Here is a 109,960-nt window from a genome sequence, read left to right on the forward strand (position 1 = left end):
TATACAATGAAAATTTCTTAGCTGCGAAAAGAAACAAACTCAAAAGAAAGTCACACAGATGATTGGTTAGCAAGCAATAACAGACCACAGCTGCAAATAAGGATTCTGCGAGCAAATTCAATTAAAAAAAATAATTTATTTTAGTTAACACTGAAACGTTAGCATAAATCTGCCAGCCAGTTTACAGTATGATGCATAGAGGAGGATAGAAAAAGGTTCCTGCACTCATTATTCTCATCAGACTACACTGATCAGGTGTGTTGGGATCACTATGGTCAAAGCAGTGAGAGGAGCAGCCTGAGGGAGGAAGAGCAGGCTGAAATGTGACCGCTGTCCGTGGTGCTGAAAGCCTCAAGCTTGAAGCAGAGCTCAATTTTCCACCAGTTGCTCCATAAGGTGGACGGAAATGACGGAAATGACGGAAATGGCCAACGTCTTTATGAGCACGACAGCGTCAGGGTTTGTTTTCTGGATAAACAGACGTCAGGTTTGATGTAACGAGGAAAATCTGAAGCGTTTCAGAAGCGCATCCTCGCTCAGGCGTGTCCTCGGAAACACTCTCCACCAAAATAAACAGCTTAATGTTATTATGGCTGTTTTGGAGGATTGTACATATAACGTACATGCACTACCCGACAAGAAATTTCAGAAATATAACTACAGTCACAAGTCTCTTCAGCTCTGCTCATCTTTGCAATCATAATCGCGTTTAAACATAAATCAGCTCACGTTGCATCCCCCTCCCCACCACCACCACCACCACAGCCCACTCCCCTTCTTCTCTTGCATGTAGATATCTACTCACCGTATTTGCCTGCTGTGACAAGTTGGTAGAGCACGGTCATTCCCAACAGGGCTCTCCATAACCGTGGACGCATCGTCGCAAAACGATCCACCAGAGCGCAATTTGGAGACCGCCGGTTTAATTCCGCATTTTGATCAGGGTGTCGCTGGAGCGGTTAGCACGACTCAAGAGCCAGTCAGGTTAATGCCAAACCGAACGTGATTTGGTTAGGCAGTAAAACACACTCTGACACACATACACGCACGGAGATGTTAGAGAAAGCTTGGAATGTGCGGCGCGGATCGGGATCAGGATCGGGAGTCGTGCGCCAGGCCGATTCCCCCCTCCTACCGCTGTGGCGGGAACCCGCAGTGACGTCATAAACAGACCCGTTGGTGGACAGGGGACGGGCATTAAGGTCTTCCATACAGTCACTGACAGACATTCATATAAGCTTTGGGTTCCTAAGCAGAGACGCCCCAAAGCGCACACACTACAGCACTATTTCTGCATTAGTTGTATGCAGTTTGGGAGGTAGCAGGTTTTTTGTGGCTGCTGTTTAGATTATTGGGGCTGCAGCACAAACAAATACACTCTAAAAAGTGGTTATGGCCTTGAAATATTGATATAATGCCCATTTTATTATATTTAATTAAGTTTGTAAATGTATACAGTGGTGCTTGAAAGTTTGTGAACCCTTTAGAATTTTCTATATTTCTGCAAAAATATGACCTAAAACATCATCAGATTTTCACACAAGTCTAAAAGTAGACAAAGAGAACCAAATTAAATAAATGATACAAAAATATTATGCTTTGTCATTTATTTATTGAGGAAAGTGTATGTGGCAAAAGTATGTGAACCTTTGCTTTCAGTATCTGGTGTGACCCCCTTGTGCAGAAATAACTGTAACTAAACGTTTCCGGTAACTGTTGATCAGTGATGTACATCGGCTTGGAGGAATTTCAGCCCGTTCCTCAGTACAGAACAGCTCTGGGATGTTGGTAGGTTTCCTCACATGAACTGCTTGCTTCAGATCTTTTCATAACATTTCTATTGGATTACGGTCAGGACTTTGTCTTGGCCGTTCCAAAACATTAACTTTATTCTTCTTTAACCATTCTTTAGTAGAACGACTTGTGGCCTTTGGGTTGTTGTCTTACTGCATGACCCACTTTCTCTTGAGATTCAGTTCATGAACAGATGTCCTGATGTTTTCTTTAGAATTCAATGATATAATTCAGAATTCATTGTTCCATCAATAATGGTATATTGTCCTGGCCCAGATGCAGCAAAACAGGCCCAAACCATGATACTACCACCACCATGTTTCACAGATGGCATAAGGTTCTTATGCTGGAGTGCAGTGTTTTCCTTTCTCCAAACATAACACTTCTCATTTAAACCAAAAATTCTATTTTGATCTAATCCATCCACAAAACATTTTCCAATAGCCTTCTGGCTTGTTCACGTGATTTTTAGCAAACTGCAGAAGGGCAGCAATGTTCTTTTTGTAGAGCAGTGACTTTCTCCTTTCAACCCTGCCATGCACACCAGTGTTGTTCAATGTTCTCCTGATGGTGGACTCATGAACATTAACATTAGCCAATGTGAGAGAGGCCTTTAGTTGCTTAGAAGTTACCCTGGGTTCCTTTGTGACATCACAGACTATTACATGTCTTGCTCTTGGAGTGATCTTTGTTGGTCTCCACTCCTGGGGAGGGTAATAATGGTCTTAAATTTCCTCCATTTCTACAAAATCTCTAGTCCAAATTCTTTAGAGATGGTTTTCTAACATTTTCCAGCCTGATGAATATCAACAACTCCTTCGTTCATACACTTCCACAAACATGTGTTGTGAAGATCAGACTTTTGTAGATTCCTGTTCTTTAAATAAAACAGGTTGCTCACTCACACCTGATTGTCATCCCACTTTGATAATGTTTGATCATGATCTCCACCATAGTATAATAATAATAATAATAATAATAATAATAATAATAATAATAATAATAATAATATTGACATTAGAGAAGTTGTGACCTTTTCTTTTTTTAACTTTACCTTTTTTTTGCAACATTTTCTTTATCTTTCCTCATTCACTTCTGATTATTAACGTAACTGTGACCACTTACCATATTGTTTCCCCTTTAAATGTGCTGTACATAAAATCTGACCTACAGCTGTGGCTCAATGTGCAAATTTCCCATTAGAGGGCACACATACACACACACACACACACACACACACACACACAAATTAAGGGTTGGCTCAGCTTTTACCTACCTGGAACCAGTATGTTGAGGCATGAATATATTTATGTTATTCATTGCTTAATGACAATGTACTTATAATATAATTCTTGACTATCCATATTAATTACAAAATTTCTCCATTATCTAACAGGCTGTTCCATAAATAAATAAATAAAACAGCTTTTAAAATAAGTTATATTGTATGTTAGATATGACAGTAATTTCTACAACTTGCCTTGTTTTGAAATTGTATTAGTGTTTGTAAATAAGATGGAAATCCTAAAACAGGGGTGTCTAGAAATGGCTGGTGTGTGTGCAAGTTTTCATTCAAACCAATAGAAGCCACACCTGAGTCTATTAAAAGTCAGGCTCACCTGATTAAACAGGTGGAATCAGATGTGGCTCCTGTTTGATTGGAATGAACACCTGCATCCACACTGGCCCTTTGCGGATAAGATTGGACACCCATGTCCTTAAAGATCCATCTACTAAAAATATACCTCACCAGAAAGCCCGAACTCACAGTGCCACCCACTGTCCACATGTAGTTATTGCCTGATCAGCACATGGTTATTGCTTGTGCCCATGATGAAAAATCACTGGAAAGCACAATACACAAACAACAAAATTTTTAATGCATATTTAAAGAACTTGAAAATCTAAACATTCTGGGGAAAATATTTAATTAATGAACTATATATGATTAGGAAATAATATAATTCTTTAGTTGAGTATTTTTCTCTGTTTAATCCAACCTACTTCACCGTTCAGGCTCGTGACACCTATCTACCCAGAATAATTTATATCAAATCACTGATGAGCACCCATCTCTCTCTCTTTCATGTAACTTCATCTCTTGTTGAAGTCTGTTTGGGGGGTTGCTGGGGCAGCTGCAGATTGTTTTTTTGAAAGCCGACCTGCTGCGGTGCCACCCACGCCTTCCCCTAACCCCCGCCTATATTTGGAGTCACATGTCATGGCATTTAGACCCCAGTGCCTCCCGGGAGCTGCTCTCTCTCACCTCCCCCATACTGGCACATGCTGGCCAGGCCATGCTGCGATGATAGATCCATGCTGCAGGAAAGGATAAGCACGTCATTACGAAAAAATGCAGCTTGTTACATAGAAAACAGAAATCAAGTGCAGTTAAAGTCTCATCAACATATTAAAATAACTTCTATGAATTATTCAATAACTACAGTGAAAGTAGAAAATGGTATGTAGATACAAGAGACAGGAATGTAAGTCTACACTCACCGACGGCTCCTAGGAGTTTAAGGATTAACATGCTCTCAGTGGTTGTTCTTTCAGAAAAGGGAAAGAACAGGATCCATGGCATTCAGCTTGATTATGTGGAAAAAACAGAAGGGTTCATGTAAAATATTAAAATATAAAAACAATGGAATGTAAAGTGCCACTCACTGGGCTATTGTCTTCATTAAAGTCTTGCTTTCTCAATATAATATCTGCTTTTCTGCTCCATCTCTGGTCTGTTACCTACAGGTCCACACAGCCAGTCTGGAGACAAAAATCTAAATTCAAGCCCTTCTTTAATTTATTGTTTAGTCTGTATTTATCAACTGATTCAGCTGATCATATCATTTAAATGTAATAATGATACTCTGCTATTTGTGCATGAAGATCATCAGCCTCACTGCAATTGATTAAGGTGGTTTAATATCATAGACAAACATTCAGAAGACACACGGTCACTCCAGAGCGGCTTTTACATGAGTAGCCCACATGTCAGAGCCTGTATTTGTGGTTACCAGGCAACAGGAGGTCCTTGTGAGATCTGACCTCATGATAAATCATTTCTGTCCTTTCAGTCCATTCACCAGCCGGTGCTTTCCTCTGAAACTTCATTTAAGCCATAACCTGATAATGTGCCAATACCAAATAATAATATAATAATAAATAATATAAAATATATTCATATTCAGGATGTGATAGCTGAATGCTTCAAATGCTCAGGGTGCTACTTGGAGGTTTCTAGTTAACGTAATCATAGATGATGATGAAATCAAACCTCTGAGTTCAAATAACAGTATCACCAAATCTTTTTTTGAAATTTTGCCTCTAAACTGTATGCACACTTAAATCATTAAGAATACTTTTTAAATAACTTAAGAATATTTGAATGAAAAATGAGATCTGCCATTAGATATGCTGAAAAGCATGTCTGTTTCTATGACACAGTTGCTATAAACATGGAGGCACATCAGCCAGTTCATTTACTGCTCTGGCAGAGAGCCCAGGTTTTTCTGTGTCACAAGTGTGCTTGGTTAAATGATCACACTAAGGGGTGACCTGAATGCAGCGCAGCACACCACACAAGCTTTCACACAAGCAACAAGGACTGATCTTATTCAACTATACGTTCTATATTTTCGGCAGGGTTGGGAAACGGACTAAACTCATTTCACTGTGTTACTATTCCCTCCCTCCTTCTGTTTTCTTCTATATGTGTTTCTCTTTTTTCTTGTTAGATGATTGGATGAGGTGGAAGGGTGTATGTGTGGGACGTGCACATGTGGGACAGGCCTACTATTGCCTGTATTTCCTCATTTGTAAGTCGCTTTGGGATAAAAGAATCTGCTGAATGAATAAATGTCAAATGTAAATGTAATTCTATACTTTGGCTACTTTATATACATTTATAATAAAATTACCTAAGTGTGACAACCCCCAATGGAAGCAACAGTCACACATTCACAGATACACACTGTCCCACATTCATATTTATGGAGAAGATGTCTGCTGCAAGAGCTAAAACTTTGGTATGCACTAATAATGCAAAATGATTTAAGGAAAATGGTGATCATCTGTTACATGATTAGATATAATTATAGCAATGATAACTCATTTTTCAGCAACAAGACTTCTGTGAGGATGAAGCTATTTCTACCAGATAACAGATAACAGCATTCATAATGTTGCTTTTTGGACCATTTGGATGATCAGCAAGAACAAGCTCTACTAACAAAGTGAAAAAGATGAAAATGTGACACACTTGAAATAAAATTGAAATGGTCACCATGCTTTAATTTACTGAGTTAGTCTTCCATTATTTATTTGCCTTACATGTATTTTATTCCAGGCACACATGCTAAGTCTCTTAACGTAGATGAAGAGAACGTCTCATGTATTTTTCCCATGCTACTTTCTAAAATTGCTACATCAAGCTATTTCCATTCTGCTGACCCACTTGGGCTGCTAGAATTCTCCAGAATGTTACTACATACTAGAGCAACTGCACATTATTCTAAAGTTTTCGTGTTATTTCAGTAAACCTGGCACCTGGTGTAAATGTCAGAGTTTCACTGAGTTCCCTTGCCCTAAAAAGGCCATGCTGTTCTTGTCATTCTAGCTCTCTAACAGCTCCCCTGATAAAGAGTGAGAACATGAGTAAAAAATTATGGTGCATTAGATGAGGCGTTGTTTGAGTCCCTTTGGACTATTGTGACACCTGAGAAACAAAACAAATACCAAACCTATGCACAGCACTGGGAGACAAAAGCTAAATCTCTCCACTGAAAAAGCCAAGTTGGATTTATTAACATCCAGTCATAATGTCAAGAACATTTGTATATTGAAATGCGACTTAAGATGTTACTTAAGAACTTTCTACAAATTTCTGAAAGAACATGATGTCAGTTTGCTTCACTTTATAAAGTTTTTAAATTGTTGCTCACACAATGCTTTAGGTTGGATAACACATAAAAAGGACATGTTTTTGGAAATGCTTTAACTGGAAAGTTTGTAGCTTGTAGTTTGTAACTTTGTAGAAATGGGGAAAAATGTTCTCAGCCATAAAACAGAATGATCTAAAACCAAATATAATTGTTACATTCAGGAAGTGTTTGGGTAACCTAAAAGTGTTAGCTGGGACAAAATAAAGAATCTTAGAAGGGCGGAAACAGCATCTGTCATCATGGGGTGACATGATGGGGTAACGTCACTTACATAAAAATACAACAACAAAAAAACCCAGAATATCCAAGTAAGAAAAAATACAGCAGGATGTGTAATAGTATGTGAGGTCAAAAAGGAACTCAGGGTAAATTCTTAGGCAGCTAAAGGCCTCTCTCACATTGGATAATGTTAATGTTCATGAGTCCACCATCAGGAGAACACAGAACAACACTGGTGTGCATGGCAGGGTTGCAAGGAGAAAGTCACCGCTCTACTAAAAGAACATTGCTGCCCTTCTTCAGTTTGCTAAAGATGGACAAACCAGAAGACTATTGGAAAAAATATTTTGTGGGTGGATGAGACCAAAACAGAATTTTTTTGGATAAATGAGAAGTGTTATGTTTGGAGAAAAGAAACCACTGCATTCCAGCATAAGAACCTTATCCCAGCTGTGAAACATGGTGGTGGCAGTGTCATGGTTTGGGCCTGTTTTGCTGCATCTGGAATAGAAAGACTTGCCATTATTGATGGAACAATGAATTCTGAATTATATCAGTGAATTTTAAAGGAAAATGTCAGGACATCTGTTCATGAACTGAATCTCAAAAGAAAGTTGGTCATGCAGTAAGACAACGACCCTAAACACACAAGTTGTTCTACTAAAGAATGGTTAAAGAAGAATAAAGTTAATGTTTTGGAACGGCCAAGACAAAGTCCTGACCTTAATCCAAGAGCAATGTAGTGGAAAGACCTGAAGCAAGCAGTTCATGTGAGGAAACCCACCAACATCCCAGAGTTGAAGCTGTTCTGTACTGAGGAATGGACTGAAATTCCTCCAAGCCAATGTGCAGGACTGATCAAAAATTACTGGAAACTTTTAGCTGCAGTTATTGCTGCACAAGGGGGTCACACCAGATACTGAAAGCAAAGGTTCACATACTTTTACCACTCACAGATATGTAATGTTGGATCATTTTCCTCAATAAATAAATGACCAAGTATAATATTTTTGCCTCATTTCTTTAATTGGATTCTCTTTGTCTACTTTCAGAGCTTGAAAAAGTACTTGTGAAACTCTGATGATGTTTTAGGTAATATTTATGCAGAAATATAGAAAATTCTAAAGGGTTCACAAACTTCCAAGTACCACTGTAGTGACAAAGCTGTTGAGAGAATGAACTGGAAACTATGCAGTAAACTGATAGCCTGCAAAAAAAGAGAAACTGTTCTTTAACCTGCTTGGCTATAACTGGATGCTTTGGTGCCATCTGTCAGTCAGAACTGCATGCTGGGTGACTGCAGTCTGTTGTGATTTTGGAAGTCTGGACGTTTCTTGTTGCTTGTGATGAGTTGCATGTATGTAGACTTAAAGTCACAAGATCACAAGTTTAAAATTAACCTGTTTATTGAAGGACTGGTCATCTCAAATGGCGTGCAATTTGACTAATTCAACCTGCATGAAAGCTAGATGTTTGATAGATGATATTTTTCAGTATATTAATAGTAGGTGTGTGAATTCATTGGTTTCCCCTCTACTCTACATCTAAATAATCCAATTTGCAGCTACTCAATAGCTTTGTTTTGTACATCAGTGCTTCCGTGTTTATAAAGATGTTCCAGTTGAAGAGGTTAGTGTTAAAAGTTGTCAAGTCCAGGCTCTCGTGCTCTCTGAAGGGCCCTAAGAAGAACATTCAAGGGACAGTGTTTAGACTAAAAGCCTATTAATAGCATTGACAGCAGCAGCTGTGGACCAACACAGACCATTCAGGCAGGGGAACAGTACTGCAGACAGAGGGGGGGAGGTGGGCATGCCAAAGCTCTTACAGGGTTTCATATTATTCAGAGAATAGTCATCTAAAGTGCTGAATAAGATGAGATATAAGGCACCTAATTAGAACGACAAGAAATGGGAGATGAATTTGGCCAGGTGATATCCTGAGCTCTACTAGCATTAAATGTTTCTTCAGTGTAACATTAACACAACATATTTAGCCAACCTTAAATATTTTTGTGTTATCGCCAGTATAAGACTTCACAAATAGTTTCACTATGATCAGGTCCATCATTCAAAATGATAAAGATCTCCAAAGATCCAATAATAGTAACAGTAACAGTGACAGTAGTTTGTTTCAGGCATGTAGAAATCCAAAGTCATACTCTCTTCTTAATGATTCATGAATCAATTATTACACTATGCACATAAGAAACAACATTTTATCTGTATCAAGAAGGGAAATCTGATTTTCTCTGTAATAAGAGACAAGACCTCACAGCCAAACATGAATGAAGCACTGAATCATGGTTTATGAGCTTCTGTTTTCGTCTTCCCAAAGGCTGTAACATTCCATTCTACCAAACAGCCTCTCGCCCACGGACTTCCCGATTAAGTGTGAATATCAGGCAACCCACCACACATGGAAGGCCTGAGGTGTGTATGAATGTAGCACAAAACAGAACCATGATCTAAAATAACCAACGGCAAAATGGATGATCTTTCACATGGCATATGGACCCTTAGATTTACGTCATGCACTGCTAAAAAGTGTTTTCTAAAAAGCAATTGAGTTATAAGTGTTTGTGTAGAGTTTTCCTGAATCACAGCAGATTATACCCATGTATTCCTGTAAATAAGAATAATTTTTGTCCCAGCTTATATGTGATACAATTCCGGGTTGAACTGGAAAATACATTTTTAAAAGATTGTGACAGTCACTGAACATTGATTTAGCATGGAATATTAGACCTCAACTTACTAGACTTTCAAGTAACTGAGTCTAAGCAACTGTTCATCACCACTAATTCACTCATGCTATCTATCTCACACACTTACTGGCATCTACTCCACTCAACTACTGGAAACTCCATGACAGCTGAGTGAACAGGATGGGCTGAGGAGAGGGGTGATTAATATGAGGGAGGGGGTAAAATGTGACCAAGGCTACATATAGCAGCTTTCCTGACCACTGATCTTCATTCTATCCAAGTCTTTCAACCCAGTTACTTTCTTTCCAGCACACACCCCAACCCATAACTTCACAACCATGAGCAAGAACTACTCCTCATCCGCTGAGACGGCCTCTTCCTACCGTCGAACCTTCGGCTCAGGTCTGGGCTCGACCATGTCCAGCTCCCTGTTTGGCCGTGGCTCTTCCGGCGCTTCCCGTGTTTCTTCCAGAGTCTATGAGGTGACCAAGACCTCCTCTTCCGCCCCCCTTTACTCACGCCACCGCTCTGGAGCATCCTCCTTCGGCTATGGTGGTGGAGCCGTGACACGCTCCTACGCGGGTTTGGGCGAGAAGCTAGACTTCAACCTGGCCGATGCCATGAACCAGGATTTCCTGCATACACGCACCAATGAGAAGGCCGAGCTACAGCACCTGAATGACCGCTTCGCCAGTTACATTGAGAAGGTGCGCTTCCTCGAGCAGCAGAACCAGGCCCTGTCTGTAGAGATTGAGCGCTTGAGGGGCCGCGAGCCCACACGCATTGCTGAGATGTACGAGGAGGAGATGAGGGAGCTGCGCAGGCAGGTGGACGCGGTGACCAATCAGAGAGCTCGCGTAGAGGTGGAACGTGACAACCTGGCTGACGACCTAGAGAAACTCAAGCTCAGGTGAGAGAAATTTCAAAAGATAGTTTGATGAGTTGCAAAACATATACAAAGCTTTCTGTTTTCTATATCTGTGGGGTCAGTGACACAAAGCAGTGATTAAAATGTTTAAATGTCACTTGAATACAATGGGCATAACATTATGCTAGTTGCAATAATATTTTTCTCAACAATAATAAAACTAGAAAAAATACTTTGAAGTATGTTACTTCAGTGTAACAAGGTTAAAAAGTTAAAAAGTTCAGAAATCAAAGTAAATGAATAGTGTTGCATATTTGCTTAATACATATACATATATTCATAAAATAAATCAGTGCTGTGATAATATGAAAATCTGTGAAAATCTTTAAGAAACCCTGCCATGCATCAATTTTCTAGAAAGGAGAATAAACAGATAATAGCCACCTCTGGAATGAGTCTACTGGGAGACAGATTATTTTGACATATGTTGAGATTCCAATGTTACTGTTTCCTTAAAATATGTACATTCAATTAGCATTGAATCATTTAACACAGTGAGTCTTTAGCCTAGTGTTAAAACTTCTATGCGCCCCACTATTCTGACCTTTGTTATACAACAGGCCTGATTTAGACTGGAAAAAAGCAGACTCTCTCCATAACTCATGTATGTGTGTAACTGATGAGACCAGAGAAAAGGGTGATACAAGATGTACAATTTATTGTAGAGTTTATATTATAGTGGGAGTTTATATCTCATGATATTCTTGAGCTTCTTCATAAAGGATATTTACTATGGCAATAACAGTGAATTGCTGTTATTTGAATTTAATGAAAATGTATGGTCTAGGTTACAGTATTTGACAATAACATTGCCCACATATGAGCAAAGACCTTCATGGTCAGGTTCCTGGAATACAGGACAGCGCTGTTTCTATCAGCCATATAATATTTCAAAGAGCGCCTGTGGAAAGTTCAAATGTGTTATTTTTCACCAAATATTGCAGAAAAGCAATTTCATTTTAGCCTGCAGATATTTTTTTTCCAACAGAAGATTCAATTAGCAGCTATAGTGTCGGTGAAGGCTAAAAAGTTGAAAAGGGAATAAGCTCTGGACACAATTCCAGCTGTTAAAATATAAACACTGAGTGCAATCATGAATCACAGAAGGGGAGAGTAGGTAGACATGGAGGGTATTTAAAAGTACAGAGACTGTTCTGGAATTAAGGTGTGTAACAGAGAGTGAGAGAGTGAGAGATAGATAGATAGATAGATAGAGAGAGAGAGAGAGAGAGAGAGAGAGAGAGAGAGAGAGAGACATTCTGTAGCTCATATATGAAGTGTGTATGATACTGGGAGTGTGATTTGACATTGCTCCAGTTGCTTTCGTAGCTTCAAGAGGATCCACTGTAATGTAACATGGCTCCCAGATTAGTAAGCTATTATTATCCTTCTTGATATACCCAACCCCCCCAGCACTGTGGAGAATTCTCATCTCCTAAAATACCCTTATCTCTCAGCCTCCCCCAGTGTGTGTGTGTGTGTGTGTGTGTGTGTGTGCGCTTGTGTGTGCGCTTGTGTGGTGGAGTGAGTGCAAGGCACTCACGGAACTGTAGGCATTAGCTTATAACTACCCTACATTAACAATAATGATTCACAGTAACTGTTTTCAGGCTTGTAAAAGCAGACTCTATTTCTAGCCATTGCTCAAGCAGAGTGGATCTCCACATTAAAAGGACACCCAAAAAGCGTAAGAATGAGGACTAGCTTAAATAAACATATATGCAGGGCTTACAAAGAGCAATGGCACCTGTTATTAAGTGTTAACATGTCACAGTATTGCAGTTCAATCGTATTTCCTGTAACATGCCGTGTAATTGAGTGATCAGCCATGGCATAGTGATAGTCATGGCGTGACTCCCACATCTGTCATTGAAATATTATCAAACATAATCAGCATGCCAACAATGACACGCATGCAACCAGATAGGTGCTACATAGTCTATGTGTAGCCATGTCAAAGGACTCAGGGACATCAATTTTAATGGCCAATGCAATTGTGTGATTCCACATTGGCTAAATGCCATATCCTCATTGACCCCAGAGTCACACCAGAGCATGTCCCTTGCTCTTTTTTTTTTTATTATAACTTTTCCTCTATAAATGGAAAGCAACTGCATTTGGGATGAATGCCTGTTAGGGGAAGGGGTGGGCAATATGGTAAAAATATCTAATCGTGGTCCATCACAAAAATAAACTTGCACCTAAATAGAGTGAATATTAAAATCAGAGTATAAAAATACACTTTTAACCAGATGAAAAGTGTATCACATTTTATATCACAGCACTGTTCAATACTCGATTCTGATTGGTCAGAAGGTGTTTATTAGTTTTGTATAACAGCAGCTCTGGCAATAATGCATGGCAAATCATGAGTTTATGTTAATGTGCTTATTCTAATATGCTATTATTTCTATAGTAACAAATAATTCACTTGTATGGCAGATTTTTCACATAATTTAAGAAATCACAGTGGCATTAGCCAATCGTACTGAAGGCATCTGTGAGTCCATGTATGTGGAAGAGGACATATAGCGCTTTCCTCTATGTATGTTACACTACCCTGTGACACAGCATGAGCAGCAGTCTGAAAAGATGCAATTAGCTGACTTCACATGTCTCAGAGGAAGCATGTGTTAGCCTTTACCCTCCCCAGTTGGTAGCTGTCATGTGAAAGGGCTGATTGAAAGAGAGCTGGTTGGTGGGAGGGAATTGGCAGGTGACCAAATTGGGGAGAAAAGAGGGGGGAGGCTAGAGAGAAAATGACTTTATAACAGTTATAATGTAAGTGAGAACTGGAACTAACTTGGTTTGTGGATGATCCAAACCATAAAAAGGAGAAAAAGCACATCATTCTGTAATATTATATATATATATATATATATATATATATATATATATATATATATATATATATATATATATAAATTATTATTATTATTATTATTTGTAAATGTAATCCTTCACAAATTGTTATTGTATAAGAGTGATGTGTTGTTATTGATTATTAAAATAATCAATTTGGTAAAAACATATCTTGGTTCTATAGCTAAAGATTGCAATATATAAATATATATAATATTTAATAAAATGTTTATGTTACCTCAAAGAAAGGGTTTGTTTGTGGTGTGAAACCTTCTGTTAAACCTCAGAAGTACACATGTTTGAAGGTCACTGACCATTTGTGCTCTTCTGCAGACTTCAAGAAGAGATCCACCAGAAAGAAGAAGCTGAAAATAACCTCTCTGCTTTCAGAGCTGTAAGCCCCCACATCATGTTCTAAAAAAAAAAAAAATCAAATGTTCATCTCTTAAAACCTTCAAATTCATTTTTTTAAAATGACTCATTTTACAGTATTTTTGTTGTAACTACAATGAATCCATATGGCTTTTCTGCAGGATGTTGATGCTGCCACTCTCGCCAGGCTGGACTTGGAGAGACGCATTGAGAGCCTTCATGAGGAGATTGCCTTCCTCAAGAAGATCCATGAGGAGGTGTGTGCGCTTTTCAGACCATTCACTTAGTCACACATTCATTCTCTCTCGGTCAGTCATAAATGTCATGCAGACATTAGCAAGCTATAAATACTCCTGATCTATTCTATTTCTGTCCAAATGTAAATCACTAAGCATATAAAAGGAACGAAGCGTGCACACACGTACACCCACCCACATGAACACACACATGCCAAATCTCCAAAGGTTAAAGTCTTTCATGCTGTCGTCTTTTTTTTTTTTTTTTGTCTGACATTTAAGGGTAAAACCTTAGCCTGGTGTGTGTATTTGTCAGCTGTGCTGTGACAGGGAGGGGGCAGTGTAATGCAATGGAGCACATGTATTTCTATAATTAAAACCTGAGAGAGAGAGAGAGAGAGAGAGAGAGAGAGAGAGAGAGAGAGAGAGATTCACACGCAGCTGTGACACAGAACAGGAAAAAAAAACCCAGTCATGTCCCACGTTGTCTATTTCACCGTGTGGACTAGTTTGCATTAGTCTTTAGTTTTAAAGAGTTGTTATACTTTTGTATTCATAGTGTACTTTTAAAAAAGGTCAAATCTATCAAATCCACTCCTCAATTCTCCTACGACAGAGAATGGTCCCTATCATACAGGGGTTTTAACTAGACCCTATATAGAAAGAATTTACATTGTTTCATTCTAATCCTGAGCATATTAAATGTTAGGAAGGTACACCGTTAACGGTTAAATCTAGAACCTCAGAAGTTCTGCAGCTAGCCCAAGAGATGAGAGTTCTGTGGAGAACCATACAATTCAGTGTTTCCCCATTTAAAAAGGCATCCAAGTAGAACCACTCTATGGATCTAAGAACGCTGAACTCTCAAAAGACCTCTCGAAAAAGCCACAGAGTATACACATATTCAATATTTTGTCTCTATGTCGTCTTTGTATGCACAGGAGATCCGTGAGCTGCAGAGCCAGATGCAGGATACTCAGGTCCAGGTCCAAATGGACATGTCCAAGCCCGACCTGACCGCTGCTCTGAGGGACATTCGCGGCCAGTATGAGGCCATCGCAGCCAAGAACATTTCAGAAGCTGAGGAGTGGTACAAGTCCAAGGTCTGTCATATGAATACAAACACTACACAGTACATATAATTATCACAACACATTAAGGTCCGAGTAAAAAGATGTAAAATTACAATCCACAAAATCAACAGCTTCTTCCATTCAATATCTTACTAAATAAGCACTGACAGTCAGCTGTCCTGCCACTGACAAGTAACCCCCCTGACTGCTGCTTATTTTCTCCCTCCTCCAGGTAACAGATCTGAACCAAGCTGTGAGCAAGAACCACGATGCATTAAGACAGGCCAAGCAGGAAACTATGGAATTCCGCCACCAAATCCAGTCCTACACCTGTGAGATCGATTCCCTCAAGGGCACTGTAAGCCATATTTAATCTCACATTCCTCATAAAGCCTGAAGGAATAATTACCAGCACCCACATCAATGCAAACATGAGCTCAGCCTCAGCACACCTGGGTAGTTATTAGCAGGTCTTTAATATTTTGCTTAGGAGTTTGGTGGCGATTTACACACTGATATAAACTGAGAGGCTCTAAAGGCCAGCATTTTGCATTTTAAGGGATTGTTTTTATCATTCTTTTTAACATTTTACTTTTACTCTATCTATCTAGAATGAGTCTCTGATAAGACAGATGAGAGAGATGGAAGAACGGCTGGCCCAGGAGACTGGTGGTTACCAGGACACCATTACTCGTCTGGAGGCTGAGATTGCCAAAATGAAAGATGATATGGCTCGTCACCTTCGTGAATACCAGGACCTCCTTAATGTCAAGATGGCCCTGGATGTGGAGATTGCCACCTACAGGAAGCTGCTGGAGGGAGAGGAGAGCAGGTGAAGAGGGGTCAGGAATAAACAGAGGAGAAAAGAATTGTTGCATGTTTTTCATTAGAGTAGTATTTTCATTTTGTAAAGACCAATTAGGAAGATGTTTTTATTAGTGCGTTCATGTATATCTTTATATTACATTACTCTTACTTGACATTTCAACTTTTCAGGATCTCTCTGCCTCCGCAGTCATATTCCTCCTTGAACTTCAGAGGTGATGCCAGAGGTGAGCCATTTATATAAAAATAGACTACATCTATTTACCAGCCCAGAGATTAAACAGACACCCAAACTCCTTAAATTCTCCACCAGAGGGAGCCACTACGTCCTAACAATCCTGTATCCATAATGAATTATAAAAGCATTTATAAGGCATCATGTAGCATCCATGACGTCGTATAGGGCCCAAGATAAGCCTGCTTAATTGTTATAAAGCATGAACCTATGAATATAATACACAACTTGCAGTACAGATAACATACAGAACAAGATCTTACGTTACAGTGCATTGTAAATAATGCCCAGAATCTTGTTATTAAGAGATAGCTTTATGTAATACATTATGAATACAGGATTCATAGGAAGTGTAAACCTATTAAAACTGGAAGTGGATAAATGCATTAAAAAGGGAACCTTAACAATTCAGTACAGAAAATAACATGATGTAGTTCAACAATCTAATCTAATGGTGGTTGTGGATGTTACAGAGACCAGCCAGGAGCATATCTCACAGCCACGTTCCTCTGAGATCCACTCCAAGAAAACAGTTCTGATCAAGACCATAGAGACCCGGGACGGAGAGGTGAGACACAAACATACACACACATCTCTTTAAGGTGTTAGTCACCTTTTCATCGCTTTGATGATTTATATAAACACCTCATTGCTGTTCAATTCCTGAAATCTTCAGCTTGCTTATTTTTCATCCACCTCTAGTCTAAGGTGAGGCAATGAGTGCCATGAGGGCTCAGTGTGCAAGTTAAGCAGCAGTTCCATTTTGTCTCCTTTCTCACGCCTCCTTTCGCACCTCCTGATGTTTTCCTTAGAGAATCCAATCCCTTTACTTTAAAAAATGTCACTGGACTCAACATATGGCTCTAAGACACTGTCAGCCTGCAGCATCATTAAAATCCACTCAATACTAATAATGGCTGTTTTTCCTCTAGTGCCAAGGAGCGTTAATACTTAAGAACTCATTTCCCAATACACAATTCATCATTACATTTTAAAGATTTGCACCGACCCAATTATTCTTATCCGACATAAATTTGACACACATTACACTGAATTCATCTTAAACCGCATTGTGTCTCTGTTCCAACACTTTATTTACCTTACACATCTTCCACATATTTTACTGAGAATTTTATGCATCCTCCATTTGACTTGTAACTGATCTCCTCTTCTTGAAGGTTGTCAGTGAATCCACACAACACCAGCAGGACATCGTGTAAAACAGAGAAGAAAGGCAAGAGACAAAGAAAACAGCAGCAGAATTTGATCCAACCAAGACATTTCCAAGCCGCATAGGCCCTCTGTTTTTTTTGTTTGTTTGTTTTTTTTAATATCCTCAGTGATGCTATGACCCATGATTCCAGGCAGCTATGGAGGAATAAAGGAGACAAAGCTGAAAGTGTGCAAAGGCCAAAAGATTATGAATGAAGATGAAACCGTGGTAGTCATTTGTTAAAAAGAAGGTCAATATTCAACTGCTAAATCTCTGAATTTTGTATGCAAGTGTATGTGTGTGCTTGTGAGTAAGTGGGTCACATGTGCATCATGATTTACTGCATACCACCATACGAGGCTTGCTAACTGATTTTGTGGATTCGTTAAAATGAAACTTGAAACATGATCATACTGCATGATATGATCAAATAAATGGCAATTTCTCGGCAACATGAGACAATGTTAATGGTTCACAGATTTGGGAATGGGAACTACAATAAAAACCTGTTATATAATATAAAACATTATTGTTAGAATTGTAAACAAAAAAACAAACAAAAAAACAAAAACGGTTCATTGATGCATATTGGATTTCATAAACTGGCATTTACGATGGTTTAATACACCATAGGTCATCAATCTTACTCACAAAGGCTGCAGGATTTTATACCAGCAAACAGGACTCATGTAACAGATGTTTGAAGGGGAAGATGAATCGAGTGGACTCAGGTGTGTCTCCTGCTTAGATGGAATGAAACCCTGCATACACACCTGTCCTTTGCAGATAAGATTAAAGACCATAACACATACAGACAGGTGACAAATTAAAGGACACACCAGCATAAAGTGCATTAATAAGGTCATGGACCAACACAAGCCACCAGAACAGCTTCGATGTGCCTTAGGATACATTTCACAAGTTGCTGGAATTGTACAGAGGGATGAACATCATTCTTTAAAAGATACTCGATATCACACCGAATTCTCCTATTGATGTTCAATTTGGTTGATATGTGGTGACTGTGGAGGCCATAGCATATGATTTACACCATTTTCATCCTCATCAAACCATTCAGTGAGCCCTTGTACACTGTGGATGGGAGCAGAGTCATCCTGGAAGAGACCACTCCAATCAAGAAATGGTCTCATCATAGGATAAACGTGATCAGTCAGAAGAACTTTGTACATTTGCAGTGACCTTTAACTCTAAGTGGATTCAAACCATACCAGCAACATGCCTCCCCACTCCTTTAAGGAGCTACTCATATATTCAGATTTTTTCCCCTTGGCACTTATCTTTAGCTGGAGCAGATCCGCAAACGCAGTTAGCTGCTGAGCTCCTTTTCAATAACGTTATGCTTCACTTCAGCGACAAATGTCAGCTCAGCCGAAAACAGAAAAAAAGTGGATTTGTGGAATTTCTACCACTGTGACCTTTCCTATTCACTGCTCATAATCAGCACTTCTTATTCCTTATCCACCAAAAAATATGTCTGGCTTCACTGCTCTAATCAAAGCTCAGACTCAGCATCTGATCAGAGCATTAAGAGACACAATGTAGACTAAGAGATAGCAGCAAAAGGGCAAAAAGCTTTGTACCAACACTCTTTAATTGGGAAGATAAACACACTCTCGCTCATTATCAGACTACAAGTCCATATATCCAGCTGCGAGTACTGTTCTAGTAGGAGCAGGTGCTAATGCCCTCTCTCACTTTGAAGGCATGCAGTCTAGACACATCCTCCAGAGAATATGGGCACATTAGCAGCAGGATCCCAAACACTGGGTTGTAACTGAGAGTTCATAATCATGCTAAAACTGGTTAGCTTTTCTCTCATCAGCAGTCTGGACCACCTCAAAGCAGACACATGCACAGCACACACAAATACATGAAAGAGAAGCTTTGAGGAACTCCCTGAGGTGGCTGTGGGATGATGGAAAGTTTTAAGCAAAAATGCCCTTTCGTAGCACAGGAATCAGGAATGGATTTGTGCAGAAACTGGTTATTTTGAAACAGCCAAGCAGAGACAGCTAAATTTAAAAAGCCCTTCAGTGTTCCCCAAAACACAAAGTCTAGGCTGGAGTGCCTAAATTTTATTGCAAAAGGTGGAGCTTTCTCAGCTGACAGACAAAATGATTGAGCGGAGATGTGGGATGGTAGTGGTCCACATTATTAAAGATTTCGTACACATTTACAGAGCTTGGGGTACCACAATACAACACTAAGGCAACTGTTGTCTGCGTAGATGTGAAGAAACAAGTGTGACTGGGAATAATTACACTTTTTTCCAATACTTTCTTTTTTCATGCAGAGCGGAAAATGTAGTTTATCATGTAGAACAGGAATCTGATAACTCAAACAGTCACACAGTATCTCATTACTTTCCTATATTTGCTGCCCTTTAAAGAGAAGCAGCAATACTAAGCTGATCTGATTTTTAATCTTCCTCTGTGTGAATTAATTCTGAGAAATACAATTTTTCACTTTCACAGAGAAATTGATTTGCATCCTAGCTCTACTTGATCATACTATGGCTGATGCATGGGCTGAAGTCATAGTGTATATGTGAGATCTAAATTCAACCTACCTTGGAGCTAGAGCAAAATTAAAAAGAAAAATAATTTTAAAAATAGCACAAACATACAGAATAAAAGTCTTTAGAAGCACTTTATCATAGTCACGTTTGTACAAACACATGCAATAATAATAATAATAATAATAATAATGATAATAATAATAATAAGCAACATGGGCTCATCTTCTCCAGCTGACAACCTTCATCCGACAGTTATTTTTAGACAACAAAAATGTTGAAATATAAATAGACCCAGTAGACCCATGATGACACTGAATCAGCATTCAGATGTAATTAAGTATTAATCAGAGAAAAATACACTAAACATGACACTAGTGGTATAATATGTACAAATATATTCAACATTCAGCTAAATGTACAAAATGTCCAGGAGCAACTGATGCTGCTGTGGTAAACGACTGTAAACAGAGTGAGGCTGAGCATTTCAGGGTTTTTTGTTTGTTTTGTTGTTTTTTTTTTGTTTTTTTTTACAGTTTTGAGATGAGACGAGTCTGAAGATGAATTTACGCATCCACTGGAGGAAGAAGCAGGATGTAAACAAATGTGAAATTCAAATGAGACAAATTACCACGTTGTCCTCCTTTTCCTCATACATACACATGCACACTATTCCTCCCCAAACATACACAAACGGAAACACACACACACACACTCTCTCTCACACACACACACACACACACACACACACACATGCACGCACATATATAATCCCTGTTTAATGTGGCTGGTCCACTATTATAAATCTTGTTCACTCTTGTTCAGTCAATACCTTGGTCTCATTGAAAAACCTTCACAGTAGACAAGGACACTTTAAATCATCTGTACAGAAACTCCTGTAGTGTTCACAGTGTTACCTGCATCATTAGCGTAATCCGGTAATGCTTTATCCCCTGCAGGTCTAATGGGAGTCGCTGCTCAAAGCTTTAACTAAGCCATATGGGACATAATGAGAGCTAAATTCAGTCTTAATTAGACAATGAACAATGGTGCCTCATTCACCAAACCTCCTGACTGAGGTAAACCAACACCAGCTAGTAGACATTCCTGGCAGTATATGTTTCAGTAAGGGCCCTTTAAGAGCCTTTCCTTGTAAGAGTGCACAGAATTGGGCCAATAGTCCTGACAAACGAAGCTCACAGTTTTCCGCTGCCGTAAAAGGTACAGCCTCATTTGTACTGTAAACAACGTTTCGTGAATAGAGTGCATCACCATAACTGGTCATTTTTCTCTCCCGCATGGAAGAGCTATAAAGTCTGCTGCCGTGAAACACGCTGTCTTTACGTAAACACGTATGATTTACGTGGATGGGAAGGCTTCAGAGCCATGCCGCATTTGGTCCAATGCTCAGTCTGCATAATGTCCCCTCTGTAAAAATGGCTGACATAGTAATGAGCCCATTCTGCTTGCCAAGGGACAGCATAGAGTCAAATAATGGCCTGGGGAGCCTTGGAGGGCCAAACACACACCACACACACACAAACACACACGCACTCTCAGCAGCACACAATTTCAATCTAGACAGAGAGAAACTATTTCCAGTCAGAGCCCTGATGAATAAGGCTGTTGGCGAAAAACATTCCTCCCCAGGGCATCACTTATTACACAACAGAGCAGAGCCATGGCATGTGGGTCCCCAATATAAATGATTCTTCTCCTTTCAGACTCTGACCTGAGGACTGCACAGGAGCAGGCCTGGTTGGAACACCGCCACTGAACACAAGGGGGCAGGATCACACTCTCACTGCAGGTCCTGTATGGGCGGTCAGGGGGACCTGAGAGCCGCAGTCATAGTCTATATCCACTGTATGAGAACTGCTAACCAATCTGCCATGAGAGTAGCCTCGTCTGTCCACGTGTCTGTCCCGGAAATGCTGAATATAGCTCTGGATGAGAGGAGACAAGAGAGAAAGGCCATAATTTTAAGGACCACAAGTGGACCTAGGTTTGGAAATATTATATTGCAACTAGAGATACCGATAATCGATTATTCAGAGTGATGTCGGCCAATACCAATAACCGATACCGATAGTTCTGCCTTTTATACCTTCTTTTAAATTAATAATAATTAATTTAAAAGAATTCTGAAAGAAATGCAAATAAAAACTTTATTCTCTCCATTTAAACAAGTTGTTTCACATTAACTGGTCTCATACAGAAAACACATTACTCACATTAACATTAACACATGAACTAAATTCTGAAGATTAAAGTAAGATTTCTTATCTTATTGAATGTTATTAATTCATATTAACATTGACTGAATTCTAAAACACCTCCTGTTAGTCTCACATTCATTCACCACAAACAAAAGCATTTCTACTTCATCACTGAACATCAAACAGGTAACATATAAACTTTTTTTATATATTAACATTAACTGAATATCAAATATACTACTCTACAAATATATTTTTCTGTGCAATATATACATTTTTTTTCAATTCATCTTCAACTTAAATCTTTCAACAGTGTACTGGCGCTTTAATTCAGAGCGAGGGCGAGCGGGCAGCAGGGTGCGGGGATTGATTCGATGCTGAAACTTCTGCGTCGTAAAATTTACTTCCGGTGTAAAATTTTAGCGGTGCCGAGATTACAGACATTACAAACTGCAGTTTTGTCTTCATTCCACACAAGAGACATCTTTACATAGCACGAAATCGATGTGTTTTCCCGAACCTCTTTTGATTGACAGGATATAATCGGCCCTGATCATGTTTTTAAACTATCAGTCGATAGCCGGAAAAATAGTCTTTATTGGTGCATCTCTAACTGCAACACATTAAGACATTTTTATAAAGATATGATAATGTATCGCAATGAGAAAATGAAATTAAATGAGTTAGAAACTACAACGCCAATGATTCTCTGAAAATTAAAATCATGATGTCAATTTATCACAATATCATAATCATATCCTCATATTGCCCAGCCCTAAGTTAAGCAAAGGTGTCTAATTTATGATGAGGGAAGTGACTGAGATAATTATGCAGTGGATGGAAGGACATATGGCTATAAAAGGACAAGGATGAATGGGATAAAAAGGGATAAAACAGAATGAGCATATGAGTGTTTACCGGCGAGAGTACGTCTCCATCATAGCGGCGTGTGGGGTTGGGTTTCCTGCGGTATGTGGGTTCTTGATGCTGGGTTTTTGCAGGGGGGTTCGTGGCGTGATGGTTAGACTGGGGAGGATGGTGGTACTTCTGCTTCTGCTGCTGCTGCTGTTGCCGCTGAGGTTTCTGTTGTTGTTTCTTCTTCTTTTTCCTGCTCTCCCTTCTCTCCTCTTTCTGACGAATCTTCATCAGCTGCAGCCGCCTCTGCTGATGACTGATGAACACTTTATGGATAAGAGGGAGGAAAAAGAGGGAGATAGAGAGAGAGAGAGAAAGTGATAGAGGAAGATTTAAAGCGAGTAAGAGGAAAGTAATTTGTTCTTACAGAAAAAGAGGACTGTTTGGAAATACAGAGTGCTAGCGAGAGTGAAATACAGAGTGGAGAGAAAGAGAGAGAGAGAGAGAGAGAGAGGGAGAGAGAGAGAGAGAGAGAGAAAGAATGGTGACAAAGAACAGGACAGGCAAACTGACAGAGAAACAGCTTGCTCATTTTCCAGACCAGTTCATATCGCCCATCACACATGCACACACACACAAGACGTTTTCTTATTCATTCATTTCAGTTTTGCTGAAGAGCAAAGACACTCAGCTGCAGTACGAGTCGGATATCTCTCCCACTGATCCGCCACCGCAATGCCAAACAAACCACAGAGTGTTTTGACACTTTCTGCCTCTCCACACGCCTAAATCAGTGTTCACATTCTGTTCCTCGTCACTAATAGAGGCGGCGGGATTATTTTTGTCCTTTCACTCACTCTGTTGTGCCTCGACAGATACGGGCCCCATCTGTCAGAGAATTCACATAATGAGCTCCGTCTTTTCAACATGCATGTGCGCACACACACCCACACAGAACCCCTCCTACCCCATGCTCATATTCTCCCCCTTCTTGATCAATGTCCCTCTTTCCTCCCCCTATACGCAGGGGCCCCAGCTTATCACTATGGCAACGTCCCCAGCACCACTGAAGCGTCCTCCCCTAACACACACACACTATAATTCCGACGTTGTGTGTCAGTGCGTTATTTTAACATGCCTGCTTCCTCACAAAGAGGTGCTGCAGACACCATACTTAATACTCGGCATAAGATAGAGACCTATTTTTTTTTATCCCCCACAGCACATTAAGCTCTTGTTGTTCTGCTCATCGTTTGTACTGATCATCCTACAATCCTAGATCACACAATCCTCATACTACACAAAAGCCTCACACTGTACAGCATGCTTCAATCACAATACTCCCACCACTAACACTCTTTGTTGCTGTAGTGATTTTCTTGGGAACCTCTCAGAATCACTGCCAACGCGCATACTGATGGAAAATATATGGGTTTTTATACAGTAGATTTTACAGTACAGGTCAAATAGAAAATAAAATAAAACTGTCAAGTCAACACCTTGGCTGTCAATAATCCTGTGTCTGACAACTGCAATCATGTATTACACAAATCTTTCTCTGCACTATATGCATACGATATTATATTACATATACAATCTCGTTTGTTGTGCGGTTATGTAGTCGTGCATGCGGTGCCTCTGTTTTGTCTTGCATGTTGTGCTGTGGTCCTGAGGGCATACTACAGTGTATACATGCAGCCTATACTAGGGATGTCAGAACAAATTTCAGTGTTCACTTGATTTTAGCTGCCACACCCACCCACCCACATTTTATATATATATATATATATATATATATATATATATATATATATATATATATATATATATATATATATATATATATATATATATATATACACACACACACACACACACACACACACACACACACACACACATACACACACACACCTCTGAAACTTTTTGTCCAAATAATCTTTTACACAAAATTTTTTCTTAAACAACTTTGTAAATAAATGCAAAAAAATTATCATGGTATGTGTCCTACAATGAATACTACCAGCCGGTGCAAAAGAAAAGCATTTGCCCTATCGAGTTCAAATCCCGATGATACCACAGCCATCTGTGGCCAGGAGTCCAAGAGAGCAAAACTGACCATTCTCTCTGGGTGGGACGTGTGGTATTGTCTCTCTTCCCCATCAATCACACTGTCACTAGCCAGTCATAGTTGTCTTTGAGCTCATGCATGCAGAAGGGGGAGGACAGCCCTTTCCTCTGAGTAAATGATACCGCCCTGTAACGCAACATGAGCAGCAGTTCGCTGTGGTTGGCTGGCTTCACGTGTCTTGGAGAAAGCATGTTAGCCTTCACCCTCCCTGGTAGCTGCCACATGATAGGGGAGAGCTGATTGGTGGGTCGGAATTGGTTAAGGCCAAATAAGGGAGAAAACTGGGGAAACTGGAGAAGACATTTTCACAGAGAATGCCAGGTTGAAGATGACAGATTTTTACATAGGGCTGCACAATGAATCGAATATCGATCTCGATTATGATTTTGACTGCCCACGATTACATAAACATGATCGACTGCGATATTGACGTTTAAAGTTCGGAGAAAACTCCGCTGCATATCAAATCAAGCGCTTCCTAAACTTACAGCCAGTCACCATAGAGTGGTGCAGGGATGATGACATTTTGTAATGCCAAAACCCGGAAACGAGTTAGCATTTTAGTGCTCGAGCTGCCAGCTTCGCTTCATGCTCCAGCACTTGCACGAGGGAAATCATGACACTAGATAGTTGCTAAATGGGACTACAGACGTTGTCAGGGACATTAACGTCATCACGCCGAACAGAAAAAAACTTTTCAGATAAACTGGTTCAGGTTTGCTGCGCAGAATTTCCAAAAAAACATGGATGAAGATTCATCCAGAGTAAATCCGTATTATGCAAAATGTTTTAAATCAAATTTGGAAAGTTTGTCGGAAGCTTGGTGATGGTGACGTTGAAGTCGAGTGACCATGGTGTAGTTCCTTTATAGCATACGGTTAGCTTTTTATTTCAGGCGATTGTATTTAGGTTTCAAACTTCATAAAAGTTGTGTTCATTTGTGAAAATGATCTTGATGGATAAAACGTGTTAGTGTTGTAAACTTTTGTTGATCACAGAGCTTATTTTTTGCAATAATCCAAAAGCCTATGGGGAAAATCCTACTGTGTTTTTGTGGAGGGAACCAGTGTGATGCTAACTTGCGGGTTCCAGTACAAAATGACATGCACCACTCTAATGGGTGATTTGGCTGTGTCTCTCCTCCTGGAGACACTGTTATTGTCTTTTCTGCATAGGCCTGAATTGTTTTCATTTGGTTGCATATTGTTATATTTGGTTGCATATTTTCATTTGGTTGATGGTATTTTTATTTTTACTAATCCTATATTTTGGGTACAATTTTATTTATATTTTGCTTCTACGAGACGATGCACTTTAAGGACCAGTCTAATTTGATGCAAAGATTTGATGCAAAGCACAACATAGAGGTGAAAGCAGTGGTCTGTTTATTTAAATGTGAAAGTGCAATAAAAATATGTTGTCCCTAAAATCAATAAATAATCATGATAAACAATCGTGATCTCAATATTGATCAAAATAATCGTGATTATCATTTTGGCCATAATCGTGCAGCCCTATTTTTACATTCACTCTTAGACATGTCCAATCTTGATCAATATTAGCAAATGTGTGCAAATAAGTGATGAATTAGGTCTCCTCCTTCCTTGGTTTGTTCAATATGAAGACATGCTAATGTTTATTATGTCTGCCATGATAAAAACTTAGAAACTCCTGAATATTCAAATATACACAATCCTAAATTAAAGTACATTTATATTTGAATTTCAAGTTTTTCAGAATTCAGCCCTAATGTATATAGATGGTTGAGAGTAAAAGGTGACTTGACAGAACTCCGGCTTAGTTGGAAAAGGACAATGATTTGGCAGTCATGCAAATCCTCAGGCAACACATGCAGCTCAACAGTGGCTCTGGCTAAGCCAGTACACAGGATGCAGCAGAACAAGTTTTCTCTCCACAGGACTAGCATCACAGGGAATAATTAAGTAGGACAGTCAGAAATAGAGCATCATTATAGTCCTCTGCTCTTCATTGAACCACATTGGTCAGTAATGGAATGTAGTGCATATTATGTAACATTTATAAACCCTGAGGAAGCAACATCAATGAAATCGCAATCCTTTATCATTGCTATTACTTCTACATGCAAGAAATGGGTCGCATGATTCCCTGATTGTGGTTTCCCTTGTATCTCTAAAAAAATGTATTTAAGAAAATCAAAACACAAAAAACCCCCCATACATTTAACCATTCAAAAATGCGTTAACCCTCAGGCATCTCAGGTAAAAGGTTTCAGAGTGAGGTGTCTCACTATTTTTAACATAAAAATCAAATACACAAAATGCAGTCCTAGAGTCCATGATAATAGCATCAGGCCATTAAGAACATGCTAACGATTTACTTAAATAAATTCTTGAGCAACAATGTTGAATTTTCAAAATGATCGTGTCCATTAATATCACAATGCCAGTGAAAATAAAGAAATAGGAATAGGATCATTTATTTTTCTTCTTCCCATGATCTTCAGGAAATTCACATGATGCAACTTTCTGTTGTTCTAGTATTCTAGATATTTCAAAGGGGGGGAATGTGTTCAGGTTGTGTGACACGACTAAAACGTACATGACTGAAATGTTTTCATAACCTGTAATGGATGGCTCATGGAAAAGGATGTTTCAGGCATGAGATTTTAAATATTCAAACATTAATGCAAAAATAATATTTGATTTTTGAAGTATTTTCGAAGATTATAAGACTATTTTAAAGTGTAGTTATAGTGGGGTGGGACAGATAAAGTAAAAGTGCTGTAAATAGGTTTAAAGTTATTTATCTGCATCATGCACATAGGATGTGGTGAAGCACACATTACTTGTTTTAGATGTCTTATCTTTATTTACATACACATTCGTAAATATCATCAGTGGGACACAAATGGCACCACAATCATGGAATCAGCCTACATTTCTTCACAACTTTGAGTTCTATTATTGCCAGAGGAAAGAGGCATTTTTTAAAATTTTCCATTCATCCCCTTATTCAGTAACCCTCCTAACAAATGTGAAATTTTGATTTCGGCAATAGATAAGAAACTGAAGCTCCATGAGAGCAGGCCGATAGGTGCTGAACCCTACCTTCGGTGTGCGAATATCCATCTGCAGTCACCTTCCACTGAATGAGGACCCCCAGCAGGGCGAGCACAGGCCACACGCCCATCACCACCCACGTGTACCAGCATACGGGCTGAGCCGGAGCCACCTTCACCCTTTCATAGATGTAACGCGTGAGCGCAAACAGCTCCACGAAATAATCCACAGTGACTGTGACGATGGCTGAACCAAACACAGCCGTGGAGAGGGTGGTGAAGCAGCGCTGCCACTGCAGCGTGAGCACGGCGAATAGCATGCCAGAACCGAGCAGCACACCCAGGGGCAGCCACACCGTGTGCGGGTGGTAGAATTCCTCCAGCACCACCAGGGAGGCCAGAGCCACCAGCAAGCCTAGCAGCAGGCCCACCATGAAGAGCCCCACGCTGCGCACCAGCATGGTGACTAGGCCGCACAGCGTGCCGATTCCCAGCCCGATGCCCACACTGGCCTCCACGCTCAGCTGTGTGTCCATTACTCGTTCCTTGTAGCACAGCATGAAGATGATGATGGAGCCAAACATCAGGCCAGTGAGGAACATTACAGCCTTAAAACAGCGGTAGCCTGAGAGAGGAGAGGAGGATTTCTTTATGAACACATACAAAAGCAAAGATCACACACACACACATACATACAAATGTACATACATACATACATACATACACACACACACACACACACACGCACACACACACACATATATATATACACACACAGTATCTCACAAAAGTGAGTACACCCCTCACATTTTTGTAAATATTTGATTATATCTTTTAATGTGACAACACTGAAGAAATGACACTTTGCTACAATGTAAAGTAGTGAGTGTACAGCTTGTATAACAGTGTAAATTTGCTGTCCACTCAAAATAACTCAACACACAGCCATTAATGTCTAAACCGCTGGCAACAAAAGTGAGTACACTCCTAAGTGAAAATGTCCAAATTGGGCCCAAAGTGTCAATATTTTTCTTGGCCACCATTATTTTCCAGCACTACCTTAACCCTCTTGGGCATGGAGTTCACCAGAGCTTCACAGATTGCCACTGGAGTCCTCTTCCACTCCTCCATGACGACATCACGTAGCTGGTGGATGTTAGAGACCTTGTGCTCTTCCACCGTCAGCACCTTCACTCCTGCAGCCCCAGACCATGACACTCCCACCACCATGCTTGACTGTAGGCAAGACACACTTGTCTTTGTACTCCTCACCTGGTTGCCGCCACACATGCTTGACACCATCTGAACCAAATAAGTTTATCTTGGTCTCATCAGACCACGAGACATGGTTCTGGTAATCCATGTCCTTAGTCTGCTTGTCTTCAGCAAACTTTTTGCGGGCTTTCTTGTGCATCATCTTTAGAAGAGGCTTCCTTCTGGGACGACAGCCATGCAGACCAATTTGATGCAGTGTGTGGCGCATGGTCTGAGCACTGACAGGCTGACCCCCCACTCCTTCAATCTCTGCAGCAATGCTGGAAGCACTCATACGTCCATTTCCCAAACAGAACCTCTGGATATGACGCTGAGCACGTGCACTCAACTTCTTTGGTCGACCATGGCGAGGCCTGTTCTGAGTGGAACCTGTCCTGTTAAACTGCTGTATGGTCTTGGCCACCGTGCTGCAGCTCAGTGTCAGGGTCTTGCAATCTTCTTATAGCCTAGGCCATCTTTATGTAGAGCAACAATTCTTTTTTTCAGATCCTCAGAGAGTTCTTTGCCATGAGGTGCCATGTTGAACTTCCAGTGACCAGTATGAGGGAGTGTGAGAGCGATGACACCAAATTTAACACACCTGCTCCCCATTCACACCTGAGACCTTGTAACACTAATAAGTCACATTACACTAGTGAGGGAAAATGGCTAATTGGGCCCAATTTGGACATTTTCACTTAGGGGTGTACTCTCTTTTGTTGCCAGCGGTTTAGACATTAATGGCTGTGTGTTGAGTTATTTTGAGGTGACAGCAAATTTACACTGTTACAGAAGCTGTACACTCACTACTTTACATTGTAGCAAAGTGTCATTTCTTCAGTGTTGTCACATGAAAAGATATAATCAAATATTTACAAAAATGTGAGGGGTGTACTCACTTTTGTGAGATACTAATATTATATATATATATATATATATATATATATATATATATATATATATATATATATATATATATATATATATATATAAAAAGACACTGATACAATTTCATCCAGTTAAGATTTTCAAATCTTACTTTAAAATGGTATTTGCTGTAAAACTACTGCACAAATAGCACCATGGGCTTGTGGAAAATGCATTTCTGACAGGATCCAGGAAATATGCTGCTTCCACACAACTTCTAATCAACCACATAATAATAAAAACAAGTATGCCTTTACACAAAGCCACAGCTGCTCACCGGCTCAGTGCATGTGAAACAATTTTAATTACCTCAGGTTTAATTACCTATTCTTCTGCACTGCACAATAGCTACAGGTTTATATGCCTCAAGAAAATAAATAAAATTTAAAAAACACCTGCTGAACTGGTAAATTTGTTCTTTGATTTATTTTGCTACAGTTAATTTAAATAAATGAAGCATGTAACATAATTCAAGTTTAAAGAAGAATAATTTATTTGATTTAAATGGATGTGAGGATTGAAATTGCATTGTCATAATAAATATATAGTTATCAAAAAAAAAAACATGTTAATATTTAAACCATCCTACTGTCTTTTTCAAGTCATCCAATGTTAAAAAAAAGAAAGGAAAAAAAAAGAAATAGAAAAAAAATGGGAGAAAGAAAATGATAGAAAATAGTTATGGAGTTTACTAAGGAGGTTAACAGTATCAGTTTATCAATGCTGTTCAAGGAGGTTATCAGCATCAATACAATAAATAGTGCAGGACAGGGGGTTAGGTTGGGAACCTGTGGTTTAGAGAAACACAAAGTGTGTGTGCTCATGAAGAAGCTAAGCGTTTAAGCTGCTATTTGTCACAAAGTCTCCTCTTCTAACCTCTGCTAGTTCTTCACTGACCCTTTCTCAGTGGGAATGAAGGATGATGAAGGCAAATTTCACAGTCCAGTGAAAGTGATAAAGCTTATGTAATGGACAGGAACAATCACTGGGCATCAGCGTTATCAAATTCAGAGGATTATTAAGTGAACTGAGTTTTTGAAGTGAACAGCTTTGTGCAGTGTAGCGAAACATCAACACCCGTTAGGCTCAAACTGCTCAGAGTGACGTGTGTGTGTTTCCTACCACACACACACACACTAAAATCATCTTATCTTTCACAGTCGACTGAAGATAAATGGATTAATACAACTTTGTGGTTTTCAGCATAAGTAAAAGAACACAACCATCTTGTCCACTCAACATGCCAAGCCACATACCAAAGAAGCAATAGATGATGCCGAAGAGGCAGCACATGGAGCAGACAACAGAAGGGACAACTTCATAGCGCCGCTCGATCTCCTCGTCACAACTAAAAAGACTGTCTCTGCTCCCAACCTGAGACAGTGGGGCGAGCTTAGAGGCCAGCAGCTGTGCCATGGAGGTCATGATGATCACGTGGGGGACCTTATGGCAGGCAGAGATGGAGTGGGACGGAACAGTGGGGTCAGGTGGGTCAGAAAAAGTCAAGAGGAATTTCCCATTCAAGGAGATTCACCTGGAAAAAAAAAAGAGAGGGGAGTCATGGTGGTCATATGACAATGCCATTTTAAAAATAACAGCAACACATAGTCCAAGCTTTACTAAATATATGGTCAAACTTGATTAGATAATCTAATGTTTACTTAAAACAAAAAAAAAAGGTTCTCTAAAAAAAAAAGGAAAAAAAAAAGTTGCTCTAAAAGGTTTTAGAGCAACATATGCTTCCATCCAGATTCCCACCCCATCTTTACTTCTGAGAGACTCTGCCTATCTCAGATACTCTTTTTATACCAATCATGTTACTGACCTGTTGCCAATTAACCTAATTAGTTGAAAGATGTTCCCCCAGCTGTTTCTTTTTACTTTTACAGCCTTCTGTTGCCCAGTCCCAACTTTTTTGAGACGTGTTGCAACCATCAAATTCAAAATTACCTTTTTTTTTTTTCTTAAAATGGTACCTTTCCTCTGTTTAAACATTCGATATGTTATATTTTCTATGTTCTATTGTGAATAACATATGGGTTTATGAGATTTGCAAATCATTGCATTCTATTTTTATTTACATTTTACACAGTGTCCCACCGTTTTTTGGAATTGAGGTTGTAAAAATATAGCTTTCTTAGAGGACGAAAGACCTTACATAATGTGATATGAAAGTTATAATCTGTTTCTAGATCTACACCCTTTTCCAGAGATGCCTAATATAAAAGTTTTCCCACCATCTCACAACAAAATATGCTTCCAAATTGACATGGCACATCTCACGCCATTAGATGCACCTTTTCATGATTAAAATCACATTCAAGAGCTGCTGAAACTCCTAGACAAGCCCAAACCACACAGAGTTTATTACCAGCAAACAGTGAGTATGCCTACTGCATTAGATTACTGCTTGTTGTTAATTGCAGAACTCATCCAAAGTGTATTCCTGCCTCATGGCCAGCATTCCTGGGATCCACTGCAGCCCTGCTCAGGATAAAACAGCTACTAAAGATGTTGAATGAATGAATAGGGTGTGTAGAGAATGACCTAGTGGTGATGTGCTGGGTTAGAAAGCTTCTGTTCGACAGCTGTATGTGACTGCTTTTGGATCGGAGCTGTAAGACGTTGACAAAAATAGCATTGCTATTATACAGTACTGCTACACACTGCAACAGCAACACGCCGTGCAAGTTAATAAAGCAAACTGTCCAAGACCTTATGTGTAAGGTTTTAAAAAATTAACCTGCGCTCATTTATTTATTTTTTTTCGATCACATCAAAGAAACCTTATCTGGCAGTTCTCAGAGTTTGGACTGTTCACATCTCACAATAAAAACAAGGCTTGTTAGAGTGCAGTGCACATCTACATACCACAGGATACTGCTACACGAATATAGCGATAACAGAAATAATATATTGTGCAGCCCTGCTTTGCGTTCCTGAAATTTTAGGAAGTACATTTTATCGAAAACTCTTCTAATTAAAGTGATTACTCAACTAGAAAATACTTGATAAATGACTCCTTCCCAAACAGAACTAAGAGCTGAAGAATAAACATTCACAGCCCAGTGTGGCTTTACTGCTTTTTCATAACTACAGGAAGAAAAACACAAGTGAACAATTCTGCATGATGCACTGTGTAAACCGAGAAACAACATTTTGCAGCACTTATTGAAGATGGCCTAAACCGTAGAGCATTCTCTATGCAAGCTTTTTTCTATAAAGATTTAAGATCTAGTCACGTCAACACATGGAATAACATCCTTTCACTGAGACAGTGAGCTCAGACAGCCTTGAGTGTGTTTGTGTTTCAGGGGATGTATTTAGTAGCGGTGTCATATTGATCAATTGTAGCATGCGCATCAGTGTGTAACTCTGCTGCGGAGTGTGTGTGTGTGTGAGCACTAGAGGAGGATAGGGGCTGCACATTCACAACAGGGACACAAACATACACACAAACACATTGTTGTGTGAGAAATATACTACAGCTAAAAGGACAGTTATGTTTAGTCTAATGGATGCTGTTTCTCTTAACTATGAGACAGCACTGTTGCAGTGCAACTTGAAATACCCTGAAAGTGAGAGACACAAGAGGAAATAAAGATGCTAGGATTAGGCTCCTTCAGATATCCTTCTTTGATCCGGATCGGGAAGTGCTTAACAGCATGATTCACGCACAAAAAAACAAAACAAAAACATAAACATCAAACGTCCTGCACATCCAAGAAAATCATACAGGTGATAGAAGTACAAGAAGCACCCTAAGGAACATCGGCCCTTTTAAGAATTCTATCTTTGTGGCTCCATCAGTGAACTGGCTGTGAACTGAAGCTGCTTTAGTCGTGTGTGTTTTTCAAATGAGAAAACTGCCACCTCATTTCCTGTGCGATAAGAAAAGAGAATAAAATAAAAAATTAAAAAAAACTCTGAGCACTAGATTTACCTAGTTTTGTGTCAGGTTAATTTAGAACAATTATACTTATGAGTCACTATCCTGCATCATTTTAGATACTTAAGAGCAAAGCTAAACCGTACAAAGACAGTAGAGGTCACTGGGGTAGCCTGAAAGCATCAAAGAAACCAAAAGTTGCAGCATAACCTTAACAATGTCTCACTTCCTGTCTGTTGTCATAACAACCGCAGCATTATGGGATGCCTTCGGTTCTATTGCACTTAGCAAATGAGAGAAAGGCCCGCCACCATGGCAACAGGTCTAGAACCAATCAGTGCCTTAGCTCACCTTACATTTCTCTTTTCTTTTCTTTTTTGTGATCAATGCTCACCCCTCCCATCCTCTCCAACACATGAGGCATGTGAACAAGGGAGATAATGGTGTAATGTCGTTGCCACGCTGCTTTGAAATATGCTTATAACACGCAAAACAAAAATCCATTTGAACAATGTTAAAATGCAATTAAAAGCTGAAAAGATTTAAAGACAGGATTGTTTCCTATACCAAACTCTCACAGACGTTACTATTGAGAGCTGAAACCAATAAACAAGACCTCCACCGCAATGTAACGATGAAACCTAATCACCTCACTTGGGGTTTTTTTTTTTTTCCAGTGATCCATTCCAGCTCTTTTGCTCCTCAGCAGGCCACAATAGAGAGAAGAACAGTCTCATCTGCAGCATGATTACATGTCAGTCATGATGAAGCACAACACACCCTAGTGAGCATGAAACATCACATACATTTCTTTACACAGGGCACTGAGAAGCACAGAGAGAGGGTTTCAGCAGTCTGTGCATTATATTGAAGGGTATATCCAAAGCCAGATAAATTCAGAGTGAATGAGTCATGTCCATTGTATCACACACTATATAAGGAACACATGACAGTGGGCCAGAGATGATACATTCATATAAAAGTGCAGCTCATGTACAGCAAATCAGTTATATGTACAGTACAACTGACAGAAAAAAAAGTTTAAAACCGCTTGACAACTTATTAGTTATAAATAGGTCTAGACGAAAACTAAGCACCAGGCCTAAAACAAAAGCATAGTATACAGGTTCAGGACAACGCTCACCTGAGCAGAGCAAGAGGAGTTTATTTTACTGTCATGTGTGTGTTGGTCTGCTGTAATGGCAATTATGTTCCACCCTATTGGCCTCCTAATCCCCACAGACATCTACAACAATGTCTAAACATCCCCTTCTTGATGAGGAGAGGGGGGGCAGCACCATTACTGACATTACTGACACACACCCTGGAGGTGTACTCAGAGAGAGTAAGCCTTACTTCCCCAAGTGACATCACCTGGTGCGCAATAACATGGGTAAATTTGAAAGTACTGAAATGTGAAAATGCCAGAACAGCAATATGTGCAATTCACACTGGGTGCCTTTACAGCATTTCTGCCATTTTCTTTTGGTAGTTTAGAGATTTAATTCATTGTGTATAGGATATTCATTAGTTGTTTTAGTTGTGTATATTTATATTTATATATATATATATATATATATATATATATATATATATATATATATATATATATATATATATATATATATATACACATACATATACATACATACATACATACATACACACACACACACACACACACACACTTTCCCTCATACAAGATAATGAATTGTTCATTCGGCTCATTCTTGCATATAAAATGCAATTGGCTTTTGTGTCTGTGTGTGTTATTATTATTATTATTATTTATATAATAATTTGTGAATGATAGAGGTAAATCATCTCAAAACTCTCTGTCCTGTTATTTTCTTGATGGTTTACTGATGAACAAACTGAACTCAGCATTCTATGAGGCCACAAATGTTCTGTTCTGGTTCGAAAATTCTAAAGAATTGTATTTGATTTTAAACACAAACCGAGTTTAGAGTGAGATATCGACGTGTGAGATTGCTCTCCAAGACTATTTGATCATTTCTTCAAAATGACAAATTGTACTGGAAGACTCTGAAATGTCATCTCTAGATCATACCTACTGCAGGAATAAAGAGAGAACATTCCAACCCTCTGCGTCAGGCAAAATGGTAAAAATGGCACACTTATATGGCGCTTTTATCCAAAGCGCTTTACACTGTGTCTCATTCACCCATTCACACACAGACTCACACAGACTCACACACCAATGGTAGCAGAGCTGCCATGCAAGGCGCTAACTTGCCATCAGGAGCAATTTTTGGTTCAGTGTCTTGCCCACAGACACTTCGGTATGTGGAGTCATGTGGGCCGGGAATTGAACCGCCAATCCTATGATTAGTGGACAACCCGCTCTACCACCTGAGCCACAGCCGCCCAGGCCTAAACACTTCTTTACTTTGTGTAGAGTACAGTAAATGAACACTTGGAGAAGCTGATCAGACATGCTTATAAATGAGATTGATTGAAACTTCTCGTCATGTTTCTTGGTTCAGACTGCAAACAGGAGGGAAAGGGAAGCGGTACAAGAGGAAGAGCTGCAGAAACTTCCTGAAATCCATACAAAATCAGCCTCCTCTGCTGCCACTGCCCCAGGGACGAGCTCCATCAGGCTTACAATCCACGGTCTAAGCATACGAAGGAGTCTACCATACAGTGGTGGATCCGATGCTGGCAACATCCACCGGAAAGCCACCGGTACGCCATGGAGCTGAGCCCCAGGATCAAGCAGCGCCTGTGGTAGACTCTCAACTGTCCCTCCTTGATGGAGGAACAGGATAGTGAGCAGATCAATTATATTGAGAAGTTCAGCACACCAACGCTGAAAAGCTTCGCTCCTCACTTTGACGTCAGTCAAGAGCCCAAGCCTGAACAGCCATAGAGGAAGCGGAGAAAGATATAAAAGAAGGCCGAAATGAGTCACGTGACGTGCTCCACAATTTATTTAATTAAACAAATTTAATTAATTGTGTTTTACATTTCTTTTTTTCAGTTGAATTATATTCAAGGAAATCCACTGTTAAAAATACAATAAAAAGTTTTTTTGTTTTTTTTTTAAAAGTCAATAAGTAATCGTGTTTAATAATCGTGATCTCAATATTGACAGGAATAATTGCGATTATGATTTTTGCCATAATCGAGTACTTATGATCCACGGTCTAAGCATTCCAGAGTACCAAAGAGTCTATCACTCAGTGGTGGATCCAACGCTTGCGATGTCCAGAGGAAAGCCATGTCGCTACTCCATGGAGCTGGGCCGCAGGATCAAGCAGCGCCTGTGGGAGACGCTCACCTGTCCCTCCTTGATGGAGGAGGAGCAGTTACAGGATAGTGAGCAGATACATTATACTGAGAAATTCAGCACACCAACGCTGAAAAGCTTCGTTCCTTACTTCAACTTGGACAGCCAGAGAGGACGCGGAGAAATGCATAAATGAAGGCGGAAGACAAAAAATGGCTTTATTCTGGCTCTGGGTCCAGGTTAGTCCAGAGTCAATCCTGGGAATGCTGGGTGCGAGGCAGAGACACATCCTGTGCACATTTTGCATCTTCAAGGTGGTAGGCATCTTGTGTAAATCAAATGACACAAAAATAGGAAAAATGCCAAGGGGGTGAATGCAAGCCATGTCTAATTCACTGCTGTTGAATTCTCAAATCTGATTGGTCAGAAGGTGTTTTCATTTTGATTCGTTTTTAAATCGCTATAATACGTTATCTACAATAACAGCTCATTCACAGGGACTTACAGTATGTGGCCAGTGCCCCACATAATTTAAATTAATTTAACTTTAATTGTGCTGTTATTTAACTAAAAACAAACGTATAATCATTGATGTAGTGAAGATTTGTGTGTGTAGATGTTTATTTAACATTTATGGAAAGAATCTCCGTTGTTAGCACTCAGAAAGCAGGGGCGAGAAAAAGTACTGAGAAATGATACTTAAGTGAAAATATAGATAATGGTGTCAAAATCTTTATGCAGCCAAAAGAACGGGAAGGTTGGTGGGCAATGAATGAATGAATGAAAGAATGAATGAATGAACAAACAAGAAAGTAAAAAAGAAAAGAAAAAGCAAAATGAAGAGATGCAGTGAGTAAAATGGAAAAAAGAAAGGGAAAGAACAGGACCAAAATAGAGAGTAAAAGTAGAGGAAGAGAGGAGCAACATACAGAGCAACAGGCGGAGCAGGAGGCAGAGAGACACAGAAACAGGCAGGGAGACAGGCAGAGACACAGAGACAGGCAGAGAGACACAGACAGGCAGAGAGAGACGTACAGAGACACAGAGACAGGCAGAGAGACAGACAGAGACAGGCAGAGAAAAGAGTGACGAGAGAAAAATAGCGGGTGGACGAGGGGGTTATGTAATGGACAAATTCCTTGACGATGTTTTGTACATTTTCCTCACTTACTCTTCAAGGAGCAAATAAAAACAAAAACGAGCAACAAAGCCTGAAGGGAAAAGATGGTGGATGTCCTCCTATAGTTTTGAACATATAGTGAAGTGGAAGTAGCTAGGGATTTGGCCTAACTTGATGACAGATTTTACATGGAACACAGGCAAAAATAATCATTGAAATGTAAAATCAGGAAAAAATAAACCAAAGAAAGAAGTTAAAAAACACAAATATCCAACTGTTTGATAAAAGTGTGTTCTGCCTCCTAAATCCAAGTACATTTTATAAGAGAGAGAAACCTTTGCAGTACTTTTGGTGTGCTATATCGTCTGATAGAAAAGTGCCTGTCCGAGTTTGGTGACAACTTGTAAACATTCTATGGTGAAAGCATTTGATCGATCAATCATCTACACTACTTCTGATGTATGTCCCGATTCGGTACTCTAGGCACCCTGGCAAGAAGGGTACGCAAATTCATAAAGGCTTCTTAGTTACAATACAGAACACTTAACAAAAAAAAGAAATAGAAGGTCATTTGTGACCAAAAAAAGGCTTAAAGAAAAAATAAATAAAATAAAAACACCAATGCATGCTGGTTCAAGCAAGCACCCATTACGACAAGGTTAACCAACACCTGAAAATATAAACAAGACCTTTAATAACATATTGAACACATTCAATACAAGGAATAAAACGACAGTATGCAGTTACAGGAAAATAACAAACGTTGGGATGGTGTGATGTAGACGAACATGAAGTGCTCAGATTATTTTCCTACATCAGCACAGTGTTTACTTTCTTTTATACCAGTGTGTCATTTTTCTTTCTCTCTTTTGAATTTAATAAAACAAAAACAAACAAAAAAAACACAGCTTGTCATACTTTCCTCCATCATGAACACTCTCCCAGTGTGGAAAATTTCGACACTGAAACTGGAGTCTCCTTCCATAGGTTAAATAAACATCTCACAGAAAACTTACCCATACCAATGATTAATCATTTTCTGTTAAATAACAAAATGGCTTTTAATTCTGTTATTAGTCTTAGATTATATGGAGGGCACAGCGTCCCCATGAATCATCTTTTAATATAGAAACAAGAACATATTTGAACAAGTGCATTAATATAAGCTTGTGTGTACAACACATAAGAAAGCATCTGACATCTTGTTACTCCAGGAAATACATTCTACATTTTACCACTGCAAATTATAAATGCATTCTCTGATTCCTGCTGTTACAACACAAATGAACTCTTAATTATGTGTAAATCTGGCAGCAGGAGAAGCAAGTATTTTGATGTGAAACAAAAATTTTACTTAAAATGGGATTCGATACATTACTAGAGCACTCTACTGCATAAAATACTTGTAAGACTTGATTCACTAGTTTATCAAACTTCCATACATTTCTAAATGAAGGTGGACAAGTTCATTAATGCCTTTTGCTATCAGCATTTTTGTTTCAAGATGAGTGTACACTGTGCTGAAATCTACATTTTAGACTAATGCACTTCACATTAACCACGAGTCATTATCATACTGGTCACAGAGCAGGCATCGAGCATCTGTGACTCTAGACCAAACACAAATTACACTGTTCAAATGCATTCTCTGTTAATTGCTAGTGTGCAACTGAGAAGGAAAAAAAACCAAAACAATCCAAATCCTCACAGAAATGACAATCTAGAAATGTATCCTGTATCAATAAAATCTTGGCATACATGGAAACAGATGAATAAAACACTATTCATTCACATTCATAAACAAGGCACGTAGACACAAAGTAAGGTTTGACACACAAAATGAACTGCAGAACTTGCAGAAAACACTGACTCACTCCAGTTTTTCAGGCAGACACCACAGGCAGCCAGGCGAGTGACAAAGATAAAAGAGTAACTTTATACACCGGAGTCTCCTTATTCTGTAGCAGTCAGCACAGTGCACGTTTCCCTGGCATCAATGGCCCAGAGAGCCGATAAGTGATGGAGGTATCCTGAGGTGAAATCTCAGAGTTGCTGAGAGGAGTCAGTGTGTATGTACAAGAAACAGGAAGGAGTGTGTGTATGATTCTGTGCCAGAGTGTGTGCATGTGTGTGTGTGTTTAGGTTGAGCAACAGGGCCATGGCTCTGTTCAACCTCGTTAATCCTGTTGAGAGCTTCTGCTCCAAAATCCATTAGTACTGGAAGGCTTTCCCCTTCTCCTGACCTGAATGAGATCAGCACTCTAATATGTGTATCTATCTATATCCAAAACTGTGCGTTTCTTTTTGTCTGGTGTTTATTTGTGCATTTATGTTCAGATCTGAATTATGTACAATATGTATAAAATAAACAGAATAATTCAGTTTATTGACTAAAATCTTTGCCTAAAGCTAGAATTATAAAGAAAAAATACTTCCCAAAGAAACAAGCTGGCAGAAAGTTGCAGGAATTTTAACGGCGAAGAAAGTAAGTCAGTCCCACCAGGAGTTCGCGATTTTGCATCGCAGAAATTAACACAAAATCAAGCTTTTTTATAAATTACCGCAGATTTTCTGCCGGTTTGGGCCAAGATGCGTCATGTGACATCATCACAACGCACATTCAGCCTAAGCCCTCTTTGATTTACATGCATCAAGCAGGAGTACAGCTAAAAGGTCTCATTTATCAACAAACATCACTGTGAAAGACAAAAAAACAAAAAACTATTTTGTGCAATTGCAATTTCACCAAGTCAAGTAGTTTTCTACAAAAAAAAAAAAACTCTGCAAATTTTGAAAAAAAGCCACAGCAAAATCAAACATTTTTGGCCGCAACAATCATAAAAACAAAAAATAAATAAACACTCAGCAAAATCCTGTATGGACTGGTAAAGGATATCACTGCCCTATTTGTGCCACCTGCCTGAAATGAGCCGAGCATCCCAAAAGCATTAAAATGTTTAAAATCCCCTTACATTATAGAGAAAAGGTTTAATGCGATGCTTGATCTATTATTTAGCAAATCATACTTCAATTATTATTATTAATGCTTTTGGTAGATTCACAGACTTTCACTCCACTCCAAGGTGTAGAATATTTCATGAAAAATAAATATACCATAGAACATCTGTGTTTTACAGTAGATAAAATAATTAAGTATATCTTACGAAGAGAGACAACAAACAGTGCAGCAGGGTGATAACAGATCTCTGCATGAGCACAGAATGTTTAAGTTCCTTGGTGGTGCAACGGTAAACACATTCAACATTTCATTGCACGTTCAAACCGTAATAATACCACAGACATTCATGGCAGGAGGTTCAAGAGAATCTAAATGGCTCTGCTCTCTGGGGGAAAAACAAGACATCAGAGTGAATCGATTCTGGCCATCTGTGAGCTCATGTATAGGGAAAAGGACATTTAGAGGTCTATTTTAACTATGTTCAGCTACAACATGAAAAAAAAACCATCATCATGGCATGGGAAATGGTACTAAATTCTAAATTGGAATGAATTGGTGAAAATTATGTAAAAATGTATTTAATAACTACATGATTGCTGAGAAGGAATGGTCACTGACTAACTATCAACTGTTTTTTACTCGAAAAAAAGAAATGCAATATATTCACTTTTCGCTATTTTCTATAAAAACTAAAAAAAACTATTAGTACTAAAATGTATTACTACTATTATGTACAGTATATATGACAATAAAAGTCATTAGTGATGGAGAATACGTCTTACTATACAGGTGCATCTCAAAAAATTTGAATATCATGGAAAAGTTAAATTTTTTCTGTAATTTTTTTTCAAAAAGTGGAACTCATATTCTAGATTCATTATATATAAAGTGAAATATTTCAAGTCTTTTTTTGTTTGTTTTAATCTCGATGATTAAAACAAACGGCTAACAGCTCATGGAAATCAAAAATCCAGTATCTTAAAATATTAGAATAAAGTATTTATAATACAGAAATGTCATCCTGAGAAGAGCTCTTATCAGCTAATTAACTCAAAACACCTGCAAAGGTTTCCTGAGCCTTTAATCTCTCAGTCTGGATCAGTACACACAACCACAATCATGGGGAAGATGAAAGTAAATTTTGCATTTCATTTGGAAATAAAGATTCCAGAGTCTGGAGGAAGAGTGGAGAGGCACAGAATCGAAGTTGCTTGAAGTCCAGTGTGAAGCTTCCACAGTCAGTGATGATTTGAGATGCCATGTCATCTGCTGGTGTTGGTCCACTGTGTTTTCTCAAGTCGAGAGTCAATGCAGCGTCTACCGGGAGATTTTAGAGCACTTCATGCTTCCATCTGCTGACAAGCTTTATGGAGATGCTGATTTCCTTTTCCAGCAGGACTTGGCACCTGCCCACAGTGCCAAAACTACTAGTAACTGGTTTGCTGACCATGGTATTACTGTGCTTGATTGGCCAGCCAACACGCCTGACCTGAACCCCATAGAGAATCTATGAGAGACACCAGACTCAACAATACAGACGAGCTGAAGGCTGCTATCAAAGCAACCTGGGCTTCCATAACAAACACCTCAGCAGTGCCACAGGCTGATTTCCTCCATGCCACGGTGCACTGATGCAGTAATTCATCCAAAAGGATTTAAGCACCGACCGAGTACTGAGTGCATAAATTAACATACTTTTCAGAAGGTCGACATTCCTGTATTATAAATTCTTTTTTCTAATATTTTGAGATACTGGATTTTTGATTTCCATGAGCTGTAAGCCATAATCATCAAGATTAAAATAAAAAAAGGCTTGCAATATTTCACTTCATGTGTAAAGAATCTAGAATATATGAAAGTTCCACTTTTTGAATTAAATTACATGAATTAAAAAATGAACTTTTCCACGATATTCTAATTTTTTGAGATACACCTGTATGTAGGTGAGGATCTCTGTACGTCTTCCTGGATCCTTAATGGATTTCTGTGAATGCTGCACCAGATGCTGTATGTGTTTGTGACTCATCAGGCATCTGATGGCTGATAGGAGCAATCACCATTAGCACTCATGATCATGATCAAGCTGGTGAATATTTGTTCACTGCAAATAATCATTCTGTATCCCTGTATTATTTTCAAGCCCAAGCTTTACTACAGAATTCAGAGGCTCACACGGAGTTCTGCAGTGCATCTGGTGGAGAGAAAACAGTGAGCGTTTGATGATGCTCTTGGCATCAATTCAGACTAAGAGGCCTGCGTTTGACCCCCTCACTGAGCTCCCAGCAAAGAGCTGAAGGGGAACTGGGAAAGACCATTAATCTATTTAATCCTAAATCCTTTGTAACAAAACAAAAAAAAAAAGAACAATTATTATCTAACATTATCTAAAGGGACACTAATGAGCAATAATGTATTGTGCTTTTTATCAAATGACTTCATCACTGTTGACACCGCTGATCATTATTATTTCATTGCTTCATTAGGATCGACCAGATCACACATAACTGGATTTGAGATGTGGGCAGATTTGCAAGCAATAAGCCAGGAATCTAATCTTTCTTCTTCATGTAAATTTAAGTAGACAAGGATGGTAAATAATGCAATTGTGGTTGAGTTGTAGGCCTGTGCAACATTTTTCTTAACATGCACACATACACAAAAGACAGAATGACCTCTGACACACACTTTGTGTCCAAATTAAATGGTTTAGTGGTTTCCCCAGGCTTGAGTCTGAGACAGAGTCTCTATTGAGTTATTCTTGGCCTTGGTATATGGAGAGTCTCTTAGATCCACCGGAGAAGAAAGAATTGTGCAAGGAAAGCTGGAAGGAAGAGAGGACATCATGCAACCTGGACCAAGAAGAAAAGAAAGATGGACAGAACAGCAAAAGAGGGTACAGGCAAATAGAAGGGGGGCCCAGCTCAGTACATATGCATATATGGAGATAACGTTAATGTTTGTCTAAGCTTCGTTATTCTCTTAAGCCAGCTCTGCAAATAACTCCTAAATTCCAGTTGCTCAAATAACAGCATCCAGGCAATGCAGCATGGATGACAGAAGAAACACAAACAGAAAAAACGATTAAATGGTCCACTGAAATTTCAAATGGTATGGTGGAGAGGCTGAGAGCTAAAATAAGTTTGGTCTCCTACCACAATGTAATAAATATTTTAGCTTTGACTGATATAACAGCAATCTCCAAAATGCACATTTCAGCATTTTAAAGGGCAAAAAGGAAAAAAATACTGGAGGCCTCCGGGTGCTTTATAATTCAGCATAAAAGCAACCAACAATAAAAACATGGCCATTCAATCAGGGTGACACACTCCACAGTGTAGACTCATAAAAGCACAGGTAAAGGGATGATCGACTGAAGTGTAATAACTCACTCTTAAACCACAATGATGTTGAATTCTTGAATCCGATTAGTCAGAAGGATGATTCATTTAGTACATGCTATCCCAAAAGTCCCCATACGTAGGGGACTATTTACACCAGCACCATGTCAGTGGATGTTCGTGGACGTCCACTTCTTGGTTGGTCCGCAACACTTCCAGTCTTTTTCAATTTGTTTGGCAACAATATCATGTGTGATGTGCTTGCCATGTTTCCTGCTAAAGTCCAACTTTGGGACAGCTTCCTGATACAGCCATGAGAATGATTTAAATACGTTCTTCTTTTGTCAAAGGCATTCTTAAAGACTGGAAAAATAAAATAAAATAAAATAAAATAAAATGAAATAAAATGAAATAAAATAAAATGAAATAAAATAAAATAAAATAAAATAAAATAAAATAAAATAAAATAAAATAAAATAAAATAAAATAAAATAAAATAAAATAAAATAAAATAAAATAAAAAAATAAAATAAAATAAAATAAAATAAAATAAAATAAAATAAAATAAAATAAAATAAAATAAAATATAATATAATATAATATAATATAATACAATACAATACAATACAATATAATATACACACACACATACACACAATATATATAAAAACGCAGAAGGTTTCCATGCCAGAACTCCAAGACGTACACCACTACTGACCCAAAAGCACAAGAAATGTCAGCTCAAAATTATATAAATAAGCCACAAAAGTTTTGCGATTCTGTTCTGTGGCACGATGAAACAAAACTAGAAGTTTTCAGCACGATGGATCAGCAGTATGTCTGAAAGAATATACATATATATTTATTTATTGTAGGATATATATATATCATATATTATATATATTGTATGAGCACCTGATAGCCTCCTGATGACAGAATCAACACCCTCTGATGTTCTGTTTTTCCTTTTTACCCACTTCAAGCTAATTAGCAGTTAGCAAGGAGGTGTGAATTGAAAAATAACCCAGAAAAAGCGTGATTAAAACAGCACTCTGTCCATCACACCTCTGACTCAGTTTTCTGCAGTTTGAGTGAGAATGGGACATGAGCAACATCCTAATGTTAGTTACTGAGACAGAGTTTTTAATTAGGCTAATACTGAGGAGAACCTTTTGGAAAGTTCTACAGTTCAGTGCAAAACAAAACCCCTTCATCAATTTAAAAGTAATTTCACACACAGTTTATCTTAAAAAAAAACAAAAAGAAACTAAATTCCATGTTCATTTAAATCAGTTTGAAAGCCCATTAAAGCAACTGCATTTAATTCAGAAGTTATCATTAGTAGCAAGCTCAAAATTCTAAATAACCATGGTCATGCTGTAGTTGATTTAATTGAAATATGCCTGGTGTCTAATCACTTAAATTCTGCATCAAGTCTTAACACCATAAAGGCATGAAAAGTTCAAGATGGCTCATGCAGTTTGCTATGAGCAGTCAAAAGTGAATAGGATCAGAGAAACAGCTATCACAAGAACTAAAAGTAAAAGTACTGGCCTTTCAGAGAGCTGGATATCTAAAATAAATAAATAAATAAACAAACAAACAGATATCAATGTCTTCACTAACAGATAAAATCCTCCTTCAGAAACATAAGAATCAAACAAAAGACACCACCAAAAGAAATGAAAAAAAATCTAAAAATAAATAATAATAATAATAATAATAATAATAATAATAATAATAATAATAATAAAAATTAAGATCTCTCCGACCTAAAGAAGTCCTTAAATGTTTTCATTGTCCTTTATTTAACCAGGTAAAAACTTTTAGATTAAAAATCTTCTTTCCAGAAGTAGGGATGGGTGCTATGGACTTAAAACTATATCACAATATTTTCTGGTATTTATTGCGATAACGATATCAGTGACGATATAAATATAGTACCATGCACCACTGTTTTTGGCTGCAAGTGATAGCTGTGATCTTGAGAGCCTCAGAAACACAAACATTGATCTAAAAGTAAAACTGATTTTCTGTAATCAGACCAGTTCCAGATTGTGGAGATAGCTCCTCTTTTAGTGATAAACTCCTCCTCAGCTTCACATCCACCTTAATATAATAAAGCAGATATCAAAATTTTTGGAATTTCATTTAAACACAGCGATAGATTAAAAATATATGTGAAAGGAGCGGCGATAAAATCTGCAGCTAATTTTAAAAATAGTGGTTCTAATTGATCAGGAACAGCTGACTTATATTATTATATTTTATATCCAATAATTTAAGAGCTTTTTGAACCTGACAAATAGTATACTATTTAAAACTGAAGTTAACGTCCAATAAGTGTCTTCCTCTATAATCCATATCATTGTTCATTTCTATAGTTTTAGGTGCCTGAAATAGAGATCCAGCAGCAACAAAGTGTTTATTAAAATAATTAAGCATCTCTCCTCTATCCGAGATTTTTATGGAATTATCCATTATGTATAAGCGAAGCTCTGCAGCCTTTATTGCCCCTGAAATGGAGTCAATATATTTCCTACATTTCATGGGCTTGTTTAAGTTACAAGTTGTTTCATTTAAAAAGTAATCAGCTCTCCTAGTCATCACTGTGCATCTATTATATAGTCGACAACAAAGCCAATCGGATTGAATATCAGAGTGCCTCACTCTAGCCCAGGTAACATCATACTCATGAATCAAATTTGATAACGGAGGTGAAAACCAAGGGTTGTCACAACCCTTTACACGGCATTTTTAGAGAGGAGCATGTCTATTTATAATAGTCATGAGCCCTTCATAAAAATACTTGCAGGCACACTCCATATCTGGAATCAACAAAATCTTCTCCCAATCAAACCGAGCAAGGTCATGAACAAAACCTTGTTCACTAAATTGAGACATACTGGTAATAATACAAGGTTTTCTTTTACGTGATTTTGCTTTTCAAACTATTGCAATGGCACAATGATCACCAATATGTGCATAGACAGATGCTGCTGAATATCCATGAGGTACATTTGTAAAAAATAGGATCAAGAAGTGATGATTTATCTGGCATTTTTAGGTTTAATCTAGCTGGTGTATTTACTAGTTGCTGAATATTAAAAGAACTTAACCTCTACAGATAAAGGCTGCAGTCAATTCCAATGAAAATCTCCAATCCCAAAAAAATACTATTACCTTAAAAATTCAACATGGGTAAAAAATATCCATCAAATATGAAACGGATTCTTTTTTTTTTTTTTTTTTTAAATACTTGGTCATTTATTTATTGAGGAAAATGATCCAAATGTTACATATCCGTGAGTGGCAAAAGTATGTGAACCTTTGCTTTCAGTATCTGGTGTGACCCCCTTGTGCAGCAATAACTGCAACTAAACGTTTGCGGTAGCTGTTGATCAGTCCTGCACATCGGCTTGGAGGAATTTTAGCCCGTTGCTCAGTACAGAACAGCTTCAACTCTGGGATGTTGGTGGGTTTCCTCACATGAATTGCTTGCTTCAGGTCCTTCTACAATATTTCTTCCTTTTTTTCAATATTTTTATTGAGAAAGGAAACATACTTCCTGTCACATAGCAACAATACCATTCTCATTTGTTGTTATTGTTACATATACACACATACATACAAAGTGTAGACAAGAAAAAGAAAAAGAAAATCAAAGAGTACAATCAACCAAACCCCCTCCCCACCCCGGCTCATCATGATCATGGCTAACCAATATATTATATATATTATATATATATATATATATATATATATATATATATATATATATATATATATATATATATATATATAAATATATATATATATATATATATATATATATATATATATATATATCTGATTTTGCATTTTATATATATATATATATATATATAAAATGCAAAATCAGATATATATATATATATATATATATTTATATATATATATATATATATATATATCTGATTTTGCATTTTATATATATATATATATATATATATATATATATATATATATATATATATATATATATATATATCTGATTTTGCATTTTATATATATATATATATATATATATACACACACACATACACACATACACACACACAATATATATTATATATAATAAAACCCAACAACAGGCACAACAATTCAAGAGGGCAGTGTCCGTAACTCAATAAAATATGAAATAAAGGGTTGCCATTTATAAAAAAACAAAAAAAACAAAAACAAAACCCTTGTCAGTACAACCCCTCATCGTATACCTTATTTTCTTGAGTTTTAAAAAAAACCACCACGTTCTTTAGCCACTGGGAGATGGATGGATATTTAGCAGACTTCCAATGCAACCGTAGGGAACGTCTTGCTATTTAGGGATGTGAAAGCGATCGTATCTTTTTGTGCAGAGCTTAATGGAACTGAGGCATCAGGAATCCCAAATATAGCAATCAATGGGCAAGGTTTTAAATCTACTCCGAGAATAGTGGACATAATAATAAAGAAACCAGTCCAAAAACCATAGAGACCAGGGCAAAAGAAAAACATATGGCCAAGGTGACAGGGAGAGCCATGGAATTTATCACACTTGTCCTCTACTTCTGGATATATTACAGAAAGTCTCGACTTAGACAAATGGACCCTATGTTAAACTTGACTGACTACCTAACGGCAGAATAAAATCATACATCCTAGAAATCATTCCTCTCTGATGTGGATTGTTTGAAAACATGCTTTCCCAAGCCTGTTCAGGAGGTGCAGAGGGGAAATTATGAAACGGATTCACTTGTTGCTGATGGAGGTCTATAACAGCCTACTACAGTAAAGGCCAGAGTCTTTGAAAAGATTACATCAACTGCCAAGAGTTCAAATTGTTTAGATAATGATTTAGATAGCAACAAAGTTACCTCGTATTTATTTTTTTTTTAATATAAATCGCTAACCAACCTCCTCTTTTTAGTCGATCAGTTCTAAATATACTTTTCTAAATTATACTCTTCAATATTAATAGCATTATCTAAAACTGACTTATTAAGCCAGGTTTCAGAAATTACCAAAACATCAGCATCAGTATTCCTTGCCCATATGAGTAATAGATCACCTATACTGCACATTGAAAAGGACAGGGCATAACAAAAACATTTTCAAAGGATTCGGCAAATCCATATAATTCAACATACACACACACACAATATATATATATATATATATATATATATATATATATATATATATATATATATATATATATACGTACGTACGTACGTACGTACGTATGTATATTCACAGCCGAGAGAACACGAGTATACCTCCCATTATAGGTCGTGTTTGTCTGGTGCACACGTGTACCAAAATCTGAATGTACAAAAAACATAGATGAGTACCCGCTGATAGTTTGTTTGAATGTGATTCAAGGAGGATAAGATGAACATTTTACATTTATATAACATTCAGAAATATAATGTTGACTGTCTCACTGTTGTACTGAAACAGACACTTTGAGTGTCTTTTGACCAACTTAAATCTCTCACGAAATGTTGCATCCATTCATCAAAGCAAGGAGATGAAAGAGGGTGTGCAAGGGGATCTGACATATGAGCAATCAACTTGAATAATTGAATAATTGTATAATCATCAGGCTCGTGTCAAAGCAATGTGTTAAGAGATGAAAGGCCAGCACTAATGTTTTAAAACCTGTAAAAAAAAAAAAATATGATATATTATATTTTGCTAAAAAAGTCTTAATTTCCACTATGTATAGAGACTTTTTGCGACACACTATAAAACAGCATGAATCAGATACTGTAAGAATCTGAAAAAAAAAAAAAAAAAAGAGACAGACTGTTGCTGCTGGAACATAAGAAATAAAAGATGAACTCGTTTCATTAAATGTAACTAGAAATGGATAAAGAGTATGATGTGTCATTCTTTAATAAACCAATTGTTAGTTAGTAGTGTTGGCAAGTTGCTGTCACAACACTTCAGGACATACGGTCATAGGAATATAATAGAAAACATCACACCACCCCATCAGAGATCATACGGTCTATAACAGCACACCCTGTCATGTTTTATTCCTTAATTACACAATTTCTAGCTATAGGTTGGATCAGTGCATCAGTCTGGAGGTATCACCACAGGACACAGAGGCAAGGGAAGACAGATTGAGGCTTTACTCTGTGGTTATGTTCAGCCTGAATAATACAAACTGATATAGTCTCTGAGTGTTGCCTAAATAACTACACCCATAAGATAAATAACATTAGTTGTGAAATACTGCACACTAATATGGAGTAAATGGAGCATTAATGCAGTTAATAATAAGTAAAATAAACATGATGTCTTTAAATCACAGTCACTGCTCCTCCTGTGGCTTCCTAGACGAGTATCCATGCAGACGAACTATAGATGGTGAGAAGGAGTGCACTAAAAGGGATAATGGGATTAACATTGACTTATTCACTCACTTACATCCCCCTCGGATTCATCTTCTTTTCACTCCTTTGCTACTCCTTTGTCTCTTTTAGGTCTTATCTTCTTATATCCATCTTATCTATCTCTCTTTTTCTCCTTTATTTGCACTCTCTCTCTCTCTCTAATGTGAAGTATCCCTCTAAGCACCCCAGATGCTGTCTTCCTCTCCACATATTACATAACTGCTTTCAATAAACCAGACATTGCCTGGATTTCATTCAGTTTATCTCTGTCTCTCTCTCTCGGCGTCCGTCCTCCCCCCGCATTTCCCTCAGTTAACACCTCTCACTGTGCCAGCATGGGTGTCCACACATCTGCATCTCATGATTTCATCAAAGAGTACCTTTTTTATGAGCATGCTGTGGTAATGAAACACTGAATGAATTCTGGTAGAACACCAAACCACTGATCAAAACACATTTCTTTACAGTTACAGCAATGCACGAGTGCTGCGTGTGTATATATTGATTGATGTGGATGAAAGTCAGACACTTTGGCCTCCACAAGCACTAGATCTCAACGCAACTGAGCACTTATGAGAGAATTTGGACCAATCTATTAGACAGCGCTCTCCAGCACCATCATCAAAACACCACTTGAGGGAATATATTCTGGAAAAAACAGCATTCATCCCTCCAGTACAGTTCCAGAGACTTGTAGAATCGATGCCGAAATACACCGGAAAACCCATCAGAAGTATAATGTACATCTGAGCAACTGATTAATAATTTTGAGCACATTTCCCTCCACAGATAATAATGTATCGTCATTATTATTTCCTTCTAAACGTTATTATGCATCTTTTCCAAAATGATATGGAGAAGTGCCCCAGTATTAAATATCAAGACTCAAAGTCCTGAAATTTCCATTTCCAAATTTCCATTCTTTCCATCATTTCCCAAGAAATTATAAATGCAAGTCCAGCAGAAATGAGTCTATAATTTCATCACAGAGATTATGTTGGGGGCACTAGATCATTATCCTGCCCAAGTTCCCTCAGGCCATTTGCTGGTCAATAAATATGCACAGCCCAAATGCTTTTAAATCTGTTAAGCACACTTGTGTCTCTGATGTAATTTAATTTGATGATGTTTTCCCCCTGAAATAACTACAGACAAAGCAGATCCTATTTAATTATTGATGACTCGGTTTCATGCTTCCCAAATATGACACAATTGTGGAAATCAGACAGCACCTCTGAACTTCTTCCCCACAGACTCCATTACAAGCTACTACATTAGATCTAATGCCATGGTAACTGTTGTATTATCTGCTGATAGAAAACAGGGACGAGAGACATATGTGGCATTTACATGGTCTGCACATGACCTATAAATACCTTGCTTATTGTTTGTATGAGCACCTGATAGCCTCCTGATTACAGGACCAACACCCTCTGATGTTTTGTTTTTCCTTTTTACCCACTTCATGCTAATTAGCAGTTAGCAAGGAGGTGTGAATTGAAAAATTACTCAGGAAAAGCGTGATTAAAACAGCACTCCGTCCGTCACACCTCTGACTCAGTTTTCTGCAGTTTGAGTGAGAATGGGACATCAGCAACATCCTAATGTTAATTACTGAAACTGGGTTTTTAATTATTTTCTAAGTACTTTCACTCATAGCTTATCTATAAAACTAAATTCCATGTTCATTTAAATAAGTTTGAAAGCCCATTAAAGCAACTGCATTTAATTCAGCACTTATCATTAGTAGCAAGCTCAAAAGTCTAAATAACCATGGTCATGCTGTAGTTGATTTAATTGAAATATGCCTGGTGTCTAATCACTTAAATTCTGCATCATGTCTTAACACCATAAAGGCATGAAACGTTCAAGATGGCTCATGCAGTTTGCTGTGAGCAGTCAAAAGTGAATAGGATCAGAGAAACAGCTATCACAAGACCTACCTTTCAGAGAGCTGGATATCTTAAAAAATAAATAAATAAATAAAATAAACAGACATGACTGTCTTCACGAACAGATAAAATCATCTTTCAGAAACAGAAGAATCAAACACAAGACACCACCAAAAGAACTGAAGAAAAATATCTGATCTCTCTGACCTAAAGGAGTCCTTAAATGTTTCACATTTATATAACATTCAGAAACATAATGTTGACCGTCTCACTGATGTACTGCAACATACACTTTTTGAGTGTCTTTGTTATGTTTGACCAACCTAAATCTCTCACTAAATGTTGCATCCATTCATCAAAGAAAGGAGATGCAATCCCAATGAAAGAGGGTGTGCAGGGGGTCTGACATATGAGCAATCAGCTTGAATAATTGAATAAATCATCATGTCAAAGCAATGTGTTAAGAGATGAAAGACCATCACTAATGTTTTAAAACCTTTTTACCGAGCTGGTAAAGCCAACTCCTCCTTTGTGGAGGGACCCACTTCTCTACCGCTCAAAGGTCTCACTGCAACACAAGCAATTACAGCTATGCTCAGGGCTCCCAAAGCCATATCAATTAATCCAAGGAGTGGGGAAAAAAGTAATATGACTAAAATCTTCTAATAACCTCAGAAACTCAAGGTACAGCGACATCTCCTTATGCGAGTAAAAGCTGAAGTGTTGGATACCACATGTTTATATGGTGTGGTACCATCAAAAGTATCTTTAACCTGGAAACATGATGTAGTATACCTTTAAAATAATGTAAGGGTCAATTGAACCACTGACTTACCTTTAATTAGCTTTGAGATGAAGTATTAAAAAGGTACACCACATGCATTATCTCAGATACAAGATACATACTACAGATATAGTACAATTGATGGTACCACCTCAGCAATAAGGAAAGACAAAATCTAATATTTTGTAGAAGAATTTATCCTGAGTGATTAGATAGCTCATTATTCTTAAACTGATCAGGAAAAGATAGTCGGTAGAGTCTTCAATATCCAGAATCACATCATATGTGGTGGTATCTCACATCATCATCACAGCCTACTCTTTGAAGTGAATTTGAATAAAACAGTATTAGTGGGGGAGAAGGAAGCAGGGTGACTTAGTGGCTAGCATATCTGCCACACACCTCTGGGGTTAGGGGTTCGAATCCCGCCTCCACTCTAAGTTTGCATGTTCTCCTTGTGCTTCGGGGGTTTCCTCTGGCCACTCGGGTTTCCTCCACCAGTCCACAGATATTGCATTGCAGGCTGAATGGCATTTTCATATTTGTAAATAGTCCGTAGTGTGTGAATGTGTGTGTGACTGTGCTTTGCAATGGGTTGGTACCCCGTCCAGGGTGTCCCCCGCCTTGTGCCCCGAGTTCCTAGGGATAGGCTCCAGGCTTGCTGCAACTGTAGGATAAGCGGTATGGAAAATGAATGAATGGATGGATGGATGGATGGATGGATAGACGGGGGTGAAAAAAAAAACCCTAATGTTATGTCAGTTTTTCCGTCAGCCTGGACACATGACTTCCTCACAGGCTGTTATTCCAACCCAGGTTCAATTCCACTTCAAACAAAGCAGCATTAAAATGACATTACTGGTGCTTATTTACAAGCATGATCAAATAGAATCAATGTAAGAAACAGACAAAGTGATTGTAGTCCTGAGTACCTTACATCAGACCGGATCCTGGCTGCAGACACCAAACACAACAGCTTATGGAGCGATGAAACAAAAGGAGACATATCACTGCTGAGAGAACAATAGTAACAACGCCTTCAGGTGCTCATGGGTCCTTTTTTTTACCAGCTCTAAATGTCAATATAATTCATGTGTAACCCTGCATGTTGGATACATGCACTACAAATCAGTCTGGGCCATAAAGACCCTTGGTTATTGTCTTTTTAAATGCCCAATAATGCCTGATGTTAAACAGATCTCATGTCAGTAACCCATCCCAGCTCAAAACTCACCAGTACCGTTTTTTAAGAAGCACAGTGGAAACCAGTAAAGTCCAACAAAGCTTCTCATTCATCTGTCTTAAACGTTATGATGCTTGGAAACGAGAGGAGAGAAGAAGAAGGGGAAAAAAACAATAACAACTTACCACCTCCTCCTCCACGTCCTCCGTTCATCCAGGAGTTGTAATTTCCTCCTTGGTGCTAAGACGTCTATTCGAGTTTAAACCCTCAGCATCATTTTCAATATCCTGTAAACCCGTCTTTCATTTAACAAACCCGTCTTTCATTTAACAAACCCGTCCGCCGAGTTTAACGGCCATTTCCACTAGAACCATAACAGGTGAATGTCTCCTTTCATCCACACCTTATCTTTCACAACAAAACAGACGCGCTAGCGTTTGTAGAAACGAACCCAAATGTCTTTCCTTTTGCTCTGAATCATGATTCGTTTTAACAGTTTCCCATCAGGGACCGGTACCGAACTGAATCCGCTTCCGTCCAATCCAGCGGTCCGAGTTCAATTCAGTCGCTCACGCGCTCACGGCTTTGTTTGGAGTGTACCATTTGCGAGACAAAAGCAGGGTCGAGCGGCTGGTGATAACTGCTCGTTATGGGTAGATGCTGAGTGTTGTCATTATAGCATTATTATTATTCTGTATATTTTCTATCCTTTTCCTGGTAAACAACCCTGTTTTTAAAATTAGAAACAATTTGGACTCATTTAGATTAGATAGATAGATAGATAGATCGATAGATAGATAGATCTCCTAAATGTTTCACGACGTTATATATTTTTTCATGTTTATCTAATTTAGGACTCGGTCATTTGGGAAGCCTGTAATAGCTACTGATCATTAGTTCATCACAGCACTGGAGTGTATGACTTTCAGCAGAACAAAACATTATATAGACCTAGTAGTGCATTTGGAGTTAAAATATAATTTCACAAATATTTTAATTTTTCTTTTTCTTTTTTTTTTTCATGCAGAGTTTTAGGATTCATGTTCATCAGTAATTTGCTCTATTTAAAAATATATATTTAAATATGTAGAATTTGCTGCAGTGAGGTTTATAGTTCTCGGTTCTAAGAATATACATCTTTATATTTTACTATGTAGTAATGCAGCTTAGAATAAGGTTTAAATAAACAAACAAGATAAAGAAAATATTTCTACGTATTAGGAATTGAGCTGTCTCGTTTATCTTGTAGGAAACAAACCTTTTGATGATCGTTTTGTCGCCATCATGTGGTGGAAATAGATCAGTACCATTTACCTCACAGTGGCTAATGACTGTTCAGTAGAAATAATTGCAGTTCAACTAAACTAATGGTCGTCCTTTGTAATCTCTAACAAATAAGATCCCTAACCAAAACCAACATTCTACACCTCAGGATGCATCATTGTAAAATTGAAGCTTCTAATAAGCAAGACAGATTGAGATTTGTTGTCATACAAGACAATACAAGACAATACGATCTGTACAAATGACTATATCAAGTGCAAAAAGTGCCACAGGTGTTCAAATTACAAACAATAAGCATGGCAATCTATGCTGCACATAACGCAGAGAAATCTCAAAATGTGGATTAGTGCTCTCTTCACAGAGCTGCACATAAATGTTCCAGCATTATTCAGTAGTAGACACTATTTGGGCATTTTGTAGTGTTAGCTTGTCCATGCTTTAGTGGACAATCTTATTTTCTGGATAGTGCACTATATTTCCTATTAGCCAAACTGCACTGCAAATCCAGTATACAAACTATTGAAGTATGCATTTGAAGGACCGCAGTGCATAATAATTTCATTCAGCTTAGAATTTACTTGTCAGGTTGGATACTGGAGCAGCCATTTCATATAATAAATTTAAACTTAAAGACTTAAATAATAATTATTTTTTTTTAAATGCTGATTGGCTGATGGAATCGTCTTCAGAACATGAGCTATGACATAAACAAAATGAGATTATGAAAAGATAAACACTTTTATTGATCGTTTATTTGTAACCCCAAAATGATTGTACCGCTTATCCTACACAGGGTCACGGGGGAGCCTGGAGCCTATCGCAGGGAACTCTTGGCACAAGGCGAGGGACACCCTGGAAAGGGTACCAACCCATCACAGGGCACAATCACACACACACAGTAGAGATAATTTGGAAATGCCAGTCAAACTAATGCATGTTTTTGGACTGGGGGAGGAAACCAGAGTACCTGGAGGAAACCACCAAAGCATGGGGAGAACATGCAAACTCTGAGCACACAGGGGCAGAGACGGGATTCGAACCCCCAATCCTGGAGGTGCGAGGCAAATGTACTAACCACTAATTTTATCTTAAAATAGTCTTGTCCTGATTTTGTATGTACTGTGTGGTTATGTGTAAACGTGCATTTTTTGCGAACTTACTCGGTTTTATAGCATTTTTAAGGCTATGGATATCCGAGGTACATGCGACCAGGCAAACCCCGCCCACAATCTAAAAGAGTCGCTGTGCCTTTAAGACGACGTTTCATCTGCGTGCGCGTGCAGGTTTCCCTATAATAAACGGGTATTATTTTTATTATCGTTAACGGCCCACGAAACGTCAATCGCGTGTATTCTCGTGGACAAGCGTGCGATTTCTCAATGCGTTAGACATTTTAGCTATTCAGACTACCGTTTAAGAGATAGAAAAGAAACAAAATGGCTGAGTTGTCGATGGGCAAAGGGGTTTCCGCAGGAAAAATAGCCAGTAACGTGCAGAAAAAAATAACCAGGGCTCAAGAAAAGGTAAGGAACCCGATTACGTGTTTATCACTAAAATGTCGTTGCAGAAATAATTATTGTCTTTTATTTTAAGGCTGAATAATCGGTTCTCGATATTCGACAACCGTGTCCTAATTATCCTGTGTGGTGACAGAATTGCGTTCACCAATGTCACATTATTTATGCCGGCCCGTTTAAAAGGGTCAGAAAAGGCTATGCTAGTACATTCAGATGACTGAAGGATTAAACGGAGGAAGCTCTGCGTGCCAAGGACGCAGGCCTATAATACAGAACATAAGATCTGAGGTTTCCCCTTTAACTGACACTGCAATGGGATCTGTTTAGTATCCTGCAGGCCAGCTGTCTCTCAGTTTGAGCCCCCCCAACCCCCCCCCAAAAAAAAAACAAACAAAAACAAAACAAAACAAAACAAAACCATTTATATCACTATGACAGAGCATCCCATCAGTCAGATATTAAGGGAGATCTTTGATAATGATAATCTGCTTCCTTTGTGACACTGCAGTGTTTGCATTATTTGCAGGGATACTATAAAGGTGGCATGTGGGGACAATTCCAAGGATCCTGTGTGGACAAGGGGGCCATTGGGACCCTAGGGTTTAAAAATGTTTCATTGATTCAATGCATTTTCCTGTCAAAGGGCCCAAAATTTGTACTGACAGCTCTGGTCATTAATACCGACATAAGTGATGTAAGCAATGCTTATGGACACTTATCCTCATCATCTAAAAAGCAAGCAGTGGCATGGTGGTGCACATGGTAGTGTTATCTCACAGCTCCAGAGAGTGTACATTTACATTTATGGCATTTGGCAGAGCGACTTACTCATTTATACAACTGAACAGTTGAGGGTTAAGGGCCTTGCTCAAGGGCCCAGCAGTGGCAGTTTGGCACGTCTGATCAGCAGTCCAACATCTTAATCACTCCAAGCTGCCACTGTTGGACCCTTGAGCAAGGAAGGCCCTTGCCACTTTGTGTGACTATTGTATGTGTGAGCATGGTTTTTCTGGGATAGGATCCAGGTCCGTTGTGATAAAACAGATAATGAAGATGAATAAATAAACGAATCGAACAAACAAGTCAACAATAAATGTTATTTTAACAGTCTCATGTCAACAATGACGCAAGGACTGATGTTTAGATTTTGTTTCTGTCTTTTAAAGTGATGTAGTCAATTTTATCATTTTAAAAGGAGCATGCTGATATTACATGCAATATCCTTAGCGCAATGATTACAAAGTTAGTTCTGTTTTGTTCTGTCCAAAACTGACCAGGTTTTGTCGTGTAGTTTAAAGTGAATTATTGGCGAACAATTATGGAGTTTCCTTTTGCCCAGGATCAGTGACAGTTACACACATTAACTTAATAAAGAGGTCTGCTTATATAATACACTGAGAATGTTTTTTTTTGTTTGTTTGTTTGTTTGTTTTTTTGCCCCTCTAATATTGTCTATAAGCAATTAAACTCTTATTTTTCAGGTTCTGCAGAAGCTTGGCAAGGCAGATGAGACCAAAGACCTTGCATTTGAAGAAGGCGTGATTAACTTTAACAAACAGCTAGTAAGGACTCACAAATTTCTTTTCTCCTTGTGCTATATATTATTTCAACATTGTGCTTTGTCCTTCTTCTTTGGTCTCTATCTGTATTTCACATTCATGTCTACTTGAATTCCTCTTGTAGGCTGAGGGCACCAAACTGCAGAGAGACCTGCGAGCCTATTTGGCCGCTGTGAAAGGTATTTTTATTACATTCAGCTCTCCTATTTTGTATTGTGGGTTATTATTCATTATGTGTGTCTTTCCTTTGGACTTGCTTTTCTTTTTGTTATTCGACAGCGATGCACGAGTCCTCCAAACGTGTGCAGGAGTGCCTAGCTGATATGTACGAACCGGAGTGGTATGGCAAAGACGAAATGGACTCTGTTATAGAGGTTACTGCTTTATCTACACTGTCATTATCATTGTGGTGGCCACTATATATATATATATATATATATATATATATATATATATATATATATATATATATATATATATTTGTCCCACAGCATTTGTTTGTCTATGAACTTTTATCGCAAACACTACTTGCTGTATTTATGCTTTATGCTTTTGATTTTAGGTTGTAAAATCTAGAATAATTAGATTTTAAAAGTTGTTTCCTGATTCTATACAAAGAGCTTTGAGCTTTGAGTCCGCTTGGGTAAAATCAATAGAAATCCATGCATACAGTCTCTTTGGTGCAGAAACATCATCTCAACAAATAGAATTCACTAGCCATGTTTGTGTGTCACATTTGTCTTTTGAACCTTTTTCTCATTCTTAATTATTTTTGATATACTGTACACTTACTTTAAGTGGGCTTTGTGGTGTTCTGTTACTGAACTTACATTATGTAGACTTAGTTAGTGGTTAGAGTATAAATTGCAGAAATGTAGTTTAAAAAAATATATATTATCTATAGCACATTTTGCACTGCTGTGTGTATTGCAGGATTCAGACCTCCTGTGGACAGATTTTCACCAAAAACTAGTGGATCACGCTTTAATCTCCATGGACACTTATTTGGGCCAATTTCCTGATATTAAGGTAGTGAAACTGATGCTGTAACAGATATCAGACATTCAGACATTTGCTTTAGTCTTCTTGCATAAACACATACCTGAATGAGCTTGTGTACTATAACTCCATTTTTAGGCCAGAATAGCGAAGCGTGACAGAAAGCTGGTGGACTACGACAGCGCCCGCCACACCTATGCTGCGGTAAACAAGGGCAAGAAGAAGGAGGGAGGGATTAAAATTTCCAAGGTAAGTGTGGATCGACAAACTTTTTGACATTCATAAGAACAATAGTTCCGTTGATCATGTCCAAAGGTGTCTTGAACAAATTCACTATGTGAATGTGTTTGTTGCAAGAACCAGTTCTCATTTTTACATTTCTTTTTGTCTTGTTTTAATAAGCCTGCATCTTTGTTGGAGAGGGCCACTCCGGGATGGGCACAAGGAATTCTATCTGCTCATAATGTCGCTCAGTCCAACCTGACCAGGTGTCAGGTAATTACACAGATTAATTACACTTATTAGTTGATCGGTTGCATGGTGCTGTACTTACAAAGACTCTTGCAACTGAATCATAAAATCGATGCTCTATCAAGGCTCCTACACATCCTTGAAAACATGGTAATATCATGGAAAGCCATAGAAAATGGACAATGTCCTGGAAAAAGTGTTATGTTGGACTATTAAGCCATCATACATTTAAAGAAATGATCAATTAGGCAGTGATGACCTATGCCCATTGAGTGTCCATCCATAGATCTGCATGTTGTAGTTTAGAATGCTCAAGCATCACATGTGGAGAGATGAGCATTATAATGAAGCATGCAACAGATCAAGGCTACATGAAAATACATTAACTTCTTTAATGTATTTTTAAAGAAGTCTCCAATTTGCAGCTGGAGATGTAAGTCATAATTTCGAATACAAATATACCGCATGTCATTGAGGAAAAAGATACCATCTAAAAATACTTTGTTTGCGTCACTCATTTTGGCCATCTTTCCTAAACTTGGTACTTTGTTGAGTTGTATAACGTTGCTAGTGATTTTGTTTTCCTGCTAACAGTATTGACCAACTGAACAAAGTAATATACCAAGTAAATTACCAGTGTATATATAATGCATAATTAAATCGTTTAAGCACTGCTTTGATATGATATTATATCCCATTATAAATCATATTGGCGTAACTAAATGTTTGTGAAGTTGGCAGGTGATTAAACACCCTTTGTTTCTTTTAATGATGATCATCTTTGTCCTCATATTGATTTAACTCCTGTATGTGTGGTATAGGCAGAAGAAGAGTTAGAGAGGGCACAGAAGGTATTCGAAGATATCAACATAGATCTTCAGGAGGAACTGCCATCACTTTGGAACAGGTAAGTGCTTAATTAACTGTCTATTACGGTCTACTGTATTTTTGTTTTTATTTTTGTTTACTTCTGTATAATGTTATATGCACCAAGTTAGGGTTACAATACAACTGATGTTTTTGTAGGGAAATAATCAACAATGTGGTGGTGTGAAGTGGAGTTACTGTTACCACCCTAAAGTTATTTTTTTAACAGCATGTTCCAAAATGTTTTATTCCTCTCATTTTGTTTTGTTTATTAAATAATGTCATACTTTTTTTTTTTTTTTTTATATATCCATTTATAATTTACATTTACATTTAAGGTTATTTCTTTTATCACTTGTGTTACAGCAGCTACAGTATAAACGGTCATTCCATCACTGGCCTCTGTTTTTCTCCCTCATGAAATTAATAAGACTAAAACCAAGCATGTTTTAATCTGATCATGTGGCGTATCTGCTGTCCCTGTAAGTTATTAGTATAGAAATGATAATGTATTACAATAAGCACATTAATATAAACCTTACAGGTTAACCTGTTGTCCTAGCTGCTGTTATAGAAAATGAATCAACACCTTCCAACCAATCAGAATTAAGAATTCAACAGCACTGTGATATAAATGATAAATTATTTTATTATGGAAAAAGATCACAAGGGAACAAATCTACTTTTTAAATGTTTACTCATATTTCACTGTAATAAACTTGGTAAGGTCACATTATAGAGAATATTGCATTGTTTATGCATTAAATATATAGAGTACTTGTTCAGATATGTCTCATCCTTATGCAAAGATGTCTCCTCCATGACGGCAGCTTAAAACATTATAATAATAATAATGAAATTTGTTTAGAGTTTGTAGAAAATGTGTAGTCTCCCACAAAAGTTTGTCCTTTTAATATCACAATCCCAACGCTGATAAAATTTGATTTATTTGAAACATGTAAATGAGTTTTAAAGATTTGTCTGCATTGTCCTCAAGGATAAATTGCAACATATGCAAATTGACTCACTGATCCCAAGCTAAATGTCTCTGCTGTGAGACGTTTCATTTGCCAGTGTGAGTGCAAATGTCACACCCATAATGCTGGAATTGCCCTGATATTATTGGGAGAGAATAAAAACTAAATCTCAATGATTATCACTGCCCTATTCAAATGAGCTACTTATTACTACCTGCCATCAGTGATGGCTGTTTGTTTGGCCAGCTGAGCCCATGTTTGTTATTCCAGCCACTGATCACTGAGGAACACTGTATAACAGCTTGGAGCATTAATGTCACCATTGTGCCAACATCCCCTTCACCAGCTGTCATTCCAGCTAGCTGTCACTATGTTTTAGCTGTTTGTTGAGGGGGGTGGCTGCTATCTGTGTTCCTCTAAATAAAACCTTAAGTAAAACCTATCTATCTAATGTGTTTCCATGGGAACTGCAATGTGCATTGTTCCAAAATTTCCTGTTCTGTGATTATTGGGTATGATTTAAGATAAGTCTTTGGCCAAAAGTTATATACACTATTTGGCCTAAGGTTTGTGCAGACCAGGCCATCACACCTATATGTGCTTTTTGAACATCCCATTCTAGCTTAGTTCTCCTTTGCTTTTATAATAACCTCCACTCTTCTGAGAAGGTTTTCCACTAGTTTTTATAGTGTGGCTGTGGGGATTTGTGCTCCTTCAGCCACAAGAGTATTAGTGAGGTCAGGCACTGATGTTATGCAAGAAGACCTGGGGCATTCCAGTTCATCCCAAAGGTGTTCAGTGGGATTGAGGTCAGGGCTCTGTGCAGGCCAATTGAGTTCTTCCACTTCAACTTGGCAAACCATATATTCATGGAGCTCACTTTGTGCATAGGGGCATGCTGGAACAGGTTTGGGAAATTGTAATGCTACAGCATACAAAGACATCTTATACAGTCGTTTGCCTCCAACGTTGTGCAAAGGTTTGGGGAGGAACCACATAGGGGTGTGATGGTCAGGAGACAACAAATTTTGGGGCATATAGTATATGCTGCAAATTTCCAATGCTGTAATATTTTTGGTCTAAGCATATTTTATAATGGCGTTTTACTGCATATTAAATGCTGAATTGTGTCGACTGTTGGACAGATCTGAGGTGGTTTTTTTTCCCTCTCTCCTCCAGTCGTGTTGGTTTCTATGTGAACACCTTCCAGAGCGTGGCTGGTCTGGAGGAGAAGTTTCACAGAGAAATTGGAAAGGTAATGTCTATTGCCAAGCCAAGTCAAAATGCATGTTGTACTATGTAAAAGTAGCTTATTGTTGTTTTGTGTGGACTTACTGTATGCTGACTTTGTTTTTCACAGCTGAGCCAAAATATGAATGATACACTGGTAAAACTGGAGAATGAAGAAATGTCCAGGTCAGTCATATATTTATTGATGGTTTATAAAGGTCAGAATATTGTCCAGATTAACTAGACATATTTACATTCCATTTAGTCTCAGATATAGCAGCTCGATGTCACTATCTGCTTATCATGACTGCTCTATAAAGAAACCAGAGAACTAATAAGTGAACGATCAATGAACGCCACCACCACTCTCACAGAAAAACAGGTAGCCGAGTGGAGAAGACCTCAACAATCCAAAGGAGGTAACAGTGGCAGCCCAGCAGTGTGTGTCTGTGTGTGTTCCAGGATGTGTGATTGTGTGCTATGTATGTACAGTATGTGTGTGTGTTTATTTTGTGTGCTGCTTTTTGCTGACCACTTGTGCGAGATGAGAACTTGTTAGCTTCTATAACCACAGTGTATGGTTTAACAGATGTGTTTTACTCTGTCAGCCCGCTCAGAGCATGTGAGGAATGGTTTTATGAAAGAAGCAAGTGTATATCAGGCTCTTTGCATGGATTATATATATATATATATATATATATAGATTGATATCCAGATTAAACATCTTAACTGCCTACAGAGGATACGGCTTGCAGTGCAGACCAGTGAGGCTTGGACTGGCCTGTAACAAGCATGTGTGTATGAAGTACCACATGGTCAGTGGTGTCACATGGTTAAATTTAAAATATCTGTCCTTCATCTTCCAGTGACGAAAATCAAGATGCCAATCACACTCTGAGTCTAGCAGCACCAGCTATACCTAAATCTCCATCTAAGGTACATGTTATGTTACATTGTTAAAACCCAGACATTCACTAATTATTATTGTTATTTATCATTTTTTCACTTAATAGATTACAGATTTTTTTTTCTTTGCTTTTGTTCAAAAGGACTTAGAAATGAGTGCGAATGTTTGAATACTTTTCGAGAATAATGAACATAACAAGACATTAGCATGATTGGTTTCATAGATTCCTTCGTTATCACAAGTAAAAAAAAAAAAAAAAAGTAAAAACTTGTGAAATTCATAATATCAGTTATAAAAAATTTACAGCTCCCTTTCTAAATATAATCTACTTATTCTTTAATTCCCAATCTTTGTCTCTCGTAACACACACCCTTGCACACTCTTCCTAACGTACGTTATCACTGTTTTAAACTGCCTTTAACAAATCGGGCCTGGAGACTGACAGGGTCATTCTTGTTGCAGGATACGCCACCAGTTTATTTTTGTCAAATAACTGTAAAATGCATAGTACAATTTCCTTATGTCCATTGCTTTGTAAGAGCACAACACAATTTTTCCCATATGCTGCTAAAGTTTGTGTGATTTGTGTGTACCCAGCTGAAACCTGCTGTTCCTCCACCACCTAAAGTCACTCCATCCAAGGATCTGAAGCAGGAGAACATTATTAACCTGTTTGATGAGGCTTCTGCTGTTGGCATTAGTGTTACGTCTCCAACACAAGTCAGTATTATATTTTATAACTATGCTGTTTCCATACATGCTTGTTATATACTTGCCAGAATCTCCTAGAACATTGGAAACCATGAAAAGGTAATGCGATACTTTTGTTTTTCTCCTCTGATAGTTTGATGCTCCAGCTACTAGTAATCTTTTAGACATGGACCTGGATGCACTGCAGGCAGCTACCACACCGGTAGCCGCTGCTTCAGCACCACAGGTCTGTTTCACTATGTGATGCAAAAAAGATTTCGCAATACAAACAATTTTTTTTGTTGACTATTTTGAAAATTTATATTTCTTTAAAACAATTCAGCATAAGTTTTGATTTTCTACTTCTTCTATTTTACCATGATCTACTGAAGAACTGGGATTCATGGGAGGTGAGTGCACCGACTTTCAGTCTTCTTTATCCATATCCGAGGGTTGCCCTTTCCCTTTTTCTTTCAAATAATGTACACTTATTACATTACTACTGTATATATGTGTGTAAATGTCTCTATTGTTCTGTTTGTCTGTCTTCAGTATCTAATCTTCAACTCTCTTCAATATATCTCCACAAAAGAGCACTATACTATCGACCGAGACCAATACTTTGTTTATAAATCTGCAGTTATAGCAATGCTCACCTCTTTCACACTCCTTCTTCACTGCTCCCTGTTAATCATCCCTGGCCATGGTTCCACCTGGCTGCCATATGCCCCCTATCCACTGCCCTCTTCCACCTTCCCCCCCTCGCCCCCTCCCTGCAGTATACTGAAAGCCACACTGAAGCAGCCCAGTCATGGGATGATGATGATGGTAGTCAGCCTGTGCATACTGCCCAGCCTGTATATCCTACCAGGGATGATGATGGCAACCAACCAATACATGCACCAGCTGCAGAGCCCACTTGGGATGATGAAGGGTCCCAGCCGATGAAGGCTGAGGGTTGGCACAGTGATGGGCCTCAGGTATTGTTCTAGATGAGGCTATGCCCATGCCTTCACTGGCTGATGAGCCAGACTGAATGCATGCCGCTGTGGGCACCACCAGTTAGGCTTGACATCACTTGGCATGGCAATTGAGGGCATGGTGGTAATAGCAGTAGCAGTCATAGTGTTAGTATTCGTAAGATGAAATGGGTATTATATGTTTGAGTACAGAGATTTACTTTGCTATTGTTTTGTTGTTCTGTCTGTGTTTGTCCTTCTCTTTGTGTCTGTCTCTTTGTCCATTTGTCCTCTTTTCTTTTGCTGTGTTTTGTAGGTAGCAGAAGGCACAGCTACCACAGAACAGCCATCAGTGAGTGTCCACATACACAAGCCATATTTTCTGCATTAAATGACAGTGTGATCTTTTTTGTTGCTTTTTTGTAAATTTACTTTTTAAAATGAGAATTATTTTTTCCGATTTTTACCTAATTGTGTTATGCAGTGGGGGTATGATAACTTAGCATTTGGGATTGTTTTTCCACCTAGTTTACTTGCTTCAATAATAATTCAGATTTTTAAGCAAAAACACAGATTCTAAGATTATATCTACCATTCAATCTTCAATCCGGTAAAACCATATAGTAATATGGCCACAAGCTGGCAGGGAAACTATGAACAGTTTGTAGCCTATCCTACATTATGCTGGGAGAAATGCAGCTATAAGATATGCTAACAACACTGTCACGTCTCGTGACGTAAAGAAGATAGGACGGATGCAAATGCAGTTTGACAGTTTTATTAAATAAGAGAGACACAGGCAGGTAAATCCAAATCGTGATCCAAAAACGTAATCCAAAACATGCAAGAGTTCAGGCGATCGGCAAACAGGCATAAACGGGGAAAGGCAGGAAAGTATGTCGTGGTCACGGAAAACAGGGTCGAGATACAAAACATGAAACATAAGCTATGACTATGAACTGGGAGCGGAGAAACCAGCGTGAACTAAACAGAAGAATCTAAACATGAAACATGACATGGACAAGAACTATGACAGTGACTAAGACTATGACTAACTGTGGTAAAGAATCAATACTAAGGTTCTAATCTACTATACTATATCTAAGTTTCTTATCTAATATTCCGCGCCGTGTGCTGGGAGGCACGCGGTATATATACAAACATAATCAGCGTTGTGATAGCTGACGGCTGAGGGCAATTCAGACACACGTGAAACAACAACCAATGACAGAACGGGGAGGAGACATAACAGAAACATAAACAAATGCACGCGTCAAAATGTCATGATTGTCAACAAGGGAAAAGCAGGTGCTCGCGCACCTGCTCGTGCACGCGCGCTCACATGCTCCACAGCGCGCTGCTTAAAGGGGAAATCGTGACAAACACCAACTGATTGAGCTGAACACTTTTCAAATAACATGCAAATAAAGAATATGTCCTATATGGACTCGTATGTCTCTATTAAATCAAACTACCTTATGGATAAAGCCAGTGTGAGGTACACTGATGTTAACTTTACAGTAACATAACATAGCTTGGTAAACCCCTAGCAGAAATGAGTCTTATCATAGTAATCAGACAAACTAAAATGACTTTTATTAGTATTAAACATCGCTACGTAATGACTACGCCCAACTGAATGATTAAGACGAGACTGCAATTAATGGTAGAATTGTATGTTCATCGGGAATGTTGAAATTTGCAGCAAAGCCCTATAAAATAGTCATTAAACCTGGGAGTATACTCAGGTTTTAGTTTATGAAAAAGCCCTTATAGATATGACTCTACCTTGATCAGAATGTACATTGTGCATATACTGTACAACAAAACAATTGTGCAGTCATTAGACTTGACTATTTTATTATAGTATTCTTGCAGTGTCACAGCACATTCAAGTCATTTAAACTGTACATATAATAAAGCGCAACCATATTATGTTATTTTATAGTCCTAAAGAATTGTCCTACAACATATTACCCAGTTTGATAGTTAGCAAGTTAGGGTAACACTTTACAATAACTGATAATAATATTATCAGAACTAATAATGATTTAAGGCATGTACTAATCACAAACTAATAAAGAACTGACAACTACAGTGTGAGTCTTCCGAATTCATGTGTGAATAGCGACCACCCGGTACCCTCAAGGGTACACTTTTTATACCTTTAGTCTGTATCTATTACATTTTAATGTGAATGTAATTTAACTTTAAAATTATTACAGGTGCATAGTATTAACATATAAGCTCTAATTTAAAGGTAATAATTGACAGATACACACCAATGATACAAAAGATGTATGTTGTACTACCAGTAGGAGCCATGTTAGAGGCAGTAAAAACATTTTGTGAAATAAAAATGTTAACACTTTTTAGAGGAAGCAGAATTAATTTTTTATACTTATACATTTTCTGTGTATCTCTAGACAGCAAAAACGACTAACGAGAGCACAGAGGTAGAAATGCCGCCAAACTTTCTGTACAAAGTAAGTCTAATTTTCTGATCTTACATGCTTACAAACCTGTTTAGAGTTGCTGTTGTTATGTGGCGGACGGAAAACATCCTCAAACTTTGATTAAGAAAAAAATCCTTCCATTTATTTACTTCAGGTCCAAGCAATGCATGATTATACTGCCAATGATTCAGATGAGCTGGAGATGAAGGCAGGAGATGTGGTGCTTGTGATGATGTATGATAACCCAGATGAACAGGTCAGCACTCCATCCATTTTTATCTGCATTTTATGCATAATACATTCCAGCAGTGGTGTGCATTTTTCTAAGATCCACTTAAATAACTAGATCATCCATCCATCCATCCATCCATCTTCTACCGCTTACTCCTTTTCAGGGTCACGGGGAACCTGGAGCCTATCCCAGGGAGCATAACTAGATCATTCCACACTTAAATATGCTTTGTGTCTAACAGATTAGATCGGAACATTTTAAAGTAGAATGTTTTTTTTGTGTGTGGTGTTGTTGCAGGATGATGGCTGGTTGAGTGGAGTAAAAGAGTCTGACTGGGTTCAGATGAAGGATCACAGCAAAAAAGGAGTCTTTCCTGAGAACTTCACACGGAAAATGTGAAAGCCAGGATATGACTTTTGCCATTCGCTCTTCTTTTCGCGATTCCTTTTTCCAATTTCATACATCTGGATATTCAGTGAGAAGGGAGGTATGCGAATTATCACTGCAGCAACACAGGCAGTCCACTTCGGCACATGGGACTCGTGTATATACAGAGGGGTTGTCAGAATTTGTCAGCGTATTGAGTTTTTGGTCTGTATTTATTTAATCGAAGGCTGTCTTAAATGTGTTGTGATATTGTACACAGCTATAAGACATGTATGTCCCAGTCAGAATTTACACACATCCATCTAACCTTTCAAGTCATTTCTTGTCTGATAAGTCAGTATACAACAGCTAGATGAATATAGGAAGTCAGTAAATAATACCTATGAGTAATATAGCTATTTTACTAATATAGACGAGAAACTCTGCATGATACTTCTTGAGTAGATATAATCACATCACAGCTGAGAATTAGGAGGACTTGATCATTTCAGCATTATTTATAATAGAGACTATAACTAGCAGACCTCAAAGTACTCAAATTTATTGTCGCACTGTAGAAAGCTCTAAATATATGCAGCTAACCAGTGACAAATGCAGCTAATTTAGACAATAAAGAACAGATATTCTGCTCAGGATAAAAGGTAGAATAATGAGCATTAACACTGTGCCCTGTCTGGCACTCAGATTTTCTTAGGCAATGTAAACATGTTTCTTCGCCTCATTTCTTTATCAAATTGTTTTTAAAAACAAACAAACATTATTTTATAGTAAAACGCTACATGTCCATGACCTCTTTCCTCCAAACATGTGATAATGCAATAACGTCTTAAGTAATCTTACTTCTTCTGCCACAACTTTCTCTGAGATATTCATATTTGTTGTGATTGTAGGATTTCAGTTTCTGCTGTGATTTGTATTAATTATCCTACGGTGCATTGTTCAACCAGAAGTATGCATTATGCTTATTCAACCCTCTTTCTCTGCATTTTAGTTTTATTTTTCTACATTGCGAGTAAAATGACAGTGAAAAGAGATCCTGGTGAGTGCGTAATGTGCCATGGACTGGACTCTCGGCTGGATTTCTTAATAATCCACAGACCTGTTATGTTGTGTTTAAGCTCTTTATGGATGCTCATCATGTGCGCATTAGTTTACTTGGGACCCTAACTTCCCTTGTGGTATCACTGTATATCTGACATGAACTTTAACCTTGTCATGATTTGCACAGTGGAAGAGATAAACCAATGCAGCCTGATTCACTCTACATGTGCTGTGTACTAAGACAGTGTTTTTTTTTTGTTTTGTTTTGTTTTGTGTCTTAATATTCTTCCTTCATTAAGACACTTCTAATGACCAAGCATGAAAGAGCTTCATTCAATCAAGTAATTATGTGTAATCTTGATTTTTTTTCTCTTTTTTTTGTGTTATGCTTCAGTAAAAATGAAATAACGTCTCAGTGAAAGAGGATAAGCAAATTACTGAAGTACTTGCTGGAGTTCTAGTTGATAGGATTTGATTTGATTTGGTTAGAGAAAACACTTATGGAGTAGCAAACACGCGTATCCCTCATGTACTTCATTATAAGAGTGTATTTGCTTCTATTCTTGTGCCAGTGCATTTGTAACTGTGTAAATGGTGACATTTTGTTGTGCGTCATTGATGAAGACACATAATATTCTACAGAACACATATCTACAGTATATATGTGACCATTGTGTGAATGAGATCTTAGCATGCTTAACTCCATGTGCAGTGTGTAGATGTATTTATGTTCTCTTGCTGAGGTGGGTTTCTTGTCCAGGTCCACCTTCTGCCTCTAAGCCATGAATATTCTTCTTCTAAATCTGTGTCGCTTACTGTCAAGTCAGCTTTAATAAATGTTGATTTAATCCCACTACCATACACTGCTCTTTACTGTTCTTCACAGGATATGGTTTAATGTTATATCTGATGATCTGAAAATAGTAGCAGTGATGTAGATTGTACATAGAGAGCTTGTTTAAATCCCTGGTGCACTATGAACAGCTGTTGATTGAGTACTATAGGACTGATATATCACTCACTCATATCGTACTGTGTTCTCAAGCAGCAACTTAAAAAAAGGGTTCCCCAGAGCTGCAGTATCATGGCCTTCCTGCCCTGTTCTTGAAACAAAGCAAAGACTACTCAGTGTGATTTACAGTTCCTTTTGATACTATTGGAACGGCAAGGCCAATTAATTTTTGTGCTATACACCAAAGACATCTTGGTTTGAGATCAAAAGATGGATATGAGATGAGAGTTTAGGATTTCAGATGTGGATTTTTAGGATTTCATTTACATCTAGAAGTGTTAAACAACATAAAACATAGAACCTTTTGTATCAGACCAGCCAATTTGTAGGTGAGCAAAAGTATAGGAACAGAAGTTTTGAAGTAAAGTAAATAACACTTAATATTTGGTTGCATATACCTTGCTTGGAATAAATGTATCAAGTCTGCAACTCATTCACATCATCAAATTGTTGATTTCTTCTTTTTGTGACGCCTTTCCAGGCTTTTGTTGAGTTGGCAGTGTGTTTTGGATCATTGTCTTGCTGCATGATAAAGTTCCTCCCAATTAATTTGGATGCATTTCTCTTTAAATAGGCAGACGAAACTTCTGAATTCATTCTGCCATCACGAGATGATGGTGTGGTCGTTGGTGATGTCACTGACTGTTGTTTTTGGGTTTCCTTCACAGTTTTCACAATGTTTGTCATCAGCTGTTGTTGTTTTCCTTGGTCGACCCATTCGGTGTCTGCTGCTCCATACACCAGTGGTTTCTTTCTTTTTCAGGACATTCCAAATTGTTGTATTGGCTATGCACAATGTTTGGGCCATGCCTCTGGTTGATTTTCCCTCTTTTCTCAGCTTCAAAATGGTGTGCTTTTCTCCCATAGACTGCTCTCTCATCTTCATGTTGGCTTATCCCTTTTAACAACAAATGCAGTCTTCACAGGTGAAACTGGAGGATAAAACCGAGAGTAGATTTTTAGAGCTATTTATTGTTTAATCAATATAACAGGACACACCTGGGTAATAAGAAATGCCTATCAGTCACGTGTTCCAATATTTTTGATTGCCTACAGATTGGGTGGTCTGCTACAAAATGTGGTATGTTCTATGTCGTTTAACATATCTACATATGAATACCAGGAAATAGAATCTGTCACTATCTTCAAAAAACAGCTAAAAACCCACCTCTTCCATGAGCACGTAACTAAGCTCTAAAACGCCAACCCCACATTCTCCTTTTTTAAAAAAATAATAAATTAATTTAAAAAAAAAAACTTACTCTGGCTCTTACACCTCTACTCTGCGTACTTTGCTTTTCTACAACTCAATTGTAAAATTTTGCATGGTAGCACTACTTGTATTGTTCTCCGCTTGATATATCGCTTTGCTTGTATTTCCTCATTTGTAAGTCGCTTTGGATAAAAGCGTCTGCTAAATGAATAAATGTAATGTAAATATAAATAAAACTGTAATTCTAAACTCTCTTCTCATTTTCATCTTTTCATCTCAAACCTAAATGTTTTCAGTCTACAGTGGGGAGAAAAAAAAGGAATTGGCCTTGCTGTTCCAATAGTTTTGGAGGGGACAATAAATAAAGTTTACATGTATTTGTACAAAATAATATCTAACTTTATCAACCTCATTTCCAAATTCAAGCATGTTTTAATATTTTACAAGATAAATAAATAGAGGGTTTTTTTAAAAGTATATATTATATTAACATGACAAATCAAATGTCATATTGTTACTGTAAAGCAGTAAAACACTGACTATTTGCAGCAACAAAAAAAAAATTAAATATCACAGCCATAAAATCTTCAGTTCAATGTTCTTGTTATCCTGAGAGAGGATAATGATTAAGTGGAAACATCCAGTTAGTTATCACAAACAATTCAGCTTTCACAATCCTGGAGTCAAAGGTCATCATATGATTTAAACCACACACAGTAACAGAGAGATAGAGGCCTTTCTTTGAAGGCATATAGTCCTGTAGTAATATAGTCTCCTAAAGGGATTCAGTTCATACTGAAAGCGAAAGCTGCATGACTAAAAGAGGAATTACTCTATGCTGACCTGGAGCAGAATTGTGAAGTGGAAATGGTGAAGCCAGACAGACGTAAGTGGATCGCAAGATGTCCTCAACAGGACTTCAATGAAGCCAACACACTGAAGAGTCTTAAAGTGGACTGCCATCCTCCGCTCTTGCTAAATATAGCCTTGGCACTGCAGGTAGGATGTGTTGTATTTCATTTTGCCTCTGCCAGAAAGGCTTGCCAAAGAATCACTTTGTTCAATTAGGTATTACATTATTATTTAGACTAGCAACTGTGTACCAGACTAAAACCATTTCTACCACTTACATTTATTTTTTTTAAATAACTCCACATTATTATTTTTTTCAATACCTTCAACATATTTGCATACATATGTAGCAGCATTGAATAAAAGTTACTTTAGAAAAAAATATTTTCGAGTCAAATATTAAGTGTGGGAAATTATTTTTTGTGATTTGTTATACTGTACATGGTGTGGGCTGTGCTGTCTCTGATCATGGTCCTCAGTAAAGAAATGCATATAATGAACAATACACTGGGTGTCTATATTAAAAGTTTGAATGATTTCCTACTGGAATTACTTGCTGGAGTGCCTTGTGTGAATATCATATTGTTTGTCAATATTACTATCATGGTAAAGGTATACTTTTGTGTCCTCGATTCAAAACAATTTTCCAGGCCCTTCATAGATATAACACATTTCAATTTTGTTCACTTTCTTTAAACATATCTAATTAGGAGTAATTCATATGTATGTTTAACGAGTCCAACATCAAATGTATAAATAGTGTCATCTATGAGATTTATTTCAATTTGATTAACACAGATTAGTTTCATTTGGGGAGCACCATTTGCGCATGTGCGAGACAGGCTCAGAAAACGCGCCCACAGTGTCAGTGTGTGTCCTCCATTTTGTCATGCTGGCTCTGCAAGGACTGATGCGGCTGATAATCCTGCTTTTGGATATTCGTTGTTGGTAAGTATTTGTTTTTCTGTAGTTAAGTATTAGCCTCACTGTCAGAGATTGTGTATATCATAATGTTGAGTGAAATATGCAACAGCTCTGAAATAGTTAAGTGAGATGAATTGTTCTACGCGTCCCTTCGCTTAAATTCAGACTCACAATGTGCCAATTAGCATTGTCAGTGAGTACTCAATTCCACTTCAGAAGTTTGCTAGCGCAGGGAACAAATGTTAGTAATACAAATTTATTTGTCCGAGTATAAGGAAGTATGCCTCGTATTTTTTCCAAGCACCTTTTTCCATCTTGCAGAACTAGCTAGCTAGACAACCGCGGTAAGGTTGGTTTTATATTGGACATTCACTGCACATTTAGTGAACATTTAGTTCACCTCACCTCCAGATCTGAGTCGTTCTTTCATATTTGTCATGTCTGATCCCCGGAAACAGAAATGATTAATTCACCTCCCGAGTCTTCGGGTTCGAGTAAATCGTTCATCAAGTCACAGCTCCATAGGCTGAATACAGTGGGGCTGTGACGTGATGAACGAACGACTCAAACCCAAAGACTCAAGAGCTAAACTAATCATTTCTATATCCTGTACAGAACCTATGGGGATGTTGCTGCGCGTGCGTGATCAACACAAAATGAATGAATCACTCTCTGATCTAACTCGTTGTTCCCGAGTCATATTAAAGATTCGTTCAAAATGAACAAATCATTCATGAACGACACATCACAAATAGTCATCTACTTCACAGGATATCTAATATACTGCAGTGTTAGGATACAGTATGGATTCAGTATTTGTTTATTTTTTTTATAGAATATATTTTATTAATGATTGTTAATGATGTACATTTTTATTACAGATATAAATTTATTGTGCCATATAAAACCCATGGTTAGTCTTAGCAACTACAGCAAAATGCTGTTTTTATTGCTAAAAAAAATTCTGGAAACAAATAGAAATGAAATTCAATTTTTACGATTCACACTGTATTATACTCCATTCTTCTTATCAAAGACAACTCTGCTTTGAAAATAATCAAGGTTTTTTTTTTTGTTGTTGTTGTTTAAAAAAGAAAAATAATTAAAATCCAATAACTTCTTGCTTATAGGAGTTACACATGTAAAACCAAATGTACTATGATACAGCTCATTATGGCTATCAAGTACAGCAAATAGAATTTGAAATCTCAGTTTTTAAATAATTTTTATTTGATTATAATTTAAAAATAAAAAACACATTTTTATGATGCTTTTTTTTATTATGGAAAAGACAAAAATTATAAAGACTCAGTAACTTTTTGAATGTATGAGGTACACATGTAAAACCAAATGCACTTTGATACAGTCAGTCATTGCTACTAACTATAGCCATTGGTTCATCAACCTCTGTGCTGCACACTTTAGCTCAGCCAGTTCTGTGGCATCCTTGACATTTTATAACCTCGCAAACCCAACATATTAAGATTTAACACACTAGTTGTTAAAATGATTTATATGTGTCTTCTGTGAAATTCTGTGTAATTAATTTTTCATTTATTTTCTATATGTATTATGGAGAGTATATGTAATATGTATTATTATGTTATGCTATTCTCTAAATACATGCATAGTAATGCACAAAAACATACCGGTTCTCAACGTTAGTAATATATCTGCAGTTGTGTTTGTGCCCATTGTGATACCTTTTACTGTATAGTACACCAGTTAGCATACACTTGAGTCAAAGAACAAATTTCAGTGAAGGCTGAAATTCTACAGAATAACATGAAAACCACATCTAAATGTAGTTTTTTTTTTTTTAAATTAATGATCATCAACATGCCCAAGCACAATAAAGTAGTTAGTCTCTTCAAAAATATTAAAGGTATTCAAAACAGTTGAACAGAATGTAAAATATATTAAAAACAGATAAATACACATAAAAGGCAAAAAAAAAAAATAATAATGTTTAAGTGTTTTCTCTGTATTCCAATCCCCTGTTTAATATTGATCCGACAATGATACAAAATAAAGGTTTAAATTCGTCTGAAATCACTTTAATTATTTGTGAGAAGTGTAAAATGTGACATATTAAGTGAATATAAAGTTGGAAAATAGTGTTCAAATGTACTTTAGAGGAGGTCTATGAACTTTCAAGTACTTGTTCCCACTCCTAATATAAATCTTCTCTTTCACAGTGTGATGAATGTCACGAAGTGAATGTGGCAACCTCCTAGTGATAGTAAGTCATTTTTGGTCAAATAATCTGATTTACTTATGTCATTTGTTAAATATGGTATCTAACAATACTTCTTTATTCTTCTTTTTAGGATTGTGAATGTGGCAGTATAAGGAATCCAAACTGCAACTAGATTTCTACATAAATATGACCTAAAACAACATCAGATTTTCACACAAGTACTAAAAGTAGATAAAGAGAACAAATGAAGCAAAATATTGTACTTGGTCATTTATTTATTGAGGAAAATGATCCAATATTACATTTCTATGAGTGGCAAAAGTAAGTGAACCTTTGCTTTCAGTATCTTGTGTGACCCCCTTGTGCAGCAATAACTGCAACTAAACATTTCCAGTAACTGTTGATCAGTCCTGCACGTCGGCTTGGAGGAATTTCAGCCCATTCCTCAGTACAGAACAGCTTCAACTCTGGGATGTTGGTGGGTTTCCTCACATGAACTGCTTGCTTCAGGTCTTTCCACGACATATCTATTGGATTAAAGTCCGGACTTTGACTTGGCCGTTCCAAAACATTAACTTTATTCTTCTTCAACCATTGTTTTGTAGAATGACTTGTGTGTTTAGGGTCGTTGTCTTGCTGCATGACCAACTTTCTCTTGAGATTCAGTTCATGGACAGATCTCCTGAGGTTTTCCTTCATAATTTGCTGGTATAATTCAGAATTCATTGTTCCATCAATGATGGCAACTCGTCCTGGCCCAGATGCGGTAAAACAGGCCCAAACCATGACACTACTACCACCATATTTCACAGATGGGATAAGGTTCTTATGTTGGAATGCAGTGTTTTCCTATCTCCAAACATAGTGATTCTCATTTAAATAAAAAAAAAAATTCTATTTTGGTCTCATCCATCCACAAAGTTTTTTTTTCCAATATCCTTCTGGCTTGTCCGTGTGATCTTTAGCAAACTGCAGAAGGGCAGCAATGTTATTTTTGTAGAGCAGTGATGTTCTTCTTGCAACCCTGCCATGCACACCAGTGTTGTTCAGTATTCTCCTGATGGTGGACTCATGAACTATCTATCAGTCTTTGGTAGATCCATGTTCTTTAGATAAAACAGGGCGCTCACTCACACCTTATTGTCATTGCATTGATTTAAATCACCTGACTCTAATTTCATCTTCAAATTAACTGCTAATCCTAGAGGTTCACATACTTTTGCCACTTACAGATATGTAATCTTGGATCATTTTCCTCAATAAATAATTGAGCAAGCATAATATTTTTGTCTTATTTGGGTTCTGTTTATCTACTTTTAGGACGTGTGAAAATCTGAGGTCATATTCATGTGGAAATATATAAAATTCTAAAGAGTTCAAACTTTCAAGCACCACTGTATTTGTTACTTTTATTCTTGATGGTCAAGTTTATTTTGTCTTTGCATTATTATTGATAGTCAAGTTTATTTTAACTTTGGCTTTCCACTGACCTGTTCATGTGTTGTTCATGCAGAGAAATGCAAATTTCCAGACCAAAAAAAAGGTTTATAAATGTGTGCTTTGACTGTCACAATTACTAACGGTATGGTTGTTTGCCATTAATTAACTGTATTGCCAACTGTATACCTGTTGTATACTTGTTTTATGTGTTTTAAATAAAAACATCTGAACCATGTTCTCTCTTGTCTCTATATAGGGGGAATAAAATTAGAAGGATTTCTATCTAATAATTTATTTTCCATTTAAATGTTTTAGTTTGAGTTTGACAAGCATAAAAAAATGACTTTATAAATGCATTTAAACTGTATTTTATCAAATTAAGTTGGACCAACTCAATTGTATTTCATTGCATGAATCAGTTTTTTTTATGAGTTAGGGCTATAAGTATTTATTGGATGGAAATCCTGCCCTCAATTCAATTGTGTTCATCCAATGAGTTTGTTTTGTGTGTGTGTGTGTGTGTGTGTGTGTGTGTGTGTGTGTGTGTGTGTGTGTGTGTGTGTGTGCAAAAGCGTGAAAGCTTAATTTAACTATGTATTTGAGTGACCTGACCTTAAATGTTCAGTGTTTGTCAGATTTGGGATCTAAATGATATCATCTATTTTTTTTTCCTTTGCAAATCATTGATACAGTAAAACCTTCAAACTAACAATGTCACATCTTGTGTTAATGATTAAATGTACTATATACACACAACAGTTAACAGCTACCTTAACATTATGCCATTCTGTGATTTACACTTCCATCCAATAATAATACCAAAGTTTAACATTCTTTTATGTAAACCAAAGGACCAGATCTCCTCTGTTCTCTTTCCAAATTTAACTCCTGTAACTCCTGTACTTATAAAATATAAAATAATGTATATAAAATAATGTATCGTTGATTTAAAAAAAGGTTTTTAACAATCTCTCTCTCTCTCTCTCTGCAGCATGTTATGGTCCATGCGTCTCTGTGTGCATTGGTGGTTGGGGCATTAGTGCCTCAGGCTGAGAAGGAAAAGACAGCTGCCTCTGTGTTCTTTTACTCTGGTGTTTCTACACTCCTTCAGACATGTTTTGGATCATGGTAAACACTTTCTTTCGACTCCCCCCCCCCCCCCCTCTCTCTTTCACTCTCCTACTCCTTCTATGGTCAGTGTGTAACATTGCATATGCTGTCTATCTTATTCACAGTTTGCCATTGATCCAGGCTCCATCGCTAGACTTCCTGGTTCCAGCTCTTGTCTTGCTTTGTGCACGGGCAGGTCGGTCCCCAGTACCATACCTTTTTTTAAACCAATTGAATCAGGATTTATGGTGCATTTCAGTCTCTCAGCAATCTGAATCATAATTGTAAGTCATTCTTCATGTATGTTAATTAGGTTCTGTTTCTGCAGAGAGTCATGCAGCCTGCAGGGGGCAGTGTGATCAATCAGAGCAGTTTGAGGTTCCGGCACACCAACTGAGAGAGGTGCTGCACTGCTGTCCGTGGTCCTGAACCCTCAGACCACCCCTCTTCCTATTATCTCATAGCATCAGCTCCACGTACTGTAAAATAAATAAATAAAAATTCACTTTAAAATGATATTCAGACATTTCTGCTCCTCACACTGTAAACAGTGGTTTATAAGATACTCTATAATTGATATATATATCAAAGACATACACTTTAGTTTACAATCCCCAGGAAGAACACTCTCACGCTTTCCTTGTTTAACATGTAACATTCTCCTGGAAGCATGGCATTAAAAAGTTGGGGCAGAGTTTTTGTTTTAAGTTGCATAATTACTGGAGATAGTACCCATCTGAGACCTGGAATCAGTATCGGGCTGATGTCAGCAAAACAAATGGTGGATCAGATATCAGAGAAAAAAAGAATGAATTTTATTCAATCCTGTTTAAATTGGATTTGGAAAAGTTTATATATAAAGTATACTGTTTACATATGAGATATGTTTTTTTTTAATTATATTTATGCTTTATTGTGTTTGCAGTGTAAGGGCTTAAAAACATTTTAAAGTTTTGTAGTTTTTAGAGAGAAAAAATCGGATGAGTATTGATGAAGGTTTCATTATCAGTATTGGAAAAGAAAAAGTGATATCATTCTATGTTTAATAATTATCCCTTAGAGTAAAGCTTTACAGTTGCACTACATAAACATTTCAACATGCACTTCGGTGTCAAGGAATGATACAGTTACTCTTTTTTTTTTAATGAGAGTGAAGTGTTTGTACCTTAAAATCCTAGTTTAGTGGCTTTTTTTTCTGAGAACATTTACTGATTCATCCTTCTGTCCCTGTGTGTGTGTGTTTAGTTGCAGGGCATGGCTGTAGTAGCAGGACTGGTGCAGTTGTCAGCGGGTTTGTGTGGTGTGGGTGGAGCCATGCTGACCCGATGTGGTCCACTCGTCCTCGCTCCTGTGTGTTGCATGCTGGGATTCTCCATCTACAGAGAGGCAGCTCTGCTCTGCTCAGACCACTGGGGCTTTGCTCTTCTGTGAGCATCACTTAATGTTTAGATGGGCTGTTTATTTAGGGCATGGTGGTGATGTTGCATGTGCATGTGATAATTATTATGCAAGCTTTTGAAACTCTTGTTTATTAATAATTACATGATTTTATTGAATTCATGTAGTTAAATTAAAAGAATTAGGTTAGGTATCTGCAGAGCTCAAATACGAATAAACACATGTACTGTTCTTTTGTTTTCAGGACTGTGGTTTTGCTGGTGTGTCTGTCTCAGCACCTGCGTTGTTGGACACTCTCTGCCCATCTAAAGCTCCCGCTGTACCCTGCCATCAGTATGCTCTCAGTGAGAAAAACTTTACATACATCAAGTTTACATGACCGCACAGTGGCTTAGTAGTTAGCACGTTCGCCTCACACCTCCAGGGTCAGGGGTTCGATTCCCACCATGGCCCTGTGTGTGTGGAGTTTGCATGTTCTCCCCGTGCTGCAGGGGTTTCCTCCGGGTACTCTGGTTTCCTCCCCCAATCCAAAGACATGCATGGTAGGCTGATGGGCATGTCTAAAGTGTCTGTAGTGTATGAATGGGTGTGTGAGTGTGTACGTGATCGTGCCCTGCGTTGTGCCCAATGCTCCCTGGGATAAGCTCCAGGTTTCCCTGTGACCCTGAAAAGGAGTAAGCGGTAGAAGATGGATTTATTTTATAGCATTTTCTAGTCTAAAACATTAGAAGGTCAAAACAAAGACTTTATGATAAAAGGCACTACAGAAGCGATTTAAATCACTAATTAATTAACTACAAATCTATGAGAATTACTAAGAATAAAAAAACATATTTAAACAAGTATTTTAACTTAAAATAGTTAAATTTTTTATCATATTTTAAAAATATTGTTGTATATCGCTTAGGGTTATATTAACATCCTCTGTGTGCTTGTGTGAAGGTGTTGCTGTCTGTGCTGTTGGTGTGGGTTGTGTGTGCTGCTCTTCAACACTGCGGACGCATCACTCCTCATTCTGCATCCGAACTGCTTTTCAAGGATGATTTAAATGCAACCCCATTTCAGGACTGGACGACTGCAAATTCATCTAACCTGCTTTCTCCAGATCCAAAAGCAGCGTGGTTTATCCTGCCATTACCAGGTATTCTTACATGGATGATGATACATAAAGAAGACACTGATTTTGTGATTTTGGGGGGGTTGCTCTAGTTTGCCTGAAAAAATAAACTTTACTGATCGTATTTGTATAAGGTTTTTGCAACACTAAATTCCAATAAACTAAAACTTTCCCCAGTATGATTCATATGGCCGATTTATGTCTCCTTTCTACATACAGGTCTTGGGCTCCCCCTCCTGTCTGGTGACAGTATTGCAGCAGGAATTGCAGCAGGGTTGTCGTCTTGTATCAGCTCCCAGGCGGTGTATGTGTTAACAGCCCGGCTCCTGAAAGCTCCCACCCCTCCCGCACAGGCGTGTAACAGGGGGGTGAGTGTAGAGGGGCTGAGCAGCGTGCTCGCCGGGCTGATGGGGGTGCCGGTGGGGCTCTGCAGCAGTGTGCCCAATGCTTGTATGACCAGCCTTAGCCAGGTACAATAGAAAACCTTCCAATGTTTCCTCAGTGCATCACAGTCCTAAGCAAGGGATCATTTGAAACCTTCTGCATGTACTTTACAGATTGAGATCTTTAGTTATCTTTTATACTAATGAATGCTCTCATGTCTCTCTTTGCCCTAACCCCCCCCCCCCCATGTTTTTCTCTTTCAGTGTGGCTCTCGGGCCACAGTGCAGCTCGCTGCTGTGATGCTGATGGTTCTGGGTCTGTTCCTACAACTAACTCAGCTGCTCACTTCAGTCCCTCTGGCTATTCACGGTGATCATCCTCTCACGCTCACACTCTCCTCATAACTGTAAACTCATACCTTTGAATGTATTCATTTATCTCATCATTTCAAGGTGCTGTGCTCAGTGTGACTTACACAGTGGCTGCGGCGACAGGAATAACGTACCTCCAGTACACAGACGTGGACTCAGGGCGCAACATTTTCAACACAGGCTTCACAGTGTTCATGTCTTTAGTGCTTCCTCGCTGGTTCAGAATGCAGTCTGGATTTATCTACACTGGTAGGATGAAGACATTAAAATGTTCTCTCACTGGAAAACAGGGTAATTTTATCATTGTGGATGGAGTGCATTCATTTTGTTTTCTTATCTTTCTGCATTTAGGTGTACACAGTCTTGATATATTTTTGCAGTCTTGTCTGATGCTGCCTGTGTTTTTAGTTAGCCTCTTGGCCTTTCTTCTAGACCACACAGTTTCAGGTACTAAACACACACATTAATGTAAAATACAGTGTAATTTATCAAATCGCTTGACTTTTCCATTGAAATACATGGATAGAATGTGTCTCTCTCTCTCTCTCTCTCTCTCTCTCTCTCTCACACACACACACACACACATACACACACACACAAACATTGCAGGTATACACTGTAGGGCCCCTTTCTCTCCCTCACTGACTTCACTTTATTTTCTTTCTCCTTCTTTCTATTTTCTCTTCTCTCCTTTTCTTTTTAATGCTATTCTTATATGCTCTCTCACTATTGTTATTCTCCAGCTCTTTCATTCCTTTTTTGTCCTTTGTTGTGCTCTCTTTGCCATAATTTTTCTATTTCTTTCTTTTCTTTCCTAATTTCTTTGCCTTTTTTTTGTTTCTTTTCTTCATTCTCTTGATGTCCATCTCCATCACAATAATTATTATTGTTGTTGTTGTTACTCTTATGATTATTATTATTAATAATAATACTACTACTACCACCACCACCACCATTAATAATAATAATAATAATCTGTTCCTTAACACATATCTCATTTTGTGATCCAGGTACCCTGTCTGAGAGGGGGCTTGAACAAGATCAGAGCACTAGGAAGATACAATCATTAGCCGATAAGCCACAAGAAAACAGCCAAAGCCTAGTGACTGTGTACGATCCGCCACAACCCGTGAGGAAAGTGCTGGACTTGCCCGGTCTCCGTAACTTTCCTTTTTGTGCCTGCAGGAGTTTGGAGCTGGAAAAAATCACAGTGGCGTCTGCAGAGATGTCGAGCTTATTACCTCAGTAGACTGAAATACAGCATGTTGCTGATAAAGCTGAACTGCATCAAATATATTTTTATGTTGCACTTTATGTTATCATAATGTTTGTCTATGAAAAGCATGATGCAACATCTGGCTGTGTCTACTATCATATTCCATATCATAACCATGGAAGTTGTAACAGGAAAAGAAAAAATGGAGGGGCACCCACATATTTCCATATAGTTTAATTTTGAAAAATAGATCTTTAAATATTTTTTATGAACATATAATTTTGACATCTTTTTGGTAAAAAGTTAATAATGCCACAAAAAAAGGTAAATAAAGCACGCCAGATTGTGAGTATCACTCCATAAAGCATACATAGGGAATTAGCATACTGAGCATTTACATAGGATGCTGAACAGGCTGCTCTCTGACACATCTGTACTGAGTGAAGTTAATAAATAGTAAGTAGCACAGTATAGCTTAATTAATATAGCTAAAGTTTTACCCCTTGTGTATGCTATATGTAGAAATACAGTGTACAATGTGACTATTAAATACATGATAAAGTTACAAAGAACATTTCCAGCAGGAAAACATGAAACATTACAGCGTTGAAAAGTCTAAGACACAGAGTTTGGACTTGTAAGAGAGGAAAAGGACGTAACAAATAACTTACAGAATGGTACAACATCAGGAGTGAAAATTCCTGACAACTAGCAGATCTGGTAGATTTTTTTTAGTTGCCTTTAGTGATAACTGCATTTGATTGTGTGTCCCAAGCCCATGTTATCTCCATATAACATGTTATTATACTGAAACAGCTACAGTATCAGACAGGCTAAGACTGCGTTCCTATGTCTGAGCTACTGCTTACCTGAGCTAATTTATCTACAGCTTACCTCTGTTGCATTACCTCAGTCAGTATAAGAATGGTTATTAATATCACGTATGCACATATGTGTAGAAGTGTGCGTGTGTTTGTGTTTGTGAGTATGCTCCAGTGTAGGCAATAAAAGATTCATTTCATTCATTTCAAATAGTTTTGCATTGAATATTTTTTACATGTGGGTTTTTGAATAGTTTTGGGGATGTCCTCCAAGTGAGAACATGCCCAGGGAATTACTGCACTCTTCAAGTCTTTAAAGAGAAAAATGTTGTTTTTTTTTGTGGGACAAAAAGTTATTCCATTCTTCCAATTCTCTCATTCTATCTTGATTTCTCTCTTGCGTTTCATTTCTCTCCCTCTCATCTGTCAGAAGCTACCACACTCCAGGGATGAAAGTGTTTCGGGTCGAGTATGTGTGTTCCAATCCAGTGCAGCAGTGAGGAGTACCAGTGCACCCCCTCAGCCTGGTGGCCCATCGGCCCTCCCCAACGATGAAGTGCCCTCAGTGGGCCGAAAGCAATGTGAGCAAGCCAGTGTTCATCCATGGTGGCATAGCAGGAGGACACAATATCATTAACCACGACTGTGCCATGTAGGGTGAGAGGCGCGAACACGCCCATGTCCTCCCGTAGCTGAACCCTAATCACCCGGGACAGCCTTCCTTCTTGTCCCGGTTCCTGAGCCGAAACCACACACTGACCCAGCTGCACTTCGCTGGCGAACACAGTCCTGAGCTGTCCCATGGGCGCTGGCCCTGAGCAGTTCCCCTCAGCCACAAACACGAGGTGGGCAGCAGTGAGGCTTAATGCAGCACCAGACTCTGTCTCTATTGTATAAAACAGTGTGCGGGTGGAGGATTGGCGGTCTAGGAAGGAGATGACCTCGCTGAAGATGAGCTGCCCGCTGCCGTCACCATGCAGTGATGCCAAGATTCGTTCGCCCAGCTGCAGATCCTGCATGGCCTTCCTGCTCCCATTCTCCAGACTGACCAGAGCTCCTCCCGGAAAACAGCCACCTGTCTTAGCAGCCACAGAGTGTTCTTATAAAAAGAGACAGACACATATTTAGAAATGTGTATGATACTCCTAATAAATCAGTAACACTTTTTGGTCAGGGATGCTATAAAAACCCTTCTTAAATTCTAAACGTAAAGCGCAGTCCATTACATTAAGCGGTGTTTGTTAATTTAAGCATGCTGTGATACGTCAACAACACACACTTCACTCCGTCTCTGTCTTTCTGATCCTCTGTCACTCATTTATTTTAAAAAAAACAACAATAAAATGGAAAGTCAGCTACAGTGGCAAAACAACTTTGTGTGCAAGCAAACATTTAAAACACCGTTCTTAAAGCTAATGAGTTTTCTTTTTTCACTCAACTTGAGTCACCGCATAAAAATACAATATAAGCTAATTAATAACCACAGGCCTTTAGCACAGACTCTGCTTCCCTCCTGCTGAAGTTATTGGCTCAGGCTTTGCAAGATGCTATAGGGCCGGCAACGAGAGTCAAGTCTCCGTAGAGCTGAGCACAAATATTTGGGAAAGGTGAGGACCAAGGCCAGGTGATAAGACATGGCTGCGATAAGAGATCTTAAAAAAGGAACAACGGAATAACCATCTGGAAAACAAAGGAGCGGGTTAATCATCTCAAAAGCACTTTAGTAACTTGCTCTACTTTTAACATTCTGTCTCACCCAGTCTCTTGCTCCTTCAGTCTGCTCTCTGCCCTTTCCACACCTACATTATAGGACCCAAAGGTACACATTATGAAACTCAGGTCAGTGTGCTTTTGCTGAATGGTTGAGAGGATATCACATAAGAATATCACTACATCTCATCTCTACAGCACATACTACAAGTTTTGGGAACTAGTAAAAATGTTGCACCTCAAAATAAAAACAAAGGCTTTTAAAGGCTAAAAATAAAATGATAAAGGCACACAAAACCTACAAAAAATCATGTGCTGATTATTTTGCAGCTAACAAGTTCAGATCGACAATCCAATATCATAAATATTCCATTTTTTACTAATCAAATGCCATTTAGTCAATTGCACAAACATGCAGCAGTACTGCTCCTTGCATGGCAGAACACACCTATAAAGGACTTTGATAAGGCAGGCGCAGACAGCAGGGATTGCCTGTGTTTGCACTCCCTATCAGAGTGATAACAAAAGTGCTTCATAAACGTCCACACACAGAAATCTCATTCCTCAACAGGGGCCCAAAACTGACATTTCTCAATGTCTTGTGTGTATGTGTAAAAAGAGTGCAAAAAGAGGTCAAAATATATTGATATGCAACATTGTTTCTGACTGAAATGGACAAATCACCCATTCCAGTGTCACAAAAAATATACAAATAATAGAAGTGTGGAACAAGAATATACAAGTACTGTAGATGGGGAATTTAGGAGGCACAGTATGTCTTAATCTGATCTGCTTCTAACAAAGTAAGGAATTAGCTCTGATTCAGTCAAACATTACTCACAGTGTACAAAAGATGATTTCGATAACGGAGACAATGAGAGAGTTATAACTAGAAAAAAATCCAGTCTTTCCTTCCTGGTTGGTAATTTATTCCCGGATGACATGAGTATGCAGACGTGTTTATGGCCTAATGATGTGGTCTGTTACCTGGTCATCACCTACAGCCCAAGTCTCCCACTTACCTCACCTACTAATGAGAATAGACCACAATACACAACCGGACACACCTGAGCACTACTGACAAACCGGGCACACCCAGGAGTCTATCACGCCAAGCATTTGTGTTTCTGTCGACTCTTGTCATCGAATCTGGTGTGTGCCTAGTCTAGAATGTGTAATATTAACGTGACTAACTGAGCATGGATGTAAATGTATCATAGGCCGAAAGGTACACTTTTCAATTAACAGTCAGCACTTTCCAGCTATTTGTGCATTGCACACTACAGGGTGAGGCATAATTAACTAATCAGCTGGCAGGTAAATAGGCAATGAGTGCAATTTGAACTCTTTTAACAAACAAGTACAAACAGTATTTAATGGTCATTTATTCTAAGGATACAGTTAAGGAGCAGCATTTTATTATGATGATACTGTATATAATGTCACTCAACATGTTTGAGTTTTTAAAAACTTTCTCAAGACAGGATGTCCTTTCCTTTATCTCTCACCCAAGCAATCTGGTTGCTGTAACATTAAGATTGTCAACTTCCCGCTTCTAAAATATTACTGATTATTTATCATAAATCAATATTGCAGCCTTTTCTAATCTAAGAACTGTACATGAGTAAAATGTGATATTCTTATGCCCTTGACATACTGATAGCCTTAAAGTGCGAAGTCTTGTTCATACCTGACTTCACGCTGCAGTGGACGTGTGCTTTGGACTCGTAGTAAACCCAGTCGAAGCCGGCCTCCACCGCTAGCCGCGCCAACATGCCGTATTTATTACGGTCACGGTCAGAGGTGGTGATATCCACTGCTCTGCCTTCATAGTGCAGCGATTCCTCAAAGTGATTGCCATCTTCATCCCAGCCCTCAGTGACCCTCAGCTTCACACCTGGCCACATGTTCATGACGGAGATGGCCAGCGAGTTCAGCTTGTCCTTACAACGCTGCAAAATCAGACATACTTGTGTCAGGATTATACATGTAAGATGGAAAATGCAGATCTCTGGAAACTAGAGCACTGCAGGTCTGTTTCATCATTACTAAGACTAAGCATTGGCCTAATTCTGTCCAGAAAAAAAGTGTAGTAGTAGTGCATAAGCAAATTCTAAATGCAAAAGCCAGTGTTTAAAGTAAGAAGTATCCACTAGTAGCTACATATTTGGCTTTACATAATTATATAAGATCAACAATATTTATGCCAAATGCTGCAAGTGAGGGAATTGGAAAGGGGACAAAACAAGGAAATAGTAAGTGGGACTGTAACACAAAGAAAATTTAGCTCACAGTATTAGAGCACAATATGTTGACACGCAATCAACAAGTGATAAGTAAAGCACAAAGGTCACTGTCAGAGATGGTCAAAGTTTATGATCATAGCAACACATAAAAGTGCTTAAGTAGGATTTATTGCAGATTCAAGGAAATTTCACATGGAAACATAATATGCAAGGATTATATAAACATCTGCACCCCTTTATTCATGCGCTCTAAATGTCTAACCTATAATAGAAATGTGAAATATATTGCATATGAAATTCTCTTGAATTCTGTAAGTACACATCTTCATACCTTATCCTACTGTTCAGAGAATTGTGCTTCTTTTCTGGGTTAATACTTTGTGCCAAATGCCAAGCAGTTACATATTTTTTCTTCCTCAAACACCTGAGCAAACCACAGTGGCAAGATGGTTTCATCAAGGTATAACAGCAGGTTTGTTTTTCCCAAAGACCTGTTTTACAGTGTCATACTTTTATTCATTCGTCATTTTACAAAAGAAAACCTAGAAAACCTTTTAAAAATACGAACAAAACGTTTTTTGCTTTTGACATACTTTGACATTTTCAAGTTTTTATATGCCTGGTATATTAGTCATATTTTAATTTTTATTATAGAAACAAGCAGACACTGCCAACACACAGAACATAAACACGACAGTCTGCTATTTTCAGCAATATTTGTTCTGAAAGCAAAAAACCACAACGACTTTCTATTTTTTTTTATTCTTGACGTAACTGTCAGATGGTTTATGGTCTCTAAATGAGGCATATAAGATGCTCTAGAATGTCATGTGTTACCAAATGATGGTGTTTTGCTCAGTTTGTGTGCTGGTATAGTTAATACAGGGTTTTGTGTTGTTGTTGTTGTTATATCAATATACCCGTCATGGTAAAGCATTTACCTCCTTGCGGGTGACCAACCTATATTTTTAAATGAAATCATTTTAAAGTAATCAACATGGATGCATTTAGGAACCTAGGGGAAGATAATAGTAGATGTGTTGTTTAATCAACTGTACCAGCTATATGATACTCAACTATTTTGGTGTAGACAACCTCCTTTTACATGTGTTAGATCAAGCGTTGACCATCCAATTCCATGTAATTCAATCATGTTTATATCCAAAGCTCTTATTAAGTGGGAAAAAACTGTGAATATAGCCTATAAGACCTGTAAAAGAATTCACTGACATTCAAAGGCTGTTATAACTTAACAACTGCATAAGTGATTCACAAAAGGAAAAGACGGGATGAATAAAACAGGATTTATAACAGAAATAGGGTATTATGCTTATATGGTTCTCTAGTAAAACCTTTGCAGATAAGCAATTAAATGAATAATCTTTTTAATTAAACTAATCTGAATCAGCTCCAGCCAGGTGCAAACACTTTAGAGTTAATACTGCAGGTGTTTACTCAGTGAAGGAGGTTTGCAGTGTAAAAGTATGAAGTCCAAAAAAAAAAAAAGTACTGTAATACTTAGTTAAATATAAAACAGAGACATGCCGCTCATGTCCCACTGAAAATGACAGCTGTGGTTTAAACTGCTTGACTGTAACCTATGGTGCTGAATGAACAGTGTGACTATGAATTCAGTACAGGGGGATTCTCAATGCTGAAGAAGCGTTCAGAAAGATCAATCCCCCCCTTTAACGTGGCCCAGATGAAAGCAGCGGCGATCGATAGCAGCGCTTCTCTAAAGCCTTAAACGCGGAGCAAAGGGCGAGGAAAGATAGACACACACACGGAGCGGTGCGCGGCTGCTCCAAATGCGCCGTGTAACCGGATCCCCGGCGCCGAGCGCATCTCCTAATGGACCAGTAATCGAATCGCTTACCTGGGTCATGAGCCGGTCCGCGCCCGTGTTCTCCTCATCCTTGAAGATGATGTCGGGGTTGTAGTTGGGCGTGAGCTCCTTGAAGCGCTCCGAGTTCCTCGTGATCTTGCCGTCGAGTCTGCCGCTAGCGCCCAGAGTCTTCTCGGCCACGTTCGGGCTGAATTGCTTGTAGTTGAGCGGCGTGAGTTTCTTGGGAGGCCGCCGCTTGCCGTAGCCCCTGCCCGGGCCGCACGCTTCGCTCACCGGGGCGCAGATCAGCGCGCAGGCGACCAGGAGCCCCAGCACCGCGGGAACACGCATTACCCCCTCTCAAAACAAAAAAGCCCCCAAACACGGAGTGCTACGGGGGCCACGGGTCAAGGGTGAAACTCAAACTGTCCCCCTTCCTCCGCACTCCCCTTTAAGCTCCTTATTCCCTCACAGGAGCGGGGTAAATAAATTGAGGGATCTTTAATTCCTTATTGCTTTTATCCTCGTCATCGTCTGTGCGTAAAAAGTACGCGCGGTCTACGGCGAGGTTGTCATGCGTCGCAAGGGGAAAACGTCAGAACAAAAGCAAGATCCAGTGGTGCCGAGAGGACAGTGCCTCTCCATACGCACTGACGGTAAACAGCGAGATGAAAATGAGTCCATTTATTTCGAGAATACACTGGAATCCTGGTAAGTCCGTTTATTTAACTTAGCGGAGAGATTCGGGAAGCGGCGCGCAGTGATAGACTGACAGGGTGCGCAGTGAAGACTGTGAGGAGGAATCCTCATGTTCTGCGCTCGTCTTTGCCTTCTGGCGTACTTCGTCCACTCGTCTCTGGAGCTGGAGTGATCAGTAAAGAAAGCAGTAAAGACCGCGCCCTGGCGCTCCTGCACTCCTACCCCTATGCTGCCCGCCTGCGCCACTCCTCCTCCCCCGCGATACACACCGGCTCTGCCACGGACCGCCGATTCGGCCGCTCTGTTACACACACACACACACACACACATACACGCACGCACGCAAGCACGCCGCTGATGCAGCAGGACTGTTGTTGTTTCCCACTTTGTGTACTATACCACAGTTTTTTTCCAACCTCTACATTGATTACTGAAGTGCACTTGGTTTCATGCGCGGATCGGCGCGCAGTGTTGTGGCCCTGAGTCACCTCAAACCTCAGACTAACAGCAGCCTTCGTTTCCTCCTCCTCCTCCTACACTGACCCGGTGAGCGTGCGCACACGTGAGTACATATACAAATGGCACACACACACACACACACACACACACACATTGATTGCACTGATCCCGAGAATGAAATCCAATGTTTTAATTCATTTTATTTATTAAAATGAGCCGTGTGTCTAGGTTCTAGGTTCTGAGGTGGCCAAGTGTGCATCTGCCACACTAAAGGGTTGCACCATCCAAGTATATGTAAGACAAGAATTGTTTTGGGTGCAAATGAATGGGCACATAATTACATTATTGTATTAGCTAAAGTACAGTATCCATTATGATGATTTAAATAAGCATGGAGTCAGATTGATTCATTATCTGCAGCCTGCATGAAGTCTGCATACACAGGATTAATAGACCTCTCAGAGATGTGGTTTGAGGTCAGAGCAAGGGTGCAATTGGGGTAATAAGGCTGATCTTCCTAGTGACGTCTGCCACCTCGCGTCACAAGTATGCTCAATTCTCTATGAAGTATGAATCTGTTCAAAGTTTTAAAACTGGAACAGATTAGGCTAATTAAAAGAAAGAAAGAAAGATAGATAGAAAGATAGATAGAAAGAAATAAAAAATAAGAAAATCTGCCTTTACTCACCAAATAATTTTCAATTCATAGAAGTAACACTCGTACTCTGTATCATGGTTCTAATTTGCCAGGTCAACAACCTACGTCCCATCAGCTCAGGGTAGCAAAGTACACTAAGCAGTTTGGTCCACAATGACCAAAGTGATTGCACACAGTATTGTTCTGTCTTTGAGACTGAGAATACAGCCTAATTTTATCTTCAGTCAGAGGGCTGCAGTCTGTGCCAAGCTGTACTCAGGTGATGGACAGTGGCACGACTCTCCTGAGGGCTCCACTGTTCTAATTGCAGATGGAGCAGGTAAGGGGGAGAGGGCAGAGTATAATTAGGAACAAGCTTTCACAGGCGCGGCTCTTATTTTACCGCACTGAGAGAGAGAGTGAGAGAGAGAGGATGCTCCACTTACACAGATGGAGGACTGTGTGCCTCCGTCGATGAGTCTGCCTGTCGGTTGGGCCGGTGGCGAAAGCCTTGAGAAAAGCTAGATCTGTGACACTTGCACTCTGTTAGCGCTTTCTTAAACGAGAAAGAAAAACAGCCACACGTCTTCTAAATTAGCTCCTCAAATATTTGCCAAAAAGAAGCTTGTGGTTTTGTACCCATTTCAAAAGCAAATTTTACCAACGTTTGCGGTCTGGCGTTAATTTATATTTTTTATTATTTGTGTGGATGAAGTATTTTGGTTCAGGGGAGTATTTAATAATACGATATTTTAATTCTGTTTAGGTCTGTCTGTCCTCATGTGGGACAGAGAAGTAGAGAGCAAAATCAAGCACTGCCATCTCATTCTCATTCACTCTTTTACCAAAAGACTGCTATCTCATTCTCATTCACCCTTTCACCAAAAATGACTGCTATCTCATTCTCACTCACTCTTTCACCAAAAAAGACTGCTCTCTCATTCTCATTCACTCTTTCACCAAAAAGACTGCTATCTCATTCTCATTCACTCTTTCACCAAAAAAGACTGCTATCTCTTTCTCATTCACTCTTTCACCAAAAAGACTGTTATCTCATTCTCATTCACTCTTTCACCAAAAAAGACTGGTTTCTCATTCACTCTTCCACCAAAGAAGACTGCAATATCATTCTCATTCACTCTTTCACTAAAAAAGACTGCTATCTCATTCTCATTCACTCTTTCACAAAAAAGACTGCTATCTCATTCTCATTCACTCTTTCACCAAAAGACTAATATCTCATTCTCATTCACTCTTTCACCAAAATGACTGCTATCTCATTCTCATTCACTCTTTCACCAAAAGACTAATATCTCATTCTCATTCACTCTTTCACCAAAAAAGACTGGTTTCTCATTCATTCTTCCACCAAAAAAGACTGCAATATCATTCTCATTCACTCTTTCACTAAAAAAGACTGCTATCTCATTCTCCTTCACTCTTTCACCAAAAAAGACTGGTATTTTGTTCTCATTCACTCTTTCACCAAAAAGACTGCTATCTCATTCTCATTCACTCTTTCACCAAAAAAGACTGCTATCTCTTTCTCATTCACTCTTTCACCAAAAAGACTGTTATCTCATTCTCATTCACTCTTTCACCAAAAAAGACTGGTTTCTCATTCACTCTTCCACCAAAGAAGACTGCAATATCATTCTCATTCACTCTTTCACTAAAAAAGACTGCTATCTCATTCTCATTCACTCTTTCACAAAAAAGACTGCTATCTCATTCTCCTTCACTCTTTCACCAAAAAAGACTGGTATTTTGTTCTCATTCACTCTTTCACAAAAAAGACTGGTTTCTCATTCACTCTTTCACCAAAATGACTGCTATCTCATTCTCATTCACTCTTTCACCAAAATGACTGCTATCTCATTCTCATTCACTCTTCCACAAAAAAAGACTGCTATCTCATTCTCATTCACTCTTTCACCAAAAAAGACTGTTATCTCATTCTCATTCACTCTTTCACAAAAAAAGACTGGTTTCTCATTCACTCTTCCACCAAAAAAGACTGCAATATCATTCTCATTCCCTCTTTCACAAAAAAGTCTGCTATCTCATTCTCCTTCACTCTTTCACCAAAAAAGACGTATTTTGTTCTCATTCACTCTTTCACCAAAAAGACTGCTATCTCATTCTCATTCACTCTTTCACCAAAAAAGACTGCTATCTCTTTCTCATTCACTCTTTCACCAAAAAGACTGTTATCTCATTCTCATTCACTCTTTCACCAAAAAAGACTGGTTTCTCATTCACTCTTCCACCAAAGAAGACTGCAATATCATTCTCATTCACTCTTTCACTAAAAAAGACTGCTATCTCATTCTCATTCACTCTTTCACAAAAAAGACTGCTATCTCATTCTCTCTTTCACCAAAAGACTAATATCTCATTCTCATTCACTCTTTCACCAAAATGACTGCTATCTCATTCTCATTCACTCTTTCACCAAAAGACTAATATCTCATTCTCATTCACTCTTTCACCAAAATGACTGGTATCTCATTCTCATTCACTCTTTCACAAAAAAAGACTGGTTTCTCATTCACTCTCCCACCAAAAAAGACTGCAATATCATTTCCATTCACTCTTTCACCAGAAAAGACTGCTGTCTCTTTCTCATTCACTCTTTCACCAAAAAAGACTGGTATTTTGTTCTCATTCACTCTTTCACCAAAAAGACTGCTATCTCATTCTTATTCACTCTTTCACCAAAATGACTGGTATCTCATTCTCATTCACTTTTTCACAAAAAAGACTGGTTTCTCATTCACTCTTCCACCAAAAAAGACTACTATCTCATTCTCATTCACTCTTTCACAAAAACACTGCTATCTCATTCTCCTTCACTCTTTCACCAAAAAAGACTGGTATTTTGTTCTCATTCACTCTTTCACCAAAAAGACTGCTATCTCATTCTCATTCACTCTTTCACAAAAACACTGCTATCTCATTCTCCTTCACTCTTTCACCAAAAAAGACTGGTATTTTGTTCTCATTCACTCTTTCACCAAAAAGACTGCTATCTCATTCTCATTCACTCTTTCACCAAAATGACTGCTATCTCATTCTCATTCACTCTTCCACAAAAAAAGACTGGTATCTCATTCTCATTCACTCTTTCATTAAAAAAGACTGTTATCTCATTCTCATTCACTCTTTCACAAAAAAAGACTGGTTTCTGATTCACTCTTCCACCAAAAAAGACTGCAATATCATTCTCATTCCCTCTTTCACAAAAAAAGACTGCTATCTCATTCTCATTCACTCTTTCACAAAAAGACTGCTATCTCATTCTCCTTCACTCTTTCACCAAAAAAGACTGGCATATCATTCTTATTCACTCTTTCATGAAAAATGACTGCTATCTCATTCTCATTCACTCTTTCACCAAAAAAGACTACTATCTCTTTCTCATTCACTCTTTCACAAAAAAGACTGCTATCTCATTCTCATTCACTCTTTCACCAAAAGACTAATATCTCATTCTCATTCACTCTTTCACCAAAATGACTGCTATCTCATTCTCATTCACTCTTTCACCAAAAGACTAATATCTCATTCTCATTCACTCTTTCACCAAAATGACTGGTATCTCATTCTCATTCACTCTTTCACAAAAAAAGACTGGTTTCTCATTCACTCTCCCACCAAAAAAGACTGCAATATCATTTCCATTCACTCTTTCACCAGAAAAGACTGCTGTCTCTTTCTCATTCACTCTTTCACCAAAAAAGACTGGTATTTTGTTCTCATTCACTCTTTCACCAAAAAGACTGCTATCTCATTCTTATTCACTCTTTCACCAAAATGACTGGTATCTCATTCTCATTCACTTTTTCACAAAAAAGACTGGTTTCTCATTCACTCTTCCACCAAAAAAGACTACTATCTCATTCTCATTCACTCTTTCACAAAAACACTGCTATCTCATTCTCCTTCACTCTTTCACCAAAAAAGACTGGTATTTTGTTCTCATTCACTCTTTCACCAAAAAGACTGCTATCTCATTCTCATTCACTCTTTCACAAAAACACTGCTATCTCATTCTCCTTCACTCTTTCACCAAAAAAGACTGGTATTTTGTTCTCATTCACTCTTTCACCAAAAAGACTGCTATCTCATTCTCATTCACTCTTTCACCAAAATGACTGCTATCTCATTCTCATTCACTCTTCCACAAAAAAAGACTGGTATCTCATTCTCATTCACTCTTTCATTAAAAAAGACTGTTATCTCATTCTCATTCACTCTTTCACAAAAAAAGACTGGTTTCTGATTCACTCTTCCACCAAAAAAGACTGCAATATCATTCTCATTCCCTCTTTCACAAAAAAAAGACTGCTATCTCATTCTCATTCACTCTTTCACAAAAAGACTGCTATCTCATTCTCCTTCACTCTTTCACCAAAAAAGACTGGCATATCATTCTTATTCACTCTTTCATGAAAAATGACTGCTATCTCATTCTCATTCACTCTTTCACCAAAAAAGACTACTATCTCTTTCTCATTCACTCTTTCACCAAAAAAAGACTGTTATCTCATTCTCATTCACTCTTTCACAAAAAAAGACTGGTTTCTCATTCACTCTTCCACCAAAAAAAGACTGCAATATCATTCTCATTCACTCTTTCATTAAAAAAAGACTGGCATATCATTCTTATTCACTCTTTCATGAAAAATGACTGCTATCTCATTCTCATTCACTCTTTCACCAAAAAAGACTGGTTTCTCATTCACTCTTCCACCAAAAAAGACTGGTATGTCTTTCTCATTCACTCTTTCACCAAAAAAAGACTGTTATCTCATTCTCATTCACTCTTTCACAAAAAAGACTGCTATCTCATTCTCCTTCACTCTTTCACCAAAAAAGACTGGATCTTGTTCCCATTTACTCTTTCACCAAAAAGACTGCCATCTCATTCTCATTCACTCTTTCACCAAAAAAGACTCGCATATCATTCTTATTCACTCTTTCATGAAAAATGACTGCTATCTCATTCTCATTCACTCTTTCACCAAAAAAGACTGCTATCTCTTTCTTATTCACTCTTTCACAAAAAAAGACTGGTTTCTCATTCACTCTTCCACCAAAAAAGACTGCAATATCATTCTCATTCACTCTTTCACCAAAAAAGACTCGCATATCATTCTTATTCACTCTTTCATGAAAAATGACTGCTATCTCATTCTCATTCACTCTTTCACCAAAAAGACTGCTATCTCTTTCTTATTCACTCTTTCACCAAAAAAGACTGTTATCTCATTCTCATTCACTCTTTCACAAAAAAGACTGGTTTCTCATTCACTCTTTCACTAAAAAAGACTGCTATCTCATTCTCATTCACTCTTTCACAAAAAAGACTGTTATCTCATTCTCATTCACTCTTTCACCAAAAAAGACTGGTTTCTCATTCACTCTTCCACCAAAAAAGACTGCAATATCATTCTCATTCACTCTTTCACTAAAAAAGACTGCTATCTCTTTCTCATTCACTCTTTCACAAAAAAGACTGGTTTCTCATTCACTCTTCCACCAAAAAAGACTGCAATATCATTCTCATTCACTCTTTCATTAAAAAAGACTGCTATCTCATTCTCATTCACTCTTTCACCAAAATGACTGGTATCTCATTCTCATTCACTCTTCCACAAAAAAGACTGCTATCTCATTCTCATTCACTCTTTCACCAAAAAAGACTGGTATCTTGTTCTCATTCAATCTTTCACCAAAAAGACTGCTATCTCATTCTCATTCACTCTTTCACCAAAATGACTGCTATCTCATTCTCAATCACTCTTTCACCAAAATGACTGCTATCTCATTCTCATTCACTCTTTCACCAAAAAAGACTGTTATCTCATTCTCATTCACTCTTTCACAAAAAAAGACTGGTTTCTCATTCACTCTTCCACCAAAAAAGACTGCAATATCATTCTCATTCACTCTTTCATTAAAAAAGACTGCTATCTCATTCTCATTCACTCTTTCACAAAAAAGACTGTTATCTCATTCTCATTCACTCTTTCACAAAAAAGACTGTTATCTCATTCTCATTCACTCTTTCACAAAAAAGACTGGTTTCTCATTCACTCTTTCACTAAAAAAGACTGCTATCTCATTCTCATTCACTCTTTCACAAAAAAGACTGTTATCTCATTCTCATTCACTCTTTCACCAAAAAAGACTGGTTCTCATTCACTCTTCCACCAAAAAAGACTGCAATATCATTCTCATTCACTCTTTCACCAAAAAAAGACTGCTATCTCATTCTCATTCACTCTTTCACAAAAAAGACTGGTTTCTCATTCACTCTTCCACCAAAAAAGACTGCAATATCATTCTCATTCACTCTTTCACCAAAAAAGACTGCTATCTCTTTCTCATTCACTCTTTCACAAAAAAAGACTGTTATCTCATTCTCATACACTCTTTCACAAAAAAAGACTGGTTTCTCATTCACTCTTCCACCAAAAAAGACTGCAATATCATTCTCATTCACTCTTTCACCAAAAAAGACTGGTATCTTGTTCTCATTCACTCTTTCACCAAAAATGACTGCTATCTCATTCTCATTCACTCTTTCACCAAAAAAGACTGGTATCTTGTTCTCATTCACTCTTTCACCAAAAAGACTGCTATCTCATTCTCATTCACTCTTTCACCAAAATGACTGCTATCTCATTCTCATTCACTCTTTCACCAATGCCTTCATGCTTTTGATCACTTATAATACATTGATCCTTCAATGAATGGAACTGATTTTGAGTTTAAATACCCATTTTCTATTACTTAGAAAAGCAGGAGAAGATGCAGCACTACACTTGTAATAAATATATTTGTGAGGGAGGCTTGGGTGAATTGAAAGCAGATTTTTGGATTTATGTACATATGGAACATACAGATGTACTTGTATGGCAGATAAAACTCTAGGTCACAGAGACCCAATTACAGAGTGTGTGGATCCTATGGATTGTGTCCTTGTCCCTTTAGAGGAAGTACATTTAAGAACATTAACTCAAGGCCTGCCTATTGAACTAGAGAGTCGACATTACTTCAGATACTTCAGATGTATTCATATCCACTCAGAATTACTTTCCACCCTCAAGAGGAGAGCCCACAACCTGAATGGCTATGAGTGCTGCAGTGGCTGCTGAGCATCAGGCAAGCGAGAGCAGCAGTGTAGATCACAGCCCAAGACCATTGATGTAGCGGAGTTATTAATTTTCTCTTGTGAAATGAGAGGACATGAGGTATAAACTAGGGGGAGATGGGTGCTTTTGACATAACACCAGCCAATCAGTGGCAGTAAAGTAAGCGAAGGGCTGTCACATGAGTACTAGAGCTACCCAAGGACTTAACCCTCAAAAGATATACTGGGGGAGAGAGGGATATGGGAAGCGAAGGAGGAAAAAAGAGAGGCAGAGAGAGAGAGAGCATAGGCAAATTGGTGTTTTTCTGGTATTAAATGGTAAACAACTCTGTTTTTAGTTGTTTTTATACTGCAGGACTGGCGTTCTTGTGGATTGTGGTGGGATTCGGTGTTTCAGTGTCGGCCTTTTGTTCTCCTCAAGGTAATAGTTGCAGTTTTTTCCCCTCACCACTTCCTGCTGTCCCCAACAACCTTATGGAGAAGTCCTCTCTCTCTCTCTCTCTCTCTCTCTCTCTCTCTCTCTCTCTCTCTCTCACGTTCTGTCTTTCCTTGACTCTTCAATCGCAAATTTTCGCCTCAATCGCAAACTTTTCAGCAGTCATTCTGCATCAGTTAATCCAGATCCGTAATGAAATCAGCAGAGGTTGGAGGTTTTCTTGGAAGAAAACGAAGAGATGAGACATATGTCATAGAATTTATGCATACAGGAAGTACACTGTCAGTGACTGATCATTTTATTCCCTCTCCAAGCACTTGGGCTCCCTGAACGGTTGAGGCCATCGTTGGAGCAAGCAAGGAAAAAATAATACCAGAGATGTCTAAAAGCAGAGGCTAAAAGCGGCCTGAGCTAGCGGCCTGCTAAAAAAACAAAGCACTGCCCAGGGGAAGAGCGAAGGGTCGGGCAGCGTGGTCCGGACTTGCCACAGCCGCGTCTCTCTGCGTAAGTGCTCCTGCCAAATAGCTGTAATTGAGGCCCAAAGTCCAGAGCCCTGAATAACTCAATGCATCAATGGCAGCCTGTGGAAGCTGCCCCCTCGCTTTCTCTTTCTGTTGCTATACCTTCAGAACCACCTTCACTTTTTTTCCTTTTTCCTGGTTACCCAAAATCCTCCCTGATCTCCATTGGCCTAAGTCCTCTCAGCTAAATATAAGACTGTTATTAGGAAGAGCAGTTAGGTACTGGACTGTCAGCATTTCATTTCAGCTTTAGTCTTCAAAACTGTTATTGCATCACACTAGAAATAGGGCCCTTCACAATGTGAGGGGAAAACATAGATGTACAGAAACAATAAGTAGTTTAAAGTCAAAACAGGAAGAATCATGAGCATGTCTGTGAAGTTGATGATGAACGTGAGAGGATGCTACTAGTGTTTAGGACAAATATGCTGACTCCAGCATTAAATATGCAGTAGAAGTGCATGCTGCACATCTTTGCCTGCTCCTTGCTCCTGCTGGCTCCCTCTCTCAAGCTCCTGAGGCCTGGCCTTTTTTTTCGTTCCTGCACGTATGCCACAGCTGTGGTCATTGTGGTGATGTTTCACTGCTCAGAATGGATACACCAGCTCAAAAACGTTCTTATTATATTTATATTTTACTACACCGCCGCTGGCCCTGCCAGCTGTGTGCTGGCTAACAGCCCGTTTCCTTTAACTAGGCTGTAACAATATGGTCAAAACAGTTAAAACCTCAGGTAACATAAACAATGATGGGCTAGCGTTAACATAAACAGCCTTAGTATACAATGTCTGCTTATGGAGCGAAAAAGGAAGGAGACGATAATGGAAAGAGAGGGATGAGGATGAGTTGTCATGGTGATTACTGAAGCATAGTGATTGTTTTTTCATTTGGGTTTGGGGTTTTGGGCAGCACATGTTTCTCCATATCCATCTCCACAGCAGCTGTCTTGGGTTGTTTCGCACACGTACTTGAATAGAAGCTATAACATGAACGCTACAAGTAATTTCCTGCTAGCTGCTGGTCATCTTTCTCAAACCAAGACATTTCTTTAATGCTTCCTTTTCCCTGAATAGTGTTTACACAGAAAATACAGGGAAAGAGACAGGAATGAGAGGATGAGAGAATAAAACAGGAAGTGAGAAAAGTGTGTTTGTGGATAAAGAGAGTAAAGCAGAGGAATCATGGGACAGATGTGATGAGGTTGCTACTCCTCCCTTCATCCCCGGCCCATGTCGGCTTGCTGCTAGCGAAGCGTGGTGTGTGCACTTGCGCACACTTTCCGCTAGCTTGTCCCCAGCTCCGGGCAGGGACCCTCTAATTAGGGCTGTGGGCAGGCTTGCACTCTTTGAAGCCTGCAGCAGCAGCAGAGCAGCTAGCCACAGCCGGGGTGACAGCGGCATCCCGCAGAGGATCACGAGACAAACCCATACAACATGGACACGCAGGACCCATTCTCTCCTTTTCTCTCTTGCTTCTCTCTTTTTTGTTGCATCAGTCTGCAAGAGGTTCAAAACAATTAGCACATGGGATGAATTAAAGTGACTGACACCTGGAGAGGGACAGACGATTTATCAGACGAGTCTGTACCTGAATGATGAAGTCATGTGCAAATGTCTTTTATTTTTTTTATTTACATGCCTTGCTTTATGTGAGGTTCAGAATTTAGCAAACCAATTAAATTAGTGAATGAACGCCCTGGTCATTCCGACTGGCATTTTGTTTATGGCTGTAGCACTGAAAAATAGTAGGGCCTTTTCTTCTAATTTTAACTTTTTCCGCATCTGTTTTCAGGTCCCCTCACTCCCTTTCTCACCTATATGTAGACGAAGGCTCACAGCAGGGCAGTATAGCAGATCTGACCACAGGTAAACATGGCCACACCACAAACGTGCTCACCTAGCACCATAATGGACAAAAATACCGCACTGCAATGAATGCAGGCTCACATATCATCAAGGGGAATGCTTGAAGAAAAAGTTCTTAAAAGCAGCACACTGACTGGAGTTAGTTATATCATTCAGAAGCCCAGTCTGATTTATTGCTGATAGCTTTTCTGTCATCACGATTTGTGTGTGTACTGTATTTGTACCTTAGCTTACAGATATGTGTTGTGTTTAAATTAGTCCAAAGCTCTTTCAGTTTGTGTAGACTGCAGAGGTGAGAAAAGAAGGCCTGGTTGAGCGCAGCTACAGGTCAAGGAGCTGCGCCATGGCGATTATACCGAACAGGATGTTTACAGTAAGGTTATATTTACTCTACTGCTTTGGTTTATAGATTTCAATCCGAGCAGAGTTATAGTCAGTGAGTTAGGTTTAATGAAAAGCACATTATCACTCATTCACTTTGCAAACTACTTGAAACACATGACAGTCACCAGTTTAAATCTTGAGCATGTAATACCTAAATAATCAGCTCCTAAGCGATAGGGTCACGTGACAGACAATTTACTAAGTTCCCGTACATCTAAAGATATCTACTTTTTTTTTTAAAATTTGAGCTTTATTTCCACATATAGACATGGGTGGAGGGTTCCAGTGTGTACTCACAATTGAAAGTTGAAATCCAGACTAGGAAGGAAATTGAAGTGGACTCATTGAACAAACTTCATGTTAACAAAAGATTAAAATCTGAAGGAAGTAATAATGGCAACTCCCACACAGCCGCCGAAAACCGGGAGCTGCTGCTGGACCAAGCTAGCGTGTGCTAAAGACCCCACCTCAGCTCAAATTTGTCATCAATAGTGATTTAAAGCAGACAAGTGCAATCAGAGACCAGCGTCCAGATGCACCAAAACCAAAACACTGCCCTCTGATCTTGGAGTCTACATGTCAACAGCTGGCACTCAATCACGCTACTTCAGAAGAGCAGAATTCATCGGATTGACTTCCTAATCAGTGGAAATAATAATGACTAATGCCATTGTCTCCTAAGCTTTAATCAACATATACACTATCTCTTCATAACAGCCTTTCCTGGACATAAAATAGACTTCTTTAAATGAAGAGAAAAAGAATAAGAAGTACAGGAAGGGAGAAAAGGGGACAAAATAAATGAGAGAGCGAGAGAGAGAGAGAAAGAGAGATGGAAAGAGAGCCAGAGAGAGGAAAGGCAGAAATATCCTGACACTTAATATGGTGGCTGGCATGTTATGGAAAGCTCTTAAAATGAAAGGTATAGCCTGAACAGCCAAGCGGAGCGATCAGGGATGTTGTGTGAGTGAAAGCCAGGCTTGCTCACCATCGCTCAGTGCCACGACCCAAAAGCGTACATTCCCACAGCCCAGAGCACCACTTTAAAGAGCACCAGGGCCGCTCTGGTGCGCCACTGCTCCGCCACTCCCTCAGCTCTGAAAAAGCAAATATCAATAAATTCATTATGTACTTTATATTTATATATTTGCGCTCATGAGCTTTTATATAATTATTTGCATTTGCAGTTCTTGATATTTTTAGAGTAGCAATGGACTTTGCTAGAACAGTGCGTGAGAGAGAGAGAGTGTGTGTGTGTGTGTGTGTGTGTGTGTGTGTGTGTGTGTGTGAGGGAGAGAGAGAGGAGAGAGAGACAGAGAGATGGATGAAGAATGGGAGAAAACATTGTGCTCTGTAAGGCCAGATGTGATAGGAACTCACATCGGCTCAATGCCCAGCTGTGCTGGAGTGATCCAGACTCAAAGGTGTGTTTTCTTGGTGCAATAAACTGTGTAGCACTGTTCAGATCTATTCTTTGACTTGTTAGCGCCTGTGTCATTTAGATTGTAATACAACGAGAGACACAATACACATTTTATTTATATTAACAAAGCTTACGAACTGCTGACCAACCAAGTCCAATTTTATTTTGGCATGTCTTCGTGTTTTTTCATGTCTAAATGTTTATTTGACATATTCCTGCCAAAAAAAGGTTGCACATGAAGCATTCATGTAAAGATTCTGGGTGAAACCACTGAAAGGTCAACCCTCTGGGACCTAAATGGTTGTTCCAAAATCAAACAAGTTGGTGGTTTTTATTTGACAAGTTCAATGTTTTGTTTATTTAAACTGAAGGTTTTATTTGACAGGCTAAACAAAGATCCCTCGTCCCACAAAAATCACCAAACCTGCATTAAAAAAAAAAGCAGAGAGAGAGTTGATCTTAAGATTTAGTCTGAGCTGTCTTACAACTCCAGAATGGACAGGTTTTGCATTACCTGCACAAGTTCACATCACAGAACAGCTTGAACATTTATTGACTGAGTGTCTGTAAATGTTTTACCTGAGGAATAAAGGGGAAGCGGCGAGAGGCGAAAGGAGAGGGAGCGAGAGAACGAGAGAGAGAGAAGGAGGTAAATAGATTGGTCTCCTTTAGCCTTTTATTCCCGGATCCTTTCACAGCTCCAGGTCAATTGAACTCTGTTGCAACACAGTCATGAAAAAAGCAAACAAAAAAGCGACATAACTCAAGTATGATGCTGCATCGCCCCCATTTCCTATGAACAGGCAGCCAAAGCCGGGTTAATTAGTACTCAGTTGATATGATACCGAAGCTGTCTTAGCGTAACAGCCATACTGTACAGCAGTGCCATTATGGAAAATTACAGCAACTGTAAACAAGCTATTAGAGATCTGTATACCTTAAAACTCAAATGCATATAGTATGAGCTTGTATTGGCACATTATGTAGATAAGACATAGGCTGCAGAATATATCAAATATTTTATATATTTAAAAGCAAGGATTGACCTTTAAGATACTTCTGCTTAACATGTATGAACTCTGTGTCCCGTGTTGCTACTGTGACTTAGGCCAAATGATTAATCTGAGGTTGTACCATTGAGCAGCCTGGTAGGTGGATGTAGGAAATTCAGTCTGCCCTTACACAGAAACGTGGCTCCATGCTCCCAGCAGGGGGTCAGCCTTGTCAGGCAGCGGGCATGGGCATACATGGCCATGCTTTTTTTTAAATTTTTCATATATTTATTGTGTGGGCGCACAATTGTTGCAGGTTACTCCCAAAGATTCAACTGATTGCTCATTTGTTTCTATTTCAATTCTATTTCATTGAACATGAAACCAAACAAGTGGTCCAAGTACAAGTCTGTTAGAGATATGCTGCTGGTCATAGAATATATTGAGGGACAATAGGGTGTAATGATATATTGTGTGCCCTTGGGTACTGTGTGAATCCTGCTCTCTCTTTCCTCCAACACACCATGTCCTTTTACATCTTGTGTATGACTTCACGTTAATAAAAAGGAGAAGAATCCTTTATTAGGGTATAAAAAGTTCATCAAAACTGAACACAAACACATCCCATGAGGCCTTGGCAGAGCAACTCTGACAGTTGCTTGAACCGGTGCTTTAACAGTGTTACACGTTTGGCTCGCAGGCTGTGGCACTGTGGGGCTTTTGTGTGCTGTGTTTGCTTAAGCCGTGCTGCTGAGACAGGAAGTGTGTGGAGTGGAGACGGCTGAGGTGCACCGGGAGTACAGCACCGTCAATGGAGTGGACGCAGAGTCGACAGCGCTGGCAAGACGAGGTGACGATAGAAGCTGATTGATTGCACTCATACACCTGTCTTACACCTCCAGATCTGTTCTATACAGCATCAGAGCAGGAGGGTGCTACCATGGGAGCTGACATACAAATAAGCTGGTCAGTTTTGCGTTTTTACTATGGTAAACATGATTAGATCTTGTTGTAATGGTCATATACAGGGCTTTCAGAATTTAAACAGAACATTGTTAGACGTACTGGATCAGTCATGGTTCATTTTGTAGTCTCCCATAATGCCAATTGAAAATTCTGTGAATCTGTTGAATTCCCTACATTATATTTGCATTTCTGTACAGCACACAAGAACAATCCTGTTCACATTCACCTTTTTTGCTTTTGTTCTAATTATCATAATTGGTTAAAGTGTAACTTGCGCATACTGTATGATAAACAGCTTAAAGGGAACTGCTCTTCCGGACCGAGCTGAAAGGCTAGCCAACAAAGAAGTCAGGTTTAATAAAGTGCAGCCAGATTGTCCACCCGTATCCCAACCCATACTGTGTGTGGGAATATATTTGCAGCCGTGTTTAGGAAGAGGGGTTTGTAGGTGTCATTATGGGAACAGTGCAGAGGTGCTGAAAGTCAGACCACAGTAAACACAGATCTGCAAAGTCTACACAAAAACTGCACTACAGCGCAGAGCCTGGGTGGGGGGGGGGGGCATGTGGTTTTGGGGGGTGTTGGGGTTTAAGACACCCAGCCTCTAATCCTGACACACTGTCTCCACCAATTAGAACTCCTTCAAAAGGGGAAAGGGGAGGAAAAAACAAAACCAGAAACCCAGTGAGAGCATATTTAGTAACAGTTTGGCAAGCTGTAATTACATGTATGGCTAACAGAGAGATTTAACTACTTTTTTCCCCTCATTGATTGACAAGGCAGAAAGGGAGAGAACAGAAAGGACATGCTGCTCCTGTACACAGGCTTTTTCATCATGACACAATGTCATATCTACAAGCAAATTGGTTCTTAGACGGAAGTAGGCAGATATTAAAAACACTTTTTGCATATTCTGCAGTACAGTACCGTTAATGTAAACTGCAGCGCTTGCTGAGTAATATTTCATTAAACTCATTTCAGTGTATTAGGGCAAACCAGGAGCACAGCAAAGGTCAGCAGTGCAGTGGTAACAGATAAATATTGAAGTTAGCAAAATTAAATTTCACCCTACCTTGATCAGGTAATCCAAATCAGAAAAGTTTGCTGTTTGCTGTATGCCCCACTAGGGTGAGTCATGTTGAGGGAGTTATAATTACCACAAGGGTCAATATTGATATTTACAGCAAGAGTTGTTCCTGGGAATCTATTCCTACTCATGGCAAACACTCAATTTCAACCAAACAGAAACTGACTAAATTTATGGTATATTGCTCAATCATTTCACAACTTTTCCCTTCAATAAAGTACACCTACTTCCCTACCTACCTACCTACCTAACTATCTATCTATCTATCTATCTATCTATCTATCTTTCTATCTATCATATGATCATGGCATAAGATCATTTGTCTAAATCATTAAAATATAGTACACATATTATATTTACAAGTAAGTACATATAAGTTCATGTTCCATAAATTCCATATAAGTACATGCTATTTAGATGGATGGTTAAAAACTAGAAGGAGTCAAATGTTTGTTCTATGACAAATTTTATACCAAAAAAAATGCATCCATCGCAAGTGGTCAGTGAACACCAGATATTTGGAGATAACGCAAGGAAAGAATCAAGGTCACACACTGCTGTGACACTGTTTCAACCGACCTCGCCTTTTTGCACGGGTGGATAAAGTACACAAAATGATATTCACATCAAAGTATTATTACTTTGATGTTTAAAAAAAGAATACCTAAGTTTAAGGAACAGTAGTCCTATTAAAGCGAGCTTTAAAAATTGTATTCCAAGTAAGCTCTCTAATTTCTCTGGCAAATGTAAAAGTAGCAAACTATGATTGATGATTCAAAAAAAAAAAAAGGTTACATCACTTTCAGGAAGGCAGCACTCACAGTAAATACTAAAGATATCAAAGTGAAGTGGTTTTGAATACTTCTTAGTATGCCATTACAGTCAGTCAATGCTTCTTTTAAGGGGAAGGAACTGTTTAAATTGTTGACTGTCATTTTACTGCACACTGTCATTGAGTCAGTGCTACATCATAAGTGCTTAATCAGACAATTATGGTTTAGCCAAACTGTTCAGAATACCGTTCTCATAAACACATTAAATCACCATAAACAGCATTAATCACTGCCTTGCCACTTCTACACACACACACACACACTCTCTCTCTCTCTTTCTATCCTAGGTTCTGCCATAAGCCCCATACTGTCCCTATTTAAGTTGTGCAGCGTGGGGGCAGACGGAGTCTGGGGTTAACTCTGAGGTTAGGAAGCAGGACACAGAAGACTTAGCTCGTTCTTCTTCACCTAAGGACAAGTCGACCATAGCAAACAACCTGAAAACAAGACTCCTTTTTTCCGCATTTCAGATGGAGGAAAATTATTCTCCATAAATACCTCACAGTGGACTTTGATGGTGAATGTCCTATTTCATCATCTGTGTGCAAAACCATAGCTCAATAGGCCGCCCTAAATATGTAGCTAGGTGTTTGTGTTAAGGTCTGTAGAATGAGGATAAGTTTATCATTCGCATAGTAAAGGTGATTCAGAGAAACCCCAAGGAAAAAGGGACTCAGAAAAATAAGCTAACTAAGCGACACCACATTACAGGGAGTTAAAATAGATGCCTACTCTGTGAGTCACTGATTTCTCAGAAAAGGTTATTTCATTGCCATGAAGATGGTATAAGAGAAAACAGAAATCCATCCTATAAAGAATTTGTTGGACCTTATGGAAAAATAACTAATTCATTCATTTAGTAATTTTCAAAAATAAAGATGTTTTTTTTGGACACCAAATGCCTGCATGTATATTGTACAACATGATCAACAATCAATATCTTAACTATAACACTGCAAAACTAAAATAATGAGCATAAAACAAAAGTAACATAAAAAGGCTAAATCTGTGCAAATGTACAGTATACAATTGTGAGTGGGGGAAAAAAAGCTTGTGGACCTGTAGGAATAAACTGGATTTCTACTTTAATATCTCCTAAAGCTTATCTAAATGACCACTAATTTAGTTTTAAATACATTTACTTTTCTGAAATTTCACATTAGCAGGCTAGAGTAGATGTAAAATCTACTCTTAAAGATACCTCAGTGGTGAACCTGTAACTATAACAACAATGTTTCCATCAATGTCTGCAAGAACAGGTGACAAGAGACAGAGCTTGTAACAAGAACACTATATGGCCAAAAGTCTGTGGACACCTGACCATCACACCCAGCATCACAATTTCCTGGCACTTGAATTAAGGGGCCCAAACGCATTACAGCATCACAATGCCCCTGTGCACAAAGCCAGTTCCATGAAGGCAGGGCATGCCAATGATGGTGTGGAAGAACTCAAGTGACCTATACAGAGCCCTGACCTCAACCCCACTGAACACATTTGGGATGAATTAAAATGCCAACTGCACGCCAAGTCTCCTCACCCAACATCAGTGCCTGACCTCACTAATGCTCTTGTGGCTGAATGGGCAAATCCCCACAGCCACACTACAAAATCTAGGTTGTTATAGCAGCAAAGGGGGAATAAATCTGGAATGGGGTATTCAAAAAGTACATATGGGTGTGTACTTAGGCAAAGAATCCTGTTTATCAAGAAATAAGATAATAAGATCAACTTAGATGGTCTAACGAAAGATTTAAATATATATATATATATATATATATATATATATATATATAGAGAGAGAGAGAGAGAGAGAGAGAGAGAGAGAGAGAGAGAGAGAGATACATACATATGTAAGTGGGTTTAAAAGATAGC

At 38.5% G+C, this 109,960-nt stretch overlaps 6 protein-coding genes and 1 long non-coding RNA gene across 10 annotated transcripts in view; 4 read left to right on the plus strand and 3 right to left on the minus strand.

Moving 5' to 3' along the window:
• The window catches only part of ptprna (protein tyrosine phosphatase receptor type Na), a 25,958-nt gene extending 24,985 nt beyond the window's left edge, over positions 1 to 973 (minus strand). Inside the window, exon 1 of the mRNA XM_053627252.1 lies at positions 806 to 973. Within this exon, the coding sequence (XP_053483227.1) occupies positions 806 to 878 (73 nt within the window). The 5' untranslated portion in view covers positions 879 to 973. The remainder of the gene's footprint in view (positions 1 to 805) is intronic.
• An 8,905-nt stretch (positions 974 to 9,878) lies between these two features.
• Positions 9,879 to 17,853, plus strand: desma (desmin a). The gene is made up of 9 exons (XM_053627256.1): positions 9,879 to 10,567; positions 13,781 to 13,841; positions 13,981 to 14,076; positions 14,997 to 15,158; positions 15,361 to 15,486; positions 15,740 to 15,960; positions 16,125 to 16,180; positions 16,662 to 16,756; positions 17,367 to 17,853. Exons 1-9 carry the CDS (start codon positions 9,996 to 9,998, stop codon positions 17,406 to 17,408), a joined length of 1,431 nt encoding a protein of 476 aa, XP_053483231.1. The 5' UTR covers positions 9,879 to 9,995; the 3' UTR covers positions 17,409 to 17,853.
• Positions 17,854 to 21,150: 3,297 nt separating this feature from the next.
• tmem198a (transmembrane protein 198a) lies at positions 21,151 to 56,100 on the minus strand. Of its 2 annotated transcripts, XM_053627259.1 has the most exons (5): positions 55,392 to 56,100; positions 31,620 to 31,897; positions 28,232 to 28,807; positions 23,075 to 23,337; positions 21,151 to 21,883 (listed from the first exon to the last, which is right to left on the minus strand). In XM_053627259.1, exons 2-5 carry the CDS (start codon positions 31,786 to 31,788, stop codon positions 21,731 to 21,733), a joined length of 1,161 nt encoding a protein of 386 aa, XP_053483234.1. In that variant the 5' UTR covers positions 31,789 to 31,897; positions 55,392 to 56,100; the 3' UTR covers positions 21,151 to 21,730. The 2 variants fall into 2 exon arrangements, with proteins under 2 accessions (XP_053483234.1, XP_053483233.1); XM_053627258.1 differs by lacking the exon at positions 55,392 to 56,100 and having other exon boundaries at positions 31,620 to 32,816.
• Positions 56,101 to 57,868: 1,768 nt separating this feature from the next.
• On the plus strand, positions 57,869 to 73,247 carry LOC128608994 (myc box-dependent-interacting protein 1). Of its 3 annotated transcripts, XM_053627260.1 has the most exons (19): positions 57,869 to 58,013; positions 59,489 to 59,569; positions 59,691 to 59,745; positions 59,846 to 59,940; positions 60,500 to 60,595; positions 60,704 to 60,814; positions 60,968 to 61,060; positions 61,858 to 61,943; positions 64,060 to 64,135; positions 64,241 to 64,296; positions 64,977 to 65,046; positions 65,615 to 65,737; positions 65,862 to 65,954; positions 66,100 to 66,117; positions 66,487 to 66,687; positions 66,983 to 67,018; positions 69,093 to 69,152; positions 69,277 to 69,378; positions 69,652 to 73,247. In XM_053627260.1, exons 1-19 carry the CDS (start codon positions 57,927 to 57,929, stop codon positions 69,751 to 69,753), a joined length of 1,641 nt encoding a protein of 546 aa, XP_053483235.1. In that variant the 5' UTR covers positions 57,869 to 57,926; the 3' UTR covers positions 69,754 to 73,247. The 3 variants fall into 3 exon arrangements, with proteins under 3 accessions (XP_053483235.1, XP_053483237.1, XP_053483236.1); XM_053627262.1 differs by lacking the exon at positions 66,487 to 66,687; XM_053627261.1 differs by lacking the exon at positions 60,968 to 61,060.
• A 442-nt stretch (positions 73,248 to 73,689) lies between these two features.
• Positions 73,690 to 84,094, plus strand: slc23a3 (solute carrier family 23 member 3). Its single transcript, XM_053626051.1, has 12 exons — positions 73,690 to 74,006; positions 79,415 to 79,551; positions 79,659 to 79,729; positions 79,862 to 79,935; positions 80,779 to 80,960; positions 81,176 to 81,275; positions 81,874 to 82,072; positions 82,235 to 82,518; positions 82,696 to 82,801; positions 82,885 to 83,052; positions 83,155 to 83,250; positions 83,814 to 84,094. Exons 1-12 carry the CDS (start codon positions 73,875 to 73,877, stop codon positions 84,050 to 84,052), a joined length of 1,788 nt encoding a protein of 595 aa, XP_053482026.1. The 5' UTR covers positions 73,690 to 73,874; the 3' UTR covers positions 84,053 to 84,094.
• A 144-nt stretch (positions 84,095 to 84,238) lies between these two features.
• On the minus strand, positions 84,239 to 91,188 carry ihha (Indian hedgehog signaling molecule a). The gene is made up of 3 exons (XM_053627264.1): positions 90,673 to 91,188; positions 88,241 to 88,502; positions 84,239 to 85,939 (listed from the first exon to the last, which is right to left on the minus strand). Exons 1-3 carry the CDS (start codon positions 90,970 to 90,972, stop codon positions 85,260 to 85,262), a joined length of 1,242 nt encoding a protein of 413 aa, XP_053483239.1. The 5' UTR covers positions 90,973 to 91,188; the 3' UTR covers positions 84,239 to 85,259.
• Positions 91,189 to 99,276: 8,088 nt separating this feature from the next.
• LOC128608996 (uncharacterized) lies at positions 99,277 to 102,468 on the plus strand. The gene is made up of 3 exons (XR_008386149.1): positions 99,277 to 99,999; positions 100,329 to 100,518; positions 102,327 to 102,468. It is a non-coding gene; the product is annotated as an uncharacterized LOC128608996 (long non-coding RNA).
• The last annotated feature ends 7,492 nt before the right edge of the window (positions 102,469 to 109,960 follow it).

The sequence above is a fragment of the Ictalurus furcatus genome, chromosome 6 (assembly GCF_023375685.1).
Source record: "Ictalurus furcatus strain D&B chromosome 6, Billie_1.0, whole genome shotgun sequence".
NCBI lineage: Eukaryota > Metazoa > Chordata > Actinopteri > Siluriformes > Ictaluridae > Ictalurus > Ictalurus furcatus.

What these genes read in the sequence shown, in the direction of transcription:
- desma (XM_053627256.1), top strand. Translation starts at nt 9,996, where the DNA reads ATGAGCAAGAACTACTCCTCATCCGCTGAGACGGCCTCTTCCTACCGT. An exon ending in TCGATTCCCTCAAGGGCACT is followed by an intron (nt 15,487 to 15,739) that starts GTAAGCCATATT and finishes CTATCTATCTAG; the next exon opens with AATGAGTCTCTGATAAGACA. An exon ending in TAGAGACCCGGGACGGAGAG is followed by an intron (nt 16,757 to 17,366) that starts GTGAGACACAAA and finishes CTCTTCTTGAAG; the next exon opens with GTTGTCAGTGAATCCACACA.
- tmem198a (XM_053627259.1), bottom strand. Translation starts at nt 31,788, where the DNA reads ATGACCTCCATGGCACAGCTGCTGGCCTCTAAGCTCGCCCCACTGTCT. An exon ending in CATCATCTATTGCTTCTTTG is followed by an intron (nt 28,808 to 31,619) that starts GTATGTGGCTTG and finishes CTCCTCTCTCAG; the next exon opens with GCTACCGCTGTTTTAAGGCT. An exon ending in TGGATATTCGCACACCGAAG is followed by an intron (nt 23,338 to 28,231) that starts GTAGGGTTCAGC and finishes TTATCCATAAAG; the next exon opens with TGTTCATCAGTCATCAGCAG.
- LOC128608994 (XM_053627260.1), top strand. Translation starts at nt 57,927, where the DNA reads ATGGCTGAGTTGTCGATGGGCAAAGGGGTTTCCGCAGGAAAAATAGCC. An exon ending in GCCAATTTCCTGATATTAAG is followed by an intron (nt 60,596 to 60,703) that starts GTAGTGAAACTG and finishes CTCCATTTTTAG; the next exon opens with GCCAGAATAGCGAAGCGTGA. An exon ending in CTGCCATCACTTTGGAACAG is followed by an intron (nt 61,944 to 64,059) that starts GTAAGTGCTTAA and finishes TCTCTCCTCCAG; the next exon opens with TCGTGTTGGTTTCTATGTGA.
- slc23a3 (XM_053626051.1), top strand. Translation starts at nt 73,875, where the DNA reads ATGGTGAAGCCAGACAGACGTAAGTGGATCGCAAGATGTCCTCAACAG. An exon ending in CACTGGGGCTTTGCTCTTCT is followed by an intron (nt 80,961 to 81,175) that starts GTGAGCATCACT and finishes TTTTGTTTTCAG; the next exon opens with GACTGTGGTTTTGCTGGTGT. An exon ending in CTGCCATCAGTATGCTCTCA is followed by an intron (nt 81,276 to 81,873) that starts GTGAGAAAAACT and finishes GCTTGTGTGAAG; the next exon opens with GTGTTGCTGTCTGTGCTGTT.
- ihha (XM_053627264.1), bottom strand. Translation starts at nt 90,972, where the DNA reads ATGCGTGTTCCCGCGGTGCTGGGGCTCCTGGTCGCCTGCGCGCTGATC. An exon ending in CGGACCGGCTCATGACCCAG is followed by an intron (nt 88,503 to 90,672) that starts GTAAGCGATTCG and finishes CTGATTTTGCAG; the next exon opens with CGTTGTAAGGACAAGCTGAA. An exon ending in CCACTGCAGCGTGAAGTCAG is followed by an intron (nt 85,940 to 88,240) that starts GTATGAACAAGA and finishes TCTTTTTATAAG; the next exon opens with AACACTCTGTGGCTGCTAAG.